The 115,535-nt window shown below is 42.0% G+C and overlaps 1 protein-coding gene across 1 annotated transcript; it reads left to right on the top strand.

Moving 5' to 3' along the window:
• The first annotated feature begins 18,660 nt into the window (after positions 1–18,660).
• LANCL2 (LanC like glutathione S-transferase 2) lies at positions 18,661–100,702 on the top strand. The gene is made up of 9 exons (XM_052636776.1): positions 18,661–18,849; positions 37,270–37,387; positions 63,893–64,100; positions 64,955–65,102; positions 66,861–67,007; positions 69,938–70,120; positions 92,783–92,959; positions 95,695–95,767; positions 98,066–100,702. The coding sequence occupies exons 1-9, from the start codon at positions 18,661–18,663 to the stop codon at positions 98,179–98,181; spliced, it is 1,359 nt and encodes a 452-aa protein (XP_052492736.1). The 3' UTR covers positions 98,182–100,702.
• The last annotated feature ends 14,833 nt before the right edge of the window (positions 100,703–115,535 follow it).

Consider the following 115,535-nt stretch of genomic DNA (forward strand, 5'->3'; position numbering starts at 1 on the left):
AACTGAAGTTGAGAGAATTAATCCAAGTATCTTCTGTAATGGTTTTCTGTATTTTGGTCCAAATCATTAAAAACAGTGTGTTGAGTCAAGTGATTCCTTCTAGCAAACTGTGGAACTAGTGGATGTGATGGGGCTTCACCCACTTGATTTGAGAAAGAGAGTAGTCTTGGCGTGAAAGAAGAATTGCACATGACCAAAAAAATCAAGTTTTATCTGCCTAGTGTAACAACATGGAGGAAGACTGGTAGAAGGAGGGTTTATTATTCTCAGTTATAAATAAACTTCCACGGATCAAGAATTATGAAGATAATTTGTTCCTCCAGTTACAGCTATAGTTGGGGGTCTCTCCAGACAAAAATATACAAGCTTACGAAAATACAGAAGTTACCAAGGATTGGACCCCATCTTTTAGATATCCTTAGGTGTTCCAGGGGAAGAAATATTGTGTACATACTCTACTTGGACCCATTTTTTATCTGCACATGTTGGAACAGTGGTCCTTGAGGTAAGAAACTTAGTGGGATTTATTCAGTTGTCCCAGAATTAGTGAGTAAAGCCCAATGCCACACAGAAAGATGCTAAATACACCCACTACAGTTAGGGTCAGACATAGTCTCCCACCCTCAGAACTAAAAAGGAGACTATCTCTAAACTGTAGCTTCCATCTGCCTCACCAGAGGAGGGGTAGAAGTGGACAGGCCCCTGAGTTCTCTTGTCATCTTGCCCATCATTCATAGTTGGAGGCTTCTCTCTTCTCCTTCTACACGGAAGAGGGAAGTGTTTATCCCCTACCTGTCCCCACTCAGGGCCTAGAGAGGAAGGAGGTGCTAGAAAAATCATTTATGGGAATTAGAAGTGCCTGAAAAAAGACTAGCCTCTCTCTTCCCCCACTGATGTCCCTCCTGCCATGTGAGAGTTGGACTGTGAAGAAAGCTGCGTGCCGAAGAATTGATGCTTTTGAACTGTGGTGTTGGAGAAGACTCTTGAGAGTCCCTTGGACTGCAAGGAGATTCAACCAGTCCATTCTGAAGGAGATCAACCCTGGGATTTCTTTGGAAGGAGTGATGCTAAAGCCGAAACGCCAGTACTTTGGCCACCTCATGCGAAGAGTTGACTCATTGGAAAAGACTCTGATGCTGGGTCTGATGCTGGGAGGGATTGGGGGCAGGAGGAGAAGGGGACGGCAGAGGATGAGATGGCTGGATGGCATCACTGACTCAATGGACGTGAGTCTGAGTGAACTCCGGGAGTTGGTGATGGACAGGGAGGCCTGGCGTGCTGCGATTCATGGGGTCACAAAGAGTCGGACACGACTGAGCGACTGAACTGAACTGAACTGAAATCAAACACACATACCATCTACATAGAGAACAGCATAGCAGAGAAGCCACCAGCATCAGCCTGTAACCATTTAAAGCAAGGTGGGTCCAAAAACAGCAGGTGATTAAAGAGCAGGTCCAGCCCTTGAGCCATTGTCACCGTAGAGGTGATGATGGGGAAGACTCCCACCAGATGCAGCTAGACCAGATCTCATTTAGTTTTTTTTTTTAAAGAAAACTTTAAGTAAAACACACACACACACACACACACACACACACACACACACACACACATAATGCGTAAATTATCAGATTACAGCTCAATGAACAAAGTTGAACACAACCCTAAATGTAAAGACTTGAACATTACCAAAGCCACAGTCACCCCTCTTGCCCCTCTGTCACTATTCATACCACAAAGTTACCACTGTCCTGACTTCTAACAATAGGGATGAGTTCTGACTATTTTTAAACTTTACATAAAGCTCAACATTCAGAAAACGAAGATCATGGCATCTGGTCCCATCACTTCATGGGAAATAGATGGGGAAACAGTGGAAACAGTGGCTGACTTTGTTTTTTGGGGACTCCAAAATCACTGCAGATGGTGACGGCAGCCAAGAAATTAAAAGACGCTTACTCCTTGGAAGGAAAGTTATGACCAACCTAGACAGCACATTAAAAAGCAGAGACATTACTTTGTCAACAAGGATCTGTCTAGTCAAGGCTATGGTTTCTCCAGTAGTCATGTATGGATGTGAGAGTTGGAGTATAAATAAAGCTCAGTGCCGAAGAATTGATGCTTTTGAACTGTGGTGTTGGAGAAGACTCTTGAGAGTCTCTTGGACTGCAAGGAGATCCAACCAGTCCATCCTAAAGGAGATCAGTCCTGGGTGTTCTTTGGAAGGACTGATGTTGAAGCTGAGAATCCAAAACTTTGGCCATCTGAGGCGAAGAGCTGACTCATTGGAAAAGATCTTGGTGCTCGGAAAGATAGAGGGCAGGAGGAGAAGGGGATGACAGAAGATGAGATGGTTGGATGGCATCACCGACTCAATGGATATGGGTTTGGGTGGACTCAGGGAGGATGGGCAAGGAGGCCTGGCGTGCTGAGGTTCATTGGGTTGCAAAGAATTGGACACGACTGAGCAACTGAACTGAACTGAACTAAAATAAAACTACACAACGTATTGTCTTTTGACTCTGGCTCATTTTGTTCAGGGTTGTTTTTGAGATCCATCCAAGTTGCATGTGGAGCAGTTCATTTATTTTATTGCTATATAGCACTCCATTATATGGTACATTCCTTTCCTGTGCTACAGTAACAAATTACCACAAACACAGTGATTTGCAATAACATAAATGAATTCTCTTATGTTTCCAGAGCCAGAAATCCAAAGATAGTATCTGAGCCTTAGCCAAAGGGTCAGCAGAGCTGTGCTTTTTCCAGAGGCTATAAGGCAATCCATCCTTTGCCCCTCCCAGCTTCTGGTGGCTGCCAGCATTCCTGGACACATCACTCAATCTCTGCTTCCTGGATCACACTACGTTTTGTGTGTGTGTGAAATCTCCTTCTGTTTCCCTCTTATAAGGATACATCTGACTGTATTGGTGGTGGTATCAATAAACTTTACATTAATAAGATTCATGATATACAAAGCCAAACTGCAACTTTTCTTTTGCAGCTTACCTTTTTAAACTGAGTGGGTTCTATTTGATTTTCTCACTATTTTTATTAACCTGATGCTAGGAGGAAGGGGAATGTTATTATTCAATAGGACCAAGTACGATGGAACCAATCTTAGTTAAGCTTCAGTTCTTTTTAAGAACAGAAGCCTCCACTAGTGATATGAATTATGGGTAGATATAATTTACTAAAAATAATAATAAAAGAACATAGAGAGGCTTTCTTCCCAAGCACATAGAATTCCATGATATTCATATTGCCAGGGAAATAATACAGGACTAGAAGAAATTACCAGGATGAGTCACCCCTCCCCTTGCCAATTCTTTCCCTGACAGATGGAGAGGAAAAAAAATCTAAAACTGTGAATATAATAAGGATTAACAGACTGAAAAGAGTTAAAAAGACAACAGTATGTATGTTCTTGAGCATGATGGAAAGCAGGCAGAAATGGGAGTGAAGTCAGGCCTTGAAAGTCAAGGAGTCTAGTGCGTGAAATTTGTAATTTTGCAGCTTTTGGCTTGAAGCAACCTGGAGAACTCCCCAGGCCACAGACTGCTCAAAGCTTGAAGTGTCAGATGACAAAATGTGGGGCTGGAAGAGCAGGTGGAAAGTTAAGGGTGAAATTCTGGAAAGGAGGGAGGTTTAAAGTGGATAAACCCCAAAATCTGATCATAAACTCTGCCCAGGTTCTTGGCTGATCCCTTAAACTACACACAAATAGAGATGTTACTGAACCAAACATGTGTCTGCTCACCCTTGCAGTAAAGCTAGTCTACTGACACTGGATTCGGTGAAGAAAAGTGCAGGCTTTATTTTAAGGTGCCACACACGTAGTAGTCCAGGACAGCTGGTGCTCAAAAACCCCAAGCTCCCCAGTGGGTTTCAGCAAAGCATTTTTAAAGGCTAGGTGAGGGAGGGGGTGGTGGGGTGCATAATAGCTGTGCACAATTCTCTGGTTGATGGTGTGGTAACAGGGCAGTGTCACAGAGTGTCACATTATCAATCCTCAGACTTCAGGAGACCTGGGGTTATGTGCTCCTGGTCATGTAGTAGTTAACCTCTTCAATTTAGTGAGGGGTTTTCACATCTGTAAAACAATTCAGGAATATGCATCAGATGTTATCAAGGTACTTCAGGGCCTCCTGAGTGGCGCTACTGGTAAGGAAAACTCCTGCCAATGCAGGAGACAAGATACACAAGTTTGATCCCTGGGTTGGGAAGATCCCCCGGAAGAGGGCACGGCAACCCGCTCTGGTATGCTTGCCTGGAGAACCCCATGGAAAGACGAGCCTTGTGGGCTACAGTCTGTGGGGTCGCCAAGAGTCAGACATGACTGAAGTGCTTTGGTACACACACACGCAAATACTTCAGAGAGCAGCCTAAAGCAGAGGATATGAGGAAGGGGTCTGTCTCAGGAAGGCTCCATAGGGTCCTGTTTCCTGACAAGGAGACTTTCATGGGCCCAAAGTAACAGCTGAAAACTGGAGGAACGGATAGTTAATTCACTGCTGTCCACTGCAAGGGAGGAAGAGCTTGAAGTTCCTTTTTTATTCTATTAATTTCTTTGAAAGAAAGATTAACACTGTGTTTGGATGTTTATGATATATGTAGATGATACATATTTACAATAACACAAATCAAAGGACATGTAACTAAACTATCTTTTGTTTGTTTGCTGTTGTTTTTATTTTGCTGTGAAAAAACACTTAAATTGACATCTACCTTCTTAACAAATTTTAAAGTGTTCAGTATCCCATATGTGGTACAGCAGATCCTGAGAGCTTATTCCTCTTGGGTCACTAACACTATGTGCCTATTTCCCTCCACCCTCCTCCCCCGCTCTGCCCTGCCGTAGCCCTATCTCTGTCAGCCACTATTCCATTTTTCAGTTCTATGTATTTGGCCTTTTTTATTCAAGTCGTTAACCCATTGTAAAATTGGTTTTTGTTTGTTTGTTTGCTTGTTGATGTTACCATTGTGCTTTAGTAGTCCCTTGTACATTTTGGAAATTAACTCCTTATCAGATATATGGCATATTGAGTGCAGCACTTTAACTGCATCATCTTTTAGGATTTCAAATAGCTCAACTGGAATTCCATTACCTCTACTAGCTTTGTTCATAGTGATGCTTCCTAAGGCCCCTTTGACTTCGAATTCCAGGATGTCTGGCTCTAGGTGAGTGATCACACCATCATGGTTATCTAGATCATGGAGATCTTTTTTGTGTAGTTCTTCTGTGTATTCTTGCACCCTCTTCCTAATTTTTCTTCTTCTCTTAGGTCCATACCGTTTCTGTCCTTTATTGTGCCCATCTTTGCATGAAACGTTCCCTTGATACCTCTAATTTTCTTGAAGAGATATCTAGTCTTTCCCATTCTACTGTTTTCCTCTATTTCTTTGCACCGATCACTGAGGAAGGCTTACTTATCTCTCCTTGCTATTCTTTGGAACTCTGCATTCAGTCGGGTATAACTTTCCTTTTCTCCTTTGCCTTCCACTTCTCTTATTTTCTCAGCTATTTGTAAGGCCTCCTCAGACAACCATTTTTGCCTTTTTACGTTTCTTTTTCTTAGGGATGGTCTTGATCACTGCCTCCTGTAGGCTGTCATGAACCTCCATCCATAGCTCTTCAGGCTCTCTCTCTATCAGATCTAATCCCCTGAATCGATTTGTCACTTCTACCATATAATCATAAGGGATTTGATTTAGCTCATACCTGAATGGTCTAATGGTTTTCCCTACTTTCTTCAATTTAAGTCTAAATTTGGCAATAAGATGTTCATGATCTGAGCCACAGTCAGCTCCTGGTCTTGTTTTTGCTGACTTTATAGAGCTTCTCCATCTTTTGCTGCAAAGAATATAATCAATCTGATTTTGGTATTGACCATTTGCTGATGTCCATGTGTAGAGTCTTCTCTTATATTGTTGGAAGAGGGTGTTTGCTATGACCAGTGCGGTCTCTTGGCAAAACTCTGTTAGCCTTTGGCTGCTTCATTTTGTTCTCCAAGGCCAAATATGCCTGTTACCCCAGATATCTCTTGACTTTCTATTTTTGCATTCCAGTCCCCTATAAAGGAAACGACATTTTGGCGGCAGTGGAGTTGGGGGGGGGGGGGTGTTAGTTCTAGAAGGCCTTGTAGGTCTTCACAGAACTGTTCAACTTTGGCTTCTTCAGTGTTACTGGTTAGAGCATACACCTGCATTACTGTGATATTGAATGGTTTGCCTTGGAAACAGAGATCATTCTGTTGTTTTTGAGACTGCATCCAAGTACTGCATTTCAGACTCTTTTGTTGACTATGACGGCTACTCCATTTCTTCTAAGGGATTCTTGCCCACAGTAGTAGACATAATGGTCCTCTGAATTAAATGGTGCTCTGAGCAAATTTGGAAAACTCAGCAGTGGTTACAGGGCTGGAAAAGGCCTGTTTTCATTTCAATCCCAAAGAAAGGCAATGTCAAACAATGCTCAAACTACTGCACAATCGCACTCATCTCACACGCTAGTAAAGTAATGCTCAAAATTCTCCAAACCAGGCTTCAACAATACATGAACCATGAACTCCAGATGTTCAAACTGGATTTAGAAAAGGCAGAGGAGCCACAGATCAAACTGCCAACATCCACTGGATCATCAAAAAAGCAAAAGAATTCAAGAAAGACATCTATTTCTGCTTTATTGACTATGCCAGAGCCTTTGACTGTGTGGATCTCAACAAACGGTGGAAAATTCTTAAACAGATAGGAATACCAGACCACCTTACCTGCCTCCTGAGAAATCTGTATGCAGGTCAAGAAGCAACAGTTAGAACCAGACATGGAACAATAGACTAGTTCCAAATTGGGAAAGGAGTAGGTCAAGGGTGTATATTGTCACCCTGCTTATTTGACTTATATGCAGAGGACATCATGCGAAATGCCATGCTGGATGTTCCTTCTTCTCTGCCAACATTATTTCTGAAGTTTGGGGACATGCTGAAATAAAATTTACATTTTAAGGTTAGACAAAATTTAAACATAAGATTCTGTTTGGGCCTCCTTTCTACCCTTTACAGTGCAGTGTGCATCTGTGTCACAGGCTATAGCCCACCAAGTTCCTCTGTCCATGGGCATTCTCCGGGCAAGAATACTGGACTGGGTAGCCATGCCCTCCTCCAGGCGATGTTCCCAACCCAGAGACTGAATCCAGGTCTCCAGCGCTGCAGGCAGATTCTTTACTGTCTGAGCCACCAGGGAAGCCCATGCATTAAGCAGACCTCCTCAAAGGTGGGAGCGCCTGCTCGACTGTACAGATAAACCTTCCTTTCTTCTGATGCCAGCAATGGAACGTCTGCAAAGGTTAGTACTCTTTCCAGGTTTCTAGGGTGGTCGTGGTGACTCGATGTTCATTTTGAACATGATTTCCTGGCAAGAATACACAGAAGAACTGTTCAAAAAAGATCTTCACCACCCAGTTAATCATGATGGTGTGATCACTCACCTAGAGCCAGACATCCTGGAATGTGACGTCAAGTGGGCCTTAGGAAGCATCACTACAAACAAAGCTACTGGAGGTGATCAAATTACAGTTGAGCTATTTCAAATCCTGAAAGATGATGCTGTGAAAGTGCTGCACTCAATATGCCTGCAAATTTGGAAAACTCAGCAGCGGCCACAGGACTGGAAAAGGTCAGTTTTCATTTCAAGTCCAAAGAAAGGCAATGCAAAGAATGCTCAAACTACCGCACAATTGCACTCATCTCACATGCTAGTAAAGTGATGCTCAAAATTCTCCAAGCCAGGCTTCAGCAATGCATGAACCATGAACTCCCTGATGTTCAAGCTGGTTTTAGAAAAGGCACAGGAACCAGAGATCAAATTGCCAACATCTGCTGGATCACCGAAAAAGCAAGAGAGTTCCAGAAAAACATCTATTTCTGCTTTATTGACTATGCCAAAGCCTTTGACTGTGCGGATCACAATAAACTGTGGAAAATTCTGAGAGAGATGGGAATACCAGACCACCTGACCTGCCTCTTGAAAAACCTGTGTGCAGGTCAGGAAGCAACAGTTAGAACTGGACATGGAACAACAGACTGGTTCTAAATAGAAAAAGGAGTACATCAAGGCTATATATTGTCACCCTGCTTATTTGAGTTCTGTGAAGCGTACATCATGAGAAACACTGGGCTGGAAGAAGCACAAGCTGGAATCAAGATTACTGAGAGAAATATCAGTAACCTCAGATATGCAGATGACACCACCCTTATGGCAGAAAGTGATGGAGAACTAAAGACCCTCTTGATGAAAGTGCAAGAGGAGAGTGAAAAAGTTGGCTTAAAGCTCAACATTCAGAAAACGAAGATCATGGCATCTGGTCCCATCACTTCATGGCAAATAAATGGGGGAAACAGTGGAAACAGTGGCTGACTTTATTTTTCTGGGCTCTAAAATCACTGCAGATGGTGATGGCAGCCATGAAATTAAAAGACGCTTACTCCTTGGAAGGCAAGTTATGACCAACCTAGATAGCATATTAAAGAGCAGAGACATTACTTTGCTGACAAAGGTCTGTCTAGTCAAGGCTATGTTTTTCCAGTAGTCATGTATGGATGTGAGAGTTGGGGTATAAAGAGAGCTGAGCACCGAAGAATTGATGCTTTTTAACTGTGGTGCTGGAGAAGACTCTTGAGAGTCCCTTGGACTGCAAGGAGATCCAGCCAGTCCAACCTAAGGGAGATCAGTCCTGGGTGTTCATTGGAAGGACTGATGTTGAAGCTGAAACTCCACTACTTTGGCCACCTGATGCGAAGTGCTGACTCATTTGAAAAGACCCTGATGCTGGGAAGGCAGGAGGAGAAGGGAACGACAGAGGATGAGATGGTTAGATGGCATCACCAGCTCAACGGACATGAGTTTGAGTGGGCTCCAGGAGTTGGTGATGGACAGGGAGGCCTGGCGTGCTGCAGCTCATGGGGTCATAGAGTCGGGCACGCTGAGCAACTGAACTGAACCTGGACTGTGTGTCTCTGGTGTACTTTATGTAAAATATCAGTCTGTCGTTTTTATGTTTGACTCTTTGTCTTGATAGTGTATTTGACTGTGTCTTTCACTTCTAAAAGGTGGAACAGTTTTCAGAGGTTTCTGCGAAACTGCTTTCCAGGTTATAGTCCTCAATTTCAAAATTCTCAATTTTTCCTTCTTAGCTTAATTGTTAATTGAATTTTCATGAACAGATACATACATTAGGGTGTATAAGGACCAAGGCAAATAATGTTTTGCAGGGCTATTATTTATGTGAACAGTTTGAATCAGCTCCATACTAAGATCTAATCATTCTCCAGACCACTTTTCTAGAGCCTAGGTCCAGCCAGGTGACCCTAGGGAATCTCCAGAGGCAGAAGTCCTAGAGCTCCTGGGGCATCTGCTTTGTACCCTGCAGGGTGCTCTGAAGGAAAGAAATGGAACAGAGCCTCATATGTCCCGCTAGGACCTGGAGCATGCCACCCAGAAGGCACAGCCAGTCTTCTAGAATTCTAGGCATAGGAAAAGAACTTGGAAAATCCCAAGGAATGTATTATGGGTATATTATGCCATCTCTGTCTTCTTTTTCTTTATCCTTCTCTTTCATCCTTAGGTCACTAGACTAAATCTCACAGGGATCATAACAGAACACATTTGACTGATGCCATGTAATGTCACCCTCAAAGCCTTTTTTTTTCCCCCAACAATCAGTAATAAATCTGTCCCAGCATAGGGCCCAGCAGTCTTGAGTTTTTCTACCTCACATAGTGCAGGTTAGCATAACCCTCTTACTCACCTGTGGTGTTGGAGAGCTGGATCATGGCACTCTGTTGCCTAGGTATTGGCTATCAGTTTCTCAACTGTTTTTTTTTTTTTAATGTAACAGTTCTATTGATATATATTCATATAGCATAAAATTCACTCATTTAAAGTGTATACTTCAATAGTTTTTGCTCAATTGTGTCTGACTCTTTGAGATCCTATGGACTCTAGCCTGCCAGGCTCCTTTGTCCATGAAATTCTCCAGGCAAGAATACTGGAGTGAGTTGCCATTTCCTTCTCCAGGGCATCTTCCTGACCCAGGGATTGAACCTCGGTCTCCTGCATTGCAGACAGATTCCTTACTGTCTGAGCCACCAGGAAAGCCCTTAGTATATCACAGAGTTGTGCAATTATTATCACAATCAACTTAGAACATTTTCATCACCAAAAGAAACTCTGTGTCAGATGTAAAGAACAGATTTTTGGACTCTGTGGGAGAAGGCGAGGGTGGGATGATTTGAGAGAATAGCATTGAAACATGTATATTATCATATGTGAAATAGATTGCCAGTCCAGGTTCAATGGATGAGGCAGGTGCTCAGGGCTGGTGCACTGGGATGACCCTGAGGGATGGGATGGGGAGGGAGGTGGGAGGGGGTTCAGGATGGGGGACACATGTACACCCACGGCTGATTCATGTCAATGTATGGCAAAAACCACTACAATATTGTAAAGTAATTAGCCTCCAATTCAATTAAATTCATTCATTAAAAAAAAAAACCAACTCTGTGTCTCCTAATCATTACTTCCTAATCCCTCTCCCATTAGACCTTTCCACTCTTCTGTTTTCTGTCTTTATAGACTAGCCTGTTCTGGACAGTTTATATAGTACAATATGTGGAGTAGGAGGGGGAACTTTCCATGTCATTATCTGCAAAGGAGATCAGGTATTAAGATCTAGTAAGCCAGCTCTTTCCTTATCAGTGAGAGTGCTGTCCCAAGCAAAGCCCAGTTTGCATCAGGAGAGGCCTATTTCCTTGCATGGAGAAGTGCTAAGGAAAGAATTAGCTAGATGGAAGCAGAGCAGCCATCTGAGTAGTAAAGGTATGTTTTAGTGCTTGCTTCTGAAAAATCCTGTATTTTGTTCTGGAAAGGACTTATCTCTGCCACTAGTCTGTGTACCAGGTAGGCCAGGTTCCCCACTGGCTCATTACCTACAAACTGCATACCACCCCCCCCCCCCCGCCCAAATATTTATGGGAATCTTTGTAGTGTGTGTCCTATGTTCGTGGGGAAGTCCACGCCTCCAGGCCTGCATCTGCTTTGCAGGGCACCATGCTACCTCTGCCACCCTCACAGGCTGTGCCCAGTCTGCAGGAAGGAGCAGGCAATGCACAGTTACCCATGAAGCCCCGTCTTCCTTCACCATGATGACAGTCTCTTTCCTGAGCACCCATCTGAGTTGAGCTGGGGATGAGCCCCTGCCCCCGTTGTTCTCAGAATTCCCCCACATTACATTGTTCTCAGAATCCTACCACATCTGCAACTGAGGCTTTGTTCCTGGGCTCAGTGGTTGCATGTGTCCCTCAGAGAGTAGAGGAAGACACTCTCCTTGCAAGTAGACTACGCTGGGGCTGCCTGCATGTCCCCAGACCTCAGAGATAGCTGAACCCCACAGGAATCTCCTGTCTGAGTTAAACTTTCTGTCTCATGTTTTGGAGCTGTCCAGACGAGCTAGTGCTGAGAGTCTGCTGCCACTTCATCGATGTCTCCTGCTCTTTCTCAGCGTTTCCTGTGATCTAACCAACTGCTGGGTTCATCTTTGCCTTCTTATTATCTGTTAGTCTAGAACAACCTACACCATCCCATTGATTCCTGCTGAGATCTAGAAATAAAATTAGATATTTTGGATAGTCATGATAGATTTTGATCCAATGTAGAAAGAGAGTTATGAAGCTGCCCATTTTGGCTCAGAGACTTTCAGGGATCACCATGCTCTCACCTGGTGACAGCCACTGAATGGTCCCTGCTAGGACTCCTTTGAGAGTGGTGGCCCTGTCCTCAGCACTCGAAGACACTGTCACAGAGGACTGCTCCTGAGAGCTGCCATGGGGACACCCCCAGTCCACCACCACTTCTTTCTGCAAATGCTTGCAAAATCCAAGATTGGTTACAATATAAATTGTTTCTGGCTTTTACAACTATCACGTAAGCATTAACATCCAGCTACATTTTAAAATTTGGCACAAGCTTTAAATCTATTGATTCATCTATGATTACACACACACAGTTCGGGTCAGGATCTCCTAACTCTTTTTTCATATTTGAATTGACACCTAGCCTTTCTTTGATCATCATTTTCCAATTATAAATTGAATTCCAGAAAGCAAGAAATTATACAAATAACGTCAAAATACACTAGCAAAAAAAAAAGGAAAAAAAAAAAAAAAAGACTGCGGGTAAAGAATCTGCCTGCCATGTGGGGGACCTGGGTTTGACCCCTGGGTTGGGAAGATTCGCCTGGAGAAGGGAAAGGCTACCCACACCAGTATTCTGGCCTGGAGAATTCCACGGACTGTTCAGTTCATGCGGTCACAGAGTGAGACACACTGAGCAACTTTGACTTTCACTTTCACAGGAAATAGCAAACACCAGCAGTGACGGTTGGAGAAGGCAATGGCACCCCACTCCAGTACTCTTGCCTGGAAAATCCCATGGACGGAGGAGCCTGGTGGGCTGCAGTCCATGGGGTTGCTAGGAGTTGGACACGACTGAGCGACTTCACTTTCAATTTTCACTTTCTTGCCTTGGAGAAGGAAATGGCAACCCACTCCAATGTTCTTATCTGGAGAATCCCAGGGACGGGGGAGCCTGGTGGGCTGCCGTCTATGGGGTTGCACAGAGTCAGACTCGACTGAAGCAACTTAGCAGCAGCAGCTGCAGCAGTGAGGGTGGAGTTCTCTGCAGTGCTCACATACACATCGTGTTGCTTTGAATGCTCTAAGTCCCTGATGCATAGGCTTGTAGCAACAGGTTGCTGAAGGCAACAGTTTTCAAATGTTAGGTCTCAGAATTCCTTTACACCCTTAATTTGTCAATTATAATTCACAATTGGTTATCAGTTCAGTTCTGTTGCTCATTCGTGTCTGACCAGTACGTCAGGGCTCCCTGTCCATCACCAACTCCTGCAGTCCACCCAAACCTGTGTCCATTGAGTGGGTGATGCTATCTAACAACCTCATCCTTTGTCGTCCCCTTCTCCTCCTGCCTCAATCTTTCCCAGCATCAGGGTCTTTTCAAATCAATCAGCTCTTCGCATCAGTTGGCCAAAGTATTGGAGTTTCAGCTTCAAAATCAGTCCTACCAATGAACACCCAGGACTGATCTTTAGGATGGACTTGCAGTCCAAGGGACTCTCAAGAGTCTTCTCCAACACCAAAAATCAAAAGCATCAATTCTTCGGCGCTCAACTTTCTTTATAGTCCAACTCTCACCTATTATGTTAATATATTTGTCAACATATTAATATAAATTAGATGCTAAACTTTAACATAAACAACATATTTTTATGCAAGATAACTACTTTCAAAACCAAAATAATATGCATGAGAAAAGGGGTATTGTTTAATTTTTTTGCAAATCTTTAAGGTCCATCTAGTCAAGGCTATGGTTGTTCCTGTGGTCATGTATGGATGTGAGAGTTGGACTGTGAAGAAGGCAGAGCGCCGAAGAATTGACTTTTTCGAACTGTGGTGTTGGAGAAGGCTTGGGAGTCCCTTGGACTGCAAGGAGATCCAGCCAGTCCATTCTGAAGGAGATCAGCCCTGAGATTTCTTTGGAAGGAATGATGCTAAAGCTGAAACTCCAGTACTTTGGCCACCTCATGGGAAGAGTTGACTCATTGGAAAAGACTCTGATGCTGGGAGGGATTGGGGGCGGGAGGAGAAGGGGATGACCCAGGATGAGATGGCTGGATGGCATCACTGACTCGATGGACGTGAGTCTGAGTGAAATCCGGGAGTTGCTGATGGACAGGGAGGTCTGGCGTGCTGCGATTCATGGGGTAGCAAAGAGTCGGACACGACTGAGCGACTGAACTGGACTGGACTGAACTGATACCTGACTGCTTCTCTATTTAACCTGCTGTGGCATTGTGTCTAATGTTGCCGCCATACAGTACCAAAGGGAGACAGCAGTGCGGGTACTTCTCTCACACCCGTCTCCAACAGTCTGCACAGGCTCACTAGTGCTCAGTGTCCTGTGCATATGTATGCAGAATATGACTACCAGAACACCCATTACCACTGCTTCTGGGACAGCGGCAATTGGTTACCTAGCTTACAAAAGATTGTATGTTAAAGATCATTGCAGCATATCTATGGAAATTTTCATAATCAGAAAAACAGCTCCAGTGTGTACTGCTGTTGATGGAGGTCCAAAAAGTTTACGTTAGGTAATGAATTTCACACAAAACACAACAAAAATGAGGCAGGCTGGAACCTGGGACCCTTTGCTACAGGGCCTGCACCGGGACACTCCTCTCCTCCAGCAATGAAATACAAAGAAACTACAAGGGACTAAAACCAATTATGTGCATGTGCAGTTTGCACAAATTATGGACAAAAGATACAAAAAGACCAAAAAAGTCCAACTGCCACTTCTGAAGAGCTGGGAGCAAAAACAGTATATTGTGCATGCCCCCTGTATACAATGTCACCAGAGGAGAGGACAGAACACCTAAGCCCTCCCTCTAGCCCAACCCCTGACAGAGTCCTACTCTTGCCCTGTATTAAGGAACCAACTCACTCCCACCCCCTCAGCAAGCAAGCAAGGGAACCTGTTACTTATTCTCATTCCCCTTTCCCTGCAGCAGGGGCCCCACCCTCACCTGAATTTCTTGACTGGCCTCTGGTCAATTTCTATCTATCTGGGAAGGCCAAGAACCCTGGTCAGTATCAAAAAGACTGGAGACAATGCAGAACCTTTGATCACTAAGAAATAAGATATCTAAATGGACAGTTTTGAGGCTGCAAATCCATTTGTCATGATGTTAAACTGTTTAATTAGAATGACTACCCCTCTGTCTAACACACTTCCCTGCGTTTTAGACGTGCAAAACTGCAGTGTTCATAGCCACGTCATTTACCTTACTTGTTGAACCATCTTGGTGAACATTCTTTCAAATTAAAAAAATAAAAGGAAAACAGAGAAACCCACCTCATGGCCTGTGGGTTATTCTGGTCTTGAAAGGATCTGTTTCTTTACAGTTAAAACAATGACATTAAGATATGAAAGTGAAAGTGTCAGTAGCTCAGTCATGTCCCACTCTTTGCGACCCCATGGACTGTAGCCTAGCAGGGTCTAGTTTATATTAAAGTTAATATATTGAATTATCCTTAAAATTAAAAAAAAACAAACCCAAAAGCTAGTTTTGGCCTCACAGCCTCCCTAAAGGGTCTGGTCACACTATGAGAACTACTGGCTTAAGGGATCAAATTTGTCTTAAATCAGGGTTGTATAGCATACATAGGGCTTGTATATGGCTTGCAGCTGCAAGGAACCATCTCATGTATCAAAAGAGACAGGAGGTAAAGCAAACCCCTTCCCTATACCGTTGAGCTAGCTTGTTTCTTTCCCTGGCTAACAGCTTGGGACAGGATGTATGGACCAAGGTAAGGAAATCTCAGAGGAGATTGCAATGTAAGACAAAGGGCGTTTGCTGGTCTGCCTTGTGGGACTTCCTCTTGTACCACCTAAAGGAAAGTCCTTTTAATGGAAGCCTGGGCAGCTCTGGCAAGCATAAATGGGACCAGAGGACTCACCGGTGGTTGAGGAGGGTGTGCAAATCTAAACCCTGTCAGATGACAAACATGTGAATAATAAATATAACAAAAAGGGAAATAATAAATCAAAAGCAACGCCTCAGGCCTTCATGTGTCCTCAACAGATGTTCTTTCAACTGACCACTGCCAACATGCATGCCATCTGGAGGTTTCTCAGCCATGCATCCCTACTCACTCCCTCAGGAAAACCTGATCCTACAGGAGGAAGTCTCACTCCCTGGGCCCTTTCAGGGTTTCCAGCCTTAAGTGGTGCCCTAGTTTTCAGTCAGGTGAACAACAGAGATGCCCCTCTCCCAGTTAGATTCCGTTGAAAGAAAGGAAACATCACTTGCCAACTGCCCTAAGCACTCCTGGGATTTGTTTTGGATGGGTATTTAGTTAATCCTTGTACTGACCATCTCAATTACATAGAAGGGATGGGAAGGATGCCCTCCCTAAGAATCTGGTTTGGCCTAAAATAATTAAAACGTCTGTAATTTCCAGGCACTGGCCAAGTCCTTGTTACTAAAGAGTGTCCAGCAGAGGAGGGTGGCCCTGAGGTTTGAAAGGTCAGAATAGATCCCCATGCCTCCTGCATTAAGAAGCCTCTTGGAGACGGGAGGTGAAGAAAGGAGACTGTCATTTCTTGGAAAACAGTATAAATGAAATCTCCACTGAAGACAGGAACCTCAAGGTTGAACGGTGTTTAGGAAAATTTGCCAAATCCTTTCATTGAAAGTGAAGGTGAAGGTGAAGGTGAAGTCGCTTAGTCGTGTCCGACTCTTTGCGACCCTGTGGACTGTAGCCTACCAGGCTTCTCTGTCCGTGGGATTCTCCAGGCAAGAATACTGGAGTGGGTTACCATTTCCTTCTCCAGGGGATCTTCCCGACCCAGGGATCGAACCCGGGTCTCCCACATTGGAGGCAGACGCTTTAACCTCTGAGCCACGAGGGAAGCCCTCCTTTCATTAGGTTTAGATTTTTGGTCTTCGAAAATATTGGTTGTCCTTAGGACAAGTTTGTGTACCTGCCAGTAGTTATCCATGATTATCACCAAGATTTTAAGAAGGAGAAAAACTATCTTTGCCTCACACCAGGTTGTGAACAGAATGTCGCTTTGCCATTGCAGCAAACAAGGGATGTTTCGATCATAGAGCCATCACCCACTGTGGTTGCCCCTTGAAACCCCAGATAGGTAAGATGCAGATCAAAGGAATAATGTCAATGAGCCTGGACTCTTGCATCTTAGAAGGGCACTAAAATCATTAATTTGTGAAGTCAGGAGTTTTTGTGTGTGATTAGCAGTAACTTTTTGATATTCAACTACAGGGTTTGTTTGTTTGTTTTTTCTCCCCAGAAAACTCCTATGTATCCTGGCTCCTCCTTTTCCTCTTTGGAACAGTTCCTCAGAACTATCTGAGAGGCTGCCATCACAGGCTATAGTCCTCAGTACGGCCATGGAATAAAATGTAATTGTCAACCTTTAGACTGGGCATTGTTTTTATTTTCAGTCAACAAGGGGTAGAGAGAGGGCAAAGGTCACTAGGCCTAACACACCAAAGCCAGCAGTGGATGTTTCTGCTGCACATATCTGTGGTGTCAGGGTCTAAATAACTCAGGCTTTGGGAAACATCTGCTGTGTGTTATTTTGCCTAGTAAAGTCCATGAGGTGGGAGAGGGATGGCTCCTAAGAGAGATGAGTCTCAGCAGTTAGGGGACTGAATTTCCTACATGAGTTTGAGCAAGCTCTGGGAGATGGTAAAGGACAGGGAAGCCTGGTCTGCTGCAATTCACCGGGTCTCAAATAGTCAAACACGACTGAGCGACTGAACAACAAAAAGGTATCACAATTCAGGAGTAGTTAGAAAATGTCCTCATTGAGGTTGAGAGAAAGATGGACACTGGGACAAAGAAATGAAGCAGGAAAGTGGAGTGGGCCTTCAAGGCATCCTGGTATATCAGTTCTGTTTCCTTGAACACTGACGATATATGTTTATGCTGAGTAATACCTTTACAATGATTTTCTCCTACAGTGGAGTTTTCCATGATCATCCTATGGGTAGAGGCTGTTTAACCTGTTTATCATAGTACAGTTCAGGGGAGACACCTGGACAGGCAGGAGTGGGAAGCCAGGCTACAGAGAGGCAAAATAGAGCCTTTACTGTGGTAGATATTGTTTTCCTCTATCATGTCACTTTTGATGTATTAATGTATACCTTTTTTAGTTTCGGAAGAGCATTCATATCATGCTAAGCTATGCTTACTTTTCTCACTAACTTGGAATCTCCAGGGCAGAACTCTCTTTTGTCATCACCTAGTACCATCTGGCATTCAACCATGTTTAAATGGATACAAAAATTAAAAAACGAAATAATGGAAAAATATATTTCCCTCGAGGAGAAATCATGACATCTATAACATCTATTTAGCTTCAAATAATTAAGGAAACAAGAAGAAGAAAAAAAGAGAACCCGTAAAGACTGTTAACTATGTTGTGATCATACAACTGCAGATTTACTTGCTCGTGTCCTTTATTACACACGTTATGTTCCTGGGCAATTTAACAAATACTGAAGGAACTTTCGGGTCAATGAAATGTTTAGGTGATTAAGTATGCTTTCACATTACATGCTGTTACCTAAGATATTCGTTTATTCAAAACAAAGGGGCTAACCTGAAAGAAGAAAAAAAAAAAAAAAGAAAGGCGTTGGCTCCTCCTCCAGACCCCCCCCAACGGCGGGATGACAGGGAGGGACCGCGCCCTCCCCGGAGACGCTGTCCTCGCGGCGCCGCCGGCCGGCTGGAGCCTCCTCCTCGGAGGGGACCCCGTACCGCGGAGCCTTGGTGACTGCAAGGCGCCGCAGCCTTCCCGGGGGCCCGTCCCCAGACAGGTCGGGGCGGGACCGGGCGCCGGCCACAGCCACGTGTATGCGCGGCGCGGCGCACCCGCCGCTTTCCTAGGAATTACCGCCGCCCGCCGTGGCCGGGCCGAGCGCCTCTGAGGAGGCTTGTCCCAGCTCGCTCGCCGTACCGCGCGGCCCCGCGGAGGGCAGGGCGCGCGGCCGACATGGGCGAGTCCATGTCCCGGAGGCTCAAGTTGCAGCTGGGCGGGGACGCAGATATGGAAGATCGGGCGTTCCCCAACCCTTTCCCGGACTACGAGGCCGCCGCCGAGAGGCAGGCCGAAGAACCGCCATGTTCTCGCACCCCGCTCTCCCCCGAGGAGCTCGGCCTCCCTTTCCACAGCGACGGGAAGGTGAGTCGGCGACAGGCTGCTAAGCCCGTGCAGCACCAGGCCCGGAGGGGAGGGGCAGGGGCGCCAGCGATGGTAGAGTCCAACTGCTGCCCCCTCGTCGGGCCCACGTCACCCGCCGGCGCCGCGCGCACGTCACGCTCCCGCGTCGCCCGGGTCACGGCCTGACCCGGGGGACGCCAGGGGCGAGAGACGCTCAGCCTAAGGGGGCGGGCAGGGGGCCGCGTGGCCCTGGAAGGCTGTGAACCTCTGTGCTATTAGTCTCTTTCCTCGTGGTCGGCGCCTCCTGGCTCCTCCTGCCAGTCCGCTAAAAAATAGCCGCAACCTGAAAGGAGTGTTTTATTTGATGACAGTGTTTAGGACTTCAAGCCAGGGAGACAGCGTGTCGTGTAGCCCTGAGAAACTGCCGGAGAAGGCCGGAGAGGGAATTAGGATATATTTAAGTTTGTAACAAGGCTCCAGGCAGTTTGCACATGAAAGTTTATTGTTAATTAAAGACAATGGATAATCTCGAATTAAGGAATTTACTGTGAATGGGAAGATGCAGGAGTGTGGGGTTTTTGAAGTCTTTCCTGTCCTGTGCATGTCAGCCGTCTGAGGCCAGCATCCTGGTTTTTTTGATTTCTCACACGCCTCCGAGCTCCTCAGCACTGAGGCTGAGGGTCGGGGGGTGGTGGCATCTGCTGAATAGCAGGCATTGCTTTCTGTTTTGGGAGCCCTCATTCACATTTGGAAGCCCCAAAACGCTGATGGCTGGACATGTGTTTACTGATGTGGTAGGAAGATATTTCTTTCACACTCCCTTTCCATGGTTGGAAATTCAGCCATATGTGAGAGACTTTTCATGACTTTTTTTTTTGTCCCGCCGCTCTGGAAGGATGTCTGAGATAAGAAGAAAGTTCCTGTTGATATGTCGCTCCAGGTGTTAAATTGTGGATTAGGCCCATTGATAGATAATAGAAGATTCGCTGGATCCTCTACCTTCTAACCTATTAGGATTCAGGAGATATTTCCTTTGTTGCATCTTCCCATACCTAGAATACACTGTTACTCTTATGGAAAGCATACAGATCTCTATTTTTTTTTTTAATCAGTTGCTTTAAGTCACTGTTACATTTTTTGTAACAGTGACTGGCTACACATCTCAGACAGGGCAATCTTATAAAATAGACATAAGCAATTTGGCTAGTAACCTTGACAAAGTCAGTGTAGCAGAGAGACAAAAGCATAAACAATTTGGAAACAACAAATTAAAACGTTTATTAATTTAATGAGTTGTAATCCAGTTGCAATAACCATTAATTCCCTAGGAGATCCAGCTGGAGAAGCCAGATCTTGTCAGGATCAGGCAGAGAGAAAAAGATAAATGTTATATCTTTGTTTACAAAGGCATACTTTATCAACCTGTTGTAGGTCACAGCATAAGAGAAAAAAATTTACTGGAAAACAGATTCAAGTTAGTATGTTTTCTAAAGTCAAAGATGTAAATCATAATTCATTAGTTCATTTAGTTTCATATAGTTGATTCCTATTGATCTGCATGAAGTAATCAGTTTTTCCATTAGTTTGTAACTTGTTACCCAGTTTAGTGGCAGATGGTGACTGTAGCCATGAAATTAAAAGACGCTTATTCCTTGGAAGGAAAGTTATGACCAACCTAGAAAGCATATTCAAAAGCAGAGACATTACTTTGCTGACTGAGGTCCGTCTAGTCAAGGCTGTGGTTTTTCCTGTGGTCATGTATGGATGTGAGAATTGGACTGTGTAGAAAGCTGAGCGCCAAAGAATTGATGCTTTCGAACTGTGGTGCTGGAGAAGACTCTTGGGAGTCCCTTGGACTGCAAGGAGATCCAACCAGTCCATTCTGAAGGAGATCAACCCTGGGATTTCTTTGGAAGGAATGATGCTAAAGCTGATACTCCAGTACTATGACCACCTCATGTGAAGAGTTGACTCATTGGAAAAGACCCTGATGCTGGGAGGGATTGGGGGCAGGAGGAGAAGGGGACGACAGAGAATGAGATGGCTGGATGGCATCACTGACTCAATGGACATGAGTTTGTGTAGACTCCGGGAGTTGGTGATGGACAGGGAGGCCTGGCGTGCTGTGATTCATGGGGTCGCAAAGAGTCGGACACAACTGAGCAATTGAACTGAACTGAACTGAACTTAGTGGTATTAAGGCTATCAGAAACACATTTGTTTATTTGTTTCAAAGTTCTTTTTATGAGTTTTCTTGAAAATCTTCATTTTGTAAAGGGAGTGTAAAATTATGATAGTCTCTGAAGGACAAAACTTAAAATAGCATAGTTAAAGATTTGAGTACAGTGTAATTAGGAAATTTGGATGTGTTCGTATAACCACTAGCATTATGACTGGTAGCATTATATCAGGACATATCAGATGTTAAGGATTTCATATAAATTTTGGAATATCTGTATTAATGATGTTTATCCATACATTATAACCTAAAGTTCACCTTCAATCATTTGACAATGCTTTTGAATTAAAAATACCAAATAAACTTAATTTAACATTTGTCTCTGAGATGTTTTGGAGATGTTTCTTCGAAGCATCTATCTCTGAGTCAGCTGGAAGCTAAAACAGCTTGGTTAGATTTTGATATTTGGGAATTTTGTTAGAAATGTAAAAACTGTTTTAAAACACAGTATCATAGGTCACTGAAAGAATACTTATTCAACCAAAATCATAAAACAATTAAAGGGAAACAAATAGAGATCACTTAAGGTTGCAGAAACTCACACAATTTATTATTAAAAAGGAGCACTGCTCCAGGAGCACCTCTCCAGAAATCCAGTTCCACTCCTGCACTAGCTTACTTAACAAAATCCATTTAGCCAACTTTAATCTAAATTTAGATAATATGGATAAAACCTTTTCCTTTTTCTTTCCAAAATCTCTCAACACTTTCTGTATTCACCCTGTCTCTCATTTTCCATCTAAATAAAATCAACCGGCTCATACTTTCGTTTTCCTCAATAAAATGTAATTTCATTTTTCGTATCTTCTTTCTGAAAACATACATTCCATTTCTTACTGTATACTGAAAGTTACTGTATCATTTCTCATAGCTTTTTAATTCCATGTTTAAATTAGAATCCTCAACTCTTAAAACCTCAATTTTAGTAAAGTTAAGAAGTAAGCAGTTATGAACTGTCTTACATTGGCATTCTGTAGATAGGTGTATAAACACCAGTGATAACTTCTAAACATTTGTTTTCTTATAGAGAACATCTCAGTTCAGTTCAGTTCAGTCGCTCAGTCGTGTCCGACTCTTTGCGACCCCATGAATCTCAGCACGCCAGGCCTCCCCGTCCATCACCAACTCCAGGAGTTCACTCAGACTCACGTCCATAGAGTCAGTGATGCCATCCAGCCATCTCATCCTCTGTTGTCCCCTTCTCCTCCTGCCCCCAATCCCTCCCAGCATCAGAGTCTTTTCCAATGAGTCAACTCTTCCCATGAGGTGGCCAAAGTACTGGAGTTTCAGCTTTAGCATTGTTCTTCCAAAGAAATCCCAGGGCTGATCTCCTTCAGAATGGACTGGTTGGATCTCCTGGCAGTCAAAGGGACTCTCAAGAGTCTTCTCCAACACCACAGTTCAAAAGCATCAATTCTTCGGCGCTCTGCCTTCTTCACAGTCCAACTCTCACATCCATACATGACCACAGGAAATACCATAGCCTTGACTAGACGGACCTTAGTCGGCAAAGTATTGTCTCTGCTTTTGAATATGCTTTCTAGGTTGGTCATAACTTTCCTTCCAAGGAGTAAGCGTCTTTTAATTTCATGGCTGCAATCACCATCTGCAGTGATTTTGGAGCCCCCAAAGTAAAGTCTGACACTGTTTCCACAGTTTCCCCATCTATTTCCCATGAAGTGATGGGACCAGATGCCATGATCTTCGTTTTCTGAATGTTGAGCTTTAAGCCAACTTTTTCACTCTCCTCTTTCACTTTCATCAAGAGGCTTTTTAGTTCCTCTTCACTTTCTGCCATAAGGGTGGCATCATCTGCATATCTGAGGTTATTGATATTTCTCCCAGCAATCTTGATTCCAGCTTGTGTTTCTTCCAGTCCAGCATTTCTCATGATGTACTCTGCATGTGAGTTAAATAAGCAGGGTGACAATATACAGCCTTGATGTACTCCTTTTCCTATTTGGAACCAGTCTGTTGTTCCATGTCCAGTTCTAACTGTTGCTTCCTGACCTGCATACAGATTTCTCAAGAGAACATCTCAGGTGATACTGAACATTTTCATTAATATTCCCGAATACTTTGTTTTTCTACTTAGTAATTGATGTTTCAGTATCTTTTAGTTATTTAATAAAATTTCATCACATCAGTTAACATAACTCCAGAATTTTTAAGTTTTCAAATATCTGGAAAATTCGTTTTAAGTAGTTACTTCTAAAAGATAAGAGTTTTAACTCTAAAGCTCTTATTTACATTCACTTTTAAGTTTCATTATATCAAGTTATTTTCTTGCAAGAGATCCAGTAAGGTCTTATTTATTAAACCTGGGTAAAATAATCTTAACAGCATGTCTTATTTTAATTAGATTAACAAACTTAAACCTTAATATCAGGTATCAATTTAATATTGACTGTTTCTCAGTTCATGTGAACCTGAAAGTCATCATGGCCAGATTCTTTAAAAGTAAGAGCTTTTTATGACGATTGCTGCTACTGCTAAGTCACTTCAGTCGTGTCTGACTCTCTGTGACCCCATAGATGGCAGCCCACCAGGCTCCCCTGTCCCTGGGATTCTCCAGGCAAGAACACTGGAGTGGGTTGCCATTTTTTTCTCCAAGGCATGAAAGTGAAAAGTGAAAGTGAAGTTGCTTAGTCGTGTCCGACCCTCAGCGACCCCATGGACTGCAGCCCTCCAGGCTCCTCCATCCATGGGATTTTCCAGTCAAGAATACTGAGGTGGGCTACCATAGACCTCTTTTAAAATCAAATTATAATTATACTTTTTTTGAAGTAGAGATATTTTATATGTATAATGTGGACACATATAAACAGGCAAACTCGAGATCTTGTTGCAGGAATGGGGCTCAAAAGTGGGCTCTTGTCTAACACTCGGAAATGTCTGAGGAGACACATTTGCTGACAAAGCAAGAGATTTTACTGGGAAGGGGCACCTGGGCGGAGAGCAGTAGGGTAGGGGAACCCAGGAGAACTGCTCTGCCACTTGGCTTGGAAGTCTCTGGTTTTATGTTGATGGGATTAGTTTTCGGGTTGTCATCGCTCAGACAAGATGAATGCCAGAGAGGAGGATTCTGGGAAGTGGTCAGACACGTAGTGCCTCTTTTTGACCTTTCCCGAACTCTTTGGGTTGGTGGTGGCTTATTAGTTCCCTGTTCCTTACCAGTGTTCTTGCCTGGAGAATCCCAGGAATGGGGGAGCCTGATGGGCTGCCATCTATGGGGTCGCACAGAGTCGGACACGACTGAAGTGACTTAGCAGTAGCAGTAGCAGTTCCTTACCAGGACCTCCTGTCCTAAAACAACTCATGCAAATGGTTACTAGGGTGCCTGGCCAGGGTGGGCTGTTTCATTCATTGTGCTTCCCCTAACAATCTCATGGCTTCATTTAAAAGCTTAACTGAGAATCAGGTATTACCATATAAAGTTACTAGTTTACAAACAGTTGGAATACATTAAAGTTGCTTGCTGAGTTAATTAAGGCTTACTATCTGTAAGGTGTGGCTGAGGAAACAATCTCAGCAGCTTGGATTTAAAACTGCCACATTTTTTCCCTTGGTTTCAAATCTTGCCAGTGGCTTGAGCTAATTCAGGTCTTTATGGCCTACATTTACATTTCTGTTTTTTCAGACATTTGTGAGACAGAAACCGTTTCTTAGTTTCCCAGCTTTAGAGTTTAACTTATTATGCTTTCAAAGGTTTGTATAAGGCATTTAGTGAAGACTTTTCTGAGTTTATAAATTAAACAAAAGCAAAATCACTATTTTTATTTTCATTAGCCCTTGCACGTTAGTCCCCAGTTTTACTAATTTTGTATGGCTCAGATAACTGTTGCAGGGAGGAAGCCAATTCTGACTCCATGTTGGAACTGTTTCTTTGACTTGGTTTTCATTGCTTTAATCATACTTAATAGCTTGCCTCAGAGGACATTCCCTGTCTGCTTCACTATAAACTAAAATGCTTTTGTTCAGCTCATAGAGAAATAATCCATCCCTGCCTGCCTGCCTGTGATGGCTAAAAAAAGAGAAGACATTAACACACCCTTTTCCAAAGGCTGGCTCTTCCTGGAGGTGTTTTTCAAGACTGAAGACCCTTTTACTTCCTCGCTGACTCTCGCTCTGTTTCGCCTGTTGCCTTTAGTTCCTCACTGCTTCTCTCTGTCTGGCTCTATAAAAGACCCTGGCATCCAGACCTCCGCAAGATGGGCGTTTTGAGGAGCTAGCCTGCCATCTTCTCAGTCTTCTGGCTTCCGAATAAAATTTTTTCCTTGCCTCAACACCTCATTTATTGGATTCATTGGCCTGTCCTGGGGCAAGTAGAGTGAGCTTGGACTGAGTAACAAACTATTGGTTTCCTCAGTTGTCTATTACAGTATAATTAAATGAGAGCTGTAACTGCCTTATATAAAGCCTGTTTAATTATACCAATTTTATATACGTTTATCTAAATTCCATCAACTTTAATACCTTTAACTTTAGTTTTCATTAGGATCTAAACAGTAAGCTTTGGTCCTAGAGGAGAGGTTTTAGAAGGTTTTTTTCCTTTTCCCTGTTCAGTTACCTACTTTTATATATAAAGCTCTGGGATTCCCAGAGTGTGGTTTAAGCCAAGGAGTTCTGGCCCTTTGGCCTAACTGTCCCAAATAATTATTAGTCAGATATCTCTGTAAGTTTTTCTAGCCTCTTAAATACATAAGTTAAAACTCCTGTAAATAAAACAGACTTGATTGGCTTTAAAGATGGGGATTAGTAGGGGGTCTCTTTTGGCCTATTTAAACTTCAGTTCAGTTAAGTTCAGTCACTCAGCCGTGTCCGACTCTTTGCTACCCCATGAATCGCAGCACGCCAGGCTTCCCTGTCCATCACCAATTCCCGGAGTTCTCTCAGACTCACGTCCATCGAGTCCGTGATGCCATCCAGCCATCTCATCCTCTGTCGTCCCCTTCTCCTCCTGCCCCCAATCCCTCCCAGCATCAGAGTCTTTTCCAATGAGTCAACTCTTTGCATGAGTTGGCCAAAGTACTGGAGTTTCAGCTTTAGCATCATTCCTTCCAAAGAAATCCCAGGGTTGATCTCCTTCAGAATGGACTGGTTGGATCTCCTTGCAGTCCAAGGGACTCTCAAGAGTCTTCTCCAACACCACAGTTCAAAAGCATCAATTCTTCGGCGCTCACCTTTCTTCACAGTCCAACTCTCACATCCATACATGACCACAGGAAAAACCATAGCCTTGACTAGACAGACCTTAGTCGGCAAAGTAATGTCTCTGCTTTTGAATATGCTATCTAGGTTGGTCATAACTTTTCTTCCAAGGAGTAAGCGTCTTTTAATTTCATGGCTGCAGTCACCATCTGCAGTGATTTTGGAGCCCCCCAAAATAAAGTCTGTCATTGTCTCCACTGTTTCCCCATCTATTTGCCATGAAGTGATGGGACCAGATGGGACCAGATGCCATGATCTTTGTTTTCTGAATGTTGAGCTTTAAGCCAACTTTTTCACTTTCCTCTTTCACTTTCATCAAGAGCCTTTTTAGTTCTTCACTTTCTGCCATAAGGGTGGTGTCATCTGCACATCTGAGGTTATTGATATTTCTCCTGGCAATCTTGATTCCAGCTTGTGCTTCTTCCAGCCCAGCGTTTCTCATGATGTACTGAGCATATAAGTTAAATAAGCAGGGTGACAATATACAGCCTTGATGTACTCCTTTTCCTATTTGGAACCAGTCTGTTGCTCCATATCCAGTTCTAACTGTTGCTTCCTGACCTGCGTATAGGTTTCTCAAGAAGCAGGTCAGGTGGTCTGGTATTCCCATCTCTCTCAGAATTTTCCACAGTTTATTGTGATCCGCACAGTCAAAGGCGTTGGCATAGTCAATAAAGCAGAAATAGATGTTTTCCTGGAACTCTCTTGCTTTTTTGATGATCCAGCAGATGTTGGCAATTTGATCTCTGGTTCCTCTGCCTTTTCTAAAACCCGCTTGAACATCTGGAAGTTCATGATTCACGTATTGTTGAAGCCTGGCTTGGAGAATTTTGAGCATTACTTTACTAGCGTGTGAGATGAGTGCAGTTGTGTGGTAGTTTGAGCATTGTTTGGCATTGCCTTTCTTTGGGATTGGAATGAAAACTGAGCTTTTCCAGTCCTGTGGCCACTGCTGAGTTTTCCAAATTTGCTGGCATATTGAGTGCAGCACATTCACAGCATCATCTTTCAGGATTTGAAATAGCTCCACTGGAATTCCATCACGTCCACTAGCTTTGTTTGTAGTGATGCTTCCTAAGGCCCACTTGACTTCACATTCCAGGATGTCTGGCTCTAGGTGAGTGATCACACCATCGTGATTATTTGGGTCATCAATTGCAGTGTAGTTAGTAAAAACCAACCTCCAGAATTCTTTTGCTTCTCATGCTGTTTCTGTGCTTTGTGGTGGATATGTATCATATTCATATGGTGTGATTGAGTGAAAACTGGAAACCTTTTGCAAATCTAAAAATAAATTATACATGGAAAATCAAGCAAAGATTTTCATAGTAGGGGCTAAGCATGGGGATCCCAGGAAATTTGGGATTAGATAGTCTAGTTACAGCTCCAGGAGTTAGGTCTGTTGCTGACATGTGACCTAGGGCTAGCCTCAGATTTCTCGCCTAGAAAATGGAGAATCATTCAGTGATGTGAAAGATTAATTCAAATATCATGTAGAGTACTCAGTGCCAGGCATATGGTAAATGCTCACTAATTATTAAATAAATTGTTTTTATAGTAATACAATCATTAAATGAGATGAACCAGTTAAAATTCCTCCAAGTAAAATTATAGCATAACAGATTTTCTTCTTTGTTCATGAGACTTTGGTTCCAATGTAAGTTAGAAATCTCTTTTATGACAAAATTTAAAAATTAGGAACCAGAAAAGATACCTTAAAACAAAGGCAGAGAAATTATTTTTACAATGAAATTTTGACAAGTAATAAGAGGTATTAGAGTGAATAATCATAAGCCTTAGAACTGTACTCTAGTATCATTTATTAGGAATAAAGCATTTGCTTTGGAATCAAGTTATCATGACAAAGTTAAAACGGTACACAAATACCTTAGGCCTACATTCAGTTACAATGAACAGAAGAGTTAACTTGGAAGTATTTTAATCAGACTATTTTTCCTGTATAACAGGAAGTCTAGAAGTAGGCAACTGATAGTGTTGATTCATTCCAGCAAGATGTCAGGCAGGATTTCTGCAGTTACATTGGTATTTCTCTCATTTGTGTTATAGTATAAGATGGCTGTAGTCCTGGATTTCTTGTCTAATGTTACAACTGGACAAAGGGAGAAAAAAGAAGGGAATACCAGCTGTATGTTTCTCTTTCTTTTATCAAGAAATGTGGGAACCTTCCAAGAGGCCCTGGAAGACTTGCACGTGCCTTTCACTGGTTGAAACTGTGTCCTGTGGCTGCCCTTGGTCATAAGGCAGTCTGGGACAGCAAGTAGCTCTTCTGGGCTTAGATGCATTGCTGCTGTGATTAGAATCAGGATTCTGATAATAAGGAAGAAGGTGTGGGAAATAAACGTGGGCTGGATACTACCTTATGGGTTCTGCCATATCAGATTATGAAGATATAATACTCTAGTTTTTTATTTTTTTCTTCTTATGACTGTTATTTTGCATTTCTTTGACTAATGGTAGAAACCCAAGGTTTAAATGGTTTAAAAGGTTTAAATACAGGAGGCTTAAATGACTAGCTTGGAGTCAAAAAGTTCTTAGGCAGTTGGATGGAGAATCAGACAACTATTCCTCTTTAACACATAACAGCAGTAACCTGTTAATTCTTCTGATCCATGGAAACAGGATATCTTTCCATCTGTTTATATCTGCGATTTCTTTCATCAGAAGCTTTCAGTTCCAATATACACCTCTTTTACCTCCTTGATAATAAAATGTATTCCTAAGTATTTTCTTGTTTTTGATGCTATTGTGATGAAATTGTTTTCTTTCTTTATTTTTTGAGAAGTTTCTGGTTAGTGTTCCCTGGTGGCTCAGTGAAAGAATCCTCCTGCCATCGCAGGAGAGGCGGCTTCAATCACTGGTGCAGGAAGATGCCCTGGAGAAGGAAATGGCAACCCACTCCAGTATTCTTGCCAAGAGAACCCCATGGAGAGAGGAGCCTGACAGGCTACACTCCATGGGGTCAAAAAGAGTACAAAATGACTTAGGGACTAAACAGCAGGAATAGAAACACAACTGATTTCCATATGTTAATTTTATATCATGCAACTTTTCTGGTTTTATTGTTTATGTCAGTTTTTTGGTTGAGTCGTAGGGTTTTCTCTCGTTGTTTTTGTTCATTCACTAAGCTGTGTCCAATTGTTTGGACACAACTTCAGAGCACATCAGGCTTCCCCATCCTTCACTGTCTCTGAGTTTACTCAAACTCTTGTTAATTGAGTCAGTGATGGCAACCAACCATCTCATCCTCTCCTCCTGCCCTCAATCTTTCCCCTCACAGGGTCTTTCCCAAAGAGTAGGCTCTTCACATCAGGTGGCCAAAGTATTGGAGCTTCAGCTTTAGCATCATCCTTTCAGTGAACAATCAGGGTTGATTTCCTTTAGGATGGACTGATTTGATCTCCTTGCAGTCCAAGAGACTCTCAAGCATCTTCTCCAGCACCACAGTTTAAAAGCATCAATTCTTAGGCACTCAGCTTTCTTTATGGTTGAACTCTCATATCTGTTCATGACTGTTGGAAAAACCACAGCTTTGACTATGTGGACCTTTGTTGGCAAAGTGGTGTCCCTGCTATTTAACGTGCTGTCTAGGTTTGTCATAGCTTTCTTTTTATGGAGCAGTTGTCCTTTAATTTCATGACTGCAGTCACCGTCCATAATGATTTTGGGGCCCAAGAAAATAAAATCTATCACTGCTTCCACTTTCCTCCCATCTATTTGACATGAAGTGTTGGGACCAGATGCCATGAGTTTAGTTTTTTGAATGTTGAGTTTCAGCCAGATTTTTCACTGTAGTCTTTCACCCTCATCAAGAGGCTCTTTAGTTCCTCTTCACTTTCTGCTGTTAAAGTGGTACCATCTGCATATCTGAAGCTGTTGATTGATCCTTTTAGTGTATTTTTGAATTCAGTTTGCTAACATCTTGTTGAGAATTTTTACATCCATATTCATCAGGAATATTAGTTATGAACAGTGTCCTTATCTGGCTTAGGAATCAGAGTAATGCTGGTCTTGCATTTGTAAGTTTTCCTTCCTCTTCAGTTTTTGGGAAAAGTTTAGAAAAGATTGGTGTTAATTATTCTTTAAATGTTTTGTACAATTCACCAGTGAAACCATCAGATTTCTGGGGTTCTGTTTCCTGGGAGGTTTTAAATTACTGATTTCAGTCTCCAAATCCATTGTTGGTCTACTCATATTTTCTATTTATTCCTGATTTGGCTTTGGTTAGTTGTATGTTTCTAGGAATTCATCCATTTTTCTAGGTTATCCATTTTGTTATCATATAATTGTTTATAGTAGTCTCTTGTGATACTTGGTAGAGTCGACCCTTGAACAACATGGGGGTTAATCTGCATATAATTTATATGGTCAGCCTTTTATGTTCTTGATTCCTTCACACCCCTGAATTCAACCAATCATGGGCTATGTAGCACTGTAGTATTTACTACTGAAAAGTGTCTGCGTATAAGTGGACCCATGCATTTCAGAGCCATGCTTTCCAAGAGTCAACTGTGTTTCTGTGGTGTCACTTGTATATATCTTTTTATTTCTGTTTTTATTTATTGTCTTCTCTTTATCTTAATTTAGCTAAAGGTTTATCAATTAAATTTTTTTTTAATTGACTCTTAGTTTTGTTAATCTTTTCTGGTATTTCTCTAGTTTCTATCTCATGTATTTCTGCTGTGATCTTTGTTATTTCCTATCTTCTATTAATTTTGAGTTTGGTTTATTCTTTTGCTAATTTCCTCCCTGGTGGCTTGGACGGTAAAGAATCTGCCTGCAATGTAGCAGACCAGGGTTCAGTTCCTGGGTTGGGAAGATCCGTTGGAGAAGGAAGTGGTAACCCACTCCAGTATTCTTGCCTGGAGAATTTCATGGACAGAGAAACCTGGCAGGCTACAGTCCGTGGGATCACAAAGAGTTGAACATGGCTGAGCAACTACCACTTTCACTTTGAGGTGTGAAGCTAGGTTATTTATTTATTTAGGGTTTTTCTTTTTCCTTCCTATAGGTATCTATCATTATAAACTTCTCTCTTAGAACTGCTTTTGCAGCATCCTATAGTTTTGGTAATGTTGTGTTTCAGTTGTCATTTGTTTCAAGGTATTGTTTGATTTCCCTTTTGATTTCTTTGACATTGGTCATCTGGGAGTATATTCTTTAAATTCCTCATGTATGTGGATTTTGCACTTCCCCCTTGTTGTTGATTTCCATTTTTATGTCAGTGTCAGAAAAGTTGGAGGAGGAATTGGCAACCCACTCCAGGATTCTTGTCTGGAAAAATCTATGAGCAGAGGAGCCTGGTAGGCTCCTTGGGGTCCATGGGGTCACAAAGAGTCAGACACAACTGCGCAGCTGAGCACAAGCACAGTAGTTACGTAGTATGGTTGTGCTCTTCTAAATATAGTAAGACCTATTTTGTGGCCAGTCATTTGATCTACCACTAAGAGTATTCTGTGTGTACTTGAGAAGAATGTGTATTCTGTTGTTGTCAGACTGAATGGCTTATATGTTTCTGTTGGGTTCATTTGGTCTAATGTATGATTCAAGTCCAGTGTTCTCTTGACTTTCTGACTGGATGACCTGTCCCTACTGACAGTGTGGTGTTGTAGTTACCTATTACTGTTGTATTACTGTCGGTTTCACCTTTTAGCTTTGTTAGTATTTGCTTCATGTATTTAGTTGCTCTGGTGTTGAGTGCATTTGTATTACTATTGCTAATTGGTAATGTCTTCTTCAAGAATTGACCCCTTTATAGAAGGACCATTGTCTCAGGTGACTGTTTTTTACTTAAGATCATTTGTCTGGTATAGATACAGCTACTGCTTTCTTCTGGTTTCCACTTGTCGAATGTCTTTTTCCATCCTTTGACTATGAGCCTGTGTTCTTAAAGCCAGAGTGAGTCTTTTGTAGGCAGCATATAGTTGGATCTTGTTTTTTTTAATTCATCTAGCCATTCTTTGCCTTTTGATTAGAAGTTTAATCTACATATGTTTAGAGTGATTATGGATATGTCAGAACTTACTGGGCTTCCTCAATGGATCAGCAGAGAAGAATTCACCTGTAATGTAGGAGACCTGGATGTGATGCCTGGGAAGATCCCCTGGAGGAGGAAAAAACAACCCACTCCCATATTCTTGGCTGAAAAATTCCATGGACAGAAGAGCCTGAAGTCTAAAGGGTCACAAAGAGTCAGACATGACTGAATGAGTACAAATACAAGAGCTTCCTAGTGCCATCTTTTTAATTGTGTGTTGGCTATTTTGTGCTTCTCTTGTTCCCGTTTTATTCTTGCTGGGTTCCTTTGTGAAATGGTGGTTTCCCATTGTTGTATGCTTCTTATTCTCCATCTTTGTCTTTTGGGAATCTAGTCAAGCTCTCTGCTTTGTGGTTATCATGACATACATAAAACATCTGATTTTACTACTTATTTACTACTTATTTTACTCTGATAATGGCTTAACTTCAATCGCATACAAAACCTTTCCACTTTTTCTCTTCCTCCTTTTATGTTTTTTTAAATGCCATAATTTGCCTTCTTATGTTGTGTATTTATTAGCAAATTATAGTAACTTTATTTACTTTTGATACTCTTGTTCTAATCTTTAAAGTAGCATTGTGTTAGCATCATATTACAGGGTTCTGACTTTGACCAGATGTTTGTCTGTGTATTTTTTCTTTCATGTTACTGGTTAGCCTCCTTTCATTTCAACTTGAAGAACTTCTTTCAGCATTTCTTGTTAGATAGGTCTAGTGATGATGAATTGCCTCATCTTTTGTCTGGAAATGTCTTTCTATCCCTGAAGGATAATTCTGCCACATGGAGTATTTTTTTTTTTTAATTAAAATTTTTTTTTAAAGTTTTGACCATGCCAGGCAGCATGCAGAATTTTAATTACCCAACCCAGGGTTAAACCTGTTCTCCCAGCAGTGGAAACACAGGTCAGAGCCACTGGACCACCAGGGAAGTTCCCAGGTGGATTATTTTTGATTGTTTTTTTTCTCTCATTATTTTGAATATATCATCCCACTGTCTCCTGGCCTGTAAGAGTTCTGAGAAATTCACTGATGTCCCATTGGAGGTTCCTTTGTAGGTTACAGTCTTCTTTCTTTTCTTGCTGTCTTTAGGTTTCTCTTTTTTGTGTTTGATTTTTTTATACTTTCTGTTTTTTAAATAAAATGTCTTGGAGAAGGACATTTTGGGTTGACTTAATGGGGCAATCTGTTTATTAGCTTCATGAATTTGATGTCCAGATCTCTTTCCAGATTTGGAAAGTTCTCAGCCATTATTTCTTTAAAAAGTTTTCTGCCTCTGTTTTCCCTCATTTTTCCTTCTGGAACTCTAATGATTTGGATATTGGGTTTTTGAGGATGTCTTCGTAGATTATTCAGACTTTCTTCACTTTTTTATTCTTTTTTCTCTTTAGGCTGAGTTCTTTCAAAGTTCCTGCTTTTTTTTTTTTTTTAAGAATTTAAAAAAATATTCACTTATTTATCTGGCTGTGTCAGGTCTTTGTTGAGTTCTGTGGGTCCTTTTGTGTGGCACACAGACCCTCTAGTTGTGGTCTGCAGGCTCTGGAGCACAGGGGCTCAGTAGTTAGTGGTGTGAGGGGTTAGCTGCTCCGTGGCATATAGGATCTTAGTTCCCTGGCCAGGGGTCGAGCCCATGTCCCCTGCATTGCAAGGCAGACTCTTAACCATGGGGTCACCAGGAAGCCCCCCAGCTGTCTTACTGATTCTGTTTTCTATGTGGTCTACCTGCTTTTGATGCTATTTCGTTTTTCATTTCATTTGTTCAGCTCTTAAACTCTAGAATTTTTTTTTCAGTGATTTCTATTTCCTAGTTAAATTTCTCATTTTCATCACATCCTTTTTTTTTTTTAATTTCTTTGAATTGTCTTTCTGTGTTTTCTTACAGCTGAGTTTCCTTAGAACAGCTATTTTGAATTCTTTATTGTATAAATAGTAGATTTTCCTGTCTTTAGATTTGGTTACTGGAAGATTATTGTGCTCTTTTGGTGATACCATGTCTCCTTGATTTTTTTGTGATTCCTAATAGAGTCCAAAATGCATCAGCAGAGACTACATTCCTTTAATGGCCTCTGGGAATCTTACATGCCACTCTCTGACTTGCTCCCTCTCCCCAGGCGTGGACTTCCCTCTGGGATACTCTGGATGCATTATGAGAAATGAGAGAATTAAGTCTCTTCAGCAGAGTCCTGCACAGACTCAGATACTAAACGAGTGTGGCTGGCCCTTTAGGAACGGGACTCAGTGGCTCTCCCTTTGCCCTGTGGGAGAAATTGTGGGCTGTCTATTTAGCCATGTGCTGTACCTATACATTATGTGATGCAGGCAGAGACAAGCTAGTCCTCTTATCCACTCCAGCTCATCCAAACTTCTGTTTTTCTTTGTCCTCAAAAAGAATATTGATGCTTCTCTGGAAATACGGATTTCCACAAAGGCTGTCTCATCTGAAGGTGACTGCTGAGTCATTGTTCTGCCTGTACTCCCAGACTATAGCTCAGGGGCTGGACCTGGCTCAGTCTCCTGTAGGTTTCACAGCTGGTACTGAAGTCTGTCTGCTTATTACCCAAGGCTCTAGTGGGCTAGGTTTGCTCTAAGTCCCTTGGAGTATGATGCTGGGTTCCACTACTCACATGAAAGTTCTTCCGTTTGTGGATAGATGCCTAATTTTTGTTCTTTAGTTTTTAATATTTATACTTATTAAGTTTTTCCTAAATGTACACAAGAGGTTATTATATCAGAGATTAATTATTTATGAGAAAGAAAGTAACTAGTGAGTGGTCCCCTGAGTCTCATGTCTAATCCTGAGTCAGCAAAAGCCAGGTCAAAGGTTCATAGCCAAAGTCTGTATTATAGGCAAAGAATGAAGAAAAGTAAAGTTTTCTGTGCTTTTTATAAAAGGGAAGAAGACAACTGTCTCTCCTTCCCTTTCTGAGAGAGTTTTGTCAGAAATATCAAAGTCGTCATTGTTGTTATTCAGTCACTGAGTTGTGTCCAGCTCTTTGCAGCCCCATGATGGACTGGAGCACACTAGACATCCCTGTCCTTCACTTTCTCCTGGAGTTTGCTCTAACTCATGTACATTGAGTCAATGATGCCATCTAACCATCTCATCCTCTGTTGCCCCTTTTCCCTCCTCCCTTCAGTCTTTCCCAGCATCAGGGTCTTTTCCAAGGAGCTGGCTCTTTGAAGCAGGTGGCCAAAGTATTGGAGCTTCAGCTTCAGCATCAGTCCTTCCAATGAATGTTCAGGGTTGATTTCCTTTAGGATTGACTGGTTTGATCTCCTCACGGTCCAAGGAACTCTTAAGAGTCTTCTTTTCAGCACCACAGTTCTAAGGCATCTCTTTGGAGCTCAACCTTTTTTACTGTCCAGCTCTCACATCCATACATGACTACTGGAAAGCTACCATAGCTTTGACTATATGGACCTTTGTCACAAAGTAGTCTTTGGAATGTAAATAAATCTCTCTATGATAAGACCAGGCTCCTTTGTCTTCAGTTCTATGACTGGGAAGTGTCTTCCTGCTCCGGACTCTGATCCCCTTTGAAATGTACACACATTCTCTGGGGCTTTCACAGTTGTAACATAATTCTAAGGTTGCTTTTAGTCCAGAATCCCAAATTTTAGTAAAATTTGGCCTGAAAGCACTAACTGTCCAGTAACATGAAAGTAACTTCCCTGTAGCCTCACAGAGGGATGTTTCTTAATGATAAAGCCTGTAAAGAAACATAACAGTCCTAATTTGTCTGTGTCAAATAATAGAACTGTAAGTACACTAAAGGGGGGCGAAAAGAGAATTACAATTACACCTCAGCTATTGATGTAGTGACTAGAGTTTTCAGAAATCATCAAAGGCAGAAAAATCTGGACAACACTGTCAACTACATGTTTAAGAATATTGATGTGGGATTTCCCTGGTGATCCATTGGTTAAGAATCTGCCTGCTTGTGCAGAGGACAAGGGTTCCATCTCTGGTCAGGGAAGATCCCACGTGTTGTGGGGCAGTTAATCTGCATGCCACAACTACTGAATCCGGGCTCTAGAGCCCATTCTCAGCAACAAGAGAAACCACCACAGTGAGGAGCCTGTGCACAGCAACTAGAGAGGAGCTTCTGCTCGCCACAACCAGAGAAGGCCTGTGTGCAGTGACAAAGACCCAGTACAGCCAAAAATAAATAAGATTTTGTAAGAATTACTGATAAATTTCCTTTGAGAACGATCACCAGCACTCAGTAAGAATATCTCCTTCCTTAGCTCCTAGCAGCCTTGGAACTTAATGTTTTATTATTTGTTAATCTGATAATATTTGTATTTATTTTCAGTGCATTACTTGCTAAGTGACTGAAAATGTTTGCATATGCTTGCAATTTGATTTTTTCTTTTTGTAAGGTATGTTGATAATTTTATGTGTATTTCCATATTGTTACATAGCCTGCTTTTATTTATAATATTTTATATTGTATATATTCCTCCCTTGTCATTGACTTTTAAACCATCTTATGTTCTTTAACTTAAAATGTTTGTGTAGTCAAATCCATCTCTTTACTCTTTTTTTGTTTTGTTTTTTTCTTTGATTTCTGCAGCTTATTTTTTGTGATCCTACTTGTTACTTAGAATCCATATAGGGCACGCTCTCATTTTAAAATTTAACCTCGTAAAAACAAGGTAGACTCGCTCCAGCCTTAATGGGCCAGGTATTATAATTTCTATCTGTTTGTTTTTACAACTTAGACTGTTAGTTGAAGTGTTTGAAGTGAAGTGAAGTGAAAGTCGCTCAGTCATGTCCAACTCTTTGCAACCCCATGGACTATATAGTCCATGGAATTCTCCAGGCCAGAATACTGGGGTGGGTAGCTTTTCCCTTCTCCAGGGAATCTTCCCATCCACTGCAACATTATCCTGGTCTTCTGTAACTTAACATTATGTCTTCTTTTGGTTGTCAGATTATTAATAACTTCGCAAGACGAATCCAGACCAAAATTAAAGATCTTCTACAGCAAATGGAAGAAGGGCTGAAGACAGCTGATCCACATGATTGCTCTGCTTATACTGGTTGGACAGGTAAGTCTATGGGATATAAGTAATTGATACGTATTCTTTTGGGATTATGATATGTAAGACTTGGATCTGAATTTTTTTTCTTTTAAAATGATAATGTTTTATATTTTATAAAAAGAAGTTTTGAACTATCTTCATTGATGAAATGCTTTGTAACTTTTTTTTAAATTTATTAAAAAAAAATCTAGCATAACAGGCTCTAGATTCATCCATCTCACTGGAACTGCCACACATTCATTCTTATTTATGGCTGAATTATATTCTTTTGTATATATGTCCGACATCTTCTTTATCCATTCTTCTGTTAATGAACATCTAAGTTGCTTCCTTGTCCAAGCTGTTGTAAATAGTACTGCTATGAACACGGGTACGTGTGTCTTTTTGAATTATGGTTTTCTTAAATATATGCCCAGTGGTGGTGGTGTTGCTGGTTCATATGGTAGATTTATTCCTAGTTTATTAAGGAATCTCTGTTCTCCATAGTAATTGTATCAGTTTACATTCCCACCAACAGTGCAAGAGGGCTCCCTTCTCTCCACATCCTCTCCAGCATTTCTTGTTTCTACAGTTTTGGATGCTGGCCGTTCTGACTGGTGTGAGGTGATGCCTCATTGTCGTTTTGATTTGCATTTCTCCAGTGATTACCATGTGTTTATTGGCCATCTGGATGTCTTCTTTGGAGAAATGTCTGTTTAGGCCTTCTGCCCAGTTTTTGATGGGGCCTTGTTTTTCTGATATGGAACTATATGACCTGCTTATATATTTTGGAGATTAGTCTTTTGTCAGTTATTTCATTTGCAGTTATTTTCTCCCATTCTCAGGATTGTCTTTTAATCTTCTTTATTGTTTCCTTTGCTGTGCAAAAAGCTTGTAAATTTAATTATGTCCCACTTGTGTTGTTGTTGTTTTTTTTTTTTAATTTCCATTACTCTTGGAAGTGGATCAAAGAGGATCTTGCTATGATCTCGTCAGAAAGTGTATTGCCTGTGTTTTCCTCTAAGAGTTTTATAGTTTCTGGCCTTACTATTTTAAGCCTTAAATCCATTTTGAGTTTATTTTTGTCTGTGATATTAGGAGGTGTTTTAGTTTCATTCTTTTGCATGTAGCTGTCCAGTTTTCCCAGCACTGTTTATTGAAGAGACTTTCTTTTCTGCAGCGTATGTTCTTGCCTCTGTTGTCACAGACAAGGCGTCCATAGGTGCGTGGGTTTATCTCTGGGGTCTCTAACCTGCTCCATTGGTCTGTATTTCTATTTTGTGAAAGTACCACACTGTCTTGATGACTGTAGCTTTGCAGTAAAGTCTAAAGTAAGAAGGGTTAATTCCTCCAGCTCCATTCTTCTTTCTCAAGATTGCTTTGGCTATTGGGAATCTTTTATTACAAATAGCTGTGAAAAGAAGAAAAGCAAAAAGCAAAGGAGAAAAGGAAAGATATTCCCATCTGAATGCAGAGTTCCAAAGAATAGCAATAGCATGGAGAGATAAAAAAGCCTTCCTCAGCGATCAGTGCAAGAAATAGAGGAAAACAACAGAATGGGAAAGACTAGAGATCTCTTCAAGAAAATTGGAGATACCAAGGGAACATTTCATGCAAAAATGGGCTCAATAAAGGACAGAAATGGTAAGGACCTAACAAAAGCAGAAGATATTAAGAAGAGGTGGCAAGAATACACAGAAGAACTGTACAAAAAAGATCTTCACGACCTAGATAATCACGATGGTGTAATCACTCACCTAGAGCCAGACATCCTGGAATGTGAAGTCAAGTGGGCCTTAGAAAGCGTCACTATGAACAAAGCTAATGGAGGTGATGGAATTCCAGTGGAGCTGTTTCAAATCCTGGAAGATGATGCTGTGAAAGTGCTGCACTCAATATGCCACCAAATTTGGAAAACTCAGCAGTGGCCACAGGACAGAAAAGGTCAGTTTTCATTCCAAACCCAAAGAAAGGAAATGCCAAAGAATGCTCAAACTACCGCACAATTGCACTCATCTCACACGCTAGTAAAGTAATGCTCAAAATTCTCCAAGCCAGGCTTCACCAATATGTGAACCATGAACTTCTGATATTCAAGCTGGTTTTAGAAAAGGCAGAGGAACCAGAGATCAAATTGCCAACATCCACTGGATCATGGAAAAAGCAAGAGAGTTCCAGAAAAACATCTATTTCTGCTTTATTGACTATGCCAAAGCCTTTGACTGTGCGGATCACAATAAACTGTGGAAAATTCTGAGAGAGATGGGAATACCAGACCACCTGACCTGCCTCTTGAGAAATCCGTATGCAGGTCAGGAAGCAACAGTTAGAACTGGACATGGAACAACAGACTGGCTCCAAATAGGAAAAGGAGTGCGTCAAGGCTGTATATTGTCACCCTGCTTATTTAACTTCTGTGCAGAGTACATCATGAGAAACGCTGGACTGGAAGAAACACAAGCTGGAATCAAGATTGCCGGGAGACATATCAATAACCTCCGATATGCAGATGACACCACCCTTACGGCAGAAAGTGAAGAGGAACTAAAAAGCCTCTTGATGAAAGTGAAAGAGGAGAGCGAAAAAGTTAGCTTAAAGCTCAACATGCAGAAAACGAAGATCATGGCATCCGGTCCCATCACTTCATGGGAAATAGATGGGGAAACAGTGTAAACAGTGTCAGACTTTATTTTGGGGCCTCCAAAATCACTGCAGATGGTGACTGCAGCCATGAAATTAAAAGACGCTTACTCCTTGGAAGAAAAGTTATGACCAACCTAGATAGCATATTCAAAAGCAGAGACATTACTTTGCTGGCTAAGGTCCGTCTAGTCAAGGCTATGGTTTTTCCTGTGGTCATGTATGGATGTGAGAGTTGGACTGGGAAGAAGGCTGAGTGCCGAAGAATTGATGCTTTCGAACTGTGGTGTTGGAGAAGACTCTTGAAAGTCCCTTGGACTGCAAGGAGATCCAAGCAGTCCATTCTGAAGGAGCTCAGCCCTGGGATTTCTTTGGAAGGAATGAAGCTAAAGCTGAAACTCCAGTACTTTGGCCACCTCGTGAGAAGAGTTGACTCATTGGAAAAGACTCTGATGCTGGGAGGGATTGGGGGCAGGAGAAGAAGGGGATGACAGAGGATGAGACAGCTGGATGGCATCACTGACTGGATGGACAGGAGTCTGAGTGAACTCCGGGAGTTGATGATGGATAGGGAGGCCTGGCGTGCTGTGATTCATGGGGTCGCAAAGAGTCGGACACGACTGAGCAACTGAACTGAACTGAACTGAATGGTTTGTCAATTTTTTTTTATCATTTAAAGAACCAGACTTTAGTTTTATTGGTCGTTGCTTTTGTCACCTTCATTTCCTTTTAACTTATTTCTGCCCCGATCTTCATGATTTCTTTCCTTCTACTAACTTTGGGGTTTTTTTTTTTTGTTCTTTTTCTAGTTGCTTTAGGTATAGGGTTAAGTAGTTTTTTTGAATTTTCTCTTGTTTCTTGAGATAGGATTGTGTTGCTTTAAACTTCCCTCTTAGCACAGCTTTTACTGCATCCCATAGGTTTTGAGTTGTCATGTTTTCATTGTCATTTGCTTCTAAGTATTTTTTGATCATCTCTTTGGCTTTCTTCAGTGACCTCTTCATTACTCAGAAGCATTTTGTTTAGCCTCCATTTGTTTGTGATTTTTATGGTTTTTTTTTTCCCCTTGTAGTTCACATCTAATTTTATAGCATTGTGGTCAAAAAGATCTTGAGATGATTACAGTTTTTAAAATTTACCAAAGCTTGATTTGTGACCCAAGGTGTGATCTATCCTGGAGAATGTTCAGGAAAAAAGTGAGAAAAAAGTGAAATCTACTGTTTTTGGATGAAATGCCCTGTAGATATCAATTAGGTTCAACTATTCCAATATATCATTTAAAGCTCGTGTCTCCTTATTAATTTTCTATCTAGATGGTCTGTCCATTGGTGTGAGTGGTTAAAGTCTCCCACTATTATTGAGTTACTGTTGACTTCCCCTTTAATAGTTAGCTTTTGCCTATGTATTGCGGTGCTTCAGTGTTGGGTGGATATATATTTATAATTGTTACATCTTGTTCTTGGATTGAACCTTTGATCATGATGTGGTGTCCTTCCTTGTCTCTTGTAATGATGTGTATTTTAAAGCCCATTTTATCTGATGTGAATATTGCTACTCCCACTTTCTTTTGTTTTCAATTTGCATGGAATATCTTTTTCCAGCCCCTCACTTTCAGTCTGTATATATTTCTAGGTCTGAGGTTATTCTCTTGTGAACAGCATATATAAGGGTCTTGTTTTTGCGTCCATTCAGCTAATCTGTGTTTTGACTGGAGCATTTAATCCACTTACATTTATGGTAATTATTGATATATATGATCCTATTACCGTTTACTTTTTTTCTTTGAGGGTTTTTTTTTCTGTAGGACTTTTCTTTCTCTCGTGTTTCCTATCTAGAGAAGTTCTCTTAGCATTTGTTAAAGCTGGTTTGGTGGTGCTGAATTCCCTTCACTTTTGCTTCTGTAAAGCTTTTATTATCTCCTTTGGATCTGATGAGATTCTCGCTGGATAGAGTAATGTTGGTTGTAGGTTTTTTCCCTTTCATCAGTTTTAAGTATATCCTGCTACTCCCTCTGACTTGTAGAGTTTCTGTTGAAAGATCAGGTATTAGCCTTACAGGGATCTCCTTGTATGTTATTTATTGCCATTTCCTTTCTGCTTTTAATATTTTTTCTTTATGTTTAATTTTCATTAGTTTGACTAATATATGTCCTGGTGTGTTTCTCCTTGGGTTTATCCTTTATGGGATTCTCTGGTCTCCTTGGACTTGGGTAGCTATTTCCTTTCCTGTGTTGGGAAGTTTTTGACTATAATATTCTCAAATATTTTCTCATACCCTTTCTTTTTCTCTTCTTCTGGGATGCCTATAATTTGAATATTGGTGCACGAAATATTGTCCCAGAGTTCTCTGGAGTGTTGCTATTTCTTTAATTTTTTTCCTTTGTCCTATTCTGCTTCAGTTATTTCCACAATTCTATATTCAAGTTCACTTATCTGTTCTTCTGCCTCAGTTATTCTGCTGTTGGTCCCCTCCAGAGTATTTTTAATCTCAGTTATTGTGTTGTTTGCTGCTGGCTTTCTAGTCTTTATTTCTTCTAGGTCATTGGTAAACATTTTTCATATATTCTAGATCTGTGTTCCATTCTATTTACCTGTGCATCCATTTTGTTACCGTGATTTTGGATATCTTTACTATCATTGCTCTGAATTCCTTTTCAGGAAGACTACCTATTTCTCCTTCATTTGTTTGGTCTTGTGGGTTTTTACCATTTTCCTTTGTCTGCTTCATGTTTCTCTTTCTTTTCATTTAGTTTAATTTATTGCTTCTGAGTCTCCTGTTGGTAGGCTTGGAGGCAGTAGTTCCTCTTGTTTGTCAGGGTTTCCCCTCCACATGGCTGGGGTTGGGCCGGTGGCTTGCGGAGCTTCCTAGTGGTGGGCACCTGTGCCCGTGTTCTTGTTGTTGGTGGAGCTGTGTTTTGTCTCCCTGAAGGGGCGTGCCATATCCAGTAGTGTAGTGCCATATCCAGTAGTGTAGTGCCATATCCAGTAGTGTAGTCTGGGGTTCCTCTGGGCTTGTTATGGCTTTGGGCAGCCTGTCTGATAACGGGCAATGTGAGTTCCTGCTTTGCTGGAGGTTTTGCTTGAGGTGTCTGGTATTGAAGATTGCTTGCTTTGGGGTAAGGCTTGGTCTTAGTGTTGAGAGACCTTTGGAAGAGCTCTTGGTGATTAATGTTCCATGGTTGGAAGGTCTCTTGGTCCTGAGTCCTGTACTTGGGTCTCCCATCTCAGGGGTTAAGGCCCAACCCCTTAGTGTAGCTCCAAGATGTCACAGGCCACACAGCACAGAACACAAACCCCCAAGACTAATGGTTAAACCACACCCAAAGAAACTCACACACTTATCTTGAGAAAAGAGCAAGAAAAAAGAGATGAAAAGAAAAAGAGAAAAACAGGAGTTGAAAACGAAGAGAGTAATCAAGCCATTAAACAAATCTATATGTGAAAATCAGTGCTAAAAACTAGACTAGCACAGTGGAGAAGGAAATGGCAGCCCACTCCAGTATTCTTGTCTGGAGAATCCCAGGGACAGAGGAGCCTGGTGGGCTGCCGTCTGTGGGGTTGTACAGGGTCAGACATGACTGAAGCGACTCAGCAGCAGCGGCAGCAGACTAGCACAAATACAGAGTAAAAAACATGGAAAAAATGTAATATAACTGAAGAGTACTGTAAAAACAAAAAAATAGAATGAATTCATTTAAAAATAAGATGTTTTAACAAAGGCAAAAGTAGTTCATAAAAAAATAACAAAGGTTTAATAAAGAAAGAACATCATTGGAACAATATCAAAAAGAAAAAAATATAGAGAGTGAGAGCTGGAAGAATGTTGTACTGATTCCTTATTTTCCTCTTCACACAGTGGGCTGTAGTCGATCTACGTACTCCGAAAGTCTTCCAGCATTTCTGGAAAGGTCTTTGGACCTGTTGTGGGCAGTGTAATGTCAGCTCAAACTCAGATTTTGCCTTACTCAGTAGTTGCTTTACTTGTTTCCAGAGTCCACAATTGCCCCTAAAGTCCACAATTTTGTGGGGATTTAATCTGCTGCACCTGCAGCTGTAAGAGCTGTTTTCCCTTCTCTCTGTTGCTCACACGGCCCCTGGTTCTCTGCTCTGGTTTAGCCCCTGTCTCTGCTTGTAGGCCTCCCTTAATGTCTGTTTTCCACCTAGACATGAGGGGACAAAAATAGCAGCTAATTAGGGCTCACTTGTGCAGTTCGACTGGGGAAAGGGAGGGGTACGGCAGACACATTTGGGTGTGTGGGGAGTGCCCACTGAGGCTGAGATCTGCAGGAAGTCGCCACACTCTAAGGAAAGTCATGCCCTTCCCCAGGGTAATTGGCCTCAGGTTGTGGGTCCCTAGGCAGAGCCAAGCTGCTCAGGCCTCCAGAAAAGTGTGGGCAGTGACCTGTGCCCTCTCACAGGTTGGTGGCAGTTGCAACCCCTGGGGTCGAGACCATAGTGGCCTCCCGTCCACCGCCTCTGGCCCCGACACTGGCCTGGCAGCGCTCAAGTATCCCATGTTTCCCCCTCTGGTATCACAAACTGCAGTTGTGTCTGTTTCTGCATCTGGCTCTCCTGCCAGATTTTCTGTTTCTAGAGTCACTGACTGCCGCTGTCTCCTTTTCCCTCTGGCACTTGTGAAGATGGGGTCCTGCATTCCATGAGCATGGGGAGGTGGAGCTTCCCTGCAGCAATGACCTCTTGCCTCTCTGGCAGGCCCAGGCTTTTCCCTGAACTCCCTTAGCTGTATCATACTAACGTCCTCAGAGTATCTTCATGGTAGTCAACCCCAGTCCTCTCCCTGGAGTCCGACCCCCAAAGCCTGAGCCTTGATACCCAGCCTCCACTCACTGTGGCAGGCATTCAGGCCACTTCTGAATTGGGAAGGGCTGTTTGGCAGATCTCTGTGGTGAATTATCTCGGTTTTGCCTTCTGAGCACCTGTTGCTGGATTCCCCTCTGAGAGTCCAGAGGTTCCCCTGACCCCTCCCATGAGGGGTTTCCAAGTGTGTGGAAACTGTTCCTCCTTCATTACTCCCTCCACAGGGTGCTGGTCCCACCTCAAAATCCTTTGTCTCTTTCTTTATCTTTATCCTTTGCTGTATCTCCGTCTTATGTTATCTCAAAGACAAGATTGACATATCTTTTTGGATGTCTGTCATCTGCTAGTGTTCAGAAGTTGTTCTGTAGAAGTTGTTCCACGTGCAGTTGAATTGTTGATGTGTTTGTTGGGGGACCAGTGCATTTTCTTGGCAAAGCTCTATTAGTCTTTGCCCTGCTTCATTCCGCATTCCAAGGCCAAATTTGCCTGTTACTCCAGGTGTTTTTTGACTTCCTACTTTTGCATTCCAGTCCCCTATAATGAAAAGGACATCTTCTTTGGGTGTTAGTTCTAAAAGGTCTTGTAGGTCTTCATAAAACTGTTCAGCTTCAGTTTCTTCAGCGTTACTGGTTGGGGCAAAGACTTGGATAACTGTGGTTATCCAAGTTTGCCTTGGAGATGAACAGAGATCATTCTGTCATTTTTGAGATTGCATCCAAGTACTGCATTTCGGACTCTTTTGTTGACCATGATGGCTACTCCATTTCTTCTGAGGGATTCCTGCCCACAGTAGTAGATATAATGGTCATCTGAGTTAAATTCACCCATTCCGGTCCATTTTAGTTTGCTGATTCCTAGAATGTCGACGTTCACCCTTGCCATCTCCTGTTTGACCACTTCTAATTTGTCTTGATTCATGGACCTGACATTCCAGGTTCCTATGCAATATTGCTCTTTACAGCATCGGATCTTGCTTCTATCACCAGTCACCAGTTGAGCTGTTTCAAATCCTGAAAGCTGATGCTGTGAAAGTGCTGCACTCAATATGCCAGCAAATTTGGAAAACTCAGCAGTGGCCACAGGACTGGAAAAGGTCAGTTTTCGTTCCAATCCCAAAGAAAGGCAATGCCAAAGAATGCTCAAACTACCGCACAATTGCACTCATCTCACATGCTAGTAAAGTAATGCTCAAAATTCTCCAAGCCAGGCTTCAGCAATACATGAACTGTGAACTCCCTGATGTTCAAGCTGGTTTTAGAAAAGGCAGAGGAACCAGAGATCAAATTGCCAACATCCGCTGGATCATGGAAAAAGCAAGAGAGTTCCAGAAAACATCTATTTCTGCTTTATTGACTATGCCAAAGCCTCTGACTGTGTTGATCACAATAAACTGTGGAAAATTCTGAAAGAGATGGAAATACCAGACCACTTAACCTGCCTCTTGAGAAACCTGTATGCAGGTCAGGTTAGAACTGGACATGGAACAACAGACTGGGTCCAAATAGGAAAAGGAGTACGTCAAGGCTGTATATTGTCACCCTGCTTATTTAACTTATATGCAGAGTACATCATGAGAAACGCTGGGCTGGAAGAAACACAAGCTGGAATCAAGATTGCCGGGAGAAATATCAATAACCTCAGATGTGCAGATGACACCACCCTTATGGCAGAAAGTGAAGAGGAGCTAAAAAGCCTCTTGATGAAAGTGAAAGAGGAGAGTGAAAAAGTTGGCTTAAAGCTCAACATTCAGAAAACGAAGATCATGGCATCTGGTCCCATCACTTCATGGGAAATAGATGGGGAAACAGTGGAAACAGTGTCAGACTTTATTTTTTGGGGCTCCAAAATCACTGCAGATGGTGACTGTAGCCATGAAATTAAAAGATGCTTACTCCTTGGAAGAGAAGTTATGACCAACCTAGATAGCATATTCAAAAGCAGAGACAATACTTTGCCGACTAAGGTCCGTCTAGTCAAGGCTGTGGTTTTTCCAGTGGTCATGTATGGATGTGAGAGTTGGACTGTGAAGAAGGCTGAGCACCGAAGAATTGATGCTTTTGAACTGTGGTGTTGGAGAAGACTCTTGAGAGTCCCTTGGACTGCAAGGAGATCCAACCAGTCCATTCTGAGGGAAATCAACCCTGGGATTTCTTTGGAAGGAATGATGCTAAAGCTGAAGCTCCAGTATTCTGGCCACCTCATGCGAAGAGTTGACTCATTGGAAAAGACTCTGATGCTAGGAGGGATTGGGGGCAGGAGAAGAAGGGGACGACGGAGGATGAGATGGCTGGATGGCATCACGGACTCGATGGACATGAGTCTGAGTGAACTTCAGGAGATGGTGATGGACAGGGAGGCCTGGTGTGCTGCGATTCATGGGGTCGCAAAGAGTCGGACACGACTGAGCAACTGAACTGAACTGAACTTGTTGGGGGAAAGGTGATCTCCCCATCTTAATCATCTGCCATTTGAAGGTCTCCTGGACATTAATATTCTTAAACACTTGCCTACCTGTCCTGAGCCCCAACTGCTTCCATTCTGGGCCACATGTTCCTTCCAGGCCTGTAGTTTTATTTCTAAAGAAATTCTTTCTGCTTGAAGTTTAAATGTCATATGAAGTCAGTATGTCATTTTTGTAACATTAATTACCTGACCTAATATATGTCTGATTTTTTAAAATATATAATGAGAACAGACTTGCTCTAAGGTCTTTTTTTCTTTGTTTGCTTCTATGTCTTTGTTCTTTGCGACAAGCCACATTTGTGTGACTTTTCTGGCCTTAAAGTTATCAATGATTTAACCTTCTATTTGTACTCCTTGAAATCATTTGTACACATAAAGATTTTTATTTTGATAATTATAATTAAGCAAGCAACCAGTAGTAACACTTCACATCAAAAATTTTAATTTCAAAATCAGTTTGCCTCAACTAATCTTTATATTCTTTTTATTATTTTACCATGGTGTCATACATTATAATAGCTATCTAGGGAATAGAAATGAGACAGACTTTGGTGTTTTTGTTGTTGTTGTTGTTTTTTATTATTTATTTTAATTGGAGACTAATTACAATATTGTAGTGGTTTTTGCCACACATTCACATGAATCAGCCATGGGTATACATGTGTTCCCCATCCTGAACCCCTCTTCTACTTCCCTCCCCATCCCATCCCTCAGGGTCATCCCAGTGCACCAGCCCTGAGCACCCTGTCTCATGCATCGAACCTGGACTAGTGATCTGTTTCACATATGATAATATACATGTTTCAGTGCTATTCTCTCAAATCATCCCACCCTTGCCTTCTCCCGCAGAGTCCAAAAGTCTGTTGTTTACATCTGTGTCTGTTTTGCTGGACAGACCTTGTTTTGAGGGATTAGAAACACAGTGATTATTGTTAATCCTAATTCACGTGTAAATGTATAGTCTTTTCTTGCTAAATTTTTATAGTTTAATCAGTAAACAGCATCGACACAAGTGTAATGTTGGGGTCACCAGGAACTGGTACTTGTTTTTCAGGTGACACCCAAGTATGATGGCCACGATCGCTTTATTTGTGTTTATATGTGTACTCACTTATGTTATGCTTTATTTATTATTTGCCTATTGTGACTACAATATTACATAGTGACAATAGAATTTAATTTTTCAAACTTTTATACCTAGACAGACATGGAGCTCGTTCCCTTACAGAACCAAATAAATTTATCCTAAATATAAAGTTAAATAATTTTGGCTAACTTGAAGTAAAATACAAAGAATACAGTTATTTTGAAAGGAAAAATCAGTTAGTAGTAGTACAGGTTTCCCCCTATGAAATCTTTTACTTAAAGCATTTCTTCTTGTTGAAAAGAGGTTTTAACTCCATTATTGTTAGGCCCCAAATTGGCTATGCATCGGAATTATCTGAAGAGCTTTATAATAAACAGAGACTCCATTCCAGGACAGTCATATCAGGAACTCAGAGGGTATGATTCTAAGAATCATTGTTTTTTAAAAATCCCCAATTGTTGTCATTTTGGGGGATCACTGAAAATTATCATGGAAGTATTTGGCTTGAATGATTTCAAATAATATTTAGGGCTTTGGGGTTCATGTAGCAGTATGGAATCCACTTAGACCCACACCTCCCTGTCTTGTCTCCTAAAACTGTACAATATAAGAATAATTGAACCATTCAAAATCTATCTCTTTAGCAAAATATGAGATAGAGAATACACACAAATAATACAGGGTTAAAAACAAATACCATCCAGAATGACTATGGAAAGAGCATTGGTAGGCCAGGGGAAGAAAGACAAAGGATCTAGGGGTGGCAGAATCTGTCCTGTCACTCCCCACAAGTGATTATTCCCAGAGGAGGGAGACACACACTGAGGGGAAACTTTGAGGGCATATCTGAGTGAAAAGTGGGCAAGTAATGCTGGACAAAGCAGAGAAGAAAGATATCTGATTATATGGGGACCATAGGTTTTATAGACTTCCTAACAAAGCACTATTCTGAAAAAGAGGATTAACTTAGAAAGCAGAATCCGCATTCCTGGTGACACTGCTAATGTGTAGGAAGGAGGGAAACATCAATGGTAGGTGCCTTCTGAAACAAAAAAGATGAGAGTCAAAGGAAAGCTGGCCACCAAAAGTCATCATTTATTAAGTAAACTGTTCCTCACCTAAAAAGAAGAAGATGCCATTCCAATGGAAGCCACTCTCACCATCTTCCTCGTCTAGAGAATCTTCCTATTAATATTTGATCCAGAAAAACCCATCTGTTTCAAATTTAAGGAAAAGATCAATTATTTATGTAATATTAGAAAAAAAAAATCAGAGTTTTTCAGCAGAAGAAAACATAGCAAGAAAATTCTACTACAAGATGGAGAAAAAGTGCAGCACTTTCCAGCATTAATTTTGTAACTTAATTATGCAATATATGCACAATGCAGAAATAATGGAACTCTGAGGAGAGAGGGTCAGGCAGTAAGATGATGTAAAATAAGAATTGCCAGAACTCAAAAAAGAAATTCAAGGAAAAGATAAAATCACATCAGAAATGAGGACCAAATTGCAAGGAATTGAAGAAAGAAATGAAAATATAGGAATACATAAAAGGAAAAATGAAACAAGAAAAAAATTAAATCGAAGAAAAACTTTTCAGTTTCTGCCTGACATGTAAGGAGTTACTAATAAAAGTCACCACTTTGTCCTAAAAAGTTAAAAACTGAACAAACTGAAAAATCAACAACTTTTCTATTTGTCATATAACCCCAGTTTTCTGGATCCATCAGAAAATTGGGGTTACATGACAAATAGCTACACCTAAAATAGGAGCAATATTCAGGGAGATTCAGAAAATCACAGTTTACTAGAGCAGAGACCTCCAAAGGGAAATCACCACAGGAACCTAAACTGCAGTTGATTAATGCTAGAAACTCACTGTAGGCAAATATGAGAAAGAAGAAAACTCCAGGAGGACCCAATCATAGGGAGGCTTCCACACTTTTGTGACATTAACTTCAGCAGTTATCCCAGGTCCTCACTGTGATTATTGGAGAAAAATCCCTGCATGCTTCTCGTGGGGTTGAGGGGCAAAGGAACCATTTTAAAATATTTCAGAGCATTCTGTTCTTAACAAGGCCAGCCTTCAGGAGAAATTTTTTTACCAGAGCCTAACCTACTGGATCAGAAGCTACCTGGGGAAAGTGTAGTAGCCGACTCCAGCTCCCTCGGCATCCTGTTCAACCTAAGGTGGGGAAGACACTGAGGAGTCTGATGGAGCTCATGGCCCAGGGGCACATGTTCACTGAAACACTGAGACCTGCTCATAGGACCATGGAGCACCCTCACTCCTGCACTCCTGGCCACTCCGTTACCCTAAGACTACTTGCTGCAGTTTCTTTTACCCAGTGCTTTGTCTACCTTCCAACAGGAAAATTGCTAGACATACTGAAAGGCAAAACCAAGCCAGTTTGAGGTGACTAAATGAACGTCAGAACCAGAACGAGATATGGAAGGAATGTTGGAATTATTGGACCAGGAGTTTTTAAATACTGTGATGATATGCTAAGGGTTTTAATGAAAGGTAGATAACTTGAAGGAACCCATGGATAATGTAAGCAGAGAGATGTAAATTCTAAGAATTGAACACAAATGCTAGAAATCAAATACATGGTAACAGATGAAGAATTCTCTACTAGACACAGCTAAGGAGAGAATGCTTAGCTTAAAGATACAGCAGAAGAAACTTACAAAACTGAAAAAAAAGAAAACAGAATATTCAAGAAATGGGAAACAATGACAAAAGGTTTAATATTTGTGAAATGGGAATACCAGAAAGAAAAGAAACAGAGAAAGGATCAGAAGCAATATTTGAAGCCATAGTGACTAAGAATTTTTCCAAATTAATATGCACTAAACCACAGGTGTAGGAAGCTCAGAGAATACCAAACAGGATAAATACCAAAAACAAAGAACAAAAACCTGCATCTAGGCATTTAATATCCAAACTTCACAAAACCAAAAGTAAAAAAGTCTTGAAAGAGATATATGCATCCCAGTGTTCATCACAGCACTCTTTATAATAGCCAGGACACGGAATCAACCTAAATGTCCACTATGGAGGAGTGGGTAAAGAAGACGTGGGGCATAGCTGGGCTTCCTTGGTAGCTCAGACAGTAAAAGAATCTGCCTGCAATGTGGGAGACCCAGGTTTGATCCCTGGGTCAGGAAAATCACCTGGAGAAGGGAGTGACTGCCCACTCCAGTATTCTTGCCTGGAGAATTCTATGGACAGAGGAGCCTGGAGGCAGTATACAATGTAATTTACTCAGCCATGAAAAAGAAAGAAATAATGTCATTTGCATTACTTTGCCGACTAAGGTCCGTCTAGTCAAGGCTATGGTTTTTCCTGTGGTCATGTATGGATGTGAGAGTTGGACTGTGAAGAAGGCTGAGCACCGAAGAATTGATGCTTTTGAACTGTGGTGTTGGAGAAGACTCTTGAGAGTCCCTTGGACTGCAAGGAGATCCAACCAGTCCATTCTGAGGGAGATCAGCGCTGGGATTTCTTTGGAAGGAATGATGCTAAAGCTGAAACTCCAGTACTTTGGCCACTCATGCGAAGAATTGACTCATTGGAAAAGACTCTGATGCTGGGAGGGATTGGGGGCAGGAGGAGAAGGGGACGACAGAGGATGAGATGGCTGGATGGCATCACCGGCTTGATGGATGTGAATCTGAGTGAACTCCGGGAGATGGTGATGGACAGGGAGGCCTGGTGTGCTGCGATTCATGGGGTCGCAGAGTTGGACACGACTGAGCGACTGAACTATGGACCTAGAGATTGTCATACTGAGTGAAGTAAGTCAGACAGAAAAAGACAAGTACTGTATATCTCTTATATGTGGAATCTTAAAAATGGATACAAGTGAACTTATTCACAGAATAGAAATAGAGTCACAGATGTAGAAAACAAACTTACAGTTACTAGTGGGGAAAGCAGGGAGGGCAAGATAATTTGGGAGAGTGGGATTGACACATACACACTAGTATATGTAAAACAGATGACTAATAACCACCTACTCTATAGCACAGAAGCAAGGATCAGAATTACACCAGACTTCTTTTCAGCAACAATGTAAGCAAGGTAAGAGTGGAATGAAATATTTCAAGTGTTGAGAGTTAAAAAAAAAAATCCTAGAATTTTGTACCCTTTCAAATTATCCTTAAAAGTGAAGGAGGTATAAAAATTTTCTCAAATAAAAATCAAGGAAATTTGTTGCCATTTGACTCAGTTTTCAAGAAATGGTAAAGCAAGTCTTTGTGAGAAGGAAAATGTTATTAGTTAGCTACTTGTTGCTGTGCTTAGTCACTCAGATTTGTCTGACTCTTTGAGACCCGGTGGACTTCTTTGTCCAGTGGGATTCTCCAGGCAAGAATACTGGAGTGGGTAGCCATGCCCTCCTTTGGGAGATCTTCCCAAGTCAGGGACTGAACCCAGGTCTCCCTCATTGCACGCAGATTCTTTACCATCTGAGTCACCAGGAGTTACTTGGATCTGCATTTAAAATTAAGGAAGAGCTTTAGCGTATGAATAAGTGAAGGTGAAATTAAAACTTTTATTTTTCTTATTCTCAAATGATCTAGCAGATCAAATTATTAGATTGGTGCAAAAGTAATTGCTATTGGAGCAGAAGTAATTGCTAGTTGTTGCAAAAGTAATTGAGGTTCAAAAGCAATTGTGGTTGACTTTTGGATCAATGAACCTCAATTATTTTTGAACCAAGCACTTTTGAACCCCTTTTTTGCACCAACTGGTTACTTTTGCCGTTATATATATTCAAATAACAGCAATGAATATATTTGTTACATAAGCATATATGTATGTTTATATATATGCACATATATATATATGATTATGTATATGTTGTTTGTCCAGCTCTTTGTGACCCAGTGGACTGCAGCACGCCAACCTCCTCTGTCCTCCACTGTCTCCTGGAGTTTGCTCAGATTCATGTCCACTGAGTCAGTGGTGCTATCTAACCGTCTCATTCTCTGCTGCTCCCTTCTCCTTGTGCCTTCAACCTTTCCCAGCATCAGAGTCATTTCCAATGATTCATTTATGTCAGGTGGCCAAAGTATTGGAGCTTCAGCATCAGTCCTTCCTATGAATATTGAGAATTGATTTGCTTTAGGATTGACAGGTTTGATTTCCTTGCAGTCCAGGGGACTCTCGTGAGTCTTCTCTAGCACCACAATTTGAAAGCACTGATTATTGATTCTTCAGTGCTCAACGTTCTTTATGGTCCAACTCTCATGTCTGTACGTGACTGCTGGAAAAACCATAGTTTTAACTATATGGACCTTTGTCAGCAAAGTGATGCCTCTGCTTTTTAATATGTTGCCTAGGTTTGTCATTGCTTTCCTTCAAAGGAGCAAGTACCTTTTAATTTCATGACTGCAGTCACCATTCACACTGATGATTCTGGAGCCCAAGAAAATAAAATCTGTCACTGCTTCCACTTTCCCCCCTTCTATTTGCCATGAAGTGTTGGGACCAGATGCTGTGAGTTTAGTTTTTTTAATATTGAGTTTCAAGCCAGCGTTGTCACTCTCTCACCCTTATCAAGAAGCTGTTCAGTTCCTCTGTACTTTATGCCATTGGAGTGGGACCATCTGCACATCTGAGGTTGTTGATATTTCTCCCAGCAGTCTTGGTTCTAGCTTATGATTCTTCCAGTCCGGCATTTCACATGATGTACTCTGCATATAAGTTAAGTAAGCAAGGTGACAATATACAGCCTTGTTGTCCTCCTTTCCCAATTTTGAACCATTTTCCCATGTTCAGTTCTAACTGTTGCTTATTAACCTGCAAGAAGTGAGACAGGAGACAGGTAAGGAGGTCCCATCTCTAAGAATTTTCCAGCTTTTTGTGATCCATACAGAGTCTTTAGTTTAGTTGATGAAGCAGAAGTAGATGTTTTTCTGGAATTCCCTTACCCTCTCCATGAGCCAGTGAATGCTGGCAATTTGATCTGTGGTTCCCCTGCCTTTTCTAAACCCATCTTGAACATCTGGAAATTCTCGATTCATATGTTGCTGAGGCCTAACTTGAAGAATTTTGAGCATGACCATACTACCATGTATATGTTATGTATAAGTAAAATGAACAATAGTAAGATACAACAGAAAGGAAGATGAATTTAGGAACATTTTGTTATTATAAGATACTTGCTCTACCCATGAAGTGTTATAATGATATTTGAAAGTGGAGTGGGATTAAATTTTAAAAAAAAATCACATCGTAAAATACAGAGAAAGCATTTGGCAAAATCCAGTGTCTATTTGTGACTTAAACATCTCAGTGAACTAGGAATAGAGGGAAACATCCTCAACTTGGTTAAGAACATCACAGACAAACTATGTCATATTTAATGGTAAAATATTTAAAACTTACCTGCTAAGATCAGCAACATGGTAAAAATGTTGCTCACCACTGCCTTCAGCATCATACTTGAAGTTCTAGCTGATGTAATAAGACAAAAAAAGGAAATAAAAGGTATGCAAATTTGGAAGGAAGAAATAAAACTGCCTTTGCAGATGTCATAGCCATTCTATGTAGAAAATCAGAATCAACAACAAAAAAACTTTCTGGAACTAATAAGCAATTAGAGAAAAGTTGTGGGATATGAAGTAAGTTTACAAATTGTTTTTTATATACCAGCAATGAATAGGTGAAATTTAAAGAACATAATACCATTTACATTAGCATCCCCCCAAAATACTGAGGTACAAATCTGTCAAAATATATACAAAAATCTGTGCGAGGTAAACTACAAAGCTCTTTATTAAAGATACTAAAAGGAGAACTAAAGTGAGATATTTCATTTTCTTTGGTAGGAAAACTCAATATTGTCAAGATGTCATTTCTTCCCAGTTTGAGCTGTAGATTCAATGCAGTCCCAATCAAAATTCCAACAAGTTATTCTGTGAATATCAACAAGCTGATTCTAAAGTTTATATAGAGAGGAAAGAAACTCAGAATATTCTACTCAATATTGAAGGAAAAGAACAGATGGAGAACTAACACTATCTAACTTTAAGTTTTACAAGACTTTTAAGAGTATAAGACTCATAAGCTGCAATAATCAACCAGTGTAGTACTGGTGAAAGGACAGAAGAGAGCCCAGACATAGAGCCACAGAAATATAGTTACCCATATTTAACAGAGGGTCAAAGGCAATGCAGTGTAGCAAAGATGGTCATTTCAACAAATGGTTTCTAGAGCACCTGGGCATCCGCATGCAACAGAAGGAATCTAGATACCTTTCAAAAGAATTAGCAAAAAAAAAATAGCAAAATAGCTTATGGACTTAAACATAAAATATAAGACTCCTCAAGATAACACAGGAGAAAACCTAGGTGGGCCTTTGGTGTGGAACTGACTTTTTACATACAGCACTGAAGATGTGATCTGTGAAAGAAGTACAGCCAAAACCCTGGGCATATTGTAGGTTCAGTTCTAGACTACCACAGTAAAGCAAGTTTCACAATAAAATGAGTCATACAAATTTTTGGTTTCTCAGTGCATATAAAAGTTACGTGTAGTCTGTTAAGTTTGTAACAGTATCATGTCCCCCCCCCCCCAAAAAAAAAGCAATGTACATACCTTAATTTTAAAATATTGGTGAAAAAAATGCTAACATAAGCATTCAGTGAGTCTTTATCCTTTTGTTGGTAGAGAGTTTGAAATATTGTGAGAATTGCCAAAATGTGATACTGAGAAACAACATGAGCAACTCCTACTGGAAAAATAACTCTAACAGATTTACTCAATTCAGGGTGCCACAAAGCTTTAGTTTGGAGGAAAAAAAAGAGAGAGAGAGAGAGAGATCCCTGTAAATGATAAGGCTTTAAAAAAAAACTACCCTGTGAAAAGCAATGAGAAGATAAGCCGCTGACTGGGAAGAAATCCTATGGCTGATTCATGTTGAGCTTTGACAGAAAACAACAAAATTCTGTAAAGCAATTATCCTTCAACTACAAAAATAAATAAATTTTTTAAAAACTGCAAAGGACATACCTGATACAGGATTTTTACCAAGCAAAAACAAAAAACTCTTAAAACCCAATAATAAGGAAATGAACAACCCTCTTATAGAATAGACAGAATGCATGAGCAGACACCTCACCCCAAAAGATGCACAGATGGCAAGTAGGCCATATGAAAACATATGAAAAGATGTTCAACATCCCGTGTCATTAGGGAATTGCCAAATTTCAAAACACAGAACCAAATGCTGGTGACAGTGTGGAACAACCAGAACTCTGATTTACTGCTAATGGAAATGCAAAATAGTCAGCCATACTAGAAGATGGTTTGGCAATTTTTTACAAAACTAAACCTGACTCTTACTATATGTTCCAGTAATTGTGCTCTTTATTACCCAAATGAAGTGAAAACTTAGGCCCACCAAAAAGCTGCACATGAGTCTTTATAGCAAACTATATTCATAGTTGCCACAAGTTTGAAGTAGCCAAGATGTCTTTCAGTGAGTAAGTCGATAAATAAATGGTGCATCTAAACAGTGAAGTATTATTCAGCATTAAAAGGAGGTGTGCCAAAAAGAGACATGGAAGAAACTTAAAACTTTCTAGTTTTTCTAGAAGACACTTTGAAAAGGCTACCTACTATAAGATTTCAATTATATGGTATTCTGGAAAATATGTAACTGTGAAGACAGTAGAAGTGGTTACTGGTTTCAGTGAATTTAGAGGTGGAGGACAGATGAACAGGCAGAGCACAGAGGATATTTAGGACAGTGAAACTGCTCTGGATCGTCTGTAGTGCTGGATACATCTTGTTATACCCTTGTCCCAACCCATAGAATGTATAACACCAAGAGCGTACGGCAGTATAAACTGTGGGCTTTTGGTGAAAATGATGCATCAGTGTCAATTCATCAGTTGTCACATGTACTACTGTGGTGTGGGATGTCAGTAGTTAAGGAGGAGGTATATGAGAGAAGTATCAACAGGGAGGAAATCACCTTGGTATTAAACCTCTAAGTGGCCACGTTCAGAAGTTCACCAGCACCCTGCAAGATTTTCAAGGAGTTAAAAATGAAGATAAGATTTTAAATCCAGCTAGGTTACCACCCTCCTAACATATAAAGTATAACAAAAGATATAAGAAGAACCTAGAAAATATTTTTATTTAGAGCATTGCAGAGGACTCTGCTAGTGTAGTAGCTTACAAACAGTGGCTCATGGGCCAAATCTGGGATACAGCCTGTTTTTTCACAGGCCTGTTACCAAAAAGGGCTTTTATTTATATTCCTAAGAATTTTGAAATAAAAGAATACCCAACAGAGACTGAGTGTAGTCCTCAAGACCTAACCTAGAGTTTATTATCTAGGTTTTTTATGGGAAAAAAATTTGCTGACTCCTATATTAGAAGACTAGCTAAGATGCGATTCAAGGAAACAGGGACATAAGCATAGAGCAACACTGATGAGGAACAGAGTTTTGCAGATAGGAGAACCAGGCATAGAAACATCAATAAAATTGGGAAACCTTAAAAACAGGAAATTTTAGGAATAGCATGACTACTTTTCACTACATAAATTTATTTCACAGTATAACTGAAATGGACAATTATCTGAATACATAATCTACCAAACCTGATGCTGGAAGAGATACAATGTGTAAATACATATAATTCCAAATAAAAATTTGAGAATGTCATCAACTACCTGGCCAAAAATTTCACTGGGAAATTTTACCAAACTTTAGTTAAAGAACAGGAAATCCCAAGGAGAATAAAAATGCTGTAACATGAGTTCTGTACTGTTTCCCTCTTCCACCCAAAGAATACTGATTTTGATAATTGCACACAAATGAGAGTACCTTTCTGGGACCCAAGAGTCCAATGGAGGAGTTACACGATATCACTGAAGCCAAAAAAAATAATATAGAACTGAGATTGGACACAGTGAAAAGGGTAAGAGGAAAATTCCCACATCACCTGTCACGTCCTCCTCAACAGCTCAGTGCCAAGAGAGAGACGCTTGGCCTGTGATTTCTCCCGCAGAGGAAAGTGAGAACATGTGAGTGAGTGCCCAGCTTCTGCAACTCTGTGTGAAACTACTGAGGACACCCACTTCTTTCTCACCCCTTTCAGAATACAGAGGTGATCTGCATAACTGAGGGGCAAGGAGAGGTTGAGAGCATAGCAGCCAGGGCTCAAAATTCAACAGGGGACACAGTTCCACTAACCACTTTGCAGACTCCATCAGGAAGCCTACCCGTGAGTCACTGGGGACACCACCTGTGGATCCCCCCATATTGGCCCATAACCATAACCTTGGGCCTCCAACATGCTGCATTCCACACTCACACACTGACCCACCTTATGTGTGCCCCTGAGGGCAGTGTGTGCAACCTTTGTGGACATTCAGCATGGGCAGAAAGCTGGCTCACCCAGCAGGATTGGGAGAAAGCATACACACTTGAGCAGCCCTCAACTACCCTAGGAAAAGCAAACAGGAGACTCAACACTCAGCCTGACTTTATGGAATCAGGAGAGGCATACAGTCTTAAGAATTCTCCCCTAACAGGGAACAAAAAGTGTGGAGGAGGCATATCCACAGAGACGTTCTGAGAAAGCCTGAGAATCCCTCGTAAGGCTGACCGAAGGCATTTCATTCCTGAAGGCTGTCAATAAAGACTGAAGGAGGTAACTGCATCTTCACATGCTGAAACAGCAACACACGACTTCAAGAAACATGAAAAATCAAGGAAACATAATACCACTTATACTTCAGAATTTTATAATAAAATAACTGTCCAGTAACCACCCCTAAAGAAATGAAGTTATGGTTTCTCTGATAAAGAATTCAAATCAGTGTTTTTGAAGAAGCTCATGAACTACAAGAAAACGGAGAAAGACATTGTAATGAAATCAGGGAAACAATACAAAACAATGCATAAACAAAACAGTTCAGGAAAACAATGCATAATAGAACCAAAAAGGAAGCCTAGAGCTGAAGACTACCAACAAATGACATAAGAAAGCAGCAGAAAGCAGCAGCAGCAGAATGAATCAACTAGAAGTAAATAACCTATGAACTCTGAAGCAGGTCGTTTGTAATTAACCAGTCAGAGGAGAAAAAAGTAAAAAGAATGAATAAAAGTAAAGAAAGCCTACATGAATTAAGGGATGTCATCAAGAAAACAACTAATGCATTATAGGAGTCATAGAAGGTAAAAGGGCGCAGGGGACAGCAAAAGCTTATTTAAAGAAATAATGGCTGATAATTTTCAAAATCTGGGAAGAGTGATGGAAATTAAGAGTTCAAGATGTCTGTACTTTCCCAAAGAGATTCAACTCAGGACTTTACTGAGACACATTATAATAAAACTGTGTAAAATCAAAGAGAATTTATGAAGCAGGAAACAAAAAACTATTTACATACAAGTTCAGTTCAGTCGCTCAGTCATGTCTGACTCTTTGCAACCCCATGAACCACATCACGCCAGGTATCCTTCTCCATCACCAACCCCCAGAGTCCACCCAAACCCATGTCCATTGTGTCAGTGATGTAATCCAACCATCTCATTCTCTGTCGTCCCCTTCTCCTCCTGTCCACAATCCCTCCCAGCATCAGGGTCTTTTCCAATGAGTCAGGTCTTCACATCAGGTGGTCAAAGTATTAAAGTTTCAGCTTCACATCAGTCCCTCCAATAAACACCCAGGACTGATCTCCTTTAGGATGGACTGGTTGGATCTCCTTGCAGTCCAAGGGACTCTCAAGAGTCTTCTCCAACACCACAGTTCAAAAGCATCAATTCTTCGGTGCTCAGCCTTCTTCACAGTCCAACTTTCACATCCATACATGACCACAGGAAAGACCATAGCCTTAACTAGACAGACCTTTGTTGGCAAAGTAATGTCTCTGCTTTTTAATACTCTGTCTAGGTTGGTCATAACTTCCCTTCTAAGGAGTAAGCATCTTTTAATTTCATGGCTGCAGTCACCATCTGCAGTGATTTTGGAGCCCCCAAAAATAAAGTCTGACACTGCTTCCACTGTTTCCCCATCTATTTCCCATGAAGTGATGGGACCAGATGCCATGATCTTCGTTTTCTGAATGTTGAGCTTTAAGCCAACTTTTTCACTCTCGTCTTTCGTTTTCATCAAGAGGCTTTTTAGTTCCTCTTCACTTTCTGCCATAAGGGTGGTGTCATCTGCACATCTGAGGTTATTGATATTTCTCCCAGCAATCTTGATTCCAGCTTGTGCTTCTTCCAGCCCAGCATTTCTCATGATGTACTCTGCATAGAAGTTAAATAGGCAGGGTGACGATATACAGCCTTGATGTACTCCTTTTCCTATTTGGAACCAGTCTGTTGTTCCATGTCCAGTTCTAACTGTTGCTTCCTGACCTGCATATAGGTGTCTCAAGAGGTAGGTCAGGTGGTCTGGTATTCCCATCTCTTGAAGAATTTCCACAGTTTATTGTAACCCACATTGTCAAAAGCTTTGGCATAGTCAATAAAGCAGAAATAGATGTTTTTCTGGAATTCTTTTGCTTTGTCAGTGATCCATCGGATGTTAGAAATTTGATCTCTGGTTCCTCTGCCTTTTCTAAAACCAGCTTGAACATCTGGAAGTTCACGGTTCAAGTATTGCTGAAGCCTGGCTTGGAGAATTTTGAGCATTACTTTACTAGCATGTGAGAGGAGTACAATTGTGCGGTAGTTTGAGCATTGTTTGACATTGCCTTTCTTTGGGATTGGAATGAAAACTGAGCTTTTCCAGTCCTGTGGGCACTGCTGAGTTTTCCAAATTTGGTGGCATATTGAGTGCAGCACTTTCACAGCATCATCTTTCAGGATTTGAAATAGCTCAACTGGAATTCCATCACCTCCACTAGCTATGTTCGTAGTGATGCTTCTTAAGGCTCACTTGACTGCACATTCCAGGATGTCTGGCTCTAGGTGAGTGATCATACTATCATGATTATCTGGGTCGTGAAGATCCTTTTTGTACAGTTCTTCTGTGTATTCTTGCCACCTCTTCTTAATACCTTCTGCGTCTGTTAGGTCCATACCATTTCTGTCCTTTACTGAGCCCATCTTTGCATGAAGTGTTCCCTTGGTATAATTTTCTTGACGAGATCTCCAGTCTTTCCCATTCTGTTGTTTTCCTTTATTTCTTTGCAGTGATCACTGAGGAAGGCTTTCTATCTCTCCTTGCTATATTTTGGAACTCTGCATTCAAATGTTTATATCTTTCCTTTTCTCCTTTGCTTTTCACTTCTCTTCTGTTTCTAAGTCCTCCTCAAACAGCCATTTTGCTTTTTTGCATTTCTTTTTCTTGGGGATGATCTTGATCCCTGTCTCCTGTACAATGTCACAAACCTCCATTCATAGTTCACCAGGCACTCTGTCTATCAGATCTAGGCCCTTAAATCTATTTCTCACTTCCACTCTATAATCATAAGGGATTTGATTTACATCATACCTGAATGGCATAGTGGTTTTCTCTCCTTTCTTCAGCTTCAGTCTGAATTGGGCAATAACGAGTTCATGATCTGAGCCACAGTCAGCTCCCGGTCTCGTTTTTGCTGAGTGTATAGAGCTTCTCCATCTTTGGCTGCAAAGAATATCATCAATCTGATTTTGGTGTTGACCATCTGGTGATGTCCATGTGTAGAGTCTTCTCTTGTGTTGTTGGAAGAGGGTGTTTGCCATGACCAGTGTGTTCTCTTGGCAGAACTCTGTTAGCCTTTGCCCTGCTTCATTCTGTTCTCCAAGGCCAAATTTGTCTGTTACTCCAGGTATCTCTTGACTTCCTACCTTTGCATTCCAGTCCTCTATAATGAAAAGGACATTTTTTGTCAATTGTACCTCCATAAAACTGGAGGTTTTTTAAACAGTAAAAGAGTCAGTGTTTTTGTTTTTTAAATAACAGGGAATATCATTGCTACTCTTACACTGTTTCAGAGAACAGGAAAATAAGGAATACTTTTCATTGTTTTATGAAGCAAGGTTAATACTAGTGCCGAAACTGATATAAAGATTTACTAAAAAGAAAAAAAATAAACACAGTTCAATCTTATTATTAATTTTAATAGTTATGGTGTTAATTTGGCTTCTAAGAAGAGGTTTGTGTTTTAGATTTTCATACTGAAGTATTCAGGGGCAGAATATCATGATGACTTCTTTTTTTATACTTCGCTTGTCATCATTTACTTTAAAATACTTAAGCTTTGAATATATAGAACCATAGATTTTTAGGTTCATAGGTTGGCCAGATCATCATCCTTTTTTTAGGGGTTTCTGAGTCAGTAAGGAAGTACTGGTGAACCTTTTATAGTGATTATTATATTTGAAATTTGTTGGTATTGAACTTGTTTTCTATATGTTTATAATTTCAGTTTTTGAATACAGAAAACACACACTCGAAATCATAATTGAATCATAGGGAAGGATCTTTTTAGGGCTTATTAATGTGCTCCGTTTGTATCTGTTTGACACAATAACTTGTAAAAACAATGGATAATGAGAAAAGGACTTCTCAAAAAATATATGTGGGTGTTAAGAGTTAATCTCAAAGGGAAGTAGTATACCTTGAATAGCAAAATTAAAGAAGAAAGAAGCTACCTATTTTGAGAAATTTAAAGAGCAAAATGAAAAATAAAAAGTGAAAGTAGGATATCTGATAAAGAACAGAATATTAGTGAACCTCAATTCAAACATTAATAGATTTTTTTTTGGCCTTTTGACCAGCATATCATTTTTTAAAAATACTTTTTCCTGAGTATATTTTATTAAGTATATATTTATACAGAGTGATATATTATTTAGCTGTCACACTGACTTCCTGAACCCAGGAATAATAACGTGCTTCCTTAGAAGCCATATAGCTCATCCTCCTTCGATTTTCAGAAAAAGACACCTCTCTGGTTCCCTTGAGTAAACAGATCTGTTTTTTAGTCTCACATAGGAAAGTTGGATAGGTGATAAGCTATGTCTTGTGAATTCACTACCTTAAAGTGCATCATGTGGCTCTTCCATAAATGATGAGCTGGATAACTGGTTGGTTGGTCACTTAAAGAAAATTGAAAAATTGTGAGAAATAGGTATTGGAAAGAAGAGGGTATAAAATTCAGAAAAGCAGTCATGTAATTTGGCATAAGATATAGGAGGAGGACATGATTATATGAGAATTAAGACGAAAAGGACCTAAGTTAGCAAAGAAAAATATGTACAACCTTGAGACAAATGAAAATTGAAGGGGAATGAATGGGAAGTCTTACATTTCCCTTATCTAGGAGTTACTGAATCATTGTGTTAGAGCAATTGGCAGCGTTTAAACTTGTCTAAATTTTTTTCTACCCTGGGTTTTTTTCCCCCTCATTCTAAGAAACAAATCGTATATGATTTTTTTTAATGTTACCCCTTCAGAAGTGAAGACTTTATGTAGGAGTTTCATGTAATTGTGAATTAATGTCCTGATGATAAAAAGGAAAGGCTATAATGTTTGTCTTCTTTTGTGGGGGTGGGGGACTATTCCAGGCATAGCCCTTTTGTACCTGCAGTTGTACCGGGTCACATGTGACCAGTCCTATTTGCTCCGATCCCTGGATTACGTAAAGAGAACACTTCGGAATCTGAATGGCCGAAGGGTCACTTTCCTCTGTGGAGATGCTGGGCCCCTGGCCGTTGGAGCTGTTGTATATCATAAACTCAAAAGTGATTGTGAGTCCCAGGAATGCATCACAAAGTGAGTTTTTACTACTGGAAGTGTTTTTTTTCCGAATTCTCAGTATTGATGTTGAAAGAAACTCAAAAAATGAAAATAACTTTCTCTTTTAATTCACCTGCTCTTGCAAATAGTTCTCTCCAAACAGAAAAAAGTTTAAAAATTAATCTTGAGCCTGATTGGTCTCAATATTGGGATTGTTTGCTCCTTTTCTATCCAAGCATGTGTTTGTCTTAATTTGAGGGAAGAGAGTAAACATGTTTTTTCCTAATTAATTTTTGGTTGCCTTCAGTGCATGAAAATTAGCTTATATGCCTTAGATTTGCTATAATAACTGAGTTATTCTTTGGTTCAGTTGTTATGAAATATAGAGAATGTAAGCTTTTATTGCATATATTGGTTTATATTCTCTTTTGAGTCCGAGCTCACTGCCATGGTCTAGTGAAGTGTGAGGCATGTGCTGGTCAGTTAACGTTAGTTAAAGATGGGGTGACTCAAGCTAATTCTCAAGCTTTGGCTACATTTTAGTAAGATTTTTATTAAAATTTCTAATCACTTTCTTTTAATTCTGGGTTTCAAAACTGAGTAAATTCTCTTATATGTATATATTCCTATAAAGTTTAGATATATTAGTAAATGTAGAACTTTTGAACTGCAAGATGTGTTGTTATTAATTTTGATATCTGAGAGAGAAGCTTTTGTTTGGTTTTGTAGTGGAAGTTTTTGTTGTTTTCCCTCTTTTTTGATATTTTAAAAAATCACTTTTAAATGACAAATAATAACAGATAATTCCTAAACTGATAGGGTTACTTGCAGTTTCAGGAAGAGGTATTTTAGGCATTCTCTGGGAAAACAGAATTTTTCTTGTTGGGTAGACTTTTGCAACTTCAGAGAACCGTCGTCTGTCGAGATTCAGACCTTCCTGATGAGCTGCTTTATGGACGGGCAGGTTATCTGTACGCCTTACTCTACGTGAACACGGAGATAGGTCCAGGCGCTGTGTGTGAGTCAGCTATCAAAGAGGTACTGTGGGGCCGTGGGTTGGGGAGTCCTTTCCTTTCCATCAGGCAGCCTGTCTGCTAGCATAGAGTTATAGTAGTAGCTGGACTCTGCCTCTAGGTAAGAGTAATTTCCTAAGGCCTCTCATAAAATTAATAAATAGCTCTTTTATTTTTTCTTCTGGGAATTTTTTTTCATTTAAGGTTGTATTAAGTCAGCTGTTTTTACTAGAACCAAACAGTAGCTTAAAGAAGAGAGAATGTTTATTTCTCTTTCATGAGGTATTTGAACTGATAGGCAATATGGTGAATTGAACTGATAGGTGAATATGGCTAGGGACCAGCTTCTCTCTTGTTCTGCCTTATCCCTGGGCCATGCCCTTATCTGCACGGCACTGAGAGCCCCCAGCCCAGGGGGTGGTGAGGACGTGGAGGAACCAGAAGTTGCCCACCTCACTTGTGCGCACATCCTACTTCTAGAACTCTGTCAGATGACTGTGTCCCCCTGTCTGTATCTCTGAGGCGATATGTCTCACTAAAACTTGGAGCCCTGTTACCAAAAGTATGAGGGGAGACAGGATATGAGGAAACAGTTAAATACTACTTTGCCACATAGTCATTCTAAAATCCTGCAGCAAACCTCATTGCTATAATCTTTCATAAATAAAGCCAGTTCCTCCAGCATTGGTGGATGTACAGTTATCCCTTAGTACCTGCTGGGGATTGATTCCAGGACCCCCTCTGGATACCAAAATGACAGGATGCTGAAGTCTTAATAAAGTGATGTAGTATTTGCATGTAAGCTATGCATATCCTCCTGTGTACTTTAAATCATCTCTAGATTACTTTTCATACCTAACACCATATGGTATGTATGTATGTAAAATACTATGTAAACAGTTGTCCCCATGCAACCAATTCAAGTTTTGCTTCTTGGAACTTTCTGGAATATATTTTCCCCATTATTTTTTTCAGAGGTTGGTTGAATCCACGGGTATGAAACCCGCAGCAGATATGGAGGGCCAACTGTACTTGCCTTTTGGGGGAAAATATTGAGTCTAAGTCGGAGAAGGCAGTGGCACCCCACTCCTGTACTCTTGCCTGGAAAATCCCATGGATGGAGGAGCCTGGTGGGCTGCAGGGGTCACTAAGAGTCGGACACGACTGAGCGACTTCACTTTGACTTTTCACTTTCATGCATTGGAGAAGGCAGTGGCACCCCACTCCAGTACTCTAAGAGTCAGACACAACTGAGCGACTTCACTTTGACTTTTCACTTTCACTCACTGGAGAAGGAAATGGTAACCCACTCCAGTGTTCTTGCCTGGAGAATCCCAGGGACGGGGGAGCCTGGTGGGCTGCCATCTCTGGGGTCGCACAGAGTCGGACACGGCTGAAGCGGCTTAGCAGCAGCAGCAACAGCATTGAGTCTAAGTAGTCCAGGATAGTTTTTATAAGAAGTTTTCCTAGGTTCTAGTAAACTGTCCATACAAAGGCCTTTTGATCTCTTGGTTCTACTTCTTAATATCTTTTTCTACTCTGAGATTGTCTTCTGATTTCTCCCTGACTGTGTTTATTGCTTAATAAAGATAACGGTGCTTATCTTTCCAGATTAAGTAATCTGTGTATTAAAGATTAAAGATTTTCAGATTAAGTGATCTATGTATATAATGATTTTCAGATTAAGTAATCTATGTATATAAAGACATGCTGTTATTGTTAATTAAACTAAAACAGATTAGATGTAAGTTTTCTAGACTTACCTGTCTCATCATCTGTGTAGGTCGTCAGTGCTATCATTGAATCGGGCAAAGCTCTGTCCAGGGAAGAGAGGAAGGTAGAGCGCTGTCCCCTGCTGTATCAGTGGCACAGGAAGCAGTATGTTGGCGCAGCCCATGGCATGGCCGGGATCTACTACATGTTAATGCAGGTGAGTGCCAGTCTGTAATACCAGTGCCGTAACCACATTATAAAATAATAGATTGAATTGAGAATGGGAACTGAAATTTCACCACAAACCAAGCAGGCTGAAATGAAATAAGAATCATGGATCCTCCAGCAGGGACCTCCTGAGAGAGAGTCCTTCTGTGTGCAGTTTTGTACTGGACAAGGTGTCTATGGCCCACAATTTATTTCTGTCCATTTTTCCCTGCTCTTTTAATTGGGGAAAACCTTCAAGAAGCAGAAAGGGCTTCTAGAATGAAGACTAGGACAGAGGCTTTTTCATATTCAAATAACCCCAACTTGGTATCAGTTGTGTTGAAAATTTTTAACTAGTTCATTATTGTGGTTATGCTCTTGTCTCTGAATCACCCCTGTCTGCTGAATCGCGTACTGACTCTTCCATCAGATAGTCTAAGACCTTGCACCAAATACTGCTTCAGCCTGCTTCCAGCCTTATGGCCTGTGAGTCCCTCCTCTCTGGGCAGACCTCAGCACCATCGAAGGTTCAGTTCCACACTGCTGCAGTAAAGCAAATGTCACAGTGAAGGAAGTCATACATTTTTTTGGCTTTCCAGTGCATGTGAAAGTTATGTTTACATTATAGTGTAGTCTATTTAAAGCGTGCAATACTATTATGTCCTTAAAAAACATGTACATACTTGAATTTTAAAATACTTTATTGCTAAAAAATGCTAAACTATCATCTGAACCTTCAGTGAGTGGTAATCTTTTTGCAGTAGTTACATCACAGGTCACTGATTGTATATCACTATATCAAATATAATAACAATGAAAAAGTTTGATATCATGAGAATTACCAAAATGTTTCACAGAGAAACAAAATGAGCAAATCCTGTTGGAAAAAGTGGTGCCAATAGACTTGCTTGATTCAGAGTTGCCACAAACCTTCAGTTTTTAAAAAACACAAGTGCAGCACAATAAAACAAAGAACAATAAAATAAGGTCTGTCTGTGCTTTTTTTTTTTGTCCCGATTAAGCCTTTTTTTATTCTACCACACCCAAAACAGAGTACTTCATAAACTTATTCAAAATTACAAAGCTAGTATGTCAAGGAACATGGATTAGAATTTAGATCTTTTTAATTAAAAGCCCGTATATTCCTTTTTAAAATTTTTACTTACAAATTTCTTTTTTATTTTTATCTTTTTCATCATGCTGGTACTCACTAAAGGAAAATAGAAAATTCCTGTCTGCCCAGGACTAGAACTCCTTTCTCTGGTGATTAAGTATATTTGGTTATCATTGTAGAAAGTAAAACACCTATGTATTCCAACTTGTGAATTTTGTCTTAGTTCAGACATGTTCCCAAGCAGCCAGAATTCCATGTCTCATTTTAAAATGGCAGTTTTCTTCTAGACAGTTGGTAGATTGTCTTTTTTTCTCTATTTTCTCAGAAAAACGTTGATAACAGTGGCCTTTGAACCTTTTTTAAAAGTGGTAAAACCTTTAGGGGGAACATAATCATAAGAAAATCACCAATAATTTAGTCTTAGGTGTTTAGTTTAATTTTGCTAGAGATTAGGGGGTTCCTTGAGAGAATCACAAATCATAAAATTTTCAGCTCACCTACTTTTAAAGTGACAAACATAGAGACACTGTTTTGTAAAGGATACTAATTGATGTCAGCGTTCTCTTCCTGATCACTAAGCAATGATGTGCCGGAGCTGGTCTCGTGAAGCTGGCCGTGCATGCCTCTCCCCAGTGGTGCCAGCCTGACCATGCGGGGGCTCCTGTGTGGTTTCATTTGAATGGCTAACAGAACAGCATACACAAAAACTTTCAAAATATCAGTTGAACCGAACTCTACTTTTACAATGAAGAATAAAGAACAGTTCTTCTTGAACATCATGTCAAAACATCAAGGAAAACAGAAAACTGACACCCAGCTTCTTTGATGAGACTTGGAGACTTCGGTAGCCCCACTAGACAAGGATGTAGACTGAGAACAGATGAAGGAACAAAGAAACCCTCGGCGACCTGAGAGGACAGGATGGTTGCACAAGCTTCCTGCGGAAGAGGATGCCAGCAAGAAGCAAGCCAGGAATTTAGCCCCTGCACTCAGGAATTTAAGGTGCCCTCAAAGGCAGTGCCAGACATGTATGCAGGTGGAGAGTGAGTCTGGGCCACAGGAGGGCATCTTTGAAAATCTCTGTGGAGCCCACCTGGGCCTCTGCAGGGATCACCCTGCACAGTGAGGTGACTAGAGATAACAGGAAGTAGACTGAAAGAGTAAGCCCAGTTTTTTTTAACTCCAGAAAGCCTGGTGTAGATGAGACTGGAAGTGAAGCACAGAGCTGAAGGCGGGGCTTCATGACTGTTCCCACGGTCAGCAAGGAGACCTCGCTGTGGCCACAGCCAGCCTCTCTCCAGCACCCTCCCCCAGCCCAGCTGCAGTGCCTCACCGCCTCACATAGGGAATTGAAGTCACTTGAGAAACAGCTCAGATAAAAGATTTGTAGATCTAGGTATACGAAAGTCCCCAGCTGTAAATTTATGTGTTAACTTGACTGCACTGTGGTGCCCAGACATTTAGTCAGATGTTATTCTGGGTATTTCTGTGAGGGTGTATAGGTGATGTTTACATTTAAACAGGTTGACTTCTGGTAAAGAAGTCTGTTCTCTGCACTGTGGGTGGGCTTCGTCCAGTCAGTTGAAGGCCTCCCCTGAGCAAGAGGGAATCCCCAGCAGACAGCCTTCAGCTTCATCTGCAGCCTCAGCAAGCATTGATGCAAAAGTCTGCCCAGGCCTTAAGTAACCAGAGAGGTAAATTAATTCCAGTTTTATATGTTCCTCAGTATTCTAGGTAATTGATGCTTAACTATATTAGCTGCAATATAGGTTAAAAAAGAAAAAAACTTATGGAAAAATTAATTAAATTTTTTATTTGTTTAAAAGCCAGCAGCAAAAGTGGACCAAGAAACCTTGACAGAAATGGTGAAACCTAGTATTGACTATATGCGCCACAAAAGATTCCGATCTGGGAATTATCCGTCGTCACTAAGCAATGAGACAGACCGACTGGTGCACTGGTGCCATGGGGCCCCCGGCGTCATCCACGTGCTCATGCAGGCATACAAGGTCAGTGCTCAGGCTATGTCCTTAGCATCCGATGTGCACACACACAGTGTTCACCACCGAGTGTTCGGTTTGGTCTTGATAATCATATTTGCTTGCAAACTAAAAGCCTTTTAGGGCTAATATTTCTGCTAGTACGCAGAAAATCTTATTTCGCTGTTCATCACCACTATAGTTAGAGCTGTAAGTGTGTATGTGTGTCTTAAAAGGGATTATATTATGTGTAAGAGAAAACCTAGATGACGTAAGTATGAATAACCAGTAAGGTAGGAGGTAGCATTAGAGCCAGTGCTCTTTGTTTGACTCCACATCGTTTCATTTCCTTCCCTGAATAAGCCTTTGTTGCGGGATGATGATGATTTGGGAAATTTTAAATCTGAATTTAAAATTATTATAAAATTATTTATGGAAGATGGACATGGCGTTCAAATTTTCACACATAGTATTATTGGAAATTTGGCAATGCATTTACTGATTAACTGTAGTAGACTCTCAATGTGTCTGCGGACAGTGTTAAGAATACTGTTATTTCTCTCCTGGACTGAAAATTACCATGTAAACTGAAATTATCATGTAAAATTGCTTTTGAAATTTTTTCTTTTAATGCATCTTTGTAATGGTTGATATTTGATTTTCGCTCCTATAGATGCTACTCACATTTCACATAGGGCATACTCTTCTTGGTATGAACATGTATTATTTGAAATTATGTAGTATTTTAGATGGTCTTGGAAAAAATGTCAAGATTTTTAATACTATTTCTGTGATGTATTAGGTCTTTTGTTAATTGAAAGTGATTTCCTAACAGTTACGTTTGTGGACATTTGCGGACCTCACGGATGGAAGCTATTTTGGTGAATAGTTACAATCAGTGAGTTTCTGTGGTAGCTTAGATGGTGAAGAATCTGCCTGCAGTGCAGGAGACTTGGTTTTGATTACTGGGTTGAAAAGATCCTCTGGAGAAAGGAGTGGCTACCCACTCCAGTATTCTTGCCTAGAGAAACTTATGGACAGAGGAGCCTAGTAGACTACAAGTCCATGGGGTTACAAAGAGTCAGACATGACTGAGCAACTAACACTTTCACTTTTCTATGATCAGTTCTTTATTGTAAATTATAGGTTATAGTAACAAAATCTTCCACCTTCTAACCACACATTTAGGCCTTAGGGCATTAGCAGTTTGTGTGGACTCAGCCACTAATAAACAAATACTAACATTGGTCAAATAAAGTTATATTTGAAAAAGTAAATATGTTTCACAAGAAAACCATGTAAGTCATAGCAAAGTAATATCAAAGTTATCCTTTGATTCTGGGCTGAATGTATGAAAAAACCATACCCTCCCTTCCTGTACCCACAATCCTGCTCTGTAATTTCCACAGTAGAACTGTTAGAAATGCATCTTGATGGTCAACTCTTGACCTTACTTTTCATCAGCAAATGTTTTCATATAAATTATTCTCTAAAAACTCATTTGTTAGTTAATTATTTCTAACGTGGAATATCTTTCTTCTAGGTGGTGTTTGTCAGAATCATCTGGAGAGATTATTTTCAAACTATACTTTCTTTCCTTCTTCCTCAAGATTCTGGTACCTTCCTGATATGAAGCGTCGTTATAAACATATTAGTTTACCCCTTTGTCTGTCAATTGTTTCGGTTATTTTACTACTGTGAATAAGCTGTAGTGAGCACTTGGACACGTCTTTTTGTAGACTTATGTTTGCATTTCTTTGGGAGCTGATAACGAGGAGCAGAATTGCTGGCTTCAGAAGGTGACTTGCTTAGTTTCATAAGACACTGCTAGACCTTTCCTTAAAGGGCTGTACCATTTTTACATTCAGTCAGCAGTGTAGGCGAATTCCAGTTGCTGCACATCTCTGCCAACTCTTGGTGTTGAAAGTTGTCTTCATTTCTGGTGGGTATTTCATTCTGGTTTTGATTTGTGTTTTCCTGATGTTTAGTAATATCGAGCAATTTTGCTTGTGCTCATGGGTTGTTCGTACAGTTGAACCTTTAGCAACACAGGTTTGAGCTTTGTGGGGCCACATATTTGAATCTTTTTCAATAAATACAGTACTATGGTACAACACAGTCGATGATGGGTTGAATGAAAATACAGAATGGCATACAGATAGGCCCCACTGTAAAGTCACACAAGGATTTTCAACTAGGTGGGGGCTGGTACCCCAGCCCCCAAATTGTTCAAGGGTTAACTGTATATTTTTGTTAAGTGTCTGTTCATATCTTTTCCCCACATTGTTTTATTTATTTTTTTATCGTTTTATTATTGAGTTATAAGAATTCTTCCTCTGTTCTGGTTGTAAGCCCTTTTGCAGATATGTTTTGGAAATAATTTCTCTCAGTCTGTAGTCAGCCTAATTTAATATTCTGTATGGGATCTTTTAATGAATCGAATTTTAAATTCTGGTGAAGTCTACCTTGTCAGTGTTGTGTTTTCTTTTTTTTAATGGCAATTACTTTCTGAATCTTGTCTAAGAAATTTTACTCACTCCCAGGTTATACAGACAGTATTCTCCTACATGCTTCATGGATTTAGATTTTATATTTAGAATTGTCTCAAATTAAGTTTTATATACTGTATGAAGGACTGAGGCTCATTTTCTCACTGTAGAAGTGTTTGATTGTTCCCACATTGTTTGTTGCAAAGACTTATTTCCCCAATTGATTTGGTTCCTATAGAGGCACTAATTCAAAGATCAATTACCCAGTAAGCATAGGTTTATATCTGGGCTCACTATTCTGTTACTTTGGCCTCTTTATCTGTCATCGTAATACCATCTTGTTTGGATTACTCTAGCTCTAAGCTTTAAAATCAGGTATGTTCAGACTTCAGCTTTGTTTTTCTTTTGCAGAATTGTTTTAAATATCCTAGATCCTTTGCATTCCAGTATAAAATTTAGAAATCAGTTCGTCAGCCTCTGCAGAAGAGGCCTATTGGGATTATGAGTGAGATTGCAGTCAATTTATAGATCAGTTTTGGTAGATTTGATATTGATATTGAATGTTCCTGTCCACAAATATGGTTTCTGCTGTTTATATTTTCTTTCTATTAGGTCAGCAATGTTTTATAGTTTTTGATGTTTTTGTATTTAAAGTGTGTCTCTTCATAGTTGGGCCTTGTCTAGCAGTGCAGGTTTAACAGTCTCGGCCTTTAATTTGGAGGTTCAGTTTAATAATATTTGTATGGTTGGATTTAGCTCTACCGTTTTTCCATTAGGTTTCTGTTGGCTACATATTGGGACTTTTTTCCCCCTACCTTGTTTTTCTTTTTTTTTTCTTTCCCTTTTAGGGAGGTAGGAGAGATTAATTGGATTTTTTTCAGGAATTCCATTTTAATTTCTCTGTTGACTCTTTAGTTGTATCTATTTGCACATTTTTTTCAGTTCAGGTCAGTTGCTCAGTCATGTCTGGCTCTTTGCAGCCCCATGGACTGCAGCACACCAGGCCTCCGTGTCCATCACCAACTCCCAGAGTTTACTTAAACTCATGTTCATTGAGTCAGTGATGCCATCCAACCATCTCATCTTCTATTGTCCGCTTTTCCTCCCCCTTCAATCTTTTCCAGCATCAATCAATCAGGTCTTTTCAAATGAGCCAGTTCTTCTCATCAGGTGGCCAAAGAATTAGTTTCAGTTTCAGCATCAGTACTTCCAGTGAATATTCAGAACTGATTTCCTTTAGGATGGACTGGTTGGATCTCCTTGCAATCCAAGGGACTCTCAAGAGTCTTCTCCAACACCACAGTTCAAAAGCATCAGTTCTTTGGTGCTCAGCTTTCTTTATAGTCCAACTCTCACATCCGTACATAACTACTAGAAAAACCATAGCCTTGACTAGACAGACCTTTGTTGGCAAAGTAATGTCTCTGCTTTTTAATATGCTGTCTAAGTTGGTCATAACTTTCCTTCCAAGGAGTAAGTGTCTTTAATTTCATGTTTGCAGTCACCATCTACAGTGATTTGGGAGCCCCAAAAATAAAATCTGTAACTGTTTCTTCATCTATTTGCCATGAAGAAGGGACTGGATGCCATGGTCTTAGTTTTCTGAAGGTTGAGCTTTAAGCCAACTTTTTCACTCTCCTCTTTCACTTTCATCAAGAGGCTCTTCATTTGTTCTTCACTTTCTGGCATAATAGTGGTGTTATCTTCATATCCGAGGTTATTGATATTTCTCCCAGCAATCTTGATTCCAGCTTGTGGTTCATCCAGCCCAGTGTTTCTCATGGTGTACTCTGCGTATAAGTTAAATAAGCAAGGTAACAGTATACAGCCTTGACGCACTCCTTTTTCTATTTGGAACCAGTCTGTTGTTCCATGTCCAGTTCTAACTGTTGTTTCCTGACCTGCATACAGGTTTTTCAAGAGGCAGGCTGGGTGGTCTGGTATTCCCATCTCTTTCAGAATTTTCCACAGCTTGTGGTGATCCACACAGTCGAAGGCTTTCTTATAGTTAATAAAGCAGAAATAGGTGTTTTCCTGAAACTCTCTTGCTTTTCTGATTATCCAGCAGATGTTGGCAGTTTGATCTCTGGTTCCTCTGCCTTTTCTAAAACCAGCTTGACCATCTGCAAGTTCATGGTTCATGAATTGCTGAAGCCTGGCTTGGAGAATTTTGAGCATTACTCTACTAGCATGTGAGATGAGAGCAATTGTGTGGTAGTTTGAGCATTCTTTAGAATTGCCTTTCTTTGGGATTGGAATGAAAACTGACCTTTCCCAGTCCTGTAGCCACTGCTGAGTTTTCCAAATTTCCTGGCATATTGAGTGCAACACTTCCACAACATCATCTTTTAGGATTTGAAATAGCTCATCTGAAATTCTATCACCTCCACTAGCTTTGTTTGTAATGATGCTTCCTAAGGCCCACTTGTGGAGAAGGAAATGGCAACCCACTCCAGTGTTCTTGCCTGGAGAATCCCAGGGACGGCAGAGCCTGGTGGGCTGCCGTCTGTGGGGTCACACAGAGTCGGACACGACTGAAGCAACTTAGCAGCAGCAGCAGCAGCAGCAGCAGCAGCAAGGCCCACTTGACTTCACATTCCAGGATGTCTGGCTCTAGGTGAGTGATCACACCATCATGATTATCTGGGTTGTAAAGCTCTTTTTTGTATAGTTCTTCTGTGTATTCTTGCCACCTCTTCGAAATATCTTCTGCTTTTGTTAGGTCCATACCATTTCTGTCCTTTATCGAGCCCATCTTTTCATGAAATCTTCCCTGGGTATCTCTAATTTTCTTGAAGAGATCGCCGGTATTTCCCATTCTATTGTTTTCCTCTTATTTCTTTGCACAGATCACTGAGGAAAGCTTTCTTATCTCTCCTTGTTATTCTTTGGAACTCTGCTTTCAAATGGGTGTATCTTTCCTTTTCTCCTTTGCTTTTTGCTTCTCTTCTTTTTACAGCTATTTGTGAGTCCTCCTCAGACAGCCTTTTTGCTCTTTTACATTTCTTTTTCTTGGGGATGATCTTGATCCCTGTCTCCTGTACGATGTCACAAACCTCCATCCATAGTTCATCAGGCACTCTGTCTATCAGATCTAGGCCCTTAAATCTGTTTCTCACTTCCACTGTGTATCGTTAGTGATTTGATTTAGGTCATACCTGAATGGTCTAGTGGTTTTCCCTCCTTTCTTCAATTTAAGTCTGAATTTGCTAATCAGGAGTTCATGATCTGAGCCAGTCAGCTTCTGGTCTTGTTTTTGCTGACTGTATAGAGCTTCTCCATCTTTGGCTGCAAAGAATATAATCAATCTGATTTTGGTGCTGACCATCTGGTGATGTCCATGTGTAGAGTTTTCTCTTGTGTTGTTGGAAGAGGGTGTTTGCTATAACCAGTGTGTTCTCTTGGCAGAACTCTGTTAGCCATTGCCCTGCTTCATTCTGTTCTCCAAGGCCAAATTTGCCTGTTACCCCCGGTGTTTCTTGACTTCCTATTTTTGCATTCCAGTTCCCTATAGTGAAAAGGACAACTTTTTTGGTGTTAGTTCTGAAGGTCCTGTAGGTCTCCATAGAACCGTTCAACTTCAGCTTCTTCAGCGTTACTGGTTGGGGCATAGACTTGGATTACCATGATATTGAACGGTTTGCCTTGGAAATGAACAGAGATCTGTCATTTTTGAGATTGCATCCAAGTACTGCGTTTTGAACTCTTGTTGACTATGATGAAGAATCCCTTCTAAGGGATTCTTGCCCACAGTAGGAGATATAATGGTCATCTGAGTTAAATTCACCCATTCCAGTCCATCTTAATTCATTGATTCCTAAAATGTCAACATTCACACTCTTGCCATCTCCTGTTTGACCACTCCCAATTTGCTTTGGTTCATGGACCTAACATTCCAGGTTCTTATGCAATATTACTCTTTACAGCATCAGACCTTGCTTCCATCACCAATCACATTCACACCTGGGTATTGTTTTTGGCTCCATCTCTTCATTCTTTCTGGAGTTATTTCTCCACTGATCTCCAGTAGCATATCGGGCACCTACTGACCTGGGGAGTTCATCTTTCAGCGTACTATCTTTTGGCCTTTTCATACTGTTCGTGGGGTTCTCAAGGCAAGAATACTGAAGTGGTTTGCCATTCCCCTCACCAGTGGATCACATTTTGTCAGAACTCTCCACCATGACCTGTCTGTCTTGGGTGACCCGACACAACATGGTAATAGTTTCATTGAGTTAGACAAGGCTGTGGTCCATGTGATTAGATTGGTTGGTTTTCTGTGATTGTGGTTTTCAGTCCGTTTGCCATCTGATGGAGAAGGGTAAGAGGATTACGGAAGGTTCCTGCTGGGAGAGACTGACTGAGGGGGAAACGTGAAAGTGAAAGTGAAGTAGCTCAGTCATGTCCGACTCTTTGCGACCCCGTGGACTGTAGCCCTCCAGGCTCCTCCGTCCATGGGTTTCTCCAGGCAAGAATACTGGAGTGGGTTGCCATTTCCTTCTCCAGGGGATCTTCCTGACCCAGGGATCGAACCCAGGTCTCCCGCATTGCAGGTAGACGCTTTAACCTCTGAGCCACCAGGAAACTGGGTTTTATTCTGAGTGGTGGGGCCATTCTTAGTAAATCTTTAATCCAGTTTTCCATTGATGGGTGGAGCTGTGTTCCCTCTCTGGTATTTAACTAGGGCCAAACTATGGTGGAATGACTTCCCTGGTGGCTCAGATGTAGGAGACCCAGATTCAATCCCTGGGTCGAGAAGATCTCCTGGAGAAGGAAATGGCAACCCACTCCAGTATTCTTGCCTGGAAAATACCATGGACAGAGGAGCCTGGTAGGCTACAGTCCATGGGGTCGCAAAGAGTCAGACACGACTGAGCGACTTTACTTTCAAACTGTGGTGGAGGTAATGAAGATAATGGTGACCTCCTTCAAAAGATTCCACGCATGTACTGCTACACTCAGTGCTCCCAACCCTGCAGCAGGCCAGCACCAATCCATGCCTCCACTGGAGACTCCTGGACACTCATGGGCAAGTCTGGGTCAGTCTATTCTGGGGTCACTGCTCCTTTCTTCTGGGTTCTGGTGCACAAAGTTCTGTTTGTGCCTTCCAAGAGTCTATTTCCCAGTACTGTGTAAGTTCTGGCAGCTCTATGGAGGGGTTAATGGCGACCTCCTCCAAGAGGGCTTATGTCATACCCAGGTCTGCTGCACCCTGAGCCCCTGCCCCTGTGACAGTCCACCACTGACCTGTACCTCCACAGGACATGCTCAAACACAGTTCTGTCTCAGTCTCTGTGGGGCCCCTGGGTCCTGGTGCACACAAGGTTTGTTTGAGCCTTCTGAGCATCTCTGGAAGGAACGGGGTTTGATTCTAAGTGTGAATTTGCCTCTCCTACCATCTTGCTGGTGCTTTTCCTTTGCCCTTGCATGTAGGGTATCTCCTCACAGCCGCTCCAGTGCCTGCCGTTCTTCTGGGGTTTCTCTGACCTCAAACGTGGGGTATCTCCTCTTAGCTGGTCCAGCAAAGCACAGCTGCTGCTCCTGACCTTGGACGTGGGGTATGTTGTCACGGCTGGTCCAGCAAAGTGCAGCCGCTGCTCCTGACCTTGGACGTGGGGTATCTCTGTATGGCTGGTCCAGCAAAGCATAGCTGCTATTCCTAACCTTGGACATGGGGTATCTCCACACAGCTGGTCCAGCAAAGCACAGCCGCGGCTCCTGACCTTGGACGTGGGGTCTCTTCTCAGCTGCTCACTGCTCATTTTTTAGTGGTTACTAAATATACATCTTTAATATTTCAATATAGAAATTTCAATGGACATTCTTAACTTTTCACAGTCTCCTTAGAATTAACATTGTACATTTCACATAAAAAAGAAGAAAATAGTAAGTGCCAAGTTCTCTTGACTGCAGTTCTTTATATCTTTATTACATCTGTCAGATGTATAAATCAACAAATGTTAAAAACCAGTGATATAATTTTTAGTTTCATAATTTTGCTTTTTAAATAGTATTTTAAAGAAATTAAGACAAAGAAGATGGTCTTTCATATTTATTTGTATGTTTGCTCTTTATAGTGCTCTTCATTCCTTCTTGAAGATCCATATCTTTCCTTTAGGCTGAAGAGCTTCCTTTAGCATTTCTTATAGTCAGTTTGGTAACAACACATTGATTATCCGTTGTTACTTATCACTTGTCTTTATTTCACCTTCATTTTTTTTTTTAATGGAAAATAAAGGACAGTATATTTTAGTTGTAGCGTATACTTTTGGATCCCAACACGTTGCTAAATGTCTCATAACTCAGGCCCTGCCTCAGGTACTTAGCACCGTACAGGCACCAGGTTGTTCTGCCTGGAACCACACACTTGAATGCACCAGCTGGAACTCCTTTGACCCGGCTTTGGCTTATTCAGTAGATGACTTAGGAGAGGGTGATCCATCGTCAAAGAGGTGATTCGTGCAAGGAATGCATGTCTGGCAAACAGCCTTCAGTTTGTTGATTGTTGTGGTATTTGTGGTAACAAAGATTTTGTATCTTTTTCCTGATTTAAGGAAATTTCTTGCAGTTCTCTGTGATGATGATGACATCCAAATGAACCAATGAAATTCTAACAGTAGACTTCCTACTGTTTCATATTCCTGTGGCACTAGTGTGTGGGTATTTTGTACCAAAGTGCTTTATAGATTTCAAGGTGAGCTTGACATTTTGGGAGTACTGGTTCATCTATGTTACATACCAGGGAACTTTTCTTAATATATGTGAAAATTTTGGTTATTTCCTGGTTGTTCCAACAGTGGTCATTTTCATGGGCAAAATCTGAAGCCATCCCTCTGGGTGGTGCTTCAGTCTTCCTTCTACATATTGTGGTCATTTGTGAAGAATGCTCTCCTTATCATGAACATTTAAATCAATTCTGCGGACGTTTCTTTATTATTCCAAAAACTGCAGAGAACAGGGATTTCGTAATAACTGATCCAGAAATTTCCTACCACTTTAAGAATGCCTAACAATAAGACTCAGTGGTAAAGAATCTGCTTGCACATTCAGGAGTTGCAGGAGATGTGGGTTCGATCCCTGGGTCAGGAAGATCCCTGGAGAAGGAAATAGCAACCCACTCCAGTATTCTTGCCTGAAGAATCCCATGGACAGAAGAGCCTAGTGGGCTACAGTCCATGGGGTCGCGAAGAGCCGGACATGGATTAACGACTGAGCACGCACAACAGTAAGCAAAAGCAGTGATGGAGGCGACTACTGCTCTGTACTTAGGAAAACTCAGTTCTTCCACCCTATCAAATTGGCTGCTAAGTGGAAGATGTTAAAAAAAAGAAAGAAAAAACCTGAAGTTGCTTTTTTATATTATTATTGTTATGGGATTCCATCTCTCCAAGACTTACAATGAAAATGCCTCTTAGGAATTATTTGCTTAATTAACTGGTGAAAGACTGTAAGTTAATAAAGTAAGTATTATTTCTGGAAGAGGTCTTAGTAAATGAATCACCTGAAACTTCACTTCTTCTTGTGAGAATTAAAAAAAAAAAGTTAAGTAGTTTTCTTAACTTTGTGTCATGTTTGTTTCTTGGCAAGTCAAAACTCTGTCACCAATCCAGCTTCACTGAATATGAGCTTATATTTTTTCCTTTTTTCGTATTTTCCTTAAAGGCTTTAATTTTAATAGTTGAAACCATTTTGAAGAAGATAAAGGAAATATATGATAAAAAGATGAAAGCTTTAAGAAGAGAAGGAAAAGCCTTCATTTCCTTGGAGCAGACATTGTTATTCATTGTTTATGAGGGAATGATAAACACCATGGCAATAAGACATAATGATTTGCACCCCACAAGCTGGTCCATATAGTCATGTATTAAACCATAAAAGAAAAAAGTCAACCCAATTTTCCCTTGGAAAAGGGAGTAATATCAGAATGTTATAGCTCAATGGAAAATTTCACAAGTTATTAAAAAAATCTGGATTTTATTTCATACCTTGAAATCCACAGCAGGGTTCTACAGAGGAGAGAGAGGAGCAAGGTCTCAGTGACCAGGTCTGAGGGAGGGAGGGAGTATGTTCTAACCCAGTGGCTCCAAAGAGTTAGATTCACTCTGCAGAGGATTAGACGTGAAACAGTGTGATCTCAGAGGGCTCTGGAACCACTGGCACCTTCTCTTCACTCTTGTTTATTTATTTTTTTAATTGGAGTATAGTTGAATAGCATGAAAAGGCGAAAAGATATGACACTGAAAGATAAGCTTCCTAGGTCAGTAGGTGTCCAGTATACTACAGGGCAAGAGCAGAGAAATAGCTCCACAAAGATTGAAGAGGGTGAGCCAAAGCAGAAACGACACCCGGTTGTGGATGTGTCTGGTGGTGAAAGTAAAGTAAGATGTGTAAGGAACAGTATTGCATAGGAACCTGGACTGTTAGGTCTGTGAATCAAGATAAATTGGATGTGGTCAAACCAGAGAGGGCAAGACTGAACACTGACATTTCAGGAATCAGTGAATTAAAATGGACGGGAATGGCCAAATTTGATTCAGATGACCATTGTATCTACTACTGTGGGCGAGAATCCCTTAGCAGAAATGGAGTAGCCATCATATTCAACAAAAGAGTCTGAAATGCAGCCCTTGGGTGTAATCTCAAAAACAACAGAATGAACTCAGTTCATTACCAAGGCAAACCATTCAACATCACAGTAATCCAAATCTGTGCCTCAACCACTAATGCTGAAGAAGCTGAACTTGGAATGATTCTCTGAAGACCTACAAGGCCTTCTAGAACTAACACCAAAAAAAAGATGTCCTTTTCATCATAGTGGACTAGAATGCAAAAGTTGAAAGTCAAAAGATAGCCTGGAGTAACAGGCAGGTGTGGCCTTGGAGTCCAAAATGAAGAAGGCAGAGGCTCACAGTTTTGCCAAGAGAACACACTGGTCATAGCAGACACCCTCTTCCAGCAATACGAGAGACGACTGTACATGTGGACATCATCAGTGCCAAAATCAGATTGATTATATTCTTTGCAGCCAAAGGTGGAGAAGCTCTACACAGTCTGCAAAAACAAGGCCTGGAGCTAACTATGGATCAGACCATCAGCTCCTTATTGCAAAATACAAGAAAGTAAGGAAAACCATGAGGCCATTCAGGTATGACCTAAATCAAATCCCTTATGATTATGCAGTGTAGGTGATGAATAGATTCAAGGGATTAGATCTGGTAGACAGAATGCCTGAAGAACTATGGATGGAGGTTTATAGTGTTGTATAGGAGGCAGTGACCAAAACCATCCTCAAGAAGTACAACAGCAAGACGGAGTGGTTGTCTGAGGAGGCCTTGCAAATAGCTGAGAAAAGAAGAAAAGCAGAAGGCAAAGGAGAAAGGAAAAGATACACCCAACTGAATGCAGAGTTCTAGAGAATAGCAAGGAGAGATAAGAAAGCCTTCCTCAGTGATCATTGCAATGAAATAGAGGAAAACAATAGAATGGGAAAGACTAGAGATCTCTTCAAGAAATCAGAGATTCCAAGGGAACATTTCATGCAAAGGTGGGCACAATAAAAGAATAAAGAAACAATAAGGGCCTAACAGAAGCAGAAGAGATTAAGAAGAGGTGGCAAGAATACACAGAAGAACTACACAGAAAAGATCTTAATGACCCAGATAACCACGATCCTGTGATCACTCACCGATAGCCAGACATCCTGGAGCGCGAAGTCAAGTGGGCCTTGGGAGCATTACTACAAACAAAGCTAGTGGAGGTGATAGAATTCCTGCTGAGCTATTTCAGATCCTAAAAGATGATGCTGTGAAAGTACTGCAGTCAATATGCCAGCAAATTTGGAAAACTCAGCAGTGGCTACAGGACTAGAAAAGGTCAGTTTCTATTCCAATCCCAATGAAAGGCAAGGCCAAAGAATATTAAAATTACTGTACAGTTGTACTCATTTCACATGCTATAAGGTAATCCTCAAACTCTTCCAAGCTAGGCTTCAGGAGTACATGAACTGAGAACTTTAAGATGTACAAGCTGAATTTAGAAAAGGCAGAGGAACCGGAACTAATTGCCAACATCTGCTGGATCATAGCAAAAGCAAGGGTATTCCAAAAAAAGATCTGCTTTGTTGACTACGCTAAAGCCTTTGACTATGTGGATCAAGACAGACAAAAATTCTTAAAGAGATGGGAATACCAGACTACCTGACCTGCCTCCTGAGAAACCTGTATGCAGGTCAAGAAGCAACAATTAGAACCGAACATGGAACAACAGACTGGTTCCAAATTGGGAAAGGAGTACATCAAGGCTCCTTTGTCACCCTGCTTATGTAATTTATATGGAGAGTACATCTTGTGTAATGCTGGGCTGGATGAAGCCCAAGCTGGAATCAAGATTGCCGGGAGAAATATCAATAAACTCAGATATGCAGATGATACCATTCTAATGGCAGAAAGCGAAGAGGAACTAAAGAGCTTCTTGATGAAAGTGAAAGAGGAGAGTGAAAAAGCTAGCTTAAAACTCAGCATTCAAAAAAAAAAAAACAAAAACCAAGATCATGGCGTCCAGTCCCATCACTTCTTGGCAAATAAATAGGGAAATAATGAAACAGTGACAGACTTTATTTTCATGGGCTCCAGAATCACTGCAGACAGTGACTGCAGCCATGAAAGGCTTGCTCCATGGAAGAAAAGCTGTGACAAACCTACACAACATATTAAAAAGCAGAAACATCACTTGACTGACAAACTGAGTGAGTGAGTGAGTGAAGCTGCTCAGTCGTGTCCAACTCTTTGTGACCCCATGGGCTGTAGGAGCCTACCATGCTTCTCTGTCCATGGGATTTTCCAGGCAAGAGTACTGGAGTAGGTTGCCATTTCCTTCTCCAGAAGATCTTCCCAACCCAGGGGTCGAACCCATGTCTCCCGCATTGTAGGCAGATGCTTTACTCTCTGAGCCACCTTACTGACAAATTATGTATAGTCAAAAGCTATGTTTTTTCCAGTAGTCATGTGTGGATATGAGAGTTGGACCATAAAGAAGGCTGAGTGCTGAACAATTGATGATTTTGAACTCTGGTGTTGGAGAAGACTCTTGAGAGAGTCCCTTGGATTTCAGAGAGATCCAACCATCAATCCTAAAGAAAATCAACTTGGAATATTCATTGAAGGACTGATGCTGAAGCTGAAGCTCCAGTACTTTGGCCACCTGATGTGAAGAGCCAGTTTGCTGGATAAGTCCCTGATGCTGGGAAAGAATGAGGGCGAGCAGAGAAGGGGGCGATAGAGTATAAGATGGTTGGATGGCATCACTGACTTAATGGACGTGAGTTTGAGCAAACTCTGGGAGATAGCAAAGGACAGGGAAGCCTGGCATGCTGCAGTTCATGGGGTTGCAGAGAGTCAGACATGACTTGGCTACTGAACACCAACATAGCTGATTTACAATGTCATTGTTAGCTTCACAAAGCAATAGTATATAGCAATAGTTATAGCAAAGCAATTCAGATTTTATATACACACACACACACACACACACACACATATATATATATAATTTTTTCAGATTCCACACATAAGTGATATCATATGTTACTTGGCTTACTTCACTTAGTATGTTAATCTCTAGGTCCACTCATATTGCTGCAAATGGCATTATTTCAGTCTTGTACTATTTCAGAGCAATATTGCATTGTGTATATGTACCACAACTTCATGTATTTATCCATCAATGGATATTTAGGTTGCTTCCAGGCTCTTGTAAATTCCACCTTCATTCTTTGAAGATATTTTTGCTGAATGTCTATGCTAACAGTTCTTTTTTCCCTTTCAGTTCTTTAAAGATACTGCTCCACAGTCTTCTGGCCTAAACTGTTTCTAAGATGTTAGTCATTCTTTTTTTAGTAGTAGTATATTTTTCTTACAAGTATGTGTTTTCTCTGGAAGTGCTTGACATATCCTTTTACTTTTTGGTTTTCAGTATTTTATCAGGTACCTATGTATATCTGTATTTATCCTGCTTGAGAGCCTTTGGGTTTTTGACTTGTAATTGTATGCCTTTCATGACACTTGGTAAATGTTAGGCCTTTAATTTTTAGTAGGTCCCTAAGACTTTTGTTTTTAATTTTTTTCTGTAATTCAGATTGTATCATTTCTATTTATTTAGCTTCATATTCACTAATAATTTCTTCTGTATTAAGTCTTACCAGTAAATTTTTAACTTCACCTATTGGTGTTTTATCAGTTTCTGAATATCTGTCTTTTTTTTTTTTTCCTATCATAACAACTTTAATTGACATTTTGACTCATATAACAGAAAAGTGATCAGATGGAGAAAGCTAGCAAATAAATATTTTTGTAAAACTGTTTTCCTAAATTATAAGAAGCATATTCTGAACAAAATAATAATTATTTTTCTAATGTGATCAAAGCTGTTCTTTTATCTTCCTCTTTCTGATTTTTTTCTATTCTTCTTTTAAATGTATTTATTTTTAATTGCAGGATAATTCCGTTACAATATTGTGTTATCAGTCAGCCTTAGTATACATACATCCCCTCCTTCCCACCTCCCACCCTGTCCCACCCCTCTAGGTTGTCACAGAGCCTGGGTTTGAGTTCCCTGAGTCATACAGCAGATTCCCATTGGTTATCTATTTTACATTTGTTAGTGTATATACTTCCAAGCTGTTCTCCCCATTCGTCTCACCCGTTCCTTCCACCTCACTGCCTGTGTCCGCAAGTCTGTTCTCTATGTCTGTGTCACCGTTGCTGCCCAGCAAATAGGTTCATCAGTACCATCTTTCTAGATTCCATATATATGCATTAATATTCAATGTTTGTGTTTCTCTTTTCTGACTTACTTTGCTCTGTGTAATAGGCTCTAGGATCATCCACCTCATTAGAACTGACTCATATGCATTCCTTTTATGGCTGAGTAGTATTCCATTCCATATGTACCTCAGCTTTATCCATTCATCTGTCGATGGATATCTAGGTTGCTTCCATGTCTTAGCTATTGTAAATTTGGGTACATGTGTCTTTTTCAGTTTTTGTTTCCTTAGGGTATATGTCTAGAAGTGGTCTTGCTGGGTAGTTGGTAGTTTTATTCCTAACGTTTGAAGGAATCTCCATACTGTCTTTCATAGTGGCTGTATCCATTTACATTCCCACTAGCAGTGCAAGAGGGTTGCCTGTTCTCCACATTCTTTCCAGCATTTATTTGTGTGGATTTTTCAATCATGGCCATTCTGACTGGTTTCTCTGGGATTTCCAAAGCATTCGCTGATGTTGAGTATAGTTTCTTTTTTATCCTTAAAGATTTTTAATGACTGCCCCAATTCCTTGCCTTTATTTTCAACATTTGGTCATCTCAGCATCAGTCCATTTTGTTACATAAGCCAACAGGTTCAGAGAAGTTACGATGACTTACCCAAAGTTACACAGTCAGTAGTTGTGGGAGAGGGAATCTAACCAGTGTCTTCTGACTCTAGATCCCTTATGTTGCCCTCTGCATTGCACGTCTCTTCAGACTTTCTGTCATGACACTTCCAGGGAAATTTAGCATTTGAGAGAGGTAATGTCGATCAGTAAATAGATTTTTCTGGCCAAGTTATAATGGCTACAATGTAGAAAAGATAAAATCTGTGATTAAATCTGGGGGCTTTTGTCCGTGTTTATTAAATTTCCAAATGTCCCACTATTAAAAGTCGCTTCTCACTTGGAGCATGAGCCTGTGATGGTGGTGGGTGTGGTGGCTGTGTGCCTGGTGCCGAGGGAGGAAGGGAAAGCTCAGTGTATGCAGTGCACCTCCAGCAGCTTCAGCCTAAGCAAGGGAGCAGGGGCTCTGCCTGATTGCACCAACTGGAGACCACTGGAGAGGATAAAGGAGCCATAGGTTTCCTTCAGGACTGGGCTTACTCTCTGTGATTTCATGACATAGCCTCTGAAACAGTCTCCCTTTGAAACAGAGCAGGACACTATGGTTCTGGTCCCCCACGCCATCATGTCCTCTGCCTGCCTTTTGTCTGTGGAAAACTTTAGTCAAAGAGTAAGTTTAATCAGAGAAGTGAGAAATGTGGAAATGAAGGGAAACAGTCTGAAGAGACTAAATGATAAGAACGTGCTCATTAAACACAGTCAGGGACCTTTGCTTCTTTCGCACGGGCCATACATAATATTCTGAGCTGTATCCTGTGAGCTGTCTTATAGATACTGAAAAACCAGGAGGAGAAGTGAGAGAGTCAATTACTAGGCAGGCTGAAAAGTCTGGGGGTCCCCAGGAGAGAGGGATCTGGGGTTCTCAAGGAGGAGATGGGGTCTGGAATTCTCAGGGAAAAGGAAAGGAGAAACTTTTTTTTCCCTCTACATTCCTTAGTCTTAGTCACATAAAACGTTTTTATCTTTAAGCCTCAAACTGATGATTACACAACAAACAACTCAGTTTAAACTCTGTGCTCTGTGAGTGAGGGAAGTTGCTCAGTCATGTCCGACTCTTTGCGACCCCGTGGACTACCAGGCTCCTCCGTCCATGGGATTCTCCAGGCAAGAATACTGGAGTGGGTTACCATTTCCTTCTCCAGGGGATCTTCCCGACCCAGGGATCGAACCCGGGTCTCCCGCATTGGAGGCAGATGCTTAAACCTCTGAGCTACCCAACCGGAATTGCATCACTTCCACTAGCTTTGTTCCTGTGATGCTTTCAAAGGCCCACTTGACTTCACATTCTAGGATGTCTGGCTCTAGGTGAGTGATCACACCATTGTGATTATCCAGATCGTGAAGCTCTTTTTTGTACAGTTCTCCTGTGTATTCTTGCCACTTCTTCTTAATATCTTCTGCTTCTGTTAGGTCCATACCATTTCTGTCCTTTATCGAGCCCATCTTTGCATAAAATGTTCCCTTGGTATCTCTCTTGAAGAGATCTCTAGTCTTTCCCATTCTGTTGTTTTCCTCTATTTTTTTGCATTGATTGCTGAGGAAGGCTTTCTTATCTCTCCTTGCTACTCTTTGAAACTCTGCATTCAGATGCTTGTATCTTTCCATTTATCCTTTGCTTTTTGCCTCTCTTCTTTTCACAGCTGTTTGTAAGGCCTCCTCAGACAGCCATTTTGCTTTTTTGCTTTTCTTTTCCATGGGGATGGTCTTGATCCCTGTCTCCTGTACAGTGTCATGAACCTCTGTCCATAGTTCATCAGGCACTCTGTCTATCAGATCTAGGCCCTTAAAGCTATTTCTCACTTCCACTGTATAATCATAAGGGATTTGATTTAGGTCATACCTGAATGGTCTAGCGGTTTTCTTTCCTTTCTTCCATTTCAGTCTGAATTTGGCAGTAAGGAGTTCATGATCTGAGCCACAGTTAGTTCCCGGTCGCATTTGTGCTGACTGTATAGAGCTTCTCCATCTTTGGCTGCAAAGAATATAATCAGTCTGATTACAGTGTCAACCATCTAGTGATATCCATGTGTAGAGTCTTCTCTTGTGTTGTTGGAAGAGGGTGTTTGCTATGACCAATGCGTTCTCTTAGGAGAACTCTATTAGACTTTGCCCTGCTTCATTCTGTACTCCAAAGCCAAATTGGATTGTTACTCCAGATGTTTCTTGACTTCCTACTTTTGCATTCCAGTGTCCTATAATGAAAAGGATATCGTTTTTAGGTGTTGGTTCCAGAAGGTCTTCTAGGTCTTCATAGAACCATTCAACTTCAGCTTCTTCAGCGTTACTGGTTGGGGCATAGACTTGGATTACCATGATATTGAACGGTTTGCCTTGGAAACAAACAGAGATCATTCTGTCGTTTTTGAGATTGCATCCACGTACTGCATTTCGGACTCTTTTGTTGGCCATGATGGCTACTCCATTTCCTCTAAGGGATTCCTGCCCACAGTAGTAGATATAATGGTCATCTGAGTTAAATTCACCCATTCCAGTCCATTTAGTTCACTAATTCCTAGAATGTCGACGTTCACCCTTGCCATCGCCTGTTTGACCACTTCCAATTTGCCTTGATTCGTGGACCTGACATTCCAGGTTCCTATGCAATATCGCTCTTTACAGCATTCGACCTTGCTTCTATCACCAGTCACATCCACAACTGGGTATTGTTTTTGCTTTGGCTCCATCCCTTCATTCTTTCTGGAGTTATTTCTTCACTGATCTCCAGTAGCGTATTGGGCACCTACCGACCTGGGAAGTTCCTTTTTCAATATCCTATCATTTTGCCTTTTCATACTGTTCATGAGCTTCTCAAGGCAAGAATACTGAAGTGGTTTGCCATTCCCTTCTCCAGTGGACCACATTCTGTCAGACCTCTCCACCATGACCTGCCTGTCCTGGGTGGCCCCACACGGCATGCCTTAGTTTCACTGAGTTAGACAAGGCTGTGGTCTGTGTGATCAGATTGGCTAGTTTTCTGTGATTATGGTTTCCGTGTGTCTGCCCTCTGATGCCCTCTCGCAACACCTACCATCTTACGTGGGTTTCTCTTACCTTGGACGTGGGATATCTCTTCACGGCTGCTCCAGCAAAGTGCAGCCACTGCTTCTTATCTTGGATGAGGGATATCTCCTCACAGCCAACCCTCCTGACCTTAAACATGGAGTAGCTCCTCTCAGCCCTCTTGCGCCCGTGCAGCCACCACTCCTTGCACATGGGGTTGCTCCTCTCAGGTGCCTCCCCTGTCCTCAGGCAGATATTAAGAGGTGGCAAGAATACACAAGAGAACTGTACAAAAAAGAGCTTCACGACCCAGATAATCACGATGGTGTGATCACTCACCTAGAGCCACACATCCTGGAATGTGAAGTCAAGTGGGCCTTAGAAAGCATCACTACGAACAAAGCTAGTGGAGGTGATGGAATTCTAGTTGAGCTATTTCAAATCCTGAAAGATCATGCTGTGAAACTGCTGTACTCAATATGCCTGCAAATTTGGAAAACTCACCAGTGGCCACAGGACTGGAAAAGGTCAGTTTTCATTCCAATCCCAAAGAAAGGCAATGCCGAAGAAAACTCAAACTACCACACAATTGCACTCATCTCACATGCTAGTAAAGCAATGCTCAAAATTCTCCAAGCCAGGCTTCAGCAATTCATGTACTGTGAACTTGCAGATGTTCAAGCTGGTTTTAGAAAAGGCAGAGGAACCAGAGATCAAATTGTCAACATCCACTGGATCGTCAAGAAAGCAAGTGAGTTCCAGAAAATCATCTATTTCTGCTTTATTGACTATGCCAAAGCCTTTGACTGTGCGGATCACAATAAACTGTGGCAAATTCTGAAAGAGATGGGAATACCAGACCAACTGACCTGCTTCTTGAGAAACCTGTATGCAGGTCAGGAAGCAACAGTTAGAACTGGACATGGAACAACAGACTGATTCCAAATAGGAAAAGGAGTACGTCAAGGCTGTATATTGTCTGTCCCTGCTTATTTAACTTATACGCAGAGTACATCATTAGAAAAGCTGGGCTGAAAGAAACACAAGCTGGAATCAAGATTGCCAGGAGAAATATCAATAACCTCAGATGTGCAGATGACACCATCTTTATGGCAGAATCTAAAAAGCCTCTTGATGAAAGCTAAAGAGGAGAGTGAAAAAGTCAGGTTAAAGCTCAACATTCAGAAAACTAAGATCATGGCATCTGGTCCCATCACTTCATGGGAAATAGATGGGGAAACAGTGTCAGACTTTTGTTTTTGGGGCTCCAAAATCACTGCAGATGGTGATTGTAGCCATGAAATTAAAAGATGCTTACTCCTTGGAAGGAAAGTTATGACAAACCTAGATAGCATATTCAAAAGCAGAGACATTACTTTGCCAACAAAGGTCTGTCTAGTCAAGGCTGTGGTTTTTCCAGTGGTCAGGTATGGATGTGAGAGTTGAACTGTGAAGAAAGCTGAGCGCCAAAGAATTGATGCTTTTGAACTGTGGTATTAGAGGAGACTCTTGAGAGTCCCTTGGACTGCAAGGAGGTCCAACCAGTCCATCCTAAGGGAGATCAGTCCTGGGTGTTCATTGGAAGGACTGATGCTAAAGCTGAAACTCCAGTACTTTGGCCACCTCATGCAAAGTTGACTCATTGGAAAAGAGTCTAATACTGGGAGGGATTGGGGGCAGGAAGCGAAGGGGACTACAGAAGATGAGATTGCTGGATGGTATCACCGACATGATGGACATGAGTTTGAGTGAACTCCGGGAGATGGTGATGGACAGGGAGGCCTGGTGTTTTGCGATTCATGGGGTCGCAAAGAGTCAGAAATGACGGAAGGACTTAACTGAATTGAACTGAACTCTGTATGACAACAGTGTATCCTGGTTGAGGACAGTTTCTCCTTCCTGAAAACCTTCTGGCTAATCCTGTTATCTTAAAAATGTAAATTATGGAGTGGGTCTGTAAATTATGGGTCTGTAAATTATGGGTTTGGAGGTCTTTACAACCTCCAAACATTCTTCTGATTCATTGTAATAACTAATTAAAAAGTATATAACTCCCTTGCTAACACTAGGGAGGGTCACTCTTTCTGCCCCCTTCTGATGTCTGTCGGAAGCTTTCTCTACCTTTTTTATACTTTAATAAAATTTATTACACCAGTTCTTCCCTGGTGGCTCAGATGGTAAAGCGTCTGCTTACATAGCAGGAGACCCGGGTCCTATCCGTGGGTGGGAAGATCCCCTGGAGAAGGAAATGGCAACCTACTCCAGTACTCTTACCTGGAAAATCCCATGGACAGAGGAGCCTGGTGGGCTACAGTCCTTGGGGTCACAAAGAGTCGAACCCGACTGACCAATTTCACTTTCACATTATTACACAAAAGCTCTGAGCAGTCAGACCTCGTTTCTGCCTCGGATCGAATTCTTCTCCTCCAGAGGCCAAGAATCCCTGCGTCTTTCATTGTTTAGCCACCTTTCAGAAGCTATCTACATGATTACCAGACTATCCAGGACTTGAGCTGCCACAATTCTGAGAACTGACTTCAAGGAAATGGGAACAAGTGCAGCGCAGAACTGAAGATTAACTGTATCTGTAACAACCAAGATGATGCCGGTCAGAACACTGATGACCAGTTGAAGATGACTGTTGGAGATGACTATGCTGTTTCTGCATGTAATCTCCCCCAACCCCACTCTGTTTGTAAAAGCTCTCACCTCCTGCTTGGTGGTGGTGTTGAGGGCGGAGTCGGTCTTTGGACATATGTCCGCCACCTCCCCCTACGCCAGTTGCCAGCATCTGAAATAAAGCAAATTTTCTTTCCACCAACCTGGCCTGCTTATTGGCTTTTGAATGGTGAGCAGCCAGACCCCCAGATGCTGATCCCCTTTCAGGTGCTGTTTCTCCTGCTCCTCAGAGCCGCCTCAGTTGGATGCCTAAGAGGTCACAGGGAAGATCCTTTTGGCCACCCAAGAGAACTCTTCTCCAGTGACCTTTTGCTTGTCTAAAACTTGTCTAAAACTTGTCTATGGTCTAAAACTTGTTTGCGCTAGAATGGAATGAGCTCAGCAGCAGAGATTGCTATTAATAAAATAACAGATTCTGAGGAAAGGACCGGGAAGGAAAACAAATGCAGCGTGAGGAGAAAGAGCAGAGTGAAGGGAAGTCGGAATGGTGAAAGCGTCCTCCTGCCCTGCCGGGGTCATCTCTCCCAAGCATGTTTGTCTCTATCCCTGGAAACCGCCGCGTGGAGGTGGTGCTTCCTCCGCTGAGGGGCTGAAGATGCTCTGTGCAGGTTTCTTTGCAACAGTTTATATGACAGCTTGTCAGGTGCCTTGGGTATATGGCTGACCTAGGGTATGGAATGTTCTTGATGTGGATGGCAGGGCCGTATGAAATCTTCCAATGCCTTCTACACGAGTAGTAGTTTCAGAGCTGCAGCCTGTAAGTCCCAGGAAGTACAGAACAGTTTGTGTATGACAGACCATTGTACCAAAGAGATCTTGTCAGTTTCCTCATAATTTTTTAACCTTTGAACTGCTTTTGAAACACTGCGCACTGGAAGGAGGGTGGGGGAGAGGAGTGTCTTGGGACTCCCCTAAGCCACTTGGAGGGGAGGGGACTGCAGGCTGCCTGGTGCGGTGCTGCTGCCGCGGGGCTCAGTTCACCTTGGGTCACTTCAGGTGTCCTAAGGGCAGGACACTTTCTCAGCAGAAAGGGGAGGTGTTGTGCTGTTTGTTACTTAAGACACCAGTTTAGCACAGCTTTGTTTTCCATTTCTCAGGTTTTTAAGGAGGAGAAGTACCTAAAGGACGCAGTGGAGTGCAGCGACGTGATTTGGCAGCGAGGTCTGCTGCGGAAGGGCTATGGGATCTGCCATGGGACCGCTGGGAATGGCTACGCCTTCCTTTCCCTTTACCACATCACGCAGGATAAAAAGTACCTCTACCGAGCTTGCAAGGTAAGAGTATATGTCTATTCAGATAGCTTTTGAGCCCTCCAGAGCACACAAAGCCCAAAACAGCTCTCTGGTTTCAGACATGCTTTGCCCAGCTCTGCAGTTTCTTCTACACAGCCATGTCCCTGCTGGCCCTCTTCTTCAGGGGTCCTCTCTGTGCAGTGGGACTGGGGAGTGGAAATGCCCTCTGCAATCCCACAACCTGTTAAGTGTGCCTTCCTGTGCATTTATTAGCCTCATGACTTTGGGACGTGCCTTCTTTAAGCCTCAACTGGAAAAATACTATCCGCCTCCTAAATTTGTTCCAAGAAAAATTAATTGTGATAATGGGCAGATCATCAGTAAGTGCCCCTGCGTAAAGTCCTCCAGTGGTTTCACACTGCTCCACGCACAGAACCCATGCCCCCACACTGGAGGGCCCATGTGCCTCAGCCCTCGCATGCCTCCTCTTGCCTTGCCCTGTGCTCCACACTGCTGCTTCCCCCACCCGTGCTCTCCGTGGGGCACAGCAGGCCTGGGGTTCCTCTGAAATCCACCTGGTGGAGGGGACCTCTGAGGTCTCGACCCCAAGTGATGGAGCTGCTGCTCACTGCGGGGTGCTCTGCTTGCTCTTGCTGTGCCACGCCCTCTACCATGAGCCGGGACAGTGCCTGGCCCCAAGTGGAGACTGATAAACATGCATCCAGTGTTTGAAAATGAATGCACAAAGCAAGAATCTGTAAACGTTTGCTATACACATGTCACAAAATAGTTATGAAGACACTGGGAAAAAAGATTGGAAGAAAATACACCAAAATGTACAAGACTATGGGTAGATGGGGGCATTCAGAGTGGCTTATTTTTTATATTTATTACTATTCTGAAGGCTTTTCTTAAACCAGGTGGAATAGAGCCATGGTACCCACACTCACAAAGGCCGTGCACACAGGGTCTTGTGAGGGCATCGAGGGCAGGTGCTGGCCCAGGAGTGTCATGTAAACTGAGGCCCAGAGGAGAGCTGGAAACTTTGCAGGGGTGGGGGATGGGAGCAGAACTGCCCGCAGAGGGAGCTGGAGGGGTGAGCACCCTGGGGCCATGACGTTCCGTTGGCTGGAGCAGAGACATGAGGGGCAGCTTCGGGTGACAGCAGTCACGGTGGCAGATGGGCAAGAAGTTGTGGGGACTGAGGAAGACGTCACAAGGAGGGATGCATAGCTAGTTTTCTAAAGATGTAGAGCTTTTCAGGTGGGCTGGGAAAGCATGGCATGAAGAGGGGGTGTCTCTCCCTTAGGAGAAGAGCTCCTGCAGAATCATGGAGGCAGGCACAGCACAGGGCAGTCTGACACCCCAAGTGCCCAGTGTTAGAGGGTGCGGGGTGAGGGATGAAGTCAGAAGGGCAGAGGCCAAAGAAAGCTAGTCCTTCCCCTAATCAGTAGATCTCAACCTTGGTTACACTTTAGACTCACTGGGAGCTTGTGAGTACTTAAAAGCTCTCACAGTTAAGAGGGCCTACACCCCAGCCTAGATCCAGTGATACAGGAGCCCAAGCCCTGTGGTCCCCGCACCTGTGGGTCTCCCCACCAGCCACATGAGTCCTTATCTGTCAGGAGGAGCTTCATTAGTGTTTGTGATTCACGTTCAGTATTCTCTCTCAGAAGGATCACCATGGCTGCAGTGGGTGGTTGAGGCAGAGGTAAACAATCTGGGTTTCTCCAAATTGTTGTTTAATAATTAATGCAGGAAATGTCGCGGCTTCCCTGGTGGTCCGTTGGCTAAGAATCTGCCTTCCGATTCAGGGGATGTGGGTTTGATCCCTGGTCAGGAAACTAAGATCCCATATCCCACATTCAGAGCAACTAAGCTGGCTTGCTGCAGCTACTGAGCCAGTGTGCTCTGGAGCCTGAGCACCTCAACTATAGAGTTTGTGTACCTTAGTGCTGCAGCTGAGACCCAATGCAGCCAAGCAACTAAGTCACTTAATATTTTTTAAAAAGCAGAAATGTAGAGTTACAAACTCTATTACAAAAGGATACTGGCTATGATACTAAAGAGAGATTTAGAAACACTTAGGATGTTGAGCCCACAGAATTTGGTGGATTTTTTTTTTTTAATGTGGAGAAGACAGAAATGTAGGAGTATCTTCCTGATGTCTGACTAAGAAAACCAGATAGATAGTGCATCAAAAGAGCTAGAAGTGTGTGAGGGTTTGGAGGGTAGAAAGCAGCATGAGTTTTATTGTCACAAAAATCCGTTGAAGAAGTTTCAGAAGGAAGTGTCAGAGAGCTCAGAGGAGTTGCTGAGAAAGCTAAGGGATGCGTTTTCGAGAGGAATAGGGTGAGCAGTGGGAGGCCCAGGGGCTCAGTGGGGAAAGGAGGGGAGAGAGGGGCGAGCTGCATATTCAGCAACAGGGCTCAGCATGCGGGGGTTTTCATCTGCACAGAGTGCCTGCCAGGGTGGAAGGCAATGCCTGGAAGAGATAGAAGGTTGTGAACTGTGTGCTTTCTACTTCAGTCTTCCCAACAACCTTCCTGGGTAAATCCTCACTGACAGATGAGGAAACAGGCCTAGACAGGTGATAGGACTTGCCAGGTCTCACCTCCTTAGAAGAGGTGCTAAGTGCCTCCAGACCCACACTGCTGGCCACTCTGTCGCCTGGGCACCTGGGCCTTTGATTCTTTGTGAATTCACTACAGTGTCTTGTGAGTTCCATTTCCACCAAGTGAAACCCCACTCTTAAAAATAAATGTCTTTCTTCCTAGTTTGCAGAGTGGTGTCTAGATTATGGAGCACATGGCTGCCGAATTCCTGACAGACCCTATTCTCTCTTTGAAGGTAAGAGTGAAGGAAACTCCAGGTTCAAGTCTCTGAGTGCGTGCGTTTGGTCCTCCTGGCTCTGTGCACCATCACAGTTGATCTTACTTAGTGATCAGTGCAAAGCTGGCAAATACCAGGAGCAAAGTTATTCCTTGCTGAAAACTATACTGAGTCTCTTTACCTTGCCTGTTTGTGCTCCTGTGAACTTCTTCCGTGTATTTTTAGATCTTTTGTGAAGTATATATGCATAGACTATTTGCTGCTTAGTGATAGAAGAAATAATAAGTTTTTCCTCTGCATTTCACCTGTAATACCATGCATATGATATTGATCTATTCACAGCAAACTTGGTTACTTATTTAGATACATTTAATTATTTAACTCATATAAAGAAGCATAAATAATTAATATTAGTAATTTAAAATTATTAGTAAGTAAAACTGTTAGTACTTGGAAAAATAATAAGAAAGTCTGAAAAACAAGAGCAGTGAAAGAAACCAGAGAACACACTGAGAGTCTGCTGCAGGCAGAATGCATAGAATATAATTCAGGAAAACCAAACAGAAGACCTGCAGAGACTAAGATATTCCGACATAAGTTGCAGAAACTAAGGGCAAAGGTTAAATGCGGTTGGGATAAATTGATGGCAACTTTTTAATTACTTTAGGGCTACATTTTATAGTAATTCCAAAGTAAATTCCAGAAGGAATAAATGAATACTTATAAAAAAATCAAATAATAGATGGGTGTTGAGTTTTGTCAAGTACAAATCATGTGAGTTTTCTCTTCAACCTCCTAGCACTGTGAATCACATTGGTTCATTTTCAAATGTTAAGCCAATCTTGCATCTCTGGAATAAACCTTACTTGGCCATGGTATACAGTGCTTTTTATGTATTGCAGAATTGTATTTGCTAATCTTTTGTTGATGGTTTTTGCATCTATAGTCATAAGGAATATTTGCCTGTAGCTGTCCATTGTTATAATGTCACTGTCTGGTTTTGCTATCTGGGCAGTACTGGCCTACTAAATTGATATTTTGTGTTTTCTGTAATAGATTATATATTAATTGGTAGAAGAATTCTGGTTTAAATGTTTGGTAACATTCTTCCACAAAACCTTCCTAGCCTACAGATTTATTTCTCAAGAGTCTTAAATTTATGAACTTAATTTAATAGTTTACCAGGCTGTAAATTATCTATTTCATATTCAGTGAGTTTTATTAGTTTGCGTTTTTAAGATATTGCTCCATTTCACCTGTGGGGTCAAATTTATGTGCATAAAATTTTGGTAGTATCCCTTCATTATCTTTTTGATATTTTTAATTGTCTGTAGTGATATGCCATGTTTTATTTCTGCTATTGATAATAGTTTAATCATATAATAGACAGGTGAGCAAAAATTAGAGCATTTGTCATTATCTTTTGCAAAAAAGGATCTCTTTTAGTATTCACAGATTTTATAATGAAAAAATATTTCTCAGGATAAAAATTTTCATCACGTCATAAAAATGAGTTCTATCAGATATAACAATAACCTATATGTGTGTGTGTGTGTGTGTGTTTATGTGTGTATAGAAATAACAGAATAATAGATATAACCTTAACCATAAATGAAGTTCATTCAGGTTCATAAATTCAAGTTTATAAATGGCAAATTCAAAGCCCCAGTGAGTGAAAATCTTTGAATGTTCCCTGCTGAGAGGCTGGGAAGATCTCAGATTCTTCTGGATCCTGTGCCTGACAAATGCCTGGCAAGAGACACCAATAACTTGGTTCTAGTCAGATGGTGAGTGGCTGTGTGGAAGCCACGAGGCTGGCAGGGCCCCCAGCACTTCGGACCTTTTCTGCAGGAGTTCCCTCCAACCAAGGGTTCCTTCTGGTAGGCTGCTGAGTTACTGCAGTGATTGGCGGTGGGGATTTTAACCAGGCAAGTAAAGTTTGTTGTAACTAAGTATTTTTAAAACCTAAGGAAAATATAAAATGCAGCTTTAGATTTGAAATAAAAACATAAAGACTCTGAGAGGAAGTTTACATGTTGGAATATCACAATAGCAATGCCCTTAACTTTTTTGTTAGCAGTTTTATGAAATCACCATAAAGTGTCAAGATGCAAGATTTAAAAATAAGATAGTGAAGAAAACCTGCTATGTGCTAATATAAGGATTTTCCATTTGTTATGTGAATTTATTTTTAAAGTCCTCACTACCTTTCCCCACATCCTTACAGCTCCAGTAAAGGCAGTGATTAAGGTCACTTGGCTTGGGACCCCACCCCACACCGTTTTTTTTCATCATGGATCACGTTTTTCGTTGCAGGCATGGCTGGCACTGTTCACTTCCTCTCTGACATTCTGGCCCCAGAGGCATCACGGTTTCCAGCATTTGAACTCAGCTCTTCCCAGAGGGATACAAAGATTCAAAAAGACTACTAAGAGACCTGACTGGGCCAGAAGCCACCAGGTTGCTTAGTGCCTGACCCAGAGCCAACTGGGAATCCTGAAGGCGGGAGAAGAAGGAGAAGCAGACGTCTTCCTAGACCCCCGGTGTCCGAGTGTGGTGACAGCCGTCCCATCAGCGTTCTGTAACAGTGCCCCCTCGCTGGTGTGAAATACGACTTCCTCATGTCCAGCCCTCTGTCGTGTGTGCATGACTCCCGGCGTTTGCTGTCTGTAGGTGCAGGTTGTTCTAAACAGAAGCCCTTCTCTGTCCTTGAGCCCGAGCTGGCTGTGCATGAGGGCACACGGCAGCCACTTCTCTGTACATACTATTTAAAGTGAGGTGTTTTCTGTATTGACAAACAAGGAAATAGGCAGGCGGTGTCTCTTATGTAACAAAATTCTCCACAGTGATGTCCCAGTGGTAAAACTTTCCAGTGTTTTCTGCGTGTGCCTTTCAGATGAGTGTGAGGGAAAGACCACTCCACGAATGGGAAAAATAAAGCAGGGCTGCTGGAGTGGGGGGTGGAGAGCCTTCCCAGCAGGTAGCCAGCTGTGCACTCTCTGTGTGTTGTGGTCTCAGCGTCTATAAGAAGCCAGAGGGGGTGCAGTCCAGCACTGTGCCTGCTGGGAGTCCCGTTCTCGGGCTCGGTGTGTGAAGTTCTAGACCCTCCTCAATCCAAGGCAGCCTGTACCCTGAGGAGTGGACCCGTGACACCGGGGACATTCCGGGGAGCCTTTTCACAGCCACATTGTAAATCAGGGAGCAGCGGCTAAGGGCTGGCAACTCTCGGTTCAGTGTATGTCATTAGAACAGACTGCACCTCAATTCCGTCAGCGTTAGAACTTAGTGCTGTAAGTTCAGTGGATGCAACTCCAGATAGGTTATTCCCATGTCCCTCCACTTAAACTTCTTTCAAAATTTAGTAAGTTATCAAAGCACAGATTTGGGATGAACATGGTCCTTATTTTTGTCTATTACTCAGGTGATAGAAATCTCACATTTGATGAAATGTATTAAGCATAAAGTACTAGTCTGCATATATGCATATGGGAACAGTTCTGACCAAGAAAATGATACTGTCTGTCTGACGTTTTTTGTTTTAAAACTGGGCATTAACTTGGATTAGCATACCCTCATGGTATTTTTACCATGTAGATCTGTCTTTAGAAGAATTTTGTTGTCATGGTATGAGTAGTCTGAGACTTTCTACAGCCTTCTGCTTACGGGCTAAGGCCTGATCATAGAAGACAGGGTAGATCTATCTGGTCCTTGTCTACAACGGGTTGTCAGATGTTTGTCAGCCCTGGTTTCCACTCCTTTCATAAACGAAGAAGAAGAATGTCCACGTAGAAGAGAGATCCCTTCGCACATGTGCAGTTCTTGGGATGCCAAGCCTTGTTTGTGGGGCTAACACCCTAACATGTGCCCTTTGGTTTTTAAACGATGCCTCATGCGTTTCTTCTTTTCCTGACACTCATTTCTGTGTCACGACTATTTTTAAGTTAATTTGATGATTTCCATAGGTATAAACCCTCACGATTGTCTATTCTAACCAGCTTCCTGGGTCTCCTCATGTGCTTCTCAGGCAGCCCAGTTTCCCAGGACCCACAGGTGGGCCCACAGTGGCTGGGTTGGGCTGTCATCAGAAAAGCTCCCTTGACGTCAGCCCACATGCGCCATTCCCACCTCAGCCAGACCTCAGTGGCAGCCCTCCAGGCCTGGGCACGGAGTTATATCCAGGCTGGCTCATTTCCCAGGGGAGGCCAGAGCAGCAGCACGGGAATCACCCCACTTGGCAAGAGGGAGCCACTCGTGGAAACCCTGGTTCTGGCCATGTCTCCTGACCAGAAGCGGTGAGGGTGACCCTTATTACCTGGGCATCTTGCCTTGTGTGTTCAACTTGCTCCTGCCTAACACACTGAGGGAAGATAGAGCACTTGTGAGGTGAATGGAGGATATGTTATCTACAGGGCTTGTTTAGAAGCCTGCTTACCTGCTACATGTGTTAACACAGAGCAGTCTGTGACTCCTGGTGGTGACACAGGCTCCAGTCCCCCGAAGAAAAAGAACACCCACAACTGAGGCAGTGGTTCTGATAGTGTGTGAATTTGGATTTCAGAGCATTTTAGTGACTTCTTAGATTTGTTCGTTTTCTCCAAAATGTGTCTAAGCTTTTAAAATAATGTGTATGCACAATTCCATTTTAAAATTTGAAACAGTTGATGTCCACAAAAAGTGTGTTGGGTACTCTAGTTCAGTACTTAGTAAAAACGGTTTTGTTGTGACACTTGTGGGGTCTTCCTCTGTTCTCACCTCTCTCTGCCTTCAAGAGGGATGGTTGGGAGTCTTGGTCACCATTGCGAAGGTTGCCTTCCTCATAGAACATGTGGCGACTGCTTGTGTTGTGATGTCCTAGATAGCTCACTAGAATAATAGCTTTCTTTTTTGACTCCAAGGCCCTCCAGAACCTGGGTAATAAAAAGAGAAGCCTGTCTTGAGCTTGCATGTGTAACAGGCCTTTTCATTCACAGTTGCCCTGAACAGTCAACAGCGTGTCGGGATCACGGCATGGCTAGGGGGGTTATGGCATGGCTAGGGGGGCGGTCACTGCATGCCTGGGGGTGGGCACTGTACTCATTACTATTTCCCAGTGAGGAAGCTGGTGGCCTGCCCATGGTCACAGCTGGAATGAGGGATAGTTCTTGCCCGTGGCCAAACCTGTGACTTGAACTCAGCACTTTCTCTCCTGTGTGCCCAATACAGAAGGTGAGAAAGTGAAGCCTGAGAGAAGCCCTGTTGTCTCTCCCCAGCTTCCTGGGCCCCTGGAACCATTCAGTGCAGTCTCAAACTGTTCTTAACTTTGTGAGGCAATCTTACAGCTGTTATTTCATTTGCTAAATTCACAAAAGCAATACTCAGGTGTGAAGTCCAGGTTCCCTAAACGTTTTTACAGACTGTCTTTACTCCTTCCCAGTCTCTTTGCTGAAGCTTAAAAAGGGCCCTTCCAAGTCTGAATTTTTCCACATCACGTCTGGAGGAGAGCCAGGTGTCATTTCCGGCATGACGATTCCTGTCACCCTTCTGTTGGACTGGCCAGTGTCCCTGGCAGGCTGTGCTGCATCGCTGTTTTTCGTGATCAGAGGAAGATTGCAGGCTCCTTCAAGGCCCCTGCTCCATGGAGATAGGTCTCTGGATAACGGGGGCTATAAAGATGTCCAGTCTGCATCCCAAGTGCCACTGCCACCCCCTTCCTTCTCCAGCTTGGAGGTGGGAGGTTCAGTTCCTCCCAGCGAATGTTTGGGTCACACGTGCCGCATGCCAGGCCTCGTGCTCATTGCTGACAGTGATCTGCGAGCCCACCTCTTGCAGCTCACCATCTCTGTTGAGCATCTGCGGGAAGTGACCAGGCTGGAGCTCAGGCTCAGTTCTCGTCCTCCTTTGGCAGGACCTCGGACAGCTCCTCAGTGTGTGGGCGGGGCTTGTGACCTGAGTGCACTTCCTGGTCCCAGCAGGAGGGGACCACAGGTAAGCTGACCAGGTCAGTTTTGCAGTGTGATGCCTCTGGCGTGAGGTTAGGCTGGTCCTTATCATCCATTACCCTGTGGAATGGAAGTCAAGAGCACAGACTGTGGAATCTGGATGTGTGGAATCTGGGCCCTGCAACTTGCATGAATTTGGACAAGGAATTTCCTACTGAGCTTTTCTGTGTAACCAGGACAACCTTATTTGGTTAGTGGGAGAATTAGAATGAAACAGCAAATGGAGGAAGCACCTAGCAATGGCGGTGCTCTGTGATGGGGCAGGTGAAGGAGTGGGTGTGGTGCTTTTGTGTGGAAAAACGGGCTCACTCTCCTGAGTAAAAATGAAAATCCAGATCTGTCCAGCTCCCAAATCCCGAGCCTCTCCTCAGTCCCTTTCAGCCCGCTGTTTGTGTACACTCTGTGCAGGTGCCCGCTGCGCGATGGTCCTTCGAGAGGAAGAGTTGCCACAGGGGCAAGGAGGAGTCAAATCACAGTTTCAGGCTTTCACCAAACCTAAAAGTTCAGAGAGGCTGTGTTTTCTGTTTCTCTGGCCTGTTCTTTGTTTAATGGCCCTGGAGATCTTCCCGCTTCTGTACCAGGTAGATTCTTGTGGCTATCATGGGGTCATCCAACAGACGCAGTCCTGGTCGTGTGTTAATGGGGACCCAACCGCATTCCTTAAAGTATCGTTCATGAGAGAATAAAACATGTACCAAAGTGGCATAATCATAAATCTACCCATAATCATGTAAATAACCCCCACAGTCCCAAGAACTGAGGAGGCCTGCTTTTCGAACCATTTCCTCAGGGAAGCCATAGGGAAGTTATCAAGAACTTTATGCTTGACTGCAGGACTCTGAAAGGGAGGGTTGTGAACAGGGACAGACTTGCTCCCAGAGTCTCGCCAGTAACAAGGAGGACCACACTCCCTGCAGCTGAACAGAAAGTGCTGAGACCTTTTCTGCCTGAAGAATGTCATTGTTCTGATGCTTAAATCATAGATTGCTTAGAGAATTCTGCATTGGAAGCCACTTTCCTCTTGAAATTTCAAGGTATCATATGGACTTTTAGTTTGCAGTGTTACCTCTGAGAACCTCAAAGTCACAGTGATTCTTGTTTCTTTGTGTTCAATCTTGTGTTTTGATGTGATTACTTTGCAAGTTGTAGAATTTTTCTCTCTGTCATGATAATGAGCTTAGTCCTGGGTTCTTAGTAGGCCCTTCCAATCTAGAAACTCTGTTTCAAGTCTAAGAAATTTTTTTGAATACTTTCTTTTTAAAAAAATTATTATTATTGTTATTATGTTTTGCTTTTTCTCCTCTGCTTTTTGCTTTCTTAGAGATTGCAACTTTATTTTCAAAGCCTTCTGTTGTGTCTTTATTTCCAGGTGTTTTTCTTGTCCTTAGTATATCTTTTGTGTATGTCTTCTTATTTCTTATTGCAGTATCTTATCTCTTTAAGGATGTTAATTTATTCAGCACATCGTCATAATGTGCTTATGCAGTGCCATACATTTTTCTAGGGACTTGGAATCCATCAATGATCAAAACAGTCAAAAAAAAATCTCATCTTGTGGAGTCTGGTATAGCAGAGAGACAATAAGTCTAGATAAGCAAATTTTCTCCTATGTTGTAAGATATTAAGTAATAATAGGATATAATAAAGCAAGAGACTGACATGGTGGAGAGAACACACATTACTGTTTTAAGCAGGATGGTCAGAGTGAGACTAGAGACGGTGACAGCCAAGACTTGAAGAAGTTCATGGAGTTGGCCAGACGAGTGTCTGGAAAGAGCATCAGACAGATGGTGTGCCTTGCTTAAGAGCAGAGACAGTACGGTGGGGAGGGAAGGCCATTCTAAAGACTCTTTTACTCTGGGTGAAGCAGAGAGTCACTTAAGGGTTTGTGCAAAGGAAGGATGATACCTAATTTATGTGTTGACTCCTGAGAAAATGCCAGGAGGATGCATGGAAACCAGAAGGCTGGTCCTTGAGGAACGATGTGGCTAAGCAAGAATGATGGGACTCTCGGTTCAGTTCAGTCCCTCAGTCGTGTCCAACTCTTTGCGACCCCATGGATCACAGCAGGCCAGACCTCCCTGTTTATCACCAGCTTCTGGAATTTACCCAAACTCGTGTCCATCGAGTTGGTGATGCCATCCAACCATCTCATCCTCTGTCATCCCCTTCTCCTCCTGCCCTCAATCTTTCCCAGTATCAGGGTCTTTCGAAATAAGTCAGTTCTTCACATCAGGTGGCCAGAGTTTTGGAGTTTCAGCTTCAGCATCAGTCCTTCCAATGAATATTCAGGGCTGATTTCCTTTAGGATGCACTGGTTGGATCTCCTTGCAGTCCAAGGGACTCTCAAGAGTCTTCTCCAACGTCTTAGTTCAAAAGCATCAATTCTTCGACACTCAGCTTTCTTTATAGTCCAACTCTCACATCCGTACATGACCACTGGAAAAACCATAGTCATGACGGACTAGACTAGATGGACTTTTGTTGGCAAAGTAACATCTCTGCTTTTGAATATGCTGTCTAAGTTGGTCATAACCTTTCTCCCAAGGAGTAAGCGTCTTTTAATTTCATGGCTACAGTCACCATTTGCAGTGATTTGGGAGCCCAAGAAAATAAAGTCAGCGACAGTTTCCACTGTTTCCCCATCTATTTGCTATGAACTGATGGGACCGGATGCCATAATCTTCGTTTTCTGAATGTTGAGCTTTCAGCCAACTTTTTCACTCTCCTCTTTCACTTTCATCAAGAGGCTCTTCAGTTCTTCTTCACTTTCTGCCATAAAGGTGGTGTCATCTGCATTTCTTAGGTTACTGATATTTCTCCCAGCAATCTTGATTCCAGCTTGTGCTTCTTCCAGCCCAGCGTTTCTCATGATGTACTCTGCATAGAAGTTAAATAAGCAGGGTGACAATATACAGCCTTGACGTACTCCTTTTCCTATTTGGAACCAGTCTGTTGTTCCATGTCCAGTTCTAACTGTTGCCTTGTGACCTGCATACAGATTTCTCAAGAGGCAGATCAGTTGGTCTGGTATTCCCATCTCTTTCAGAATTTTCCACAGTTTATTGTGATCCACACAGTTGACTGCTTTCTCATAGTCAATAAAGTAGAAATAGATGTTTTTCTGGAACTCTCTGGCTTTTTCCATGATCCAGCGGATGTTGGCAGTTTGATCTCTGGTTCTTCTGTCTTTTCTAAAACCAGCTTGAACATCTGGAAGTTCACAGTTCATGTATTGCTGAAGCCTGGCTTGGAGAATTTTGAGCATTACTTTACTAGCATGTGAGATGAGTGCAGTTGTGCGGTAGTTTGAGCATTCTTTGGCATTGCCTTTCTTTGGGATTGGAATGAAAACTGACCTTTTCCAGTCGTGTGGCCACTTCTGAGTTTTCCAAATTTGCTGGCATACTGAGTGCAGCACTGTCATAGCGTCACCTTTTAGGATTTGAAACAGCTCGATTGGAATTCCATCACCTCCACTAACTTTGTTCTCTAGATGTGTCCTAGAGCCAGTAGGATTCCTGACAGCCCGGTGCAGAGCATGGAAGAGCCAGCAGAATTGGAGTGCCCAAGCCTTGGAAAGGATGTTGCCTGTAGCTTAGATGTGGAAGAAGCTACTGGAGGGATCAGAGTCTGCTTAGGCATGTGGAGTATGAGGTAGCCTGACTGCTGGAGTTGGGAGGGAGATCTGAGAGGGAACTGTCACTTTGGAGTTATTTGCATATTGATTATTTACACCTAAGAGCTGGATGAACTCACCCAGAAGGTGAGGATAGAGGGAACAGGGAAAGCAGAGCCTGCAGCTTTAAGAATCCAAAGGAGTTTGCTCCAGCAAAGGAGAGTAAGAAGTCACTGGATAGGGGTCTGTGTTTCTGGAGCCATTGAGGAAGATGCAGCATGCAGCAGAGTGATTGGCTGTTTCAGATGATCCTGATACGTGAAAACCCCAGAATTGGCCATTGCATTCATCACCCCGAGGTCCTTAATGAATTGGGGAGCAGAACAGACAACACTAAAGGGGTTTTGTTGCGAAAGAGAGGCAAGAAATGGGGCCATAGTTTTCAAGAGAAATAGGATCAAGAAAAAAACTTTTATTCAGAAAAATAACAGCATGTTTGTAAATCAGTCTGATCCAATGAGGGCTTCTTTTAAAAGTGATGCAGAACAGAAAGGGATATTTGTGGAGTGATGTCTTCAGGTAGGCAGAGGAGATTGGAGCTGGCATCATGCGGCTGCTCAGCCAGAGAGGAGCCTGTGGGTAACAGATGGGCGCAGAGTCAGAGGGTGGGTGGTGGCGGGGGGAGCTTGGAAGTCCTCTGGCTTCTTCACTTGTCTTGGTGAGGTGAGAAGTGAGGCAGCATCTGCTGAGTGAAGATGGAGGAAGATGAGGTGTGGGATGTGAGGAGAGGAGAGAGTGTGAATGTTGCCCAGAAGAGTGGGAAAGGGGAGGAGGGGCTCAGACTTAACTCGGCAGTTCCAGGAACGGTTTGTTAGGACATGGATTGCTGGAATTGTCTGATTTAGTAGGGCTGAGGTATACCCTGAGAATTCGTTTTCTGACAACTGCCAGGCTGAGCCTCCCTGGGGACCCCATTCTCCTCTTGGTTGCTTCATAAGGACCAGTCTGGATGTGCTGCGATGAGTCAGCGGGAGGGGAAGAGCAGTTTTTCCAGCCATGTCCCACTTGCTTTTTAGTTTATCTGAATTACTTTTCCTGTTTGTTGGCTTTAGTTTTTATCTTTCATATTAGAAGGTCAGTCTACTAGTTTCATGCTGCAGAAGCTGATTGGAAATTCTGGTCCGAGTGGTGTTGAGTGGCCTGGGTCATCCAGTTGGGAAAGCACTGGGATCAGTGTCTGGGATCCATCAGTCCCTGCTGAGCAGCCTCCCAGTGAGGAAGAATGGACAACGACCCTATCTGATGGTACTGCAACCATGACCTTGCTCTCCTATCCTCTGAGTCAAAGGTCAGAACTCCATGCAGAAAAGAAGGCTCCAGTTTGTTTCAGGAAGGGGAGGAGCCCACTGCTGGGCAGGTAGGGAGGCATCACGGTATCTGGGGGCCCCACCTCTTCCCCGCCCTCCAGATGCCCTGGTGCTGCTGAGACGCCTGCAGTGTGCAGGGTCTGGGCAGCTGCCAGAGGGCTCTGCCCTTCTTGACGTGGGCTGGGGGCTTCCTCAGGATGCGGCTGTTTCCGCCCCCTTGACTTCATGCTCTTTGGGTATCAGCTGGGCACAGGCTGCTCGCTGACCCTGGGAGGGCCCAAATGCTCAGACCAGAGCTCCTCTCCCCAGCTCCCCAGTGAGTTTGCAGGGCCCGGCATGGCCCAATGTTTTTGAGCTCATGAGAGTGTTCAGGGACTATTCCTGGGCTGTACTGAGCACTACCCCATGCCATAATCACCACACCCGGAGCAGAACTGAAATGTCCCATTAATGCACCAGCCCCTTTACTGCCACGGGTAGGTGTAGGGTCTAGTGAGGGGTGGGTGCTGTTTGTGCCCAGACTGTTTGTGGAAGTTTTCTCACCTTGAATGGTCTTACTAACATTTTATTTTTGATTTTGTCCCATATAGAAAACCATTTTATTTTTGTGAAATAGAAAAATACATAATGGAAAAATATTAAGCGTTTGTAAAACACCATAGTTTCTCAGTTATTTTACCATCACAAATATTTGCCATCTCTGGAAGAACAGACCTCGAAGGTCACCGAGAGCAGCGAGGTGTAAGGAGGGAAGGGGAGGACAGAGGGGCCGCGCCTGCTGACATCGCCCGTGCCGTGTCCGGGGAGAAGTGGGGAGACTAAGTGGTCTCTCCCACCAGCCTCACTGAGTTCCAGTCTGAGCTCTGCCACTTTCAATAAAGGGTTGTGGGGAGAATTAAATAATTCTAGCACAGTGAAATTCTAGCACAGTGAAAATATTCAATAAAATTGTCACTTTTACTGTAAGTAGGGATTAAGTAACTGACATCAGATCATTTTCCAGGGAAAAAAGTTTGTGATAATGGACTGGCTGCTTCTGTGCCAGCACCACCTCACAGAGCAGTGGGCAGCCCGGCCACCAGGCACAGCAGCTTTTATCAGTTCTTCCTGCTGCTGTGACAGCACGTCCCTATTTCTTCTAGGAACCACGAGGCCTTCCTTCTAGGAGATGCTTGCCCTCCCACTGTAGCATGCACACATCCACAGCATATTCTAGTAATATTGTTTTAATAACTTTAAATGGAGTATCATCTATAAAAGTACTGACTCACCATGTTGTATACCTGAAACTATACTTCAATAAAAAATAAATACAAATAAAAATAAAGTTGGCACATTTTTGAGTCATCAGTAGTGTGTTCCCAGTAACCTGCTTGAGGGTTGCAGCAACAGGGTATTCTTCACAGTTTTATTCTAGGCTCTCATGCATCTACTGGCTTTAATTGCTTGAGTGCATTTCATTTCTAATGTATGAGGACATGCTGGGCTGGACTGTGTGAAGCACTTACAAGCAATGTCACGCTCATCTTTTTGATGCCTTTGCAGAGGCTGCTCAGCCATGTTTTCGTGCATGCTAACTCATTCAGTTGTGTCCAGTTCTTTGCAACCCTGTGGATGGTAGCCTGCCAGGCTCCTTCATCCACGGGATTCTCCAGGCAAGAATGGGAATGAGAGTTGCCGTGGAGTGGCATGTCATGCCCTCCTCCAGGGAATCTTTCTGACCCCAGGATCGAATCCACATCTCTTACATCTCCTGCATTGGCAGACAGGTTCTTTACCGTTAGCACCACCTGGGAAGTCCAAACTATGTTTTACTACAAGGCAACTCAGGGTTGGATAAGCTGCTCAAGCTATGAGCTGCTGAGGTGTGGACAAGAGATTCAGTGAGACACAAATTTATGGGTGTTGCATCAGACATTTCAAAGTCAAGGATAAAAATGGAACTGATTTCCATTCTCACTGAGAGGTGAGGGTAGTGTAGGAATATAGGCCATTAGAATGGGTAGTAGAGTGACATCACATTTAAGGTTTAGTGGGCAGAGATAGCAAGGCTGTGGCCAGAAAATGTTCTCCAAATCAAAGCATTTATTCATGCACATGAACTGGATGGTTCTTATCTTATACTCTGTTCTTACAAGTGTGGTCCTTAGTGTTCCAGCCTATGATACACTTGAAGGAATAAGAGAATGTGAATATTACTACTTTGCCCCTTAATTAATCAGTCTCATCAATGATGGTTGCTATCTGGAGTCAAGTGGACTTCATGTATCTCCTGATTTGAATACACACCATTACTTCTGAAGCTTACCTTCAAAATAATTGAGGGAAAACAAACAAACAAACAAACATGAGTCTGATTAAACTTCTCTGCCTATCAGTTTACAAGAAAGACACACATCACAGAGATAGTTGAATCACTGTGATGATGGCGATACGACCAGAAAATTCCAGACTGTGGCTAAGCCTGCAAGAAAGACAACCTGGTTTCGTTTACAGCATTTAAAAAAAAGAAGCAAAGGGATTAAAAGAAATGCAGGGAAAACCTAGAGGTCCAAGAGATACAGAAATCAGTATTATGATGTGACCTTATTTGGATACAAACATGATTTTTTTTAAAAAAATTGCAAGGAAATAAAAAGAAATATAAATACTGATTGTACCTTTAACAACATTAAAGAGCTATTATTAATTTTAATTGTGTGATAATGCTACATGTTGTAATACTTATGGATAAAATGTTTGAGATTTACTTCCAAATAATCCAAGGAAGGACCAGAAGGAATAGAGGTAGAGGAAATAAAATTGGCTGTTGAACTCAAGGTCAGTTGTTGATGCTCAGTGATGGCTACATACGAGTTCATCATCCTAATCCCTGTTCTTTTGTATATTTTGGAGTTTCCTGTAATTGGGGCCTAATTGAAACTGGAACCATGGGAGTACAGTGGTCTGGAAGGGACCGTTAGAACCATGACTGTGACATGCAGTAGTGGCTGGGCAAAAGCTGAAGAGCGAGCCCTATGTCTTGAAAAGAATAGGAGGAAAGGCAGTGTGTTCAGGGGGTGTGGAGTATCAGGGTTCGTGCCCTGTGGAATAAAAGTTTGGATGTTCAACCACCTTAAAGGCCATCAGTTCAGTTCAGTCACTCAGTCGTGTCCGATTCATTGCGACCCCATGAACCAGAGCACGCCAGGCCTCCCTGTCTATCACCAACTCTCAAAGTCCACCCAAACCCATGTCCATTGAGTCGGTGATGCTATCCCACCGTCTCATCTTCTATCATCCCCTTCTCCTCCTGCCCTCAATCTTTCCCAGCATCAGGGTCTTTTCCAATGAGTCAGCTCTTCGCCTCAAGTGGCCAGAGTATTGGAGTTTCAGCTTCAACATCAGTCCTTCCAATGAATACCCAGGACTGAACTTTAGGAAGGACTGGTTGGATCTCCTTGCAGTCCAAGGGACTCTCAAGAGTCTTCTCCAGCACCACAGTTCAAAAGCATCAATTCTTCGGTGCTCAGCCTTCTTTACAGTCCAACTATCACATCCATACATGACCACTGGAAGAAGGTGGTTGAAAGGCCATATCATTTCCCAAACCACTATTTCAGTCTGATAATCTCTGATTTAAATTGATTGCTTAAAACAAGCCTCCAAAGCATCATCAGAATTCAGAGTAAATAAACTGTGGTCTAAATAAATAATTTATTCATTGATTAAAGTGTATGGCCTTTCCCCAAGACCTGTGCAGTATTAGTCTTAGCTGTGTAACCAGATACCCCAAACATCAATTAAAATAACAGTAAACATGTCTGTTTTTATAGGACAGAAATTGAAGAACAACTCAGCATTTCTAGCTCAGAGCCTGTCATGAGGTTATAGCTGAAGGGGGACTTCCAAGATGGGTACCCACTGGGCTAGCAAGCTGGCGTTGGCTGCAGGAGTTCATCTCTGTCATTTCCTGGGGCCACCATACAAAGGTAAACTTCTGGGTGGCTTGAAACATTCATTGTCTCAGTACTTGGAGTTCGACATCTGGAATCAAGGTGTCGTCAGAGTCACGCTCTCAGGATCTGGGGGAGGATCTATCTGTTCCATGCCTTTCTCATAGCTTCTAGGATTGTCAAGCACACCTGGCCCTCTTCCTCGCTGATACATCACTCACACATGTCCTCAACTGTGTGTGTGTTTCTGGGCTCTTTTTATTCTTCTGAGGACATCAGTCATACTGGATTATGGGCCCACCCTACCCAGTTATGGTCTCCTCTTAACTAAGACCCTATTTCTAAATAGGATCTCATCCTGAAGTTCCAAGAAGGAGATGAAGGAGGGGAACACTTCCAACCCAGTACACTCACCATATAGCTGCCCAGGAGTCCAGATGACACAGCAGCCGGATGCCTCAGAGCGAGGATCTAGGAGAGACCAAGGTCATCCTTTCATGGCCAGATATCAGTCGTACACCATCACTTCTATAGTATTGTATTCAGTGCAGAAGGACTGCTGGGAGCACATATCTCAGGAGGTGGGGGTCACGAAGGCCATCCTGGAGGCTGGCTACATGCTCCACCTGAAAAAATACACTCAGCCCTATCCAAGACTCCCCAGATGCTCACCCCACATCAGTGCCTGGGCTATGGAAGCACAAAGCCCTTTTGTTTATCTGAAGAGTTTGTTGTGGCCCAATTGTGTCCTCTAACAAAACTCTTAGTGAAAGACTTCACAGCTATACACTTGCCTTCATCTATATCATATTCTCCTGACAGTCCCCTGAGTTTTATCTTTGACTGAAAGCCATTTCTTCATTTTAGCATCATTTGCCATCTGAGGGTCTGAGAATTTTCAGAACCAGCAACTCTGACTCATCTGTGTTTAAGAGCCTCTCCGAGCATCTCTTCAATCATACGTTTCACTGTAAAGAGTGGGAAGCAGCCAGATAGCATCTTGAGCATTCTGCCTGGAAATGTAAGTCAGTTCAGTAAGCACATATTCTACTTTCTTGGAAGAAGTATCATGCATGACAGGACTGTTTTTAAAACATTTGCCGTATCTGCTTTAGCACTCTCTTTCTCTTTCTCCTCCACCCCCACCTCTTGCATCGTTAGAAAGTTGTCAGCATTATGACCCTTTACTCATACTTCCTCATGCATCTTCTAAAAATAATAATGAGCCGCATAATCACAATACTAGTGTCACTCCTGAGAAAACTACAATGATTCTGTAATGTTACGCTGCATCCAGGCTATGGCTTGTGCCCCTCCCAGCTTAGCAGTGCTTTAAGTCTGTGTTGTTGTTTTCAATTGAGATCCATCTAGGTTTGTGCTTTGTATTCTGTTAATCTTTTCATAACCTTGGACAGCCCCCACCTCACCTGCTTTCTCTGTTCTTTTAATGATGCTGACTTTCTGAAGATTCCAGGACTTCTGTCCTACAAATCTCCCCCTTGAGTCTGTCTCTTTCTCATGGAAACTTGTTCTGCCATCTCCCACTTCCTGCAACTTGAAGGTTAGGTTTCGATTCTGGAGATACATTGTCCAGCATGGTAACCACTAGCTACAGATGATTATTTGAATGTAAATTAGTTTAATGAAGATTAACCTAAATTTTTATATCCACTTTCTGCATCTCTCTAGCCTCATTTCAAATGGCTTAGACAGTAAAGAATCCACCCGCATAACTGCACTCATTTCACATGGTAGCAAAGTAACACTCGAAATCCTTCAAGCTAGGCTTCAACAGTATGTGAACCGGAACTTCCAGACGTTCAAGCTGGTTTTAGAAAAGGCAGAGGAACCAGAGATCAAATTGCCAACATCTGCCGGATCATAGAAAATGCCAGGGGATTCCAAAAAAACATCTACTTCTGCTTTAATGACTATGCTAAAGTCTTTGATTGATCACAACAAACTGTGGGAAATCTTAAAGAGATGGGAATACCAGACCACCTTACCTTCCTCCTGAGAAACCTGCATGCAGATCAAGAACCAACAGTTAATACTAGACATGGAACAATGGACTAGTTCAAAACTGGGAAAGAAGTACGTCAAGGCTGTATTTTGTAACCCTGCTTATTTAACTTCCATGCAGAGTATGGAAATGTGAGATGCCGGGCTGGGTGAAGCTCAAGCTGGAATCAAGATTGTTGGCAGAAATATCAATAACCATATCAATATGCAGATGACAGCACCCTAATGGCAGAAAGCAAAGAGAAACTATAGAGCCTCTTGACAAAGGTGAAAGAGGAGAGTGAAAAAGCTGGCTTAAAATTCAACATTCAAAAAACAAAGATCATGGTACCCAGCCCCATCACTTCATGGCAAATAGATAGGGAAACAATGGAAACAATGACAGACTTAATTTACTTGAGCTACAAAATAACTGCAGATGGTGACTGTAGCCATGAAATTAAAAGATGCTTGCTCCTTGGAAGAAAAGCTATGACAAACCTAGACAGCATGTTAAAAAGCAGAGACATTAATTTGCCAAAAAAAGGTACATATAGTCAAAGCTATTGTTCTTCCAGCAATCATGTATGGATGTGAGAGTTGAACCATAAAAAAGGCCGAGTGCCAAAGAATTGATGCTTTCAAACTGTAATGATGGATAAGACTCTTGAGAGTCCCTTGGACTGCAAGATCAAACCCATCAATCCTATAAAGGAAATTAACCCCGAATATTCTGAAGCTCCAATACTTTGGTCACCTGATGGAAAGAGCCGAATCATTGGAAAAGATCCTGATGCTGGGAAAGCTTGAGGACAGGAGGAGAAGGGGATGACAGAGGATGAGATAGTGGGATGGCATCATTGACTCAATGGACATGAGTTTGAGCAAACTCTAGGAGATAGTGAAGGACAGGGAAGCCTGATGTGCTGCAGGCAATGGGGTCACAAGAAGTCAGACAGGACTGAGGGACTGAACAACCCACAACAGTATTCTTGCCTGGGAAATTCCATGGGAAGGGAAGCCTGGCAGCCTGCAGTCCATCGGGTCACAGGGAGTCAGACACGACCTAGTGACTAACAAACACTTCCACTAGTGTACTGGTAAAAAGTGAAAGTTGCTCAGTTGCGTCCGACCTATACAGTCCATGGAATTCTCCAAGCCAGAATACTGGAGTGAGTAGCCTTTCCCTTCTCTAAGGGGTCTTCCCAACCCAGGATTGAACCCAGGTCTCTCACATTGCAGGTGGATTCTTTACCAGCTGAGCCACCAGGGAAGCCCAAGAATACTGGAGTAGGTAGCCTATCCCTTCTCCAGCGGGTCTTCCCAACCCAGGAATGGAACCAGGGTCTCCTGAATTGCAGGCGGATTCTTTACCAACTGAGCTATCAGGGCAGTGTACTGGACAGTGGCAGTATTTCCATCATCATAAAAACTTTTTTTCAATAACACTGCTCCAGATGCTATTATATGGGCTGGACATTTTAGGCAAGACTATTTCTTAGGTGGTATTTCATACTCCATACTGCATCACCTGCAGAGACCTGCCTGGGAGTCCCGGGGTGCCCTGAGGGACTTGTAAATTGCACATGCAACTAGGAATATAAAATTTCCTCCATATCATTCTCTGGTTGTCAGCTAGGATCCCACACTCTGTGATGGCAAGATTTCTAGAGAAACAAAAGTAAAATAAAAGTTTTAGATCTGAGAGGAAACTTCAATATTATTTTATAAGCAACTCAGGAAACTGAAGCCCACAGAGGCTCAAGACTTGCCCAAGGTCACTGATACTAGCTGGAAGTAGATAATGACCTTCAGCAAGCATCTTCTTGCTGATAGCCCCTTAATTGAAAACACCCTGTGATAACTGAGATCAGCCAATACGAACACTACTAAAATAATTAGAAAACAGCTTTTATTGAGGACTTATCAGGATTAGATACTATATTTAGTCTTTAAAAAAAATTACTTTAGAGACTTCCCTGGTGGTCCAGGGGCTAAGCTCTGCACTTCCAATGCCAGGGGCCTAGGTTTGATCCCTCATCAGGGAACTAGATCCTACATGCCACAACGAAGACTGAAGATCCCAAGTGCCATAACTAAGACCAGACGCAGCCAAATGAATAATAAATATTTTTTAAAAATTATTTCACATGCTTCTTACAACTACCCCTAGAGAAAATTTCTGATTAACAGGAATTAATTTTTTCAGGTAATAAGAAATTTAGAAATGGTTCAACTCTAGGAAAGCTGATCTCTCTCTGATCATTGTGGCCTTTCCAGCATGGTTGCAAGGTCAATGCTGCAGCTCCAGTTATCACATCAGTGATAAAGGCAGGCTGAGCCTGCATATGGTGATGCCAGCCATCACAGTCTCATTTACGGCAGAAGCAAAATCTTTCCCAGAGGCCCAGAGTGGACTTCCATAGTACTTATCATGGGTTAAGACTGCACCCATGTTGCAAAAAGACTGGGAAAATGAGTATGATGTTTGACTCTTCGGGCTTCTATAGACGAGATAGGGAAGGGAATGGGGCTTGGATTAAACTAAGCAACAGTGGAGGTGTCCCTATCCTCAAGGTTCAGTTGAGGAAGCCAGTGTGCTCAGAGTGAGTAAGCAGCAGAGATGCTTAGACTCCAGAGCCCATGGTGGGTATGGCATGCTCACTGAAGAATGCAATAAGGACTCTGATGTTGCCAGGTATGAGCTGTTCAGACACTTCAGAGGTAGGATGTGTGTGTCCTCAAAGAATAGGAGTGAGGCTGCCCCAGTGTGTCACCACCTGAATAAAAAAACTGAAGAAAGACATTCAGGAGAAGAATGCCACATGTGTTTGGGTTGGACAGCTTAGAGAGCTTTTACTTACTCCACTTGTAATATATATTTAA

Source organism: Budorcas taxicolor, chromosome 1 (genome assembly GCF_023091745.1).
Source record: "Budorcas taxicolor isolate Tak-1 chromosome 1, Takin1.1, whole genome shotgun sequence".
Taxonomy (NCBI): Eukaryota; Metazoa; Chordata; class Mammalia; order Artiodactyla; family Bovidae; genus Budorcas; species Budorcas taxicolor.

Coding starts and splice junctions, on each gene's coding strand:
- LANCL2 (XM_052636776.1), top strand. CDS start 18,661: ATGGGCGAGTCCATGTCCCGGAGGCTCAAGTTGCAGCTGGGCGGGGAC. Junction 18,850..37,269: donor CTTTCCACAGCGACGGGAAG/GTGAGTCGGCGA, acceptor TTTGGTTGTCAG/ATTATTAATAACTTCGCAAG. Junction 92,960..95,694: donor ACCTCTACCGAGCTTGCAAG/GTAAGAGTATAT, acceptor CTTTCTTCCTAG/TTTGCAGAGTGGTGTCTAGA.